A 138,973-nucleotide genomic window follows, 5' to 3' on the forward strand; every position below is an offset into this window, starting at 1 on the left:
TGAAGGGCCCTCCCGGTTCTCCGATCCCGGGAGCTCCCCTCACCCCGGCTCCCCTCAGGGCAGGGCTCTCCCGTGAGGCTCCATCGCGCCCCCCGCTCCCCTTCCAGACTCTTCCCCCGCGCCCCCCCCGCGTGCGCACGCGCGGCCGTTCCGCCCCCGCCGGTCCCCGGCCTCCCTCACGCACGCGCAGAGCGGCCGCGCCGCCGCCGTTCCCCGCCGGCCCCTCCCGTGCCCCGCGCAGGCGCAGCGGGCTCGGAGCGGCGTCGGGCGCGCTCCGCTGCACACCGGCCCTGCGAGCGCCGCCCGCTCCCGCAGCCCCGGCCCGACCGCCCGCCCGCCCCGCCGACCGCGGCCCCGCCGTGCGCCCAGCGCGCTCTCCCGGCCCGTGTCTCCGCTCCGCTCCGCGCGCGGCGGAGGCAGCCGCGCCCCCCCCCGGCCCGGCCCCCCCTCCTCCCGCCGCCCCCTCGCCCCCGCCGGGCCGCGGAGCTGCGATGCCCTCGGACTTCATCTCTCTGCTCAGCGCCGACCTCGACCTCGAGTCCCCCAAGTCGCTCTACTCCAAGGGTGAGTGACCGTGGCGGGCTGTGGGGGGGGCAGCGCCGGTACCGCCGGGCCCGCGCTCCGGGCCGCCCCGGGCCCCGCGAGGCATCGCCCGCCCGCCGCCCCCGCCCCGGGATGCGCGGCCGGAGGGGCCCCGGGGCCGCGCGGGGCCGCCCCGGCTCCCCCGGCCGCATTCCTGGCCCGGCCGCGGCCGCCGCAAGAATGTGTCCCGACAGGTTCCGGCGGCGGGGCCGGCGGCGGGGGGCTGCGGCCCGCCCGGGGTCCCTGCCGGCCCCTCCCGGCCCCGGCTCTGCCCGGCCGCGGCCACGGACACGCTCCGGCCTGGAGCGGGAACTAACGGGGAGTGCGGGCGGGTGCGGACCCCCAGAGCTGCTCAGTAAAGGCTCCCGGGAACGCGGCTCGGTGGAACGGGAGGGCTCGGGATGCCCTGGTTTGGGGTGGGAACGGGAGCGGAGCCCGGCGAGCCGAGCGTCCTGGGTCCCGGTGCCCGGAGCATCGCCGGGCGTTATACCCGAGCACCGGGGTAAAGCAGCATTGTCTGTGGGAAGCTGGACCCCGAGGGGATGGAGTGGGTTTAAAAGTAAATTAGATTAATTTCTGTTTTCATAATACCGAATTTGAGCTCTGACAAGTGCACGTGAACATGGGTAAGTCTATCAGGACAAGTGTTACGTACTGCAGAGTTTTTAACTCATTTTCTCGTGTTTAAAAGACTTGAAAGCCAGTACTATTAGTTTGTGATACTAGAAGTATCAGTTAGTAGTTCATTAGTAGTTTGTTGCACACACCTGCCCACAGTACAGCTGGCGAGGGGAGCAATTTTGGGGCCGTAAAATGAAATAAATGGAAAAATCTCTTATTACCCTGAAGTGAAGGTTTAAGCCAGTTTAATGTTGTTACAGCATTAACATGGTTAACAGTAAAGATTTAATTTTTTTAGGACTATAATATGGTCATTAACTTTGAGTTGTGCGTTGGTAAGAGATGAAGGTATGAGAAATAAAAAGACTTTAATGAATTAAACTGCTCAGAGTTATTGTCTCTCTCTTTAAAGTTATCACTGGTAGCTTGTAAGTTTTTTTTAGGATGTTACCAGAGGGGCTCAAGGCTTTCTGGTTGCCCAGCACAATGTGTTCCAGTTGGTTTCAGTCCTTGTGCCAGCAGTAGGAAGAGTATTTTGGAACAGGGTAATTCAATTATAAATACAGGTGATAAACCCCATTGAAGTTATGATTTATCCTACTGGATATTTGAGAAGTGTGCACTGTTAGTTTGTAACACATTGGAAATAAAAAGCTTTTGTGTAAATCACAAAATTGCTTCAAGGACTTGTTCATTGAGCAGAACTTCTGAACTGCCCAATCTCACTGTGAACTCTCTTTTATTTATTTGTGTTTAATGGAATGGTTGGGTGTTTCAGGTTGTAAATGAGTCTCAAACTGATTAATCAAGAGTGTATTTTTCTTCTGGTGCAGAGATGTGGGTTCAGAGCTGGAAGAGGTCGAGGGAAGGATGTTGTGGTCACAGTGAGCTCTTGATCCAAGCAAGATGCCACAGCAGAGGTGTATAACACAGACAGGGGTTATAAAGAGGTTAAAGCAAGTTTTGCTTTTCATATTTTGTCACAACAAAAGATCAAGGAGATGATAAGTTGAAATGCAATTTGAACTTCAGAACCAATGAATATACTTCTTGAGAATGAATAATAAAGTGATTGTGAGTGTGATTTTAGCTGAAATTTAGGAAAAGGTGTTACTGGTTCTCTGACTGATCAGAACATGCTCCAGTGTACTTTTTTTTTTTTCCTAGATAGATACAGATAAGTTATCCTGTGGACAAGTGCTCTGGCTCAGGGTACAAGTACAACTGATGAGATAAAGGGAAAGGTCTGAACACAGTGAGAGAACCACAAATATGCATTTATGATGAGGGTGTGTTAGAGTGAGTAGTTTCTTCTAACTGCTCTGCTTTTAGCAGCGCAGCAGCCGCCCCGTGGGTGGAATCCAGCCCCAGGCTGAGCTGGGGCCAGTCCCTCTCCTGTCGGTGGCATTCCTGTGCTCCCGGTGCTTGTGGCTGGTGATCCCGGCCTTGGGAGCCTCCCTGATGGGCACTGGGGGGCTCTGAGCTTCTCAGGGAACCTCAGCTTGGTGGGGTCTGCGGAGCTGCTGGGGTTTCTGACAGAGAAAATTTGGTTTGGTGGAGTTAAAGTGGCTGAGTCTGCGGGCACCAATTAACAAAAAAGCAAAGTTACATTTGGAAACCCAGCCACTGGAGTTTTTAGTGGTGTGATTTTTTTCTCTCCTTCTCTGGACAAACTGACTTACGTCATCAGCCTGTCCCCGCACCATGTGTTAAAAGTTTTGGCTTGCACCACCATCTCAGTTAAGAATTCTGTTTTCCCATTCTCATTAAAAAAAGTCAAACAAAATTCTGAAAGCCGCCACGCCTCAGGTGAGTGTGAGTGGGTAATATAAACTCACCCGCAGTGAGAGTCCATAATGTAAACTCTGCTCTGATAACTCATTCCAGTAATTTCTTTTCATTTATGCGTATCTTGGGACGCAGAGTGTTTTCTTTGAGTATCTCAATACTTTCTGTTGCAGTTTCTGCCCCTGTAGGTGTGTTTCCAGGAGCAGCTCCAGCCCCAGTGAATTCCCATGTGCACACTTCAGGCAGCTGTGTGCTCCTCTTTTCCTCGTGGCTCTGCTCACGCCAGCTCTGACGTGGCCACAGTGAGCTGGACTGGGGAGCTGATCATGTTAAAATTAACTCAGCTTCTCCCTTTTTCTTTCCCAAAGGAAAAGGGGAGGAGAAATGTTGGTTTTTAATGGGGTGAGTGTCCTGTGTTTGCTGTGGGTCTTCATGAATAGCTCGTGCTGACTCAAGGAAGGGACATGTGGAAACTGGCCTTGGGGAAAGGTGGGACTAGTTCTTTCAGCAGCTTATATTGGCTTAAAATGATAGTGAAACTGTACTGAACTTGCAGGTCTCTGCAGCAGGATTTCTAAATGTTTCATATATTGGTTGTAGCTGTTAAAAGTGAAAGAAATGGGAAGTGTGGATTCCAGGGCCTGTTGCTGGAGCTCATCCACAGGCCCTGAGGAGCTGACTTGTGTGAAGGACTAAAACCAGTCTTTTAATGTATAGTCAATATTAAACAATGTATAATAATTAAGAAATGCTTTGTAACCATTGCAGAAGGATGATATCTCCTGCTAAGAAGTTAAAGATATAAACAAAAATATGCATCACCTCATGCTGAAAATATTTAGGCTGTAGTATGTTTCTTTCCCATCTTTACATAACACACTGTCCTTTTTGGAATAAACCAACCCAAATGTGCATACAGATTAGTAATGTAGTAGAAAAATCACTGGAGCGTAAAACCTAAAACCTCGAGGCTGGTTGTCCTGTGGTTGAATATCATCTGCAGCATTCAAATAGAGCAAAGTTGGCTCTTTGTTGGCAGCAGGCAGAGGTGAAAACCTGTAATTAAAGCAGTTCATCAGATGTCAGGGACTAAATCTGATTAAACATGGGATTAATTTAGCTAATACATTCACTTTGAGTTGCCCAGTAATGTGTGTGTACTAATAAAATGGCATTTTTGCACTGTAGCACAAGTGCAGTTAGAAGTTTTTATTCATGTCCTGCATTTTGCTTTCCACAGTGGAGTGGCTGTAAAACTGAGAGACTTCCTGGAATTTGGTAGCAACAAGAAGAATGTTAGTATTCTGATAAATAGCTCTTTTGCCCTAAAAACGTCATATAACCAAAACTCAAACGTTCTTCATGCGTAAATGTGAAATGACTGTAATCCATTTGTGTTTGCTGGGAATTGGGATACAACACGTGGGGTTTGGTGATTTTTCTTTTTCCCTACCAGAACTCTTCTTCTGTGATCCCAGGGATAACTCTAGTAAGACAGTGACTAAATTATCAAAGAGGGTTGGAAAAGATGCTTTATGAAAATAATGTAGAACTTTAGAACTAGTACTAGCAGGTTTTAGGAATAGAAATCAGACTTGGCTTCTTTTTGAAGCAATTTTTATCTTACTTTTATAGCTGGTAGAAGGTGCCACGGGGGTTGTGCCGTGCTGAGTGTTCTGTGAGGGATGGATCCCTCCATCCACCCCTTGCAGCTCTGCCAGCTGCCCCCAGGACATTCTGACTTAACCAAAATGGATTCAACCAAAGTTCTTAAACTTGTGCGTCAGCCTTTCCTTAAATGTCCTTTCCTCCTTGGAATCTTCCTCTTTTATTGGCTTTCAAAACAAAACTCTGGAATGTGTTGCTGCAAGATGATTGTGTGGTGCTGGGGGTAGGGGGAGGACTTTGAATTCACAGCTTTCCAGGGTGTAATTTGAATATTCCGGTGGCAGAGCTGTCTGAACAGCCCCTTTTCCTCACCGTCTGTTCTCACCCATGGACTGTGCTCTGAATCCTGCCAGCACAATTGTTGTTTGTGGTTGGGAGATGAATGGGATTGGGAAACTGATCTAGAATGGGGATATTGTACTTCTGATCGGATTTTCTCACATTGTTCTGCTTCCTGGTCTGGTTACTGTGCAGCTGCACAAGGAGTGGTGTCCGGGCAGGAAAGGGGGGCTCTGGGGCACTGGGACCAAGTGCTGGAGGTGGGAGCAGATGAGCTAAAACTGCTGAGCTGGCTCTGCCTCGGACAGAAATGCTCCTGGTGTTGTGCCTTGGTAGCGTTTGCGGTGCCCTTGTGCCGAGACTGGGCAGGCAGGGCAGCCCTGTCCCTGGAGAAATCTGTGCTGCTTTGGTTCTAGGACTAGTTGGAGTCTGTGATTGCCAGTTTTACTTGTTTTGGATACTTTGTCCTTCTCTGAAAGTTGTCATTTTTTCTGTTAGAGAATCCCCATACATTGCCCAATTCTTTTGTCCCTGGAAGTGTCCAAGGCCAGGTTGGATGAGGCTTGGAGCAGCCTGGTCTATTGGAAGGTGTCACTGCCCATGGCAGGGAGTGGAATGAGATGAACTTCAGGTGCATTCCAAACCAAACCATTCCTTATGGTTCTGTGATTCTGTATTGCAGATTAGTGTTGTCAAGAAGTAGAATTTTCTCATCATACATTTCTGAGGTTGTAGGTTAAAATTTTTCATTTTTTTATGAAGCATCTGACCTTTACTTATAAATTTTCAACAGCATGGTTACCTTTTGGTATCTGTAACTAAAAATGGTTGGCATCTTGGAGCCTTGATCTGACTTTTGCACTGGTACACAGGTTATGCAGTTTTATATGAAATGTATTTTACAGAATCATTCAGCTTGGGAAAGACCTCTAAGGTTGAGTTCAACTTTTGAGTGATCCCCACCTTGTTCACCAGACAAGAGCATTTATTGCCATGTCCACTCATTCCTTGAACCACCTCCAGGGATGGTGAAAATGAAAGAGAACTAAAACTTCATTTTAGACAAAAAGGCAATGGCTGAGCTAATTTTGAAGTGTAGCAGTGGTGGTGAACACCAGCAGGAGTTGGTGAGTGGCCAAAGTGCAGGTGCAGTAAGGTGTGTGGTCATGTCTCTGCAGTTACCATGTGTGCTGTCTCGGTGGGTATGTACAGAGTAAACTGATGAGGCTGAACAGTCAGGCCACTTTGTCACTAGCAATTGTTTTAGGAACTGACTGAAACAAACTCTCAGATCCAGCTTTGAACAAACTCTCAGATCCAACTTTGAGCTGTGTCGTAATAATAGCAAGTGCTAATGGACACGCAGTAAAATCTCCGGTAGCTGCTGTTTGTAATGCAAGCAGTGCTTTAGCAGTGTTTAAAATGTGAATGTCCAACTTCAGGTACATTATTTTACTATATTGTATAGCTCTGAGGCATCTGTGAGGTGAATATCACTTAACCAGACTGAGGAATGTTGTCACTGTTTACATAAATACACTCTGTAGTTGTTCTCCATTCCCTTCCATCACTTGTCCTTCAGCATTTGGAAGGGTTTTATGAATTGCTTTGTAAATAACTAGAAAGAATTTGGGGTTGCCTTGCAAAGTTTATGACACTGATGTGATGTGCTGAAGAAACACAAGGTTCTGGCCCTAAGAGCAGGCTGAGCTGTGGTGAAGGTCGGGAGGTTTGGCAGACAGGGAAGATGGACAGTGGCTCCTGTCAGTGCCCAGGAGGGTGAAGATACGGAAGAGAGAGGTTTAAGAATGGTCCCAAAAAGTTTCCAAATGTTGGCATTTCCATTCTTGTTCAGAAGAACTGACACTACCTGCCGTTGTTTCAGTCCCTCACTGTGTGGAGGCCTGATGGTTTTTGTGCATGTGGATTCACTCAGCAGGAGTCAGTGAGTTTGGATAGGAGCACCACGGGGTGATTGGGGAATAATCAGCTGCAGGGTCCAGAGCTTCTGTTAACTGGCAGTTTTCTGCCTTTGCAGTGAGGATCCTGTAGTGTGGAGATGTGTCAATCCTTACTGTTTGGGGCAGAATAGGAGTATCTAGACTTTAGCTCAGTTCTTTTTTGACTCTTGATTTGTTTTTGGACTCAGCAAGAAATCCCACAGTCTGGTTGTGTATGTGGTGAAGAAAGACTTGTATGTCATTTAAAGTTTACTTTGTTTTCAGTATAGGAATGAGGAGGTCAGCTAATAGTTGAGTATGTTTTGTTTCTTAGGGAGTAAAAAAGGCAGCTTTCCTTGGAATGTGTATCCCTATTAAAGGAGATTTACAGAGGAATTTATAATTACAGTTTCTAATAGTCTTGGTTTTATCTCACAAGTAAATGATGCAGTGCCCAGGAATCTGATTTAGGTTAAAGTTCTGAAGAGAGTCAGATGTTCTGCTGGTGGGAGAGGATGTGGGTGAGTCTTGTGGAAGCAGTGCCAGCTTTCAGTCTCAGCCCTTGGGGCTGGCAGGAGCCTCTGGAGATCATGGAATTGGTGCTGGGACCATGCCCAGCAGGGTCTGACTGTCCTCACAGAGACTCCACAACCACCCTGGGCAACCTGAGCCAGTGCTTGGCTGTCCTCATGGATAAGATAATTCAGATGGAATTTAATGTGTTTTACTTGGTGCCCATTGCCTCTTGTCTTGTCATGGGGTACTGGTGAGAGGAGCCTCTCTTGCCTCCTGTCAGGAATTTCCACACATGGAGAAGATCCCCCCGAGCCTTCTCCACCTTTATTCCCCTGAGGAACCCCTTGCAGGTGCAGTAGTTGTTGCAGGTTTCCTGAGCGTGTTCCTCATGGCCCTGATGAGTCAGTCCCTTCAGAGCGTGAGAGGTGCCAGACTCAGCAGAGCTCTGTATTGAACATCACCTGTGGTTTGAAGAGCAGTGTTTATCACCAAACAGTAGAAGGCAAAGGGATGGAGGGAAGCACAGCCTCGTCTCAGTGTTGGTGATGATGGAAGGACATACCTGTTAATGGCAGCAAAGGCAGGGAGGCTTGAGGTGCTCAGTGTCGTGTTGAGAGTTACTAGGACTGGTCAGGTCCCAGGTCTGTAATGACATACTGAACCCAAGGGGTGCCCACAATGTGTTGGAAGTCTGCCAGAATGCTTTTTGTTCTTCACCTTAAATATTGTGGTACAGCCTCAAAAGAAAGAGTCTTGTGTCTTTCATTGCTACTGCTGCTTTTCTTGCTCACAGCAAATGTAAGAGATGACAAAAATAACCCCATCAGAAAAAATGGTGCAAACCTGTACAGGCTGAGGAACGTTGTAAGACAGCAGTGAACTGTGGGTCAGGTGAATTCTGTGTGTCCCTGAATTCGGGTGGTGCGTTGTACCTAAGGAACTGCCTGATTGCCTCAGTTTCTGGTGAACTTTGATTTTTGAAACAGCACAGGTGCTTTAAAGGGGTTGATAAATAGCTATTACTGATGTTCTTTGATCGCTTGGTATTTGGGTTTCTTTAAACATTTCAAGGCCAGGTTGACGGGGCTTGGAGCAGCCTGGTCTAGTGAAAGGTGTCCCTGCCCATGGCAGGGGTGGAGTGAGGTGAGCTTTAAGGTTCTTCCAAGTTCAGCCAGTCTGGGGTTCTGTGATTGTGTTCATGTACCTACTCCTCTGTCAGCCTGCCTGCTGCTCTGCCTTGTCCACAGTGGTATTTTAGGTGTATTTTTATGTTCTTTGGTTTCTGTCTGGAGTTTACAACCACATAGGATAGATGTCTCAGTAAGTCATTATTGGTCTGTTCCTTGAAGTGACAATTCCTAAATAATGTTGTTCTCTCATTCTGAGATGTGTAAAATTGGATGCAAACAAGATCCAGGATTTATACTGCCTGTCTACATTTATAAAAGTCCTCTTTGAGCTGTGAATGGGGATGACTGAAACACAGCCAGGAAAGCTTTATTTGATATTTGGATGAATGCCATAAATAGAATTCAGCTAACACATGTCTTTGTCAGTTGTTGAAATTCAACTTTAAAAGGATTAATTTCTCAACTCTACCCTGCTGTGCAGAATCCTGAATATTGAGATTAGCAAATTTTCTGAAGGTTGATGGGATACAGTGCAGGAGCTGGTTACGAATTGCTTGCAAAATTACCTATTTAATACTGCCATTTTTGATAGTAATACTTGTCCTTTAGAAAAATACAGGAAACCACTTTTAGCTTAAATTTTTATTTTTAAGTACAAGAAATAATGATATTGTGGAAATGCTCAAGGCTGGGTTGGATGGGACTTGAAACAACCTGGACTAGTGGAAGATATCCATGTCCATGGCAGGAGGTTGGAATGAGATGGGCTTTAAGGTCACTTCCCACCCAAACCAACCTGGGATTCTGTGATATTAGGGTTGTGATCAAGTGTTAATGACTTTATCATTAATAATCTATTATTGGTCATCTATCATTAATTACCTATTACTGGTCATCTTTCTCTGAGACAACAGCTTTTCAGAGCACTCCCCTCTCTCTGTCACTAACACATTAGAATGTGCATTTCAGGGAGTAGCAGCATTTGCAGGCAGGATTTGAATTTTAGTGCCCAGTGCTCCGTCATCCACACTGGGCACTGTGCAGAGTGGAGCTGCACCAACATCAGCTCTTTAATCCTGAAGGTTTCTAGCCCAGGCAGCACCATGGCCTCTGCCTTTCCCTCCACGCGCCTGAAGCCTGTTGATTTAGGGTTTGCTGCTTTTGTCTGAAGCCAGGGGGAACTGGAAGGAAGATTTTCTGTTTGGCTGTGTAAAACATCCTTGTATACACTGCAGTTTCTTTGAAAACCTGCCACTGTTGCTGTAGCAGCAATCTAGCCCTGCCAGGGCTGACAATAACAGGAGTGCTGGCGGGAGGACCTGCTTGCAGTCTTTCCCTGCTCCACCATCACAGATAGGCTGAGGGTGCTGTGGCACAGAGAGGGAGCAGTGCTCTGCAGTTCATTTCCTCTGTCAGGACAGCATGGCAAGTCTGGTGACAGACTGCATCTGACAGCTGTGTGGAAATCCATGGGCAGCATTGGGCAATTAGGAAGAACGTGCTAATTAGTCTTTATGTATTTTAGGTTGGATGATACATTTTTGAGTCGTTCGTTTAATTGTATTGAGACATACTCAAAAATATGAAATAAAATCAATGTTTCAGTAAGTGTAACCTGGTGGATTTGGGACTGCAATAAGACCGATAGGACGGGGAGTCTTGTGAGTTATGATCTTACTACAGCTCAGCTTCAACTCTTGCAAAAACAGGAGTGATTAGACCAGTAACTGTAAAATATTTTAGGGTGTCTGTTCTCCTCCTGCTCAGCCTCACTGCCTATGGGCTGCTTCTTTCTCTCTGGCTTTTGCCATGCAGTTATGTCACAGAATGTCACGAGTGTCACAGAATCCTAGGATGGTTTGGGTGGGAAGGGACCTTAAAGCTCGTCCTGCTCCACCCCTGCCATGGCAGGGACCCCTTCTGCTGTCCCAGGCTGCTCCCAGCCCTGTCCAGCCTGGCCTTGGGCACTGCCAGGGATCCAGGGATGGCCACAGCTGCTCTGGGCACCCTGTGCTGGAACCTCCCCAGCCTCACAGGGAAGCATTTCTTCCCAATGTCCCATCCAAATCTCTGTCTCTGTGGTTCACTGGGACTCGGTAGTTCTGTGTTAACACTTGGTCTTGGTGTTCTTAAAGATTTTTCTCTTGTTCTCTTCTCACTAACAACCTTAGTGATTCTGTGATTGTTTGAACACTTGCTGTATTTTATTTATTCTATGTATGCTCAAGCAGGGTCCTTCATTTTGCTCTCTATGAAACCTAAACCTGTTTTCAGGACTGTTTTTCTTGTTTTCCCTTCTGCCAAGCTCGTGATGTTAAATCAGTGAAGTTGCAAAAGTGTTAGGAAATGCAGGAGTGTGATAGTCTGTAATATGTCCTAAATCCTCTTTTGACAGATACAGTACAAAAGCTGATTTACTCTTTGTTGCGTGTTCTTTCCGTCTTCCAAATATTTTTTCTTGTAACTTTATAATATAAAAATCTCTGCTGTCCCTTAAGCAGAGCTGCCATGGCCTGCAGTTGTCATGGGTGATTCTCACTTCTGCAAGTGAGAGTTTGGATCACCTAGGGAGTACTCAGAAAAACCAACCAAACAAAGAAAAAGGAAAAAGCCCAAACCTCAACAACAACAAAGTGTCTGCAGTGAAGTAGGAAGTGCTTTAGTGGTCACTGATCTGTCTGGGCTGTGCCTGTCTCAGTCTGTTTCTCTTCTGGTTTATGCACTGAGCTTTGTCCCTCTCCTAGTTTCCTTTCTCAGACTCTCAGAGCTTCCTCTGTTGAGCTTCTTACTGGATCCTTGTTATCCTTCTTTGGCTTCCATCCACGCCGTCCCTGTGCCGGGTCCCTGTGCCAGCCGTGTTATCGGCATTGCTGTCCCAATGCCTAAAACATTCCATGGGCTGGGACAGATCCCTGCCACCCCTGTCAGGGTTATGGGTGTGCTGTCTCAGTGCAGCTGGAGGAACAGCTGGAGTTTTGTCTGCTCACTCAAATTCTAAATACAACACTGAAGCTGTATTTCCACTGCAGGAGTTACTCCAGTGGGTCCTGAGGTCGCTTCTCCCAGTTTAGCCTTGAGGAAGGGAGAGCAGCCCTACTGTGAGATGTGAACTCTCTCTAGTGGGGTGGTCCAAGTCTTCTGAAATGTATCCTGAATTCTCTTGTGGTGTTGGGAAGAAAACCTTCCCTGTGAGGCTGGGGAGACCCTGGCACAGGTTGCCCAGAGGATCCCTGGCAGTGTCCAAGGCCCGGTTGGTCGAGCTTGGAACACTCTGGGGTAGCAGAAGGGGTCCCTGCCCGTGGCTGGGGGTTTAATGAGATGTACATTAAGATCTCTTCCCACCCAAGCCATTCCAGGATTCTGTGATTCTCTGAATTCTGTGTTGTAATTACCAAACTTAGTCAGTGCTGTTCCTGGGGTCTGCAGGAAAACCTGTTTATCTTGGGGTGAAGAGCCAGAGGGTTCCCAGCTGGCTCTTACAGGCTCTTCCTGATGGGCAAAGTAATCTTCAAAGTCTTCCCACACTCTTTTGTGTACAGAAAAATCCCTGAGGGCCATGTGATACGAATGTCTTTTAACAAAGTGAAGCTTTGATTAGATTTTGGCTATTTAGAGCTCCCCCATTTCCTCATCGTTCTCTAAAAACTCTGTGAACTAAGATATTGTGGTGGAATCAGTGGCCTCCAGTAAGCTCAACCACTATGCTGTGGTTATGGACACTGAAATTCTGAGTAGAACTGAACTTCAGGATAAACAGATAAACCAACCACAAGGTCTTCTGGCAGAGGCCTGGATTTTTTTAGGCCTAGAGTAGATTCTGGTTTTAGCATCCTTTACCCACAGAAGTTTCTGAAGTATGTTAAGTCACACATATTGTTTCATTAAAATGCAGCAGCCTTTGGAGTGAGGAGTGACAATCTGACAATTGGAGCCTTGGTAACACAGGTTTAGCCCAAAACTGTGTCTTAGATTAGCATCCTAGGGCCTTTATATGTGTGCGGGTGCTCTGATGCTGAATTTGCATTCCTGTTGGGGGGTGAGGTGGAATATGGATACTGTTGTTTTTCCTTTGCGGTTAATTTGCTGAGCACGAGTGCTCACTTCACTTCATTGACCTCCCCTGTGTAGCAAAGGCTACTTGCTACTTCATGATTTCTAATTGTTTTTTAATCTCAGTTCCATATAAACAACTCTCGGCCTGTTTGCTTGCTTGTTTTTTTGATCAGCTTAGTGAACATCATTAGAAGAGATTTCTGCTCCGATGCCACCAGCTGATTAGAGGAGGACACCAAGGTTTTGTCTAATCTCTGGTGTGACTGTCATGTGCTGCAGCAAGGAAATGGCTTTGGAAGGAGCAGCCAAATCTGTGCGGGTATTAAACCATGTTGAGGAGAGGAGTATCAGTGGGGATCAAATGGGCAGCCATTCAGTGCAGGGAGCTTATTAAAGGCAGGGATTAACTTGGCTGCTGTTCATGAGGTCATGGAAGTGGTAAGGGATTTCCAGGATGTACCTTTCCTTAAAGGCAAAAAATGTCAGCAGCAAGTGGAAAATGCCCCATCTGTGCTGCTAGTGCCCAGAATTCGGGTGGTTCTCATCTTCTCCCATGTATTGATCTTGCTCTCCACATGATTTCTGTGGAGCAGGAAGCCTGTCAGTACCTGTTAGTCCTGGGGTGGGGATTGAAGGGATGAAGATCTCAGTGGTGGGACAGACACTGTTGGGACAGATCTCCTCTCTGGGGGAGAGCTGGGTTCCAGCAGCCTCCACATGGCTGGGGCTGGGAACAGCCTGGAGAAGTGGTGCTGGAGCTGGAGCTGCAGCCAGGGCCCTCTGCATTAGTGATGCCTCACTTGCCTGAGGCACAGCAAACTTCTCTGTCAGGTTTATGACTTGGCTTCCAGCTGTGGCAGGTCCAGGTACCATGGCTTAGCTTTTGATATGGAGTGGCAAAGCTTAGGGGTATCTTTTCTGTATGTAAAGAAAATTCCATGATGTTTAAAGTGTTTGGGGGTCCTGGAAAAGTGAGGATGTCTGCATTCCTCGTGAATGAGCTGCTGTTGTTTTAACTTTGGAATTGGGTATTCTCTGCTCTTTTCCTTGCCTCTATGCTCCCAGCATCAGTGGGTGCTGAGTTACAGGTAGCAGCAATTTGGTCAACCAACCAGAAGGATCTCAATTCAATTTGTGTCGCAGGAGTTTGAGGACAGAGAGGTTCTGTAACACCCTGAGCCAATACTAGCACAGCACAAGATAACAGAGCACTAAGTTCTAGAAATCACAGTTTTTATTCTGTGCAGCTGAAGTGTCTGTGTAGGTGCAGCCAGAGAGTCATGGAGGATTCATGGCCCAGAAGAAGAAGGGAATACCTACTCTTGGGAAAAGCAGAGCTTTTATGGGCCATGTCCAAGCTCCTCAGGGAATCTTGGAGTTGTCTCAGCATTCCCACACAGGAAGCAGGTGTGTTGTGTTCTCTTTGCTCCTGTAAGCTTAATTGCTCTGTTCCTAAGAATAAAGGGTAAATGGTTAGGTTGCGTGCAGAAATCCAAAATCATTCCTAGGAAAGGACAACTGTGTGTGTGCACTGAGGGGAAATGAGTAAACCAGGAGGTCAAGGACCTTGTAGAATTTGGTTTGCCATCACAATCCACCAGCCCTTTGCACTCCTGCCGCAGCATCACCACATCAGTTTCTCATGCTGGTTTTTGTACCTTCTCAGCATTATTTTTCCTGAATCTTTCCAAGGCCTCTCCTCCCTTGGAAGACAGAGATCCTGTCAGCAGCTGCTGGGGCTGATCCAGGTCCGTGTTGACCCAGGGATGTATTTTGTGTGGACTGGTGGTCATGTGTCCAGCCCTGCCACAGACACCTTTTGTGCAGTTGTTTTAACTTGAGATGACCCAATTCCAGAGAATCCTGGAATGCTTTGGGTTGAAAGGGACCTTAAAGCCCATCCAGTCCCACCCCCTGCCATGGCAGGGACACCTTCCACTGCCCCAGGTGGCTCCAAGCCCTGTCCAGCCTGGCCTTGGGCACTGCCAGGGATCCAGGGGCAGCCACAGCTGCTCTGGGCACCTGTGCCAGGGCCTGCCCACCCTCCCAGTGAAAAACTCCTTCCTAAATTTTTTTATTATTTTTTATTGATATATAAATTCAGAATGTTGTGTGCAGGTTCAAGTAGTGCGCAATAAAATCTTCTCTTTCCCGATTCCAAGTGCTGTGTTGTTGGATCCTGGTCCCATGTTTGCTGTGGTTCTGGTCCATATTAACCATGTGAAATAGAATTTTCTGGACTCTCAGTACAACTGGCAGGAAGATCAAAGTTCCAAGCAGCTGATCTCAGATGAGAGATTATAAAGGCAGGATAATCGGATAAAGGGCAGTTGAAGAAATTTGACACTTAAAATACTTTTTGTAAATCTGCCTGTCCCTGTGTGTCCTTGGTCTTGGGAGGAGAATTTGTGAAGCTGGGCTTGTCTAGGCGAGATATTTTGAGGCAAGATAAGAGATTTGGAAGTTTACTGTAGATAATGTCTAATAACTGATTAACAGGTGAGGATTTGTGTCGGGAAATGAGTGTGTGGGACTTCTGGCTGTTCACTAGTCTTTGGTTATCTGGCTTGTGTGTTATCTTGTTTATATGTTATAATAACACCAATCCTGAAACACGTGTTCCTTGCTTCCTGTAGAGAGAGAGAGAAAATGTGTTTAAATGTTGGGTATAAATGGAGCTACTTCCAGGAAAAAAACCCTAGAAACTTGGGATCAACCAGTGTATTCATTAAAGGAATTGAAATCAGCAATAAATTAAAGGACACTTAGTGCTGTCAGACAGCTTAAACTTCCTCACTGATTCAGTGCAGGCTGCTGGGAGCAGGAATTCTGTCTACACATTTTTTCTCGCTAATTATGTAGAACCACGTAATGATGCTGAAATGCTATTTTTGCCTCCAAATGTAATACTGCATTTCTGCAGCAGCCTTTCCCTTTAGTGGGTGTTTTCTGCATGAATCAACGTAAAATTCTAGCAGGAAACGTAATGTTCTCAGTATTGGTGAGTGCACACGGGTGTAGGACGTGGTGATGGAGAGGGGCTGAGCAGTAGCTTCAGCTCTTGGGACAGTGTGAGGCATGGGGGGAGCTGTATCCTCTGGGGAGGAATTAGTTTCCTTGCAGCAACTCTCATGTTTCTGGAATTTGTCAGTTTTTGCTTTAATGCTATTTATAGTTCAGCATATATAAACATTGGCCTGTGTTTAGGTGAAAACACAAAGTTTCATTTGAAGTCTGATGTGTGTGGAGTAGGTTTGTGGCAGCAAGGGTTCTTAAAGGCACCCAGGCACTTGGGGTTCCTCTGGAAACTGCAGTTTAGTAATGGTGTGTTTTAGACTGTGAAGCTGCATCTGATGCAAGAAAAGCCAGGAGAGTTGTTTTTCTTCTGAAAGCTTGGATTTGACCATCACCCTGTGCCGTGAGTTCACAGATTCACAGAATGGTTTGGAAGGGATTGGAAGGTAACACTTGTTCTCACTTTTGCTCCTGTTGTACTGCAAGGAGCAGCTGCATTTGCTTTTCCTCAGAGATGAGTGAGCAGTTTGTACAAGCCCTTGTAGATGAGCACCAGCCTTTACTCCAGCTGGCACTGGCACTTCTACCTGCAGCAGGACAGGAGAATCACAGGCAGATGTTCAGGGCTGCTGCTGCTCAAAATGTTGAGTGAGGGGCTCCAAAATGAGGGATTGCAGCAGTGTGTGTCTGCAGGTAAATACAGAGACTTCATATTTCATGTGTAAGTTGAATACATACACACACTTCCATTCCTTTCTCCTCAAGAAATCCTCTGAGAGGAGTGAATTGTCATCATCATCTGTCATGACTCATAATATATTCAGAGTTGACTACAAAAACTCCTTTCCAAACCCCAAGTTCTTGGGTAATTGAGAGCTTGTCTCTTTGGGCTGATTTTTGGGGATTTTTTTGTTTAAGAAATTTATTTTTGATTCTCCAATGTGGCGAAGGTTCTGCGAAGCCTTTTGCTTTAGAGTTATGCTTACATCCAAGACTCCCACAGGATAATTTTTTTCTCAGGGAGCACATGATTTTTGCAGTAATCCACAAGCAGCACAATTCTAATCTTTGTGAGTAATTCCAACAATATGATAAAGAGGGAGAGAAGGAAAAGCCAGCATTAGAACTGAAGCACATTCCCAAAGATCACAAGACCATTAAGAGCAAATCTTTAATTTCATGCTTCATTGATAAAGACCAAGTTACTTGAAATATGGTCTAAAATGTGACACCCAGCCTCCCTCCTGAAACCCCTGGTGAGCACACCTAAGGCTGCAGGTGTACAGGAGGCTGGAGTTAACTTGAGAGCTGGAAATAGGTGAGGATGGAGCAAACTCTTAGAGGGAACCTTAGGAGGTCTCCTGGGTGACACACAAGGAGGAAGAGAGAGCAAACCCACGGGATTAATGCAGCACAGGGAGGACATGGAGCTGTTGGAGCAAGCCCAGAGGAGGGCATTGATCCCAGGGCTGGAGCCCCTTGGCTCTGGAGCCAGGCTGGGACAGCTGGGGATGTTCCCCTGGAGAGGAGAAGGCTCCAGGGGCGATCTTAGAGCCCCTTCTGGCACCTGAAGGGGCTCCAGGAGAGCTGGAGAGGGACTGGCACAAGGCATGGAGGGACAGGACACAGGGAATGGCTCCCACTGCCACAGGGCAGAGTTAGGTGGGATATTGGGAAGGAATTCTTCCCTGGCAGGGTGGGCAGGCCCTGGCACAGGTGCCCAGAGCAGCCGTGGCTGCCCCTGGATCCCTGGCAGTGCCCAAGGCCAGGCTGGACAGGGCTGGGAGCACCTGGGACAGCAGAAGGGGTCCCTGCCATGGCAGGGTGGCACTGGATGGGCTTTGAGGTCCCTTGCCCCCCAAATCCAGTCTGTGATTCTAAGACTCCATAGGATGTTGTTAGGGTGATGGTGCCAAATTAGGCTTTTTTCCCTTAGGAAGTCAGTTGCTCAGTTGGAATTCTGGAAACAGGTTTGTCTCAGATTCTCACGTGGTGTGCTGCCCTCAGCCCTTCACTCTGGATGAGAACAGTTTCTCTGGAAGTTCATGAATTATTTCTTTGTTTGAACAAGTTTGTGTCCTTTGTTTCAGTCTTCAGAATGTGCATCTTAATGTTTGTTTGTTTTCTGAAATAACTTTCTTCCATGCTGTTATTTCCAAGCACTTACTGTGACTTTGCCCAAAGGTTCTGAAAGGGTTGGGTTATAGTTCATATCTTTTAGGCAAAAACATTATTTCTTTTCTTGTGTAGGACACGGGTGACATTTTGATCAAGTTCTCTTTGTTCCACAGAATCTGTCTATGACCTTCTCCCAAAGGAGCTGCAGTTACCACCTTCCAGAGAAACATCCATAGCATCCATGAGCCAAACAAGCGGTGGTGAGGCCGGTTCGCCGCCTCCAGCTGTAGTTGCTGCTGGTAAGGACTCTCCTTTATTCTGGTGTTTTCTCAAGGTTTGTGACGTTCTGGCCAACATGAACAGTGCTGGCAAAGTTCTGAGTGTAAAAAAGAGCTTGTGGAGAAGTAGCAGAGTTCATTCTAGGAGAATGTAGGTGGTGTAGTTCAGCTGGGCGATCAAAAGCGTCAGGTATTTTATGTTGAGGTTGCTGTGTTTCATACAGGCATCTCCATGAGCAATAAATCAGCTGTTCCTCTATTCTGTTATGCCACACAGGCAGTTAACTCCTAGAATGCACTCTGTCTTCCAAGGGAATAAATCCCTGTTTGGAACTAAGGCGGAATGCTGACTGACAAAGCCAGTGGATTCTAGTTAGGATAAAAATGGAATGGGAGATGACATTTTGGGCCATGAAGCTTTTACCAAAATGTGAGGAAGAAGAAAAGGTCATGTTTTCCATTGGGCCCTGAGGAAGTGTAGTATTTAAACTCCTTTCACACACATCTCTAGTGTGGTGTGGTTAAAGATCCTCAAATACATGAGGTTATAATGTAGCTGTCATCAGCTGGTAGTCTAAATGACCAGTGTAGTTATTTTTCTAATTGACAACATATAAAAAAGAGGCATGACCTTTTAATCTGCATCCATTTCTTATTCCCAGCCATGTTCTAGACTTTAAAGACTATCACTGATCTTCATTAAACAGAAAAAAAGTGAGGATCTAGGGGCAAAGCTTTGATTTGGGAGATTAGCCTCAGTGCTGGCTTTCGTCTGGGATTCTTGTCAGTAACTTGTATATATTAGTACACATCTGTGCAATGGGAAATAAAGATAATTTTGCCCATTATAGATGTGTCTCCCTCAGTGGATAAGGGTTTTTTTCATAATTTGATCCCTGTATTTTTTTTACAAGGTCATGTTCCAGTTTCCTAATTGGCATTAAATTTTTGCTTGAGAAAAAAATGGCTATAGGGTGAGAATTCAGGTAGCTGCATTATTCCTGTTTCTCTCTCTCCAAGTTCATATGCATTAAATGTTTGTGTGAGAACGTTTCCCAGATTTGCATGGTCCTGGCATCCTGATCAGAACCTGAAGTGGTTGTAGGTTTGTCAGAGAAACTTTACAGCACTGCTCACCATTCATGTTTTGCCAGACCTCTCCTGAGAACCTGTGGATTTAACTGTGCACAGTGGAACTTGGTCATTGAAAGAATTTGATGCTTTTATTATATCAAAAGGATTTGATGTTTTTATATCACTTACTAAAAAAACAATTTGAGCATCTGTTTCTAAAGTCAAGGTGCTTAATGATGGGTTTGGTTCATAGACAGCAGCAACCAAATCTTGTAGAAACTTGTATCCTCAAAACAACTGCACAAAACCAGCCCACAAACCCTGTTACACTCTAAATCCACAGACAGGCCTGAACTGCTAATTAATTCTGTGCCTAACAGAAAAGACTTAAACTTGAATGGAACTAAAAGTCTGTTGCCTCCAGGTATTTGGCATCTGCCAACAGCCAGTCCAGATCCTTTAAAAAACCTGAGATGCATTCATTAGGTGTGTTCGGGTTAAACTGCAGCACAAATTTCTGGAATGAAAAACTTTGAAAAATAAATATTGAGGCTTCTTGTTAAAATTGAAAGAACACCTGATCATTCACATATCAACACTGTTCAATGTCAGAGACCACAGAGGTCACAAAGACTGAGCTGATACCAAGTTGAGGGCTAGGATTGTTCAGTGTGGAGAAGAGAAGGGTCCAGGGTGACCTTAGAGCTCTTCCAGTGCCCAAAGGGGCTCCAGGAGAGGGACTTGGGACAAGGACCTGGAGTGAGAGTTGTTAAAAATTCTGTTTAAACTGTCCCACCCAACCAGACAAAACCCCAAAAGAGGAGCAGAGACCTGTGTTGTTCCCATTGCTGGTTTGATCGTGGCACATCCTGTGTTCTTTCTGTAGCTGTGCCTGCTTGGTAGAGAAAAGGGTGGTTTCCTATTTTCTGTAATTGTTGTGGGATTTCTGCAGCATCTTTGAGAATTCCACCACACTTTCAGTCTGTTACCCTGCCTTGAGTATTAACGAGAGGTCTGGCTGGGGTTTCTTTACAGGAAAATTATCCTGGGCTTTGTGCAAACCAGGTGCTTATACAGGGAACCACACATGCATTTTATACTTACATTTCAAAAGATTAATCTTGACTATCATTTGCATACATCAAATATTTAATAGCAGGCTGTAGGCGGATTTTTGGGGAGCTGATGCTGTACAGGAGCAGGGTAAGGAGGAAGGACTGGCAACCTCTTGTTCTGTATCTGAAATTTTTCCCTTTTTTTTTTGTGTCAGTCTATTTTTTTTTTTTTTTTGGTCTGGTCTTACTTGCCTTAAAACCTCCTTTTTTAGGAATGAGGGGGAAATTATAGTTCAGTCTGCATAAGGCTGTATGTAATCTCATTTACTCTTGTTTTTAAAAGGAAGGGCTAATTTGAACATTTGGCCACACCATGTAGAATTCCCCTACAGATCTGATTACTCTGGATAATGAGAGGATTCTGTGACAGGGATTGATCCAAAGCGTTCAGAGCTTTTCCCTACTCCTCTAGTAGTTCACACAGCTTGTTCTCTGCTTCCTGAAATGCAAAGTAAGGCAATATTTGTCTGAAATTCAGCTCACTCAAGGTTTTTTTTGTCCCCTTGCTGTGGGGTTTTGTCCCATATAAATTATATTGTAGGTTGGAAATACTGCTGCAGTTAACTCCTGGTTTTTTTGGAGGAGCAGGATAGGCTGGTTTTAGCAGTGATGACCTCACAGTGACAGACTTCTAGTTCTTCTTCCATTTGGAAATTTATTTTATGACTTACAGAACAGTTGTAAGAGTATGAAAATGGAATGTTGCTGATTGGATTTTCATTAATTTGTTAATAAATGTGTATCTCCTATTCATTAATCCAGACATAAGAGGCATTACCCACTCTGAATACCAGACAAGTGTGATTTCATAGAACTCTGGGATTTTGAGCTGCTATCTCAAGCTTCTAATTCTGTACTTCTTCTGGGAAACAGAAGGGAGGGAACAGATCTGTTTTTACCCTTGGAAACCATTCTCTGTGCTTGCTACTTGAATTCCAGTGGCTTTGTTCAGGAGACAGGAAAAGGAGGATTTTGCCTGGTGCAGCACCATAAACACATTAAATATGAATCATCTCCAGACTCTGGAAATGCATGAGGGTGTCATGCTGAGAAATGTCATTGTGTGCTCTGCCTGGAGATTTTACATGAAATAAATGAGCCTGAAGCTTTCCCAGTGCTCCTGCCAGTGTTTGAGCTCCACTTGCTCCACTTGAGTCTCTCCTCAGTTGGTTCTAAAAGCCTGAACAATTTTTTGGTGTTGATCAAGGCACCTTGAGCCTTAAAATGCTCAAAATTCACTCTGCCAATTTAAGTCCTTCCTCAAAGGAGTCTTTCCAGCTTGTAGGTAGCACATGGTTCTTGTCTTTGGGGGATGATCTGGGGTATTTTCAACCATATTCTTTAAATGAGTGTTGCTTTTTCATCTTTTATCTCCAGTGCCAGGAATGCTCGACCCTTCTGAGCCCCAGTGAACTGTTACAGAAACTCACTTCCCTTCTCACCATCCCTTGTTCTTCCTGCAGCAGAACTTGGAATGAGGTGCTTCATCTTGTTGATGATCTCTCAAGCTGCTTTCCATTTCCCACAGAGGCAAATATATATATATATATTTCCATATTTTTGCATTGCTCTCCGGTTTCCAGTTCTTAGTCTCCAGTGAATTCTCCAGTGTGGTGTTCTTGCAGCAGCAGAAGGGGAACAGGTTTTGTGCTACTGAAATGTATTTACTGATCTCTTCTTTTGCATTCTCCATACTGGGATACAGTAAATCTGTGATGTAGTGAAGTGTTCTGGCTCCCAAGCACCTGTGATTACATCCTAGGAAAATAGTAGGTAAATGATGAGACTTTATCTTTTTGTGATCAATTTTATGCTTTTTAAAATATTTATTTATAATTAAAGGGATAATCTACTTTCCCAAACAGATGTAATCAGCTTTTTTTGATTGGAGTTGTAACTGAAGTGTTGCCATAAGCATCTTTGGTTATTTTAATTATCAAAATACAGACTTTGATTTGGAATTGCTGCTTTAGAGACATGGATAAAGATACCTGCACTGCCTGTAGGGTAGATATTGGGTGCTAAGGGGTCATGTTTTCTGCTGCCAAAATAAAGCTTTTTCATCCTTCTCCAATGGAAGATTCTGATGAAGCCTCAAAATGGAGATGGGTTTGTTTTGGTTTGGTTTTCCCTGAGTGGCTTCTCAGGCCTCTTCATTTTTATTTTTACAGAAAATATTTTGTTCAGTTATCATCCTTCCTGGTGTCATTAGTCAGTTTTTCCTGTTGATACAGAAATAATTACCAGACATTTCAAAGGGGATCTCAGTGCTGTCCCCAGTTCTCTTATCCTGGGCTTACGATTGTAAACAAATGAGCAGAAAAAAAGATTCTTCTTTGTAGTTGGTCCCTGATGCCTGTAAAAGCTTCCATTTCTTTGTAGGCTTTTCCCTTCCTCTTCCCACCACCCTCGCAGCTGGAAGTGCCTTCCTGTCATTTCCAGGAAGATCTTCCAGGGATTTCTGTCTGCAGCCTGCTCTCTGCAGTCACCAGGCAGATCCTTCTTCCTTGCACAGAGAGCTTCAGGCAGACCCTGAGGCTCGTTCAGAGCTCACCCTCCTGCTGTACTTGGCTTCAGGTGTTCCTGCTGGAAGTTCATGGCCCAAAGGAGCCGTGCTGGAGCCCAGCCTAGACAGGCCAGGCTGTGATGAGGGTCAGCTCAGCTTGGTTCCTTCATCATCCCAGAGGGTCTTCTGGTGAGGCAGCATTGCTGGGAAATGCCAGAGATAAAGATTTTTCTTACTGTTTCCATTTTATTGAAACATTTTAGGTGTGTTCTCTCTAAATCGAGTTGGAATATTCCAGTTGTACGGAGTCAGGTTGTGTTGAGGGCCTTCCTGCTCCATGAGCTTCCACATTCGTATTAGTGTTCATGTCTAGTTCATATCTTTTTCCTAAATTGTGTGATTTCAGTCTTCATGAATTTCACATCTAGTTCCCATCTTTTTTCTAAATTTATTTTCAGTCTTCATGGATTTCATGCAGTTATTACACCCAATTTTCTAGAACTGCTCAATCAAACAAACAGTTTCATCATTCTGTGAGGTTTTCTTTTTACAGTAATTTCTTGCATTAAATGGCTGCTGTTATTAGATCAGAAAGACTTGAGAACTACTTTGTGGCAGGAGAATTCCCCGTTCCCTAAGGAATAATGGAAAACCAAGGCCATGAGTGGCGAGAACAATCCTATTGTGCCACTGCTTGGGCACCTTCTTCTGTGGCAGCATCGTGAAGGCCAAGAGCAGTTCTTGACTTGTTAGGAAAAACCCACCCCTGTGTCTAAAAGATAAAATTGTTTCTTGAATTGAGGTGTTCTTGGCCAAATCCACTGATCCTGAGAGCTCCTGCAGGGAGCTGGGGAGGTGCTGAGGGGGGGCAGGCAGGGCTTGGAGAGAGCAGCTGTGGGTCCCAGAGTTCTGCTTGCTTGGAATCAGCCCTTACACTGAGTGGGAAGGATCTGAGATCCATGGAATTGGGGTGTGTGAGCCACTAACAAAAGTCCTCCTTAGATACCTAAACTTGAGTGTTAATTGAATAATGGGAGTCATAACAAAACCATTGATTGATGTATTTACCCAAAGTATAATAATACACTGCTTGGGTCAGCATGGGAATGTAAAGGGGAATTTACACTGTTGGGCTTAATGTAAATTAAATTAACCTACCTATCTTGAATCTGAGTGTGTTTAATAACTGGTGAATTGGATTGCTTTATGATATTTGCTGGGATGCTAGTTTTTTTCTCTATTAATACACTTAACTTGCATTCTAGCTTCGCCATTCAGAGACAGGCATCGAGTGGTGGGTTGTGTGACAGTGTCTGTCAATAGTGAAGACAAATAGTGCCAGAGACACTTAACCCATCCAATCTCACCCAGGGTATAGGTCGGTCTTGTTTTCAGACTTCTTCATAAGTCTCTTTTCTTTCTTTCTTTTTTTTTTTTTAATTTTTTTTAAATTTTTTTTGTTTATTTCTGAATAGTGGATTGATACTGACTTGAAACTAAACTTTTTGGAAAAGTTTTTGACATGACATCAGTAATACAAGAAGAAGAAAAGTAGAACCCCAAGTTTGGCATGTGAGGTGTTGAAAGCAGGTTTGCAGCCACTTTGTAAGTTCTGGGTTTTACCTTTGAAACCTTTGACAACACAAAGGTTGATGGTGGAAATTCTGCAGTTTCCTTTTGGGTGTCCTGAAATTGTTCTTCTGTGTCCAGGGGTTCAAATAAACCAATTGACACTTACCAAGGACATTACATGTTAGATAAATCAACACATTTAATCAAAGTTATACTTCACATATTAAGCTTATGCATCACTTAATCCTCACCCTGTGGGTGAGTTTTCATTTTTGACACTTCTTTTTCTGAAGAGAACATAGAGGATACCCTGGAATGCAGGGGAAGTTCAGAAAAAAAAAATGAATTCTTTAATGGCTTTTTGCTTGTCCTGGCTGTCCATGCACAGGTGACTGGAAAACTTGTGAAACCAAAAATATCTTCAGTTTATTTGTCTTTATAATCTTAAGATTTCCAGTCTGGGAAATGACTTGCTTTTGCAATTAAAAAGCAAAGTCATCAGGACACTGTTTCTGTTTGAGGACTTGGTAATCCTTGTTGTATTTAATGAAGGGTATTTGAAAAGAGTGAACAAGGATTTCAGGATTGGCTCCACAGAGGTGTTACCTAAAAAGACTCCCTTAATGCCAAGTAGTGATTTTTTTTCTCTCTCCTGCCTTTCCAAATCTTTTTTTTTAGAGGCTGAATGCCTTGTTTGATTTCACAGGAGAATAGGATATAGAAAATATGTCATTGCCTTGGTTGCTAATGCAGGAGGTAATAAATTTTCTTTGGTTTTTTGGTACTGAAAAGAAAAAGCCTGCCCTGGTTTGCTCACAGGGACACTCTTTGCTGTGTGCTCCCTTACTTTTAGTCCTTGTGCTGGACTGATTGATACAATTCTGCCTCTTTTAGAGGAGAAGAACTTGTAGCACAGGCAACAAAATCTGAATTACTTCTTCCATCTCCCTTTGAGGTTACAGTGATGGCAGTGAAGGAGGTTTAGTTTCAACAGTGATCACAGTTGCTGTAATGTGGAATATTCTTTTCTCTTGTTTTTTTATTTAAAAAATGAGAAAAAACCCCCACCTTGTGATGCTGATGCACATTTAATTTCTATTCCTGAGGCTGCACACTTGCCATGATAAGCTCTGTTCAGTGTCATTGCTCTGAAAGCAAGTTTGATTTTGAGACTGTTAAATGAAATATATTCAGTCTTCTATTTCAAAATGTACCTACTCTCTTAAAAATACCTCTGTGTATTTGTCATTGCACGCACTGTTAAATTGCAAACCATGAGCCACCTGTGCCCGTGCCCATTAATCTGTGTCTAAAGAAAGTAAAATAAAAGGAGTGCTCAAAGCTGGGGAAGGTGTGTCTATGCTCTCACCTTGTAAAGCAACACAGGCTAAGTTCAAATTACTGAATTCCTTATTTTCCAAAATGCAGCATGTTCATCTAAGAAATCTCTTTTGGTGTCAGATACGAATGTCACTGGCTTTGGAATAAAATGATGGACCCAAATGGGAGCCATGTAAAGCACTGTTTATTCATTGCAGTAATGTGGTGAATTCTTATTGGATTGACCCAGTTTATTTATTAGTTCAAAGGAAGATGAGTTGGCTCAAGGCCTGCATACTCTGAGAAAACACAGATTTCACTGTTTCTTAGTATTTTCATAACTTCAAATGTTACTATTTTTTCTAATTTATGCCTCCAAAAGTTTTTAAATCTGTGTATTTGACTGTTCCAATACAGCCAGTTTATTCAATTTGCTGTAATATTTATCATACTTTATGTATGGATAGTAATGGTATTAATTTGTTCTATAAGGCTAAAGAGAGGTTTTCTTGCCATTACTGTTGAATTTGGGTTTATTCCAAAATCTAATCTCACCATTGCACAGGGGCATCTCTGGTAAATGGAGGAGAGCGTAACCAATTTATAATGAACAATGTTTATTCACTTTTTAAAAGTATAAAGCCCACATACACGTATTTATACATATAAGTGCTTTTTAACTTCTAGAAAAAGAAGGGAAGAGAAATTGTTTTGGAGAGCAATAATGATAATATTGCAATAAAGACAATATTTCACAATGCTGCACCCTAAATAGCACTACCATCACCAGCTCTTTTAGCTTTGTGCTGAAAAGCATTTGGTTCAGTGATATATTTATTTTTTTCCCTAGGAAAGTGAGGGAAAAGTGCAGGTTTTGCATTCCTGGCCAGGAGATGCACTGAAGCCCCAGCTGAGCCCAGTGCTTGGTGTCTGCGGCCCCCGCAGAGCTGAGCCTGGAGTGTCCAAGGTTTCCTTACACTCCCAGGACTGGTGGGATTGTGTAAATGTGATATTAATCTGTTGGAGGAGGAGTCCTGCAGTCGAAGCCCTGCTGCCTGTTCCATGTGTGTAAAGATTCCATGGCTGAGTCCCTGTCCCTGCCTCGGGCTCTGCCCTGAACTCATTTCTGCCTTTCCAGCCCCAGCCCTGCGGCTCCTGTGCTCCAGGGGTCCCTGGCCACGCTTCTCTGGAGGTATCAATGATGGATGGAAACCAATCCTCTTTACCAAACAAACATCCCAAATAGCGACGGGCTGTCTCAACTCAAAGTGGCTGCAAATCAGCTCCTAAATATTGTCACTGAAATGAATTCCTAGATTTGATAGTTCTTGCCAATCCTATAAATGTTTTTGAAAGAAGCATTGAATTAATGCATGATATAGAAAGGAGAAATTTGCCTTTAAATTGGAATGCAAAGTGACTGAATTCTCCAATTTCAGCCACTGTATTTGCCAAAGAACAAGCTGGAAAATGGAACTGGTATCATTCAGCTGCTCCTGGTTCACTGGGAGGCTCAGGGAAGGCAGAGTAGTTTATTGATAAACTGTAATGACCTCTAAATTTGACAGTCTGGAGTGGTGTAAGTTTGCTTTTACATTCATTTAGCACAGGAAAGCTGTAGGAAGCAGTAATGGTTTAAAAACTCTTTATTATCAGTCATTGATACTCCCAGTAATTCCCAGTATAGGCAAGTTGGTTGAGTTTTACTGTTAATTAAATGTATGTATCATGACTGAACATGCTTCATTCTGTTACTTTTAAATATCTAAAATTGCATAGACTAGCCCAGCAGTCTCTAAATATTTTAATTGAGAGACTATTGTAATATTTTGGATTTTTAAAAAATCCCAAGCAGCAAAAAGGAAAACATTGTGTTCCTCTTAGTAACAGAGATTACCTGTGTGACAGCAGGAAGTAGCTGAACAAACATATTGTATTATTATGTATATATTTGATGTACAATTTGTTTCCAAAATTAGGTTATTTCAGTGCTTCTGGTTTATCAGGTGTGGGTGGCAGTGCAGAAATAGAGAAAACAGGGTCTCCCCACAGAAAGCTAAAATCTGACTATAAAATTCAGTTATTCCTCAGTGAGCTACAGCTGATTGAAATAAATACAAATGTTTGAATGGCCCGCTTCCTCTGGGATATTCAACTTACGTATGCCATTGATTTGTCCATTACAATTCTTCAGTGGTGTTCTCCAGAAATCTTCAGGGGTTTGGAGTAATAATTTTCATGTTTCTAAACCAAATTGAGCTCTGGGACCTCTGCAGAAGTTGTAGTCACAGTGTTGGAAATCTCCTGTTTAATGTGAATTTTTCAGAGGTCTGTCCCAAGTCTCTGTGGAAGGGACCAATTAAGTCTGAGAGAAATTGGTCCCAGTGACTGAAGAAGTCAAATTACAGAAATTCCCAGTCCTTGGACCAGTGTGTCTCCAACACTGATATTCATCCCTATTTTGAACCTTCAAAATCAACAGCTCGCTCATAGTGACTGATACCAGTTCCATTTTGCCTACCAACTCAGTTGATTTTATATTTTATTTCTCATTTATGATGGAATAATCAGCAGCTCTTTTTCTCATTTATTTTCTCATATTTTTATTCCAGGATTTGCCTCTGAAGCAGGGAGTGTCTGCATTAAAAATGACCTGTAGTTCTCTGCTTCATAGGTTAGAAACTTATTTTAATATTTTGTGGCTAAGCACAGTCCCATCTTTTTCAAAAACAAAAAATTAAAAATTTCCAACAATAAATTGTTTAATTGGCATTGAATGTGGATTATAAGCACTTTGCTTTGGGGCTATTTTAGACGAAATGGCTTCTACACCAATAATTAGTCCAGCTGAGGCAATGAAAGCTCTGTTTACTCGCAGCCATTTGTATGAATTAATGTTAAGTCATTAAAAAAAAAAATTCGATTACAGTGGATCGTGCTAAGACTCATTTGGACATTTCCAAAGCATTGGCCAGGCTGTGTTGCTTTAAGCACTTCCATTCCAAAACTGAACCAAATTCCAAACATTTCTTGGGGGAAAGCAATCGGTTCCTAAATCACCTTGATCTCACTGGGACTGCTATAGCCAGCGCACGCCCCGCCACGGGTCCTGTATTTACTTGTGAATTGTACACCGCAGATGCTTCTTCAGCTCCCTCCTCTTCCTCCATGGGCGGTGCTTGCAGCTCCTTTACCACCTCTTCCAGCCCTACCATTTACTCTACCTCAGTCACCGACAGCAAGGCTATGCAAGTGGAGAGCTGCTCCGCGGCCGTGGGGGTAAGTAGCCGAGGGGTAAGTGAGCAGCAGCTTCCCGGTACCGCAGCCCCGCCGCCGGCGGCCACGCCGAAGCGCCACACTGTCCTCTACATCTCGCCACCTCCCGAGGACTTGCTGGACAACAGCCGGATGTCCTGCCAGGATGAGGGCTGTGGATTGGAGTCAGAGCAGAGCTGCAGTATGTGGATGGAGGATTCACCCTCCAACTTCAGTAACATGAGTACCAGTTCCTACAATGATAACACTGAGGTGCCACGTAAATCGCGCAAGCGCAACCCAAAGCAGAGGCCAGGGATCAAACGCCGAGATTGCGAAGAGTCCAACATGGATATCTTTGATGCCGACAGTGCCAAAGCGCCTCACTATGTCCTTTCTCAGCTCAGCACGGACAGCAAAAGCAACTCAAAAGCAGGAAATGGGTTGGTATCTGCTTTTTTTTTTTAATTTTTTTTTAAAGAAAAAACATTCTATCTCCATATGTAAACCCAAACTAATAAAAGCGCCCCCATGCCCTGGCAAATGTTCTGCTTAGGTTCTCACATAAACCCCTCCGTTCTCTGCTGTCCCTGTAATGTCCTAGCCCAGGATAAGTTCTTCCTGCCCCCAGAAATTGTGGCTGCGCCTGGATCCCTGGGAATATCCAAGGCCAGGTTGGACAGTAGGGCTTGGAGCAACCTGGGATAGTGGAAGTTGTCCCTGCCCATGGCAGAAGGTGGAACTGGATCTCTTGAAGGTCCCTTTCAACACAAACCACTCCATGATTCTGTGATAAGTTCTCATTAGACTTGTTAATCTTTATTTAGAAGATAAAGCTAAACTCTCCTGCAGCAATTAAATGCAGCGCTGATGAGCTCATCTGTTCTTTAAGTGAAATTCCCTAAAGGCCACACAATTCCATTTATAAAATGGCAATGAAAATGTATTTAAAAAGAAAGGCAGAGTGGAGTTGGTGCACCCTGAATGTGTTTTTGCAGGGTTTTATGTGAGGATTTCAGTCTGTACACTTCACCTGCTGCTCTATTTGTCAAATAGAGATAGGGATGGGAGCAGAAGCTAATGGTTAATGTCTCATTAGGATTTCTCATCATTTAAATTATCACTTGCTTTACTTTTTTATGAAATGTTAAGACAATATGGTGAACCAGTTTTTGGTTTTTCCATGTGAATTCACTTCTGTATTTGATTTTTTCAGAAATAAATCTCTAATGCTGTTTCTCTCTGTGCTTCTGGGTCGTGTGCGTGTGTCTGCGTGGGCACGCCTGGGTGGTGGCCCCTCATCTCCCACTTCACACTGTTCACTAAATGCATTCCAGTAGCTGCTCAAAGAGGATAATTCCATCAGTTTGCAAGAGTGTGTTGATGCATTTCTTTTTTTATTTTATTTTTTAACTTGTTGCTTCTTTAGTACCTTTAAAGTGGTCAAATGGATAGATTTGGCTCTTTTATTTTGGGCTTTTTTGGGGGCAGGAGCGCATTTTGGTTTCACTTTTATGTCTGTGCTTGCAGTACGTTCTGACGTTCATCACAGCAACGATGAATATTAAAATTTGACTGATGGCAAAGATGATGAACTTCTCATATCCCAAAGGGAAAGAGCCTGGAGTCTGTATTCCCAGGGTCAGTGCAGTTCCATACTTAAAATTTCACTGTGAAAAGCAGTTCTGAGAACATGTCCTGAGTGTGCTGCTGCTTTCTGGCCTCGGGGTTTTCACCAGCCAAAGTCAATGGTCATAAAGTAAAATATTAGTACCTGGTAGACCTCAGGCAGCTTGGAATGAGGAAGGTGCCTCCCCCAGCTCCGAGGGACCGGGCTTGTCCTTACAGAAGGAAAAGCTTGATGGAAAGACAAGAGCTGTGCCACTGTAAGTGTGATCTCAGGGAGGTTTTGTAAACTCTGGCAGAATATGTGAGATCTTGGTCTGAAAACAGAACAAGATTTCCCCAAAACCACTGGGCTGACAGGGAAATCCGTGGGTTCTGTCAGCACAGAGGGGAAGAAGGTGGAATATTTTTCCTTATGTGTCTCAGGCCAAACTGAACTGCAGGAAAACTCCCAAGTAACAGAACCATCCTTGGAAATAAACCTCTGGGATAAGAAGTGGCCAAGGTCTTAGAAAACTTAATTTTGCTGTTGGAATATGGAGACTTGGCCTTACAAATCTGGGTCACCGTAGTGACTGGAGTTTTTAAAGCTTCCCAGCCTGGTGGAGCTCGGCCAAGGGAGTTCATTTACTTTTGGCTTAAAGAAAAGAGCAAGGAAAACTGCTGTGCTCTGTGGTGAATGGAAATGGCATTTGCCCCTAAAGAGACAGTTGTTGTTAAAAGCCAGGAAGAGAAAGAATATATTCCTGTGGAAACTTGGAATTTGTGAAAGCCTTTTTAGCAGGGGATGAATTGGTGGTGATTCAGGGCAGAAACTCAGGTTTCCGTGGTCTCACTTTCACTTTCAGGTCTGCCCTGAGAACAGGACCAGGCCAAACTCCTCAGGAGATCTGTTGGAGCAGATTCATAGGATTTGCCACTTACATTTATTCCTTTTAAGAAATAGAAGTGCTAGACTCGAGGTTATTTTGTCTGGTAACTGTCAGATTAATACATGTGTGCATATGAAATGTACAGGTATGAATACTTGCTGTATGAATAAACTGAATTAAAATGAATTCATTAGTTGAAAGGATGTATTAAGTGATTCATCCTGTATTTTGAGGAGAAAGACCACTGAGAAGTTCTGGTGAAGGGTTTAAATTGCCTCCAGCTTTGGCTAGTTGATTGAAAATAATGATTTAAGTTTCTAGAGAAAAGACCAAAATAATTGTGAGGAGCATCTCTCTGCATAAATATGACAATGATAAAATACTAATATGCTGACAGTGAAGGTAGTTGGGATTCAAGGGTATAGTTGTGGAGAGGTCAGCATTAATGTCACTGCTGAAACATGGCACTGGGAGTGGTAAAGGGGAATTTCATTTTGATGGCCAGCTCTCTAACATTTCCCTTCAAAATTCACCTACATCCCAGTCTCCCCAGTGACTACACTGAGCAGAGTAATCAGGACTGCTTGGCAGGAAGACAGTTTTATTGTAAGATGGCATTAATGTTATTTTGCAGGGTTTTATGCTAGTTTTTATGTAGTTCCTGCCTCTGCTGGGTACTGGTTGAGGATGAGTATTCAAGGCAGCCAGGGCTGTGGCTGAGCTGTCCACAGTGAAGTGCTTGACCTTCATGGACAGAAAATGGGAATGGAAGTCATCCAAAGCACCAACTCTCTGTTTTAACTCTTTTTTTATGTGTAGTGAAAGGTTTTGGAAGGCTTAATGAAAATAAGAGTGTGACAAATGGGATGTGTTGCATTAGGCAAGGAGTGATGGTTTTAAACTAAAAGAGGGTTGATTTAGTGTAGGTCAAAGGAGGAAGTTTTTTATAAGGAGGGTGGGCAGGCCCTGGATCCCTGGCAGTGCCCAAGGCCAGGCTGGATGGGGCTGGGAGCAGCCTGGGACAGTGGAAGGTGTCCCTGCCATGGCAGGGGTGGCACTGGATGATCTCTAAAGGTCTCTCCCAAGCCACCCTGTGCTGTGATTCCATGGCTTTAGGGCTGTGAGATGTGAGGGGCAAAGTGCCCGAGCTTTCCCGGGCAGGAAAAGGGGCAGGGCTGCGGCAGGGCTGAGGTCAGGGGCTCCTGCTGTGTCCAGGGGCTGCTCTGTGCACAGCCAGAGCTCTAGGAAAGGGCTGCATCATGTTTGACATCTGGCAGGTGAGAAGGTCAGTGAGAGCCTCATGCAGTGGCAAAGCTCCCAGGGAACAATTCTGAAAAAAAAAGTTTTCACCTTTATTGAGAAGGAAAAAAATCCTGGATAAATTACTTCAATAACTTGCACGTTGAAATGGGATTTGTTTTTTAAGCAATCCACAGTTGTTATTTAAAACTGCTTTCTTCCCAGGCATTAGCTGTTAGAAACCATGTTTTGCTAGGAAGAAAGAATATGACATTTGCATGAATCATGGAGCCCTTTCCCTGCCTGCATCATGTATTGTGGCACATTCCCATTTCCTAGTGGGAAAGGAGTTTCATGGTCCTCGGGTTCGTTACCAAATCCTGGTCTGAGATCAGATCTAGGATCAAGGGTTATTTCCCATGAAGGGAACACAAAATGGCTCATGTGCTGCTAGGCTTGGGAGGGCTTCTTCATCCTGGTTTTAATTATGGAACTGAGAACAAGCCACTACATCTTATGGAACCCACCTGGAAAGAAAGGCCTTGTGCATACACTGATTTAACTTTGGTGCAATTATGCCAGAGCTTTTACAATAACTAATTGGATTTTAACATGAATTGGTCACTCTGTTTAGACAGCAGTCGGAGCTGGAGTTTGCATGGATGTACAAGTTGAGGTGGAGACAGGCATGAGGCTATTTTCCTGTTAAAGAAGTGTCATTTAACCTTAAATCCATCCAGTGTGTGTGTACGTGTGTGTTTGTCACAGCAGCAAAGCAGCTTGTTCAGGCTGTGTCATAGACTCTGAAAAAGCAGGTTATGAGCCGCCTTCTGTTCGTTAACATCGTTTAATGCTAATTGCTTTTCCCTTCCTTTATGTTTGCTCTCTGAAAAGCAGTTCCCATGTGCTCTGGATGGAGGAGGCAGGGAAGCACCATTCCTCTTCCTCCTGCAGGTCTCCTCTGGCAGAAAGAGAATTCCAAAGTTTGCTCCCTCCTACAAATCTTCCACCAGTTAATGCACACTCTTTGCCTTTTTAGCTTTTCTGTGATTTGGAGTGTTTTTATTGGGGAGCTGCTTCTCACATCTTCTTGATGGTGTGTTTTGACTTCTCAGAGCATCAGAGAACCAGAAGGGAGCTGGAGGGAAGAAGACCCCAATGTTGTGTGGTCAGTACCCGACCAAGAGCGAGGGGAAGGAGCTGAAGATCATGGTGCAGCCGGAGACCCAGCACAGGGCTCGGTACCTGACCGAAGGCAGCCGGGGCTCCGTCAAGGACCGCACGCAGCAGGGCTTTCCCACCGTCAAGGTAGGCTGGCACAGGGACTGCCTGCCTGGGGCTGGCCAGCTCCAGCTCACTGGGCCTGCGCTCTCTGCAGTGCTCAGGGAGCAGACGTGGCTGCAGGGGCTGCACAGGGGCTCTTCCTGCAGGTCACGAGTCTTACTGGCATCGCAGAGTTACAGGAGGAGGGAAGCTGCATGTCAAGGCAGGGATTTAAAACCTGGGATGCACGTTCTGTCAGGCTACAGTTCCATGGACTGTGTGAATGCAGAGACATTCCATACCTACAAAAGTGAGAGAGTGAAATGCTCTGGCTGTTTGATGGCTGGTGACAGTGGGACATCATTCAGTCCAGTGGTAGTAAAGACATAAAACCAGTTTTCAATTAAAAAAAAAAAATTGTAAAGGGGATGTTCTGGTTTTGTTGGGTTTTTTTTGGTTGGGATTATTTTTTTGATTGCTTGGTGTATTTTGCTCTTGTTGTTAATTCAGCAGTATCTGAGTTGCTGTGTACAGTGACTTTGAAGTGAGTCATGGAGATCTCACTGAGGTGTTTTACAGTCCGTACTGCTCAGTGTGTTTAGCGTGGTACAGGTGGAGGTAGTAGAGGTTGATGTGGATTAGAACTGGAGAATGGGGGCAAGGAATGAGGCAGCATTTATTTGCACACTTGACAGTTGCAGCCTGTTTACTCTATGGACTTTGATGCTTAAAATTCAGGTGCTGGAGGCGTCTTGCTCTGAGGAGAAACACAAGAAGGTTACAAGGAGCTCTTTGACATTTCTGCTCAAGAAGGAGTGAGGCTGAGCTCCAGGGACTGCACATGAATGCACAGAGTGGGAATTTCCAAGTCTTGTTTCTTTCCCTTGTAGCCTGGGGAAAGCAGTTGGAGAACTTGAGGGCTTGGGAAGGTTTCCTGATGGAGATGGTAGAGAGGCTTAGCAGGAGAAAGGCTGGGCTTGACTTAGGGTGGCAAACAGAAGAACTGGTGTTAAATATCCTCCCACATGATGATGAGAGTCAGCACGCCAGCACCACACTGGCACCATGGCAAGTGGCACACTGGGCATACTGGGAGGAGTGTGGCCAGCAGGTTGAGCGAGTAGACAGATAGGTTTGTTATCATATAGATAAGGAGGGCAAAAGACATTTTAATATTTTTTCTTAGTTATGTCACTTTGAGAAAGCAGCAAAGCAGTTCTCGACCCAAACTAACTTACCAGGTTTACAGGGAGATGTTTGTTTGTGACACAGCCCTTAAAATTTGTGCTGACTGCTGCTGACAGAATACAGAAGTAGGCTTATCTTCAAAGTCCTGTTCAGCAGTGTTAGGAACACCAGCAGCCCTTCACTCAGTCCTCCTGAGTAATGCAGAACTCCAGTAAAGTTTCATAAGAAAAGAATCCATTCATATCGGCCTGTTGCCATGGGGATTTAGTGCTCATTTATGTGGATTTTCTTAATGGGCCTTTGTTCATCTGAATTTCCTTTTAACTCCTTTCCCAGTTACCCTCTAGCACCCATCAGTGAAAATTCTCTTTGGAAGAGTCTCGTGTTACTGAATTCCTGGAAGTTCCAGTTTGCTTTACCAGTAGGCACAGGAGTTCATACCCTGAAGATAAAACTCTGCCAGGGCTGCACAGACAAATGAGTCAGTGAATCTTCAGGAAATCTGAGCTAGTGGGAAAAAAATATGTTACAGACAAGGGAGTTTTTTGTTTAGTTAGTGAGGTTTCAAGGTGAGGGGGAGCAGTGTAAGGATGTTGGTGCTCAGCAGAGATCTGGCTTGGGAGCGGCTGTGGTGTGTGGCCCTGACACAGGCCGAGGAGGAGCAGCAGATTCAGTGGCCATGTAAATAAAACTCTGATCCTGATGACTTAGAACGTGAGTCTACACTCGGTATGCAACATCAAAATTGTATAACCAAGCCTTAATCGAGGGACTGGCTGTCGAGCCCTTTGTTGTGAGCTGTGCCCTTGGTTCCCATGTGGATGCCTGTGCTGGGTCACCTCCAGAGATCTTGGGGCTTTGCTCATCTCTGACAGTCACATTTGCTATTTGCTCCTCTTGGACATGAACACACAATGATCTTACCAGTATTTCCAGTATTTGCTGGTTTATTTTTTTTCATTTATTCAAACTTGCTACAAACTTCATAACTGCATTTTTAAGTGTGTCAGGGAATAATCCCCCAAGAGATTCTGCAGAGGATTCTGCTCTCATTTGCATCTCCTCACTACTGAACCTAGAGCTTCTTTCTGCAGGTGCTGCCTGGGCTTCCAGGCCTGGGACAAAAGACAGCACTGTCACCCAGAAATCCTTGAGCAACGAATGTGTCTCAGTAGAAACACTAAAATACTCATTTTATCTCCTAGAATGCTCTGGCAAGGAATTTCCATCTCTGGCCTGCGAATTTGGCAACAATCTAATGTTTTTTTCACTTGGAGTATTTTTCTTAACTATTTCCTAAAAAGAAGAATTTCCTTTGTAATGCAATGTCTACTTTTACTTCAGGACTTCTTTTACCTCAGAGTATTTTTAGTCTGTGGCACCAGTGGGATCCCACTAATAAAAAATACCCATTAAGAGGACACAAACCATTTCATGCCAGGGTGTTGATATTACAGAAATGAATGTAATTTTTGCTGACAATTATGCGATAATTATGGCTTGCACATGGGCTTGCAGGAGGATGTTAAAATGTCTGACCTGCTCTTATTTATGAAGCATTTCAGTGAATCCTGACATTGTTACCTTTTAAATAGGAGATGTCAGGTTACCATTTTTAATTTTTATTTTGATGTCTCAAGGAAAGCTGGGCTTATGCAGTTGGATGGTTGGACCATTCAATCACCCATTTCTCCCTCTGCTTCCCTTTCATCCAGTTCTGACTCCTTCAGGGGTTTTGCAACTATTGGACAATTCTAATCTGGTTTCCCGAGGATTTCAAAATGTGTCTGGCATGAAGGTGGAGTCCTGGAATGCACATATTGAGCAGCAAAACCTCTTCACCTCTGGAATCAGCCCCAGGAAATGTTCTCTTTCTTGGCTGGCTGGTGGATGTAGATGCTGGGAGGGAAGGGGGAATAGTCACAGTTGGGGTGAGAACGGGAGGTTGTAAGAGCCGCGAGAGTCGCAGCTGGGATAATTCTGTCTGAAGGTAGACAGGATTGAGGCTGCTTTAGAAGCCAGCAATTAATGATAACAATTAAAGCAGTGGTTCCTGTGCTAATTGCCCACCTGGGTGTTGCAGCTGGAAGGCCACAACGAGCCCGTGGTGCTGCAGGTGTTCGTGGGCAACGACTCGGGGCGCGTGAAGCCGCATGGGTTCTACCAGGCCTGCCGGGTGACGGGCAGGAACACCACGCCCTGCAAGGAGGTGGACATCGAGGGCACCACTGTCATCGAGGTGGGGCTGGACCCGAGCAACAACATGACACTGGCGTGAGTAGCTCTTGCAGGAATATTTCCCTTTATTAGCTTGGGTTTGGGAACTGATTTCCTCTGTTGGATGGGTTACGGTTCAAGTCTGAGCATCTCGGCGCTCTCCTCCCTCTGCTCCTCGGCTCTTGCTTGTAATTCAGTGTACTCACAGGAGATAGCAGGTGATCCCTGTGCTTTTGGGACACAGAACCCAAAATCCTGGGTACATTGCAGTATTCTTTTTAACACATCAGGCTGTGTTTGCTTCTGCTGTTCTTGGTTTTTTGGCTGTTTTTTGCTTTAAATCATTTTGCATGGAGCCTGTCTGAAAGCCACCACTGCATCACTCACCTGGCCCTGTACATCTCCCCTAGGACCACACTTAAGGGAGGACTTATCTGTCACTTCCAAGTCCCACTGAACATAAATAATATGACTACAGTAAGTTTTCTTCTACTCCTGCTTTCTTTAAGTGAATGCAGAATATTTTGAAGCAATAATCCTGCAAACACAGATCTCACCTGGGGATGGAAGAATGAAGAGCTGTGATTCTAAATTGAATGCTTACCAGAATTATATTGCACTTTCTGTTTTATTCATGCTTTCATATGCTTTTCTGCTATGATTCACCATCCAAATTAGGCAGGGTTGAATGAAAACTTGAAAAAGGTCATAGATTTCATGTAAATAAAAAGAAATCTAATAACGTTTCCATAATTACCTCAAGGCTTTTGACTTTGGCTTATGAAACTACTTGAGAGACTGGTAAAGCTGCTGAACTTACTAAACTATGAAATTCTGCTGTGTTTTGTGTTGTTAGGGTGGATTGTGTGGGAATCCTGAAGCTGAGGAATGCTGATGTGGAAGCCAGGATAGGGATTGCAGGCTCCAAGAAGAAAAGCACCCGCGCTCGGCTCGTCTTTCGCGTCAACATCACGCGCAAGGACGGCTCCACCCTGACCCTGCAGACGCCTTCCTCCCCAATTCTGTGCAGTGAGTGTCAGACCACGGGGCTGAGAGTAGGGGGGTCTGGGTTTCTGTGTGATCTCAGCATGGAAAGGGTGGTCAGGCACTGGCAGGGGCTGCCCAGGGAGGTCTGGAGTCCCCAGCCCTGGAGGTGCCCAAGGAAGGGCTGGATGTGGCACTCAGTGCTCTGGGCTGGGATCAGGCACAGCTTGGACTGGATGGTCTTTAACCTAGATGATGCTGTGATTCTGTGAAAATACCTTGGGGACTAAAAAACCAACCCTGTGTTAATCTGTGATAATCTCAGAATTGCTGTAGCTGAAATCAAGTTTATTTCTGGTGGGGTAATAGTTAAAATTATTGTTCAGTATTGAAAAGTAGTGATACAATTCCTGATCTTCAGTTCAATGAATTTTTGCCTCCTAAAATTTCTCTGTTTTTGTCATGGTTGCTTTGAAAAACGACAGTTAGTACTTTGAGTTACTTCTGTATTGTCACATTCATGCCTCAGCTTTCAGTGCTAGACAGGACTTGCAGTAAGTCAGCAAGCCTGGCTCTCCCAGCTGTGGTCCTTGCGTGGGCCAGAGGCTGAATCTGTTCTGGTTCAGTGCAAGAACAAAACTTTTTATAGCTCTTTATTAAACTGCTCTGTTTAGCATGAGCACAGATGGCTGCCTTGGCTGGGGAGGTTGCATTGACCAACAGGGAAAAGGGGATTGTGGAATCATGGAATGGTTTGGGCTGGAAGGGACCTTAAAGCTCATCTTGTTCCACCTCTTATCTTAATGAATGAGATGGAGAGCTTTGTCTTTGCATGGAAAGAGTAGAGAAGCTCCTGGGCACTCATACTGTGCTCTTTCCATGGTATAAAAAGGATTTTTTGGGGTTATTTTTTAGAAGTAGTCGTCTTCACGTCTCCATTCCAATCAGTAGACTGTGGTGGTATTCCACAGTAATGGAGTCGCTGATACTAATTTTCAGATTTAAGATAAAACCATTTTCTATGAAATCTCAAAACCATTCCTGTATCTCTTTTGTTTGTAACTTTCCGCCTAAAGATAAAATTATTTTACCCATAGAAGAAGAGGGAGTGAAAATCACCTGATGTTTTCTTTAACAGTCCAAAACTTGCTATTGTGAGTGGAAGCTGAGAGTCTGAGATGAAGCATTTAGAGACTGATTTTAAAATAGGCTGTTGAGCTAAAAAAAGCTGCATTTGGTGCAAAGAGTAAATTGGTTTGGTTTTTGGCAGGCTGGGGTTTGGTCACTTGCTAAGAAAATATTCCCAATTGTGTAAGTTGCTAAGAGATTGCCCAGGAATTCTACAGTGTCTCCACTGCTGGAAGTCTTAGATCACAGAAACAAAATACTCTGGTCAGACTTGTGTCTTTGGGGAATATGTGAATAAACTGATCATGGTGTGAAGGTTGGGAGGGGAATTCCTGAGGCTCCTTCCAGGACTCTGTGCTTCTGTCTTAACTTACGCCAGAGCTACAGGAACTTGCAGTAGACCTTGGCCAAGCAAATTTCTGGCACATGGCTACTGGCTGATCAAAATGGCATGAAATGTGTTGTTTATTGAATATAAATCATCTCCTCAGGCACATTACACTGGGTTAGTTTGCTGCATAAACCTTACTACAGGTATGTAATGTACCTGCACAACAAGGTTTGCATTTACACTCATCAGAGCCTGTTCATACTGTGTTTTATAATGTTTCTGAAACCTTTGAGAAGGCATTAAGGAGCTGCAGGCTCTTTATTTGAGGGCTGTGTTTTAAATAGGCTTTGTTAACTTGTTAGCAAACCTAAATCCAGTTACTCTTTTCATGTGCCTTGAGCATATTCAGTCATTGCGTAACGGTTGCCTGGGAACCTGCAGCCACAGTTGTAGAAAAATCCTTTCTGAAAGGTCATTAAATAATTTGGAGTGGTACAGGATGTATGTTCTGCTGTGTAGTAAGCCCAGAGAATATTGTTATTAAACACTCAAAGTGGGCCAGGCAAGTGCAGAAACACGAGTCTGGGTGTGTGCCCTGGGAAGGATGTGTAAGGAGAAAAGGTGCTTGAGGAACCTTTGTTAGAAACCAGAATTATTTTATATTGAATGTGTCAAAACACATTATTTTAAAATGTATCTATGTTTAAATTGTCTGCTCATTTACTCATTTAGCACATTTGCATTTAGCTCATTTGTATTTAGCACATGTGGTGTGTTAAAACTATTTGGTTTAAGGTTTAAAAAGAGTAGGAATGGTTTGCAGCAGTGGCAGTTTATGATAAGAATGGTATAAATCATCACCTGGACCTCTGGCACAGGGGCATCCAGGCATGTGTATCTGTAAAATCACATCCCCTTGGCTTGTTTATTTGCTTCAAATTGCTAAAATTTCCAACTCCAGAGATGTGAGTCTTGCAAGGATTTGTTGGGGACCTTGAAGCTCATCCCATTCCACCCCTGCCAGGGGACACCAGGTTGCTCCAAGCCCTGGGTTAGTTCTTGCACCAGACAGAAAACTGTGTCATGTAAAAGAAACTGTGCAAAGCCCCCCAGGTAAAAGGGGAATCACTCCTTCTGCTCTTTTGCAGAGCAGAACAAGTGATTATTGTGATTTCTGTGAGCTCATTACATTTGGTGAGGAAATAATAGAAATGGTTGTGTTCTGAAGAGTTTGTAATGAAATGCATGATAAAGAAAGAAGCTCAGGAGTTTTAGTTTTTCGTTCATAACCCTGTTAAGTAAAAGTGGTTTGGTTTGGATGTTGATGTTTTCTTGATTCCAGACTCTGTGTTTTCCCTTGCAGCTCAGCCAGCAGGAGTCCCAGAGATCCTAAAGAAAAGTCTCCACAGCTGTTCAGTGAAGGGTGAAGAGGAAGTTTTTCTGATTGGCAAGAACTTCCTAAAGGGAACAAAAGTGATTTTCCAAGAGAATGTTTCCGGTTAGTGTGAAAGCAGGGCTGGCTTGGGGTGCTGAGCAGAGCCCGGGGTCGGGGCGTGCTGCTGGGTACAGCTCAGTCAGGGAGAGCAAACTGGGGAGCAGAGTAAAGGCACTGAAACCAATTGCTCTGTGGATGTGCACTAACCTAGGCTTTTTAATTTTCATTTAGATGAGAATTCTTGGAAGGCAGAAGCTGAAATTGACATGGAATTATTTCATCAGGTATTATTTTACTGTATTACTTTTATTATTACTACTCTTACCACCACTACTACTACTACTGTTATTATTACTACTATTATCATTATATTTTTAATTTAAAAAATACACTGACTATTTAAAAAAAAAAAAATTAATCAAGCCTTTCCCTCTTTCTGTGCATTTTTAGAAATAATATTAATTTTTTTCACATAAGGTCTGTTGTGAGTCTGGTGGAATAAAATTTGGGGTTTACACCAGTGAAATTGTTCAGTGTCTAACTGAGAGCTTGGATCCCACAGTGGGTTTGCTGGGCAGGTCTTTACCCTTACGTGCAATGGAATTAAAAGGCCTAATTTGGTTTTCCCAGCAGTTTTCCATGGAAGGAGAACGTGTGTACAACATAGTCTTTATAACTGGCTGAATTTTTGTTCCACTTTGAAATGTTTTACGGAATATTTATTCTTTTTGACACAAATGAATGTCCTCTTTAGCTGCAAATGGTGTCAGGAAAGTGCCATCAAGGGCAGTATCCCACATGTGCGTTGCCCCCAGTGCCCTGGGCTTTCATTTATGGTGGTTTATCAGCCTGTCTCTGTCTTTTGATGTAAGTAAGGAGAATTAAGATCAGTAGTAAGAAAATGTGATCCTTTTGCCTTGCAGAATCACCTTATTGTGAAGGTGCCACCATATCATGACCAGCAGATCACCTCAGCTGTCTCAGTGGGAATTTACGTGGTGACCAACGCTGGCAGATCTCACGACGTGCAGCCCTTCACCTACACTCCAGAGCCAGGTGTGTGGGGTGCCCTGGGGGAGCAGGGGCCTTTTCACCTGCCCAGCAATGTGCATCTTCCCAAAGCCCTCTTGCTGGCCAGTGGTGCTCTGTCAATAATAAAATCTAAATGCTTTGCTTTTCTCATTTATGTGCCAAATACCTCAAATTCCAGCTGTGTTGTGACAGCTCTTATATAGCAGCATCCATTTCCAGTTTAAGGATCAAAATGAAGCTGAGCAGGACAAAAAAATCAACATATCCCATACAATGCACCAAATAACCAAGAAATCCCAGCAGGCTTTATCCTGAGGAAATCTGCAATTTGCCCACTTCATGTATTTTAGTTTATTTATTTATCTGTATCACAATAGACAGTGCAAAGGTTTGTGTGGGTTTCAAAGAACCTGAATTTCTTTAAGCTATAAGGAATTGTTTTGGTTTGCTTTGTGTTTTTTTGGCTTGTTTGCTGATTTAACGTAAGGAAGTTCTCAATGTGTTTTGTCTCGGCAGCTGGGACTCTGAATGTTAATGTGAAGAAGGAAATCTCCAGCCCAGCCCAACATTGTTCTTTTGAAGAGGCTATAAAAGGTACTAAATTGATTCTTATCAGTGTTCTTAATAATTTAACTATGAATTCCTACCCAAATTTGGTGATATGAATCAGACATCCTGTGATAAGTCTGTGCTTATAAAATCTGGCCCTATTCTTACAGGGAGGTTTGTTTTCTGACTCTGAAACTTTTACTTTATAACAATATCCCTATCAGTATATTTTAGTACAAGCTAATATAGAACAAAAAAAAGGCAAAAAATAAGACTAATTTGTAAAAAAATTTTCATGCATCAGGCTCTGCAGTCTAATCTTTATTTAGATGTTTGCAAGTGAAGAGTAAAAAAAGAGCCAAGAATTGCAGTTAATACAAAGAATTAGAAACTCTGTAGTGTTAATTTAAGCAAATATATAAACTAATATACAGGGTAAGCCTGACATCCATCTAATTTAGTGTGGAGCTTAACTGAGGGAAGATCCCAGCTGCTCCAGGAGAACAGCTGCTGCTCCTTGGAACACAATGTGCTGTTGCTGTTCCTTCGTGTCCTCAGTTAATTTATGCAATAAATATGAATTTACACTCTCATGGGGGTTTCCATGTCAGCTCCTCTTTGATGCTTCCTTCCTGTACCTGTTCTGCTCCAGGCTGACTCTGAACCAGAGGTCAGAGAATTTTATTTGCTGTATGTACTTGGTGTGTTCTGTCCTTCCTCACTCTGTACACATGTGCAGAAATTTTACTGCCACCCTACTGTAAGGTTTAAATTTGCTTAGGGTGTGGAGATCTGTTGCTTTACGTTGAAGAGTAGTTCTGTAATTTACTTAAAGGGAGGTATGGAGTGGTTTTACCATTGCCCCTCTTGTTGTGGTTTTGTTTGTGGCTGCAGCAGTGAAGGCCACGGGCTGTAACCTGGAGAAGGTGAACATTCTTCCTAGTGCCTTGATAACTCCACTCATGCCAAGCAGTATGATCAAGAATGAAGATGTGGCTCCAATGGAAGTAAGTGCACAAAACTGCTCTCCCCCCGTGTTCCAGGTGGGGTTTGGCGGGGGCTGAGCACAGCAGCTTTCAGACTCTGTGTTACATCTGCTCCTTGGTCCGTGCTTTAGCAGTGGAGAACAGTAATAGACAGGGAAAAGTGCCATGTGCAGGATCAGTCTGGGCAAAACACAGTTACAGAGCATGTGTGAAACAGACAACTGCCTTTAATAACTACCTGCTTCCTGCCCCCAGACAGATTGATGGGTTAGTGACCCTGTGATGGGGATTTTTATCCTCTGACACAGAGCAAGTAAATTACTGTAAGAATGTTCTTTTAATCAGTTCTTAGCATTGCTTTCATTAAATTGTGCCATGATTCCATCCTTGAAGTAGCATTTCCACTGCTGATCATTTGTTTGCTGGTTTGGGTGTGTCTGGGTTTCACATCTCACATCTCCCTCTGATCTTCCCTGGACATGGGGGATTTTTGGAAATTGTATCTGCATAACCCCAGTAAGTTTATAAATTACCAAATGTCTTGCTCTTTTCAGGCTTCAAATGTGGTTGGACCAACTCAGCCAACATTGGAAAACAGCATGTCTGGCATATCAACTTCTGCTTCCCATTTACCTTCTGAAAGTGAAAACCAGCAGCAGATCCAGCCCAAGGTGTACAACGCAGAGACCCTGAGCACGATCCAAACGCAGGACATTTCCCAGCCCGGCAGCTTCTCGGCAGTGTCCACGCCGGGCCCGCTGCAGAACAGCGATGCCCTGCTGCAGCAGGCTGCCCAGTTCCAGGGCAGGGACTCGCAGCCCAGGGAGGTGCTGCAGTCGGATGGCACGGTGGTGGCCCTGTCCCAGCTGGCCGATGCCTCGCAGCAGCAGCAGCCGACGCTCTCGGAGCCGGCCCAGGCCCTGCAGCAGCAGATCTCCTCGAGCATCTTCTCGTCGGCCAGCGGCGTGAGTCAGCTCCAGAACACCATCCAGCAGCTCCAGGCCGGGAACTTCCCCACCAACACCGCCACGGGCAGCAGCAGGAACGTCGACTTGGTGCAGCAGGTTCTGGAAGCTCAGCAGCAGTTATCTTCCGTTCTGTTTTCGGGCTCAGACAGCAGCGAGGATGTCCAGGATCAGCTGAACGCAGATATCTTTCAGCAGGTCAGCCAGATACAGAGCAGCGTGAACCCCGGGATGTTTTCCTCCTCAGACACAGCTGTCCATTCCAGAGCAGAGAACCTTTTGCCCGGCCGAGCTGAGAGCGTGCACTCCCAGCCCGAGGGTGCCCTGTCCAGCCAGCAGCAGCAGCAGCAGCAGCAGCAGCAGGCCATGGAGACCTCGGCGGCCATGGTGATGGGCATGCAGCAGAACATGTGCCAGGCGGCCACGCAGATGCAGCCGGATCTGTTCTCCTCCAGCACGGCGGGGAACGGGGCCCTGCAGCAGTCCCCGGTGTACCAGCAGGCGTCCCACATGATGGGTGGCCTGTCCAGCAGCGAGGACATGCAGATGCAGTGCGAGCTGTTCTCCTCGTCCCCGGGCGTGTCCGGCGGCGAGGCGGCCGCCCCCGCGCAGCAGCCGGTGTCCAACAGTGGTGCTGCCATGTTCCAGCCCAGCAGCTCTGCAGAGGGGGAGGAGGCCTCGGGCCAGAGCAAACAGATGCAGAGCTCCGTGTTTCAGACCATGGTTCAGATGCAGCACAGTGGGGAAAGTCAGTCCCAGGTTAATCTTTTCTCATCTACCAAGACCATGATGAGTGTCCAGGCCAGCGGGACTCAGCAGCAGGGCGGGCCTCTGTTCCAGCAAGGTGGAGAAATGATGTCGATTCAGTCGGGAAGCTTCATCCAACAGTCTCCACACTCACAAGCTCAGCTTTTCCACTCTCAGAACCCTATTGGTGACACTCAGAATATATCCCAGGAAACGCAAGGATCCCTTTTTCATAGCTCAAATTCCATTGTCCACAACCAGACCAACACTAATTCCTCTGACCAACTGCAGCCCCCGATGTTCCACTCACAGAATGCCATGGGTGTCTTGCAGAGCTCCTCGGTGCCTCAAGACCAGCAGTCTGCCAACATGTTCCTTTCCCAGAGTTCCATGAGCAACCCTGCCACTCAGGAAGAGCAGATGTCATTCTTTACAAGCCCAAATCCCATTTCTCCTCTTCAGACAGCAACAAACACTGAACAACAGACTTCTTTCCAGCAGCAGACACAGATCTCTCATATCCAGAGCTCCATGCTTCCCCAGGAGCAGCCCCAGACTCAGCCAGCTCAGCAGGGTTTGTTTCAGTCCCAAGTGTCGTTGGGCTCCATCCAGTCCAGCTCCATCCCTCAGAACCAGCAAGGAGCCATCTTCCAGCCTCAGCATTCGATTGTTGCTATCCAGAGCAGCCCTCCATCTCAGGAGCAGCAGCAGCAGCAGCAGCAGCAGAACATGATGTTCAGCAATCAAAATGCAATGAGTACAATGGCCCCCCAAAAGCAGAACATGATTTTCAATCCAAACCAAAACCCAGTCACCAATCAGGAGCAACAAGGCCAGTCCATTTTTCATCCACAGTCCAACATGGCCTCGATGAATCAGGAACAGCAGCCCATGCAATTCCAGAATCAGACCACAGTGTCTTCTCTCCAGAATCCTGGCTCCAACCAGGCTGAAGCACAGCAGCCAACCATCTTCCATAACTCGCCCCAGATTCAGCTGGTCCAAGGGTCCCCAAGTTCTCAAGAGCAACAAGTCACCCTGTTCATCTCCTCAGCTTCCATGTCTGCCCTGCAGAACAGCATGAGCCAGCCGGAGCTGCAGCAGTCCCCCATGTACTCCTCCCAGAACAGCATGGCAGGAATGCCAGGAACTGCTTCTCCTCCCCAGCAGCAGGCTCCTCTGTTCCACAACACAGCGGGAGGTGCCATCAACCAGCTGCAGAATTCCCCTGCCTCGTCCCAGCAGACCTCGGGAATATTCCTGTTCGGCATCCAGAACAGTAAGTGACAGTGCCCCGTGCTGAGCTTGCCATGGGGAGAGCTGCCATAGAAACAGGGAATGCTCTGGTGGGAAGGGACCTCAAAGCCCATTCCATCCCACCCCTGCCATGGCAGGGACACCTCCCACTGTCCCAGGCTGCTCCAAGCCCCAGGGTCCAGCCTGGCCTTGGGCACTGCCAGGGCCAGCCCCAGCTGCTCTGGGCACCTGTGCCAGGGCCTGCCCACCTCACAGGGAAGAATCTCTCACTAATATCTAATCTAGGGAACGATGGTGCTCTCCTAAGAGAGATTTCTCTTGCTGCTTTTGGTTTCCGCAATATTGTTGCCTCTCTTCACATTGCTGAAGGAAAACAAGGATTTTAGAAGCTGTAGAGCCCAGAGAAGTGTCTGTTAAAGTGTACTTAGCTGTACAAACCTGCACTTTTCCTTGTCTCCTCTCTGGACCCAGGCTCCATGACCGGTTCTGTGGGATGCAGAGCTTTTCTCTGTGTGCAGAGGTCTGTGTGTGCCTGTGAGCCCCAGCAGTGAGAGGTGCGGGAGTTGCTTACACCAGGTTGTAGCAGCTCTCCAGGGTGGGTGCACAGCTGGTGGTGGTGGGGGGCCCTGGCTTTGCAGTGGGAGCTCCTGGCCCGTGCCAGGGCACTGACGTGTCGCTGTGTCCCCAGACTGTGGGCAGCTGCTGCCCCCCGGGCCGGCGGCGCTGCCGGAGGAGCTGATGGCCATGGGGCAGCCCGGGCAGGCGCAGGGCGAGGCGCAGCCCCCCGTGCCCACCCTCCTGTCCCAGCCGCTGCCCGAGACCCCCCCGCTGCCCCCCGCCATGGCCACCAACCAGAACATGGAGAAGATCGACGATCTGCTCGTGTCCTTGCAGAACCAGGGCAACAACATGGCTGGCTCCTTTTAACGAGGCAAGCGGTGAGTTTGGGTCGCTGGGTTCTCTGCTGCCCTGCAGGGGCTTTGTTGGGTGCATTTACACCTTGCAGTGTGTGACCGTGCTTTAAGAGGTCAGCTAAAGCACCACTGAGGCTGAATTAAGACTGTAACACCAGAATGAAGTTATTAAAACCAGTCAGAGGTCAGAAGTTGTATGAAACAGCTGAGACTGTGTCTTGTTAATTTTTCCTACGTTTTGTCATCTGCTGTGAGAGTCGGGTACTTTGTCAGGGAGGAGAGTGGATCACTGGCAGCTTGGCAGGTCAGAACCTTATGAAACATGACTGTGGTTAAAAAACTTGAGACTTACTGAGTAAATGACACCTCAAGTTTGAACTGTTTTTGAACTGTTCTGAACTCTTCCCGGGGGTTACAATAACATAATGTGAAAACAAGTTCTGGTGGAATGTGGCAGCTCTTGAGTGTGCCACATGCTGAGGCTGTGTTAGAAACAGCATCAGCTGTTGCTAGGAGACATTCTGCTTTTAGAAGGTGCCTTTTTCAGAGGGGGGAAGAGCCTTTGACTACAAATGAGCACCAAGAGCCAGGAGGACTCTGGAGTCCAGTGTTGATTGCGGTAACTTGGGGTGGTCTTGTCCCAAATCCCCCCTGAGTTTTCACTGAAGTGATGCACATCATTCCCTAATCTAAAGGGCTTTGTATGTGGAGTTTGGAATCTCTCCAGAGCTTCTCTTGCTCCTCGCCCCCAGTTCAGAGGAACACCCTGAGGATGAAGTCACTGCACAGAAGGAGGAGGGGACTGTGGTTAGTTATGCCTGACTTCTCTGCTTATTTTCTCACGCAGAAATTCCGTGGAGAAAAAAAAGTGACGATTTCCCAGATCCTCTCAGACCTTCCAACTCTGGATTAGGCTGCGTGGAACCAATTGCTTCTGTGGAAAAGTGGCCTCTTTAAGAGCACACGCGTGGCCAGTGGCAGACCTGAGGCCATGACCATGGAGTTTGGGCTCCACAGTGCCAATAATGCTGAGGAGTTATGCTTTGTGTTACTGGGGCGTGGGGTTGGGCTGTTACCAGGTTCATGAACCTCATTACAGTGGGGGCTCTTGGAATTTAAAGCATATCTGGTCAGTTATTATTGTTGTTGGAAGGTAATCCATGTTACCACGTTTACTTTTTCCCTGCTATTCCTCTTTCCCATCCCTTTTCTCCCTTGGGAGGCTCGTGCAGCAGGAACAGCAGCTGCCTGTGCCCCGAGCCGTGACTCAGCTGTCAGTCAGTGAAGGGATCTCTCCATTGACACGGAGTGGGAGAGCCAGACCCACCCTGTATGAATTGAAAGTATTGATAACTGTAATAACCAAGCAGAGAATTGCTGCTGTAAATAACCAGTTCCCATCTGAGAATGGGATTAACGGTTTTCCACATCTGTGGAAGCTGGAGTTACGTGGAGCTGTACATAGAGCAAGGGTTTGGTGGCTCTACAAAATGAAGAAATGAAGGGGAACTTCCAGCTGATCTTAAAATCTTCTCTAAAACACCTTAAGCTTGAAAAGAACATTCTGTGTGGCTGAGGGACTCCTCTGTGTCTCTCGTTCTGACTGATGGGTTGGAGCTCTGTGAAGTCTCATGAGCTGTTCCCAAACCTGCCTTCTCCCTTTTATTCTTTCCATGGTTTTCCTTCTCTCCCTCAGTTTTGTATTTTGTTTTTTTAAAAAAAAAAGACATAAATATCCTACTGGCTTTAAAGCTAAAGAAACAGCTTTTAGGCATCCTTGGCAGTAAATTGCTTAGTCAGTAGAAGCTTTGACAAATAATCAAGGAGTAAGGAGAGAGGAAGCAATTTCTCCACCACCTTCTAATTGCAGGAATCCCCCTTAACCCGCCACTTCCAGCTGTGACTGATGGAAATCTTCAGCTTGGCTTTACTCCAAGTAGGGGGCAAATTGCATCATTTTTAAGCCTTCTTAAAAGGTCACTTCATCCCGAGCTGTTGCATCTTTGTAGCACATCGCAGTTCTGAAGTGATTTTTCCTTTTTCTACCACCGAGCCCCGAGTCTGGTTTCTAGATTGTCATGTTTAATTAAGGAATAAATCATCGACTGATGTTACCGAATGTAAAAACAACCCACTCCAGACCATGCAGGTGTATTGTGAGGCTTGTGGATTTTTTGGGTGCTTCAACTCTCCAGACAGTGTGTGATCTCTCACTACAGCCTCGTTGAGATCCGTGTTCCCCCGCTGCCGCCGGAGCCGAGCCGCTCCCGCGGCGCCCGTTCCGCCTCGGTAGAGTGTAGCCGGTATCACGTCATTCTTCATTTTTGTTATTTGAAATAACAAAGGAACAGTCTGTAAATGGGTTTTTTTTTTAAGTTCCTCGAGTCTGTTTACTGTGTGTTTTCCCCTTAACTGGTGTGCGTAGTTGAGCCGTGTAGAGTTTTTGTTGGTTTTCCTGGATTTCCCCGTTTGTTGGTCTGTCACACGTTCACTTTCTCTTTCTGTCTCTCTCTTTCTCTCTCTCATTGAGAGGCATTGAATTACGTTTTCAGTAGTAAGGCTTCTTGCCGATATGAAGGGAACTTTTCAGAAAGAGACCTGCTCTGGGTCATTTAATTTTGAATACAGTTTTCAATCGTTCAAGTTTTGGATGGTTTATATCTAATGTGTGTTTCATTTTTTTGGAAAGCTATATTTTGTATTTAGGAAATGGTATAACTATTTTGCTATTTGTACTGAGTGAGTACATTGGCATAAATATAAAAATTTATATATATACATATATATAAAATATTCTTTTTGCCACACATTTTTGTGGTAAATTTGTGAGTTTGTCTGATGTTCTACCACAACGTGGCGTCTGATAACAGTGGGGTGGGGTGGGGTTTGTTATGTCTTTATTGAGTATTTAAGTACTTTTTGCAACATAAATAACGTGTTCATCTCTCGCCATTCCATCAGGCAGTGTTGGTCCAGCTGGCCACGAGAAGCTTTGCTCTGTATTTGGTGTGTCCCTCACTCACAGCCTAGCCAGGAAACCCAGAGGCATTTAGGATTATATAAAATATTAAATATTGGGGTTTCCCTCAGAATGAGCCATTCAGCTTTTCTCCACTCTCATTGCCTATTTAATATTTTATTATTAGCGCCTCTGTGTTTTAACTCCTAATTTATGATTATGCTCAAACGTTAGAAATTTTAATCAGGACAGAAAGAATTCCCTGCTGCATCATGTCCAGAGCTGCTTTAACCCCGACCCAGACTTCTTCTTTCTGTATTTTATTTCTTTTCCCCTGCTAAGACAAAACATTACCAACATCTTGTAATGGTTCACAAGACGAAAGCAGCAGCCCCCAGCAGTGCCCAGGTGCTGTGTGGGGCTGCTCAGGCTGAGAACAATGGACCCAACAACGTCCAGAGGGCCGTGGAAGTCCATAGGCACTCACTGGGAAAGGAACTGGTGGTGTTTGCAGGACGTGTGTCCCAGGATGAGCTGTTGGGTGTCACCTGGGGCCATGGACACGGAAGGAGTGACAGGAACGATGGATTCGCTCGCGTGCTGCTTCAGTTTGCTCCTTGTTCCCAAGGGCTCTATCCGTTTGTTGGTCAGTGCCAAGTCACCAGGGACCAATTTTCCATGGAACAGGATGAGTGCCCAGAAGAGAAGCTCATCCCAAGCCTGCCACAGCTCCAGGGAAGGGTATGTTTGAATTGTGGGCGTGTTTGAGGTCACTCATGAAGAGAAGAGAGAAAAAAACATACACAAAAAACCAACCAAGGGCTGTGCTATCCCGGTTTTCCCTTCTGGAAACACCTTCCTTTCCTCGTGTTAAATTTACCTGTTCATTTTAGGTCAATGTTTAAATGTACAACACTTTGAACATGTGATTTGGTTACAAGAAGTATTTGTGTGACTGAAGAGGTCGCTCAGCGGTTGGCGCGTGCTCGGCAGCGGCTCTGAGGGCGGAGGGGTTGGACCAGCCCCAGAGGAGCTGCAGGATGTCATGGCAGGGAGCACAGCCTGAGCCACAGCTGTGTCTGCCCAGGGCCCTGAACATTCAATTCTGAGCAGTTGAGGTTGGGCAGCAGAGCTCCTCTATGACCCCTGTGTTCCAGGAGCACACGCAGCACTGGCATCGTGTCTGGGCCCTTGGGTGACAGAGAGGATCCTGGGGCACCAGGCTGTCAGTCCAGCATCCCTGGGGGTCCCAGAGCACCCATTTGTGGGCACAGGTGAGGGTTGAGGGAGATGGAGCTGCCAACCCCCCCCACATCCCCTCAGCTTTTACCCTGAGTGTGCCCAGAGCCCACCCAGACACCACGGAGCCAACACCTGGTGCACGGTTTGAGCTGAACATCTCCTCTGGCACGGAGTCACTGGTGCTTTGTGCTCAATTAACAGTTGCTTTGGTATTAATTGTCCTCCTCACTGCCTGGGCTTGCAGCAGGCCAAACGCTTCGCTCTTACTTTAGCACAAATCTAGTTCAAGTTCAAGAAATAATTCCAGGCTGGCTGTTCTGAAGTGGGTGTCCCCTCCATGATCAGTGATGATGATTTCTTCTAATCACTGGCAGGGTGGCTGCTTCCATGTAGTTTTGAGATAAAACAAGGCACGAGCAGTTAAACATAACCTCGGCAGGTTTTTACTGGGCAGCTGTGTCAGTGGACCTTCCCCTCACTTGCATAAGCTGAACTTTATTTTTTAAAGTTTCCATTGATATTTTGATTTAGAATCTCATTTCTGAAAGGAAAATATGTCTGAATGGATTTTAATTCCTGTTTTGTCGTGCCTCTGCTTGGCAAACTGTTGGGTTCCTTTTCCAGGGCCATTGTGGGAGAGCAGAGGGAGCACAGGCATGGATCTGAGTGAGGGGAGCAGGAGAGAGGAGAGGGAATTGCTTGGCATGCTCTGAGCTGCAGGTGGAAGGCAAGAACAGGAAATTCTGGTCACTGGTGGCTGCTCATTAGTGCAAAATGGAATTTTATGGTTTTGGGGGGTTTTGTGTTCAGGGGGCTCGGGGCAGCTCCATTCTGTAGAAGCTAAAAGCAAACAGCAGTGGGATGCTGTGTTTGTTCAGGGGCTTTGCTTTATTTTGGGCTGGTTTAGTCTTTTGTGGCAGCCTGTGAGCACTTTGTGTTCCTGCCCAGACCAGCTGTGGTGCCACAGCACCGAGGGCCAGCGTTGGGAATGGGGTAAACGTGTTAGAAACAAGGAAAAATCAGCAGGGGGTGAACTCCTGCCAAAGGGAACTTGTGGAATTCTCTAGAGTGCAGGAGGGCACACAGGAGGAGAGGCTTTTCCTCTCCCAGTCTGTATAGGGATGTACATATGCACTGCCTGTATATTCTAGGATTATATATATGTATATAGAGGAGTCAGATTATTATATATAAATAATAGTAAGACACAGCATTAGAATACTGTTATATTTACATTTTTATAAACATGAAACAATACTCCTTTTCCTCAGTAGGAGGTTTTTGTAGTAACTCATGAGTAGCTGTCTCCACCTCTCAGTCCTGGATGTGGTCCTGTTGGTGACATGGATACAGAACTTGCTCTGCTTGGGAGCCTGGCTGGGACCTGTGGCTTGCAAGCAGCTGTGGCCACTTTTGTGGTTTTGTATCTTTTGGTTCATCCTTGCAGATGTGGTTCAGGATAGAGCTGAGAGCCAGGCTGAGGCTGGGCTTCCTGCAGCCCTGAGCATCCCTGGGCTTCCCCTCCAGAGCCGTTTCCATTGCCAGGGTGGCAGCAGCTGCTGCAGACAGGGCTGGGTGGTGGCTGTGCTGCCCAGGACCGGGCTGGCACCAGCCCACGTGTGGGATGTTAGGGTGTAGCACAAGGTCCCTGCTTCTGCTGGGTCAGGAGGGGAAACTCCTCTGCCATTTCTCTTTATTCTCATGAGGGCAGGAGTCTGTAAACTGATTTTTTTAACTGATGCATTAGTGCAACAATCAAAATCTAGAGAACTCCTTGAAAGCCAGTGAAGCTCCCCTTGAATTCTGTCCGTGGGGAACCTGCCACAACTTGTGCTGATTTCTTTCTTGCAGGTTGTGTGAGGAATTAAACCCTAAGAATCACAGAATCATAGAATATCCTCAGCTGGAAAGGACCCACAGGGATCATTCAGTCCAACCCCAGGCCTGCACAGACACCTGAATAATCCCACCCTGGGCCTCCCTGAGAGCATTGTCCAAACTCCCCGAGCTCTGGCAGCCTCGGGGCCGTGCCCAGCACCCTCTGGGGGAAAAACCTTTCCTGATCTCCAACCTAAACCTCCCCTGACACAGCTCCAGCCTTTAAATCAGGTCATACATTCAATAATGTGTATTGTGTCCAACGTGACTTTCTCAATTCCAAATCTGTGTTCCACTGGAATTTGTCCTGAGTGGATCAGTGTTATCCTGGTACAGGCCTTCTTAAATCACCTCCACCACACTGAGAGCCAGTGTCCTCCTTTGTTCTCTTGGAGTTTGCAGAGCTGAACTCTGCCTTTTCCAGGGATCTGTCATTTTTGCTGTTACACTTCATTAAATTGCCCGGTGGCATTCACTGTGTAGGGACAGGGCAGGAACCCAGGGATTCCCTGCTCACTGACCCCTCTGTTCAGGGTCCAAGGTCCCAGCTGCCCTGTGTGACACATTCCAGCTCCAGGCCTGGGATCAGGGAGGGCTCCTGTGGTCACTGACAGGGAAGTGGCCTTGGCTTTGTTTTGGCCCTGGAGCTGCCCCGTGGGATAACGTGTCCACGGGGAGGTTCCTGTTTGGAAGTGGCTCTTTGGGTCTTGCAGAACTGGGATCCCAACCCAGTACCCTTAGCAGCCTGCAGCATTCCTGGAGCTTTTTTATTCTGGATAAAAGGAGGCAACTTGAATTATTTCCACCTGAGCTGATGCTGAGTTAAGCTCCAACCCCTTCAGAGCAGAGCTCCAACCTCTGTCTCTGTCCCTGCACCTCGGCTGGGCTCTCCCCTGCCTGCCAGATGTTCTGGGTGCACCCTTGACCGCTGAGCTGCCTCTTCTGTGTCCTGCAATGTGAAAGTAGCACCAGATACTCCTTCGTGCAGTTTGTGTATATGGCTTTCGTAGGTGGGTTTTCCAAGCACTGATTCCCGGTGTTTTCAGTTTGTCTATGAGGGGATATTTTATTTGCATCTATGTTTTTAGCTCTCCTGTGATAACTTGTTGAATATTAAAAAAAAAAAAATATTTTGCTTCTATTGGGACATTTGTATACTCGCAACTATATTTCTGTAAACAGCTGCAGTCGAGAATAAACAATGAAAAGTTTTCATTTTACACTGTAAAGTCTTGTGATGGTTTTACCAAGGGCATCTCCAGAGCTGTGCCCAGGGTGCTGCAGCTGCTGCAGGAAAAGGTCCTGGGGAAGAATCACACTGACTCAGTGGTGTGGGACCCCAGGAACCCCTGGGGGAGAGGCAGAGGCTGCCCCAGGAGGTGAGGCCAGGAGTCCAAAGCTGGAAGTTACCACATCCTCATCAGGCTGTGTGGGTGCTTACCCAATGCCCTTTATCTGCAGCTTTGGTACTCAAAGTGCCCTGGGGCTGGGGATGCCCGGGAGTGTTCCCCTTTGCTGCTCCCACTCTGCAGCCTGTGACCTCCCCAGGACCAGGGGCCACAGCTGCTATCAGCTATTTCCTTACTTTGAACAACTTCAGCAGGGTTAAGGAGAAATTGCAGCAAGAGCTGGGCCCACCAGTCAACTGTGAAAGATTTCAGCAGATTTATCCACAAAGCTTTACCCCAGAGTCTCCCCCTTCAGCCCTGGGCATCACCCAGAGTCACAGTGGGACACAACTCCCTGCCCTGGGCTTCTGTCCTTCTGGACCTCATTATCCCATGGGGCAAATGATCCAAGAAATTCTCCCTCCCTCTGCCCCAGCCTCCTCGTTCCTCGAGGCTCAGGGAAAGGCTCCCCCTGGCACAGGCAGCCACAGAACTGGGACTGAGTCACAGGGCTTTGTGGTTTGGTGTTTATTGGGTGACACAGCCCCTGCCCAGGGGTGCCCAGGGAAGCCACCCCCGCCCTCCCCCGTGCCAGGGCCCCCCCAAACTCCGTCACCATCGCTCTGGTCACGGTGGCTCTCTGGGCACCGCGCAGTGGGGACAGGATGGCCCGGCCTGTGCCCAGGTGCCGGGAGAGGCCTCACCCCGGCACAGTCCCCAGCACACCTGGGCAGGTGAGTCCTGCGGGCGGGGCCTGTCCTGTCCTCACCTCCTCTTGACGAACTTCTTGGTGACGGCGTTGGGGTTGAGGCGGCGGCGGCCGGCGCCCAGGGCGGCGTCGCGCAGCTGCAGGTGCGCGGCCCGGCTGTGCACGTCGTTCTCGGCGAACGGGGACGCCCCGGCCAGGTAGTCGGGGTCGAACACGTTGGTTTTCTGCCGGGCCTTGCGGGACAGGCGCTGCTGCGGGAAGCGCTGGTCCTCCACCAGGTGCGGGTTGTTGGCGTGCTTGCCGCCCTGCGGCGCCGGCAGCGGGTACTGCGGGGACAAGGGATCAGCCCCGGCTCCCAGGGACCCCGGTGAGCACAGACCCCATGGAGAGCTGAGCGGGGACGCCCAAAAGCCCTGGGGTCCAAGTGTAACATCTGGGCAATGTTCTCGGTTTGCCTAAATTCCCTCCAGCCTGCCAGCCACAGGCTGGGCTCCCATCCCTGGGATCCCAATGGAAGCATTTCTTCACAGAAAGGGTGGTTAAAGGTGGGAAGGAGCTGCCCAGGGAGGTGGTGGAGTCCCCATCCCTGGAGGCGTGCAAGGGATTAACTGGACATGCACTCAGTGCTCTGGGCTGGCTGACAAGGTGAGGATGGCCAGCCAGAAAGGGCAGAGCGAGGGCAGGAAGAAGCCTCCAGAGGATTCTCACCAGGTTGGATTCTATGACCTTGATGGTCTTTTCCCACCTCAGTGAGTCTGGGATGCTGTCCAGGTACTCACCCTGAGCCCCCGGGGGTTCAGCACCTTGGGGTTGCGGGAGAAATGCATGTGGAGACTCCCGTCCTCGCTGACACTCACTGCCACCTTCTTGAGGGTCTTGTTACCACAGTGGGGGCAGAACACCTTGGTCATGTCCGAGGTGGTCCTGCGAGGGTGGGACGGGGGTTCAGAGCTCTTGGGGCCGTGGAACGCGGGCTCAGCCCGGGCTCAGCCCCAGCCCCAGCACCTGAAGCAGCCGTGGCAGCGCAGGATGTAGCTGCGGGCCCGGCGGATCAGCATCCCGTTCACAGCCAGCACGTGGAGACCCATCTGCAGCAGCACGTTCTGCAAGAGCAGGGACACACGGGACCCTGCAGCTGGGGCACTCAGAGCCCTACAGGCTTTGGGAGGCCTCTGGGACTGAGACCCTGCTGCTCTGACACACGGAGCTGTCCCAGAGCCTGAGCCCAGCTGCAGCCCAGCACCCACCTGCATGGCAAAGTCCGTGGTGACACAGCCGACCTGGACACCCACGGGAGCAGTGTCAAAGTGCCCCATGTCCTGCTGGGCCTCCTTCAGGTTGCTGGGAGTTATCCAGCCTTCGTCATCACTCTCCTCATCCTCCTCCTCCTCCTCGCCAGCGCTGGCCCCGTCTGCAGAGCTCCGGTGCTGCTCGGGGGGCTCAGGGCTGCTGGTGATGGCCTGGGCCATGGTGGGAAGGAGATGGTCAGGGTGGCACTGAACGGCTGGCCAGAAACGGCAGAGCAAGGGCAGGGAGAAGCCTCCAGAGGATTCTCACCAGCAGCTCCCGCAGCTCCTCCTCGATGCTGGGCAGGGGTGGCCGCCAGTACAGGAAGGATCCGAACTCGTCGCTCTCTGCCGGGGCCGGGCCGGGGCTGGGCTGGTGTGGGCCCTTCCCCGCGGGCTTGTGCTGGGGGCACGGCACGGGCACCGCTCAGCCCCTCGGCCAGGGCACGGCATGGGCAGCCCTCAGCCGGGGCTCCGCGGGCCGCAGCCCCCTCCCCTCCGGCCGTGCCTTACCTTGGCGGGCAGGTGGAAGCCGGCGAGGTGCAGGGGGGCCTCGGGGTGCCGCGGGGTGGAGCTGAGCCGCACCTGGGGGGCAGCACAGGCCGTCGGCGGGGCCGCTGGCACCGGGACCCGCGTCCGGGCCGCTGGAACCGGGGCCCCGTGCCCATCCTACCTTGTCCTGCGGCTCCCAGCGGACACAGCCGGGGCCGTCGATCTCGGCCTGGAGCTGGCACGTAAGGGCGAGCACCTGCAGGTCGGCGGCCGAGAGGCTCGGGTAGTCCCCGGTCTTCTTGGAGAACTCGGTCACTGCGGGGGGAGCAGCGACGCCGTCGGGCCGGGCCGGACCAGGCCGAGCCGGGCGGGGCCGCTCCGGCGGGGGAAGGAGCCGGTGGCGGGGCCGGCCCGGCACTCACCGAGGCGCAGCAGCTCGGGGCGCGGGCGGCGGACCCGCAGCTCGCAGGGCAGCGCGGCGAGGCGGCGGCGCGCGGGCCGGTCGCGGATCTCGGCCAGCACCTCGGGCACGGTGTACAGCGCGTCTGCGATGTCCTGCGGGCAGCGCCGTCACACCGGCCCGTAAGCCCTTGACCCCCCCCCCGTCCCTCCGGTGTCTCCCCGGTGTTCCCCCGGTACCTGCAGCGGGGCCGCGCTCAGGAACGCGCCCGTGTCGGCCACGACGTGCGGAACACGCGCCATGTCTGCGTACCCCATGGCCCACCCCGGACGCCGTCGAAGCGCCGCGGGAAGCACACCGGGAGTTGTGGTCCGGGCGCGGGTCACGCCGGGAGTTGTAGTTCAGTCGGAGCACGCCGGGAGCGGCGCCGGGCCCCGGGAGCTCTTCCGGCCGGCGCGATCACGTGACGGGCCGGGGTCACATGACGGCAGGAGCTGGAGCCGGGGAGCGGGAGCGGAGCGGCCGCCGGTAACGGGACGGGACGGGACGGGACGGGACGGGACGGGACGGGACGGGACGGGACGGGCTCGGCTCGGCTCGGCTCGGCGTCGCTTCCCGGCTCAGCCCAGGGCGCTCCCGTCCGTCCGCCGGACATGGCCTGGTGGGGCGCTCCGGCCGCCGGAGCTGCTCAGCCGGTGCCGGTAGCGGCCCGGGACGGTGGGGCCGCGGGGGTGCCCTTGGCCGCCGTTTCCTGTGCGCGGTGCCCGCAGCGCCCGGGCCTGTTCTGTGCGGGGCTGCGGGGCCGGACCGGGCGGTCTCGGGGGCGGGTTCGGTGCTCGCTGCCAGGGCGGCGGCCCCGCCGGTGTTCCGGGAGGCCGGGCCGGGCCGGGCTGTCGGAAACGGGAAGCCGGGGGAGGAAGGGAGGCCTCGGCCTGGCCAAGAGGGTCCTGCCGTGTGTCACGGCCCCGCTGGGCTGAGGGCTGGGGGGTGTGCGGGCGGGAAAGCTGTGCCCGGGGAGCGGCACCGGGCACCCAGGGGTTTCTGGGGCCAGAGGCGTTTGTTGGCGTGACCGGGGGTGTCAGACGAGTGACAGAGAAATGGTGTGGAGCCAGGAAAAGAGGGAACGGGGAAGGAAGAGAGTTGGGATGTGAAGGAGGAAGGATGGAAACAGCCCAGCCAGGGCTGGGCACGGGCTGGCACAGGAGGGGCACGGCCCCGTGGAATCCGTGTGGTGTGGGGTGGGGATGTGAGGACCGGGGGTATCTGATGGCCTCAGGGGAGGCCGGTGTGACCCGTGGGCCGGGATAGTTGGGGTGGCAGTGAGTGTGTGACAGTGAGTGTGTCACAGTGAGCGTGTGACACTGAGTGAGCCCTCGGGGTGAGGGCAGCAGACTGGCCTGTGCCCGGGAGCCCTGGCTGCTGCTGGATGGAGCCAGGACGGTGCTCGGGCAGTGCCCAGCAGGCAGAGCTGGGGGCTGTGGGGGCACAGGCAGGCCCTGGGTGCCAGGCAGGTTTGCTGGGCTGGCACAGAGAGCAGAGACCCTGGCACAGGGGATTTCGCAGGGAATCTGCCGTGGGATGGAGCTCGGTACGGTGCAAGGAGGATGTGGGAGAGGCTCCTGCACAGGGAGAGGGGCTGGAGCTGCTGCCCTGTTTTTGTGCTTCCCCTGGTCGGGGAGGGGGGTTGGTAGTGGCCTGGCCAGGCAGTTCTGGGCTGGGCTGTGAGCTTGGCCCCCGTGCTCTGCAGCTCCTGGGAATGGTGGGAAGAGGCTGGGGCAGGCCCAGGGTGTCTTGTGCTCCTGTGGGATGTGTGACTGTGTCTTGTGCTCCTGTGGGATGTGTGACCTCATCCCTCTGCTCTGTGGTCATTGCTTTGGGCACCGGCCCGGGCCATGTGTCCTGCCACCCTCCCTGGTGCCACACTGTGTCCTTCTCATTCAGGGGGTGACACGATGGTCTTGGAGGCCTTTCCCAGCCTCAGTGATCCTGTGGGATTTGGTACCGTAGTGAAACCAGGGCTGCCCTTCAGGTTTGTGGTCCCCATGCTGTGACCAGAGCTCCCTCTGCAGCTGGTGCCACTGCCATGTCTTTGCCATCTTGTTGGTGATGTGTGGTGAGCCAGTGTCCCCCGGGGCAAGGCTTTGGTGGCTGCTCTGTCCCCTAGCAGCACTGGCCTGTGGGCCAGGGGCTCAGGTGCCCAGAGGGGTGTCTGGAGGTGGCAGTGCCCAGCTCAGCCCGTGGTGCTGCTGTGCAGGGGTTGCTCTCCCAGTTGCCTTTGGTGCCGGGGGTTCATCAGGAGAGCGAGCCCAGCCCGTGTGTCCCGGGGCTCGCCCAGCCCTTTCCCCGTGTCGCTGCCGTGCCGGGCAGTTGCAGCAGCACCGGGCTGTGTCTGGGCTCCCTGGGTGCCCTGGCAGTGGGGCTGAGGTGTCTCCTCTCTCTGCTTGCAGCTGGGGGTGATGCCATGGCCGCTGCCAGCTCCAGCAGGGCCAGGGCCGGGCTGCCCTGCGAGAAGTCCCCGCTGTCCGTGAAAGGTGGGTGCTGCTGCTGCCGCCGTGCTGGGATTGCCGTGCCGGGAATGTGCGTGCTCTGCCTGCGCCCCGGGCTGGCACACGCAGCACTCGGGAGGAGCAGGGGCTGGGGTTGGCCCTGTGTGCCCTGGGCTGGGGACGTGGCTGCGGGGCCGCGCTGGTGCTCCCGCGGCCGCGAGATGGCTCCCGGCGCCCGGAGCCGCGTCCCCTCGGAGCCGCATCCCGCGCTGCCCCTCCGCGGGCACTGCCGGCCTGGGGCCGCCCGTCCCGTCCTGCCCCGTGCCCTGGGGCAGGGAGGGGTCCCTGGGGACAGTGACAGTCCTGCCACCCTTGGAGGGGTGAAGCTGGGCACAGTCCTGGTCAGGGGTTGGTGCCAGCCATCGCTGCCACCAGGAGCGTTGCTCCCCACTGCCCCTCTCCCAGCACTCTGCTGTGAGCACCCCGAGCTGGCGGGGTGGGCTGGGGGATGAGGGCAGGGCACAGGCAGGGGACAGGGTGTCTCGCAGGCCTGACCCTGTGCCTGTCCCTGCCCAGTTGTGTCTGTGAGGCCCAAGGCCCAGAGCCGCCCGGCACGCGTGAACTGCTACGTGGAGGTGGCCGGTGACGGGCTGCCCAGCGAGACCAAGAAGACGGGGAAGCAGATGGGGGTCTCAGAGCTGCTGTGGAACGAGATCCTCACCCTGTGAGTCTGTGTGACCCCTGCTGTGGGGCTGGCCCCTGGTGTGTGCCCTGCTGTGCCACAGGCTGGGGACACTCAGGTGTCAGAGCTTTGCCCCTTGCATGGGGACACTGCCAGAGACAGCCAGGCTGGGAGGGCGGTGGGAGAGTGGTGAGAGGGGGGTCTCCCACTGCCCCATGTCCTTGCCCACCTTCCTCTGCTCCTTGCCTGTGGCACTGCCTGCTCCCTGAGCACGGAGCAGGCTGTGCTGACAGCCCCTTTCCCTCTGCAGGAATGTCACGGCTCAGAGCCACTTGGAGCTGAAGGTGTGGATCTGCCACACGCTGAGGAACGAGCTGCTGGGTGCCGCCTCCATCAGCCTCAGCAGCCTGCTCAAGGGCGGCGGCAAATGTGAGTATGGCCTGGGGCAGGGCACGGAGCAGGGGCAGGGGACAGGGCAGGGAGCAGGACATGGGGCAGGGCTCAGGGCAGGGCTCAGGGCAGTGGTGGCCATGGTGGCCGTGCTCCCTGGCAGGGAACAAGGTGCCGTTGTGTGCCCCGGGCCGGGCGTGCCGCAGCCGTACCTGCGTCAGCGCGGGCACCTCGGTGGGCTGGGAACACAAACCCCTCTGCTCTCCGCCGCTGTTTGCGGTTGCCAGAGCGTGGCTCGTGACAGCAGCTCCCACATAAAGGCGGCCATTCAGGGCTGGGGCGGCGCGGGTGGAAAAGGCTGGCTCTGTCTCTTCCAAGGAAAGCTGGTGAGACACAGACCTGGTATTGAGCGGGAGAGGGGCCTCCTGCACCCCGAGGGACTCGGGGCTGCTTCAGACCCTCCCCAGTGCTGGGGGCTGGGCTGAGCTGCTTCCCCTGGTGCCGCCAGCTCTGCAACCACACCAGTGTCCCCGCCGTGCCGCCATGGCACTGGCTGCTGTGGCAGTGAGGGACACATGGGAGCTGTGCCACTACTGCTATCTTCTCACAAGGCCTGTGGGGACCTGGACGAGTGACTCGGGCTGGCTCTGTTGGGGTGTAGCAGCCAGCCAGCCCCACAGCTGTGGGACCTTCCCCTGGGCAGCCTCCCCTGCAGCCGTTATTTCCCGAGGTGTGCAGGGGCCGTGCTGGGCTCCCGGAGCCGCCGCGGTTCCTGCCCTACCTGCGCCGCCACGGGGGCACAATTGGCTCTTTCATTCCCAGCCATCCCGGGAGGCTGTGTGGAAAATGAATGGAAAAGGCAACTGGCTGTTCTAGCTTGTCTGTTAACATCCCCCAGAAAAAACGTGTCAGATTTTTCCTTGACACTGCGGGCTGGGAGGGAGGAAGGACTCTTAAAGCTGCAGAGCCTGCCCTGCCCTGCCTGGGAAGGTGCTGCCCCTCTGCTCCTGTCTGCCCTCCTTGTCTGGGCAGGCATCTGCTCCCTCCTCTTCTCTGCAGGCTCATGTTGAGCCTTCAGGCTTTGCTGCAGGTCTGAGAGGGCCAGAGGCTGCTGGGAGAGGTCCCATGGGGACCTGGGAGATCTTTTCCTCAGGGGCTGCTGTCGTCCTGGGAATAGGGGAGTGTGTTCCCTCTGCCTGCCAGCCTGAGGAAGGGGCTGGGTCAGGCAGAAGGCATCTGGGATTTCAAGCCATCCTGAGTCAGCACTTGATGTGAAGGGCAGTGAAATGCATGTGCCCCTGCTACTGGAGGGGCCTGGCCCTCCTCTCCCATCCTGAGAGGTGCTCAGCCAAGAGTGAGCCCCTGCCGAGCAGCAGCCCCTCTTAGTTGGGTTTGTTATGGTTTTGGTGAGGCGTTATGAAAGGTGCTGATTTGTGAGTGTAGTTGTGGCCCTGGGTTGGGTTCCTGTGGCTCTCCTCGGTGGGCAGGACAGTGTCCTCACTGCTGGTGACACCTGTGGCAGTGTGTGCCAGGATGCTGCTGTCAGCCCTCTTGCCAGGTGTGCCTCACTGCAGGGGGAAAAGTCCCAGCTCTGAGGGCTGGAGCATGGAAGACGAGCTCAGCGATGAGGCCTGAGCTGCTGTGAGAGGCTCTGCAGTGGCAGCCTGGCTGTGGCAGGACAGCCAGGGCTCCGGCCGTGCTTCCTGCGGGGCCCCTCCGCCGGCCGGCAGCCCCTCTGGCCTTGCTGGGATTGGTGGGGAGGTGGGTCAGGGCCGGCTCAGGCACCAGCACGGGCTGGAGCCTTCCAGGAGCCGAGCTGCTCCCAGGGCTCCCATAAAACAGCTCGTTTGCCGTGGCACGCCCCCAGCCCCTGAACAGAGGCTCCTCTTTGTTCCCGGGCTCCAGGAGCTGCTGGCCCCGGCCAGCCCCACATCCCAGGCGGTGTGGGAGCCCCTACTGGGCCTGCTGGTTGTGCTGGTCCCGCTGTGTGCTGAGTGGCACCACGTGCCAGGGCTTTAGGGATCCCTGCTGCGGTGCTCCAGGCAGAGTGGCTGGAACTGTAGCCTCCTGGGATCCTCCAGGACACCAGCAGCAATTCCCAGCCTCTGGAAAGCTGCAGCTCCACCCATAGTGGCTGTGATGCCAAAGGAGCTGTGCTGTGCTGTGCTGCATGTCCCAGCAGCTCCGTGAGCTGGCTCTGCCATGGCCAGGATGTAATCCCACAAAACTGGTCATCCAGCCAGAAGGTCACTAGGGGGGTTGGAGAGTGCCCATCCCATGCCACCTTTCAGGGGAAAGATACAGAAACCTGAGGCCCTCCTGGTTATCCCTGGCAGATAAATGGAGTGGGACACAGTTGTCTTTAAGTTGCTGGTGATTGAAGTTGGATCAGCAGCAAAGGCAGAGCTTCTCCCAAAGGGGAGGCTTTCATGGGACACTAAAGATTATCCCTTCCCCTAAACTCTGCGTTCCTTCTTGGTTTGGAAATGTCCGTAGAAGGTTTAACTTGCCCCTTGCTTGTTCCTGGAGGGACTGTAGCCATGGCATGGAGTCATTCCTTGTGGGAATGCACAAAGGCTGAGCCAGTTTTCCCTGCTCAGCACCAGGGAGCTTTGATTCATCCCAGACAAAACCTGGACGATCACATGGAGCTGTTGAAATGGGACCTGACTGGCCTTTGCATCCAGTGGGACTGGGCAAAGAGCTTGGCACTAGGTTTGGGAAGCTCAGACACTGGGAAGCTCATTTTGGCTGTCTGTCTGAAAAGCTTCTGGGATGCAGCTGTGGAGATGGAGCCACCTCACACAGGGTCTTCCAGAGGAGCTGCCCATCCCGTGTGGCAGCTCCCTGGGGTCAGACACGTGTGGTTCCTGGGGGTCCCAGGGCTGGGGCTCAGCCCGGGGCCGTTATCACGCCGGCTGGGAGCAGCCTCGTTTCGTGGAACCGTAAATCCGCTTAATGGGCTGGGTGGGAATTCCAGCTCACCTCTGCTAAATGGGAGCTCTGATGCTGCGTGCAGGGCACTGGAAGTAGCTGAACTGAGACCTTATTCAGGACCAAATCACCCCCCGACCCCCTCCCAAAATAATAATAATCCCTCTGACATTCTGGCAGCCGGCGGGACAGAGGCAGCCTTTGTGCCGGGCCCTCCGGGGGACCTGCCGTCGGAGCAGCAGCAATGTCCCTTTGTGCGTCCCGCACGCTGCACGGGGACAGGGAGGGGAAGGTTCTGCCAGTGTTTATTTTCTTTAAAAAAGCTGGAGGGGGTGGAGGGGGGGAGAAGGAAGCCGGCTGGGAGGTTCATGTTCACATCCTCCACTTGGAGACACCTCGTCTTTGCGCCTCAGCCGGGCGCCCGCACAATGAGCGCTTGTGCGGCCCCGGAGCGCGGCGCGCGCGGAGGGGGATGGAGGGACCCTGGAGAAAATGTGGATTCCTACGGCTTGGAGGAGCCAGGGGGGAAACAGGGTCTGGATTTGTTCTGGTTTTTGGCCGTTCTCAGTAGCATCTTCTGTCTCGGGCTCTTAAAACTGTCTGTGAGGTCGGTTTCCCAAGGAAGCAAGCGGAGTGCAGCTCCGTGAGGCAGAGGGGAAGACAGGCTCAGCAGGATCCCTTGTTGCATGATGGTGATCAGTGACAGAGCTGTGCCCCTGTGAGCATGTGCCCCTGTTGTGCAGGAGACACCTGCCTTCTTGGCACTAAAAACTGGAGACTTCCCTCAGATCCACAGGTGCCACCTGTCCCACAGCCCTGTGTTCACTGCAGACCCTGTGTCACTGCAGACCCTGGGTCACTGCATTCTGGGGGGCCTTGGTCAAGTCCCAGTGTGGGACAGCTCGCAGCTAGAGGTGGGACAAGGGCTCTGTGGGGGTGTGCTCCCATCCTGCTCCTGCTGGCTGAGCCGCACCCCATCCCCGCGTCACACTGGGACAAAGCAGGTTGCTAAAAAATGGTGCCATTGTGTCATGAGCAATCCGTGTATAATAAAAATATTATTTGAGCAAATGAGTCAGGAAGCGTCTGGGCTAGTGTCCCAGGCTGGTGCAGCCAATTTTTTCTGGCCTTCTGTGACGGGTGTTTCAGTCTGGCTGGCACTGGCAGGCATTGCTGTGATGGGGTGGGTGCTGAGGGCTGTGCTGTGCCCCCATTGCCCCCAGGGACCAGCAGAGCCAAGCTGATGAAGCCAGACTGGCTCACACAGGAGGGAGTGGAGCTGGCAGCTGTCTCCAGGAGCCTCCCAGCCCATGGCACCCTCTCCAGAACCTTCTGTGAATGCCGTCCAGTGCTGCAGCAGAGTGTTCCTGTTTGGGGACAGCCCTCTGTGCTGGTTTTGTTCAGTGGAGTTGATGCACAGGGATGTGGATGGAGGGATGCTCACCATCCTGCAGGACCCCTCTTGCCCCTTGTATCATCTTAAAGGAGCCCCTCAGTTTGGGAAGGACTTTGAGACGCTCGAGTGCGTCCAGAGGAGGCAATGAGGCTGGTGAGGGGCTGGGAACACAAATCCTGTGAGGAACCACTGAGGGGGCTGGGAGGGGTTCAGCCTGGAGAAAAGGAGACTCAGAGGTGACCTCATCACTCTCTACAGCTCCTGAAAGGTGCCTGTGCTCAGGTGGATTGGTCTCTTTCTCCATGCAGCACTGACAGAACCAGAGGACACAGTCCTAAGCTGTGCCAAGGGAAATTTAGGTTGGATATTAGGAAAGAGTTTTTTATGGAAAGAGTGATAAAGTTCTGGAATGGCCTGCCCAGGGAGGTGGTGGAGTTACCATCCCTGGGTGTGTTTAAAAAAGATTGGATGTGGCACTTGGTGCCATGGTTTAGTTGAGGTGTTAGGGCATGGGCTGGACTTCATGATCTTGAAGGTCTCTTCCAACCTGGTGGTTCTGTGAAATCCCTTGGCTTTCCTGCTGGGATCTGCCCTACAGCCCCAGCTTCTGGCTCTGATGATGGGGGTCTGGGTGTCACAGCCAGGGCCCTGGGGCAGCTGCAGCCCCACTAAAGGGGTGAAGGGATCCTGAGGGCTGGTGCAGGAGCGGGTGGTGGCACTGGCTGGGGTCCTCTGGCAGTGCTGGTAGGTGTGTGTAGGTGTGTGTAGGTGTGGGGCCAGCACTGGTGGCCCTGAGGGCGTGGGCACGTTGTCCTTTGGGGATGGGGAGGCCCGGGAGGCTGGCCCGGGGCTGGGCCGGTGTCCCGATGGTGACTGGGGGTCTCTCTCTGCATGTCCCGTCTGTGGCAGTGGAGAACAGGCAGCTGACCCTGGACCTGCAGACGGAGAACAAAGGCAGCGTTGTGTCGGGCGGAGAGCTGACGGTGTTCCTGGACGGGCCGGCTGTTGCTCTGGGCAGCGTTCCCGTTGTTCCCGACGGCAGTGCCGGCTCCGAGGGTGAGTGTGAGGGTGAGTGTGAGGGTGAGTGTGAGGGTGAGTGCCCGGCCCGCACGGGGAGCGGGGCGAGCTCCGGTGTCCCGGGCCAGCACCCACCCCCGCCCCCGTGCGGCCCCTGCCCAGCCCCGTGGGCTCCAGCTGGTGCAGGAGGCTCCCAGCAGCCTCCCCTGCAGCCTGGGAGGAGCAGCCCTTCTGCAGCCCTCCTCCAGCCTTCCACACAGATCAGCCCCTTCCCTCGCTGGATCAGCCCCTTCCCTGCTGGCTGTGAGGGCTGGGGAAGTGGTGTCAGTGTCTGCTGATCCACTCACGAGAGCTCCCCGTGTCAGGGCATCTGTGGGTCATGGGCTGGTGGCTGATCTCTCAGGGTTGCCAGGAGAGCAAAGCTTGTACAGAACAGGGATTGGTGCACTGCTTTCCCTCGGCTCCTTCTCTTTGTTGGTGGAAGACAAAACCTGTGCAATCTGGGAGCTGTGGATGCAGTGCTGTCCTGGCACTGCCAGCTCTGCAGAGTCCTGTGTCCTGCCTGGGGTGCTGGGCTGTGTGGTGGGAGGCAGGGGGTCCTTGGGTGCTGGGGGTCTGCCCTGCAGGGGATGAGGCTGTTGTGCTTTTGGGGCTCCTTTCTGGAAGGTGGGAGGGAGGGAGGGAGGGAGGGAGGGTAGGTGGTTCAGTCCTTTTCTTCAGCCCTTGTTCTTCCCCCGTGCAGGGTCCCAGGCACCTGGGCGGGACCCCAGCAGCACAGCTGTGGCCACGGAGGGCCGGCACCAACCTCCCAGCACCAACTGCTTTGGCAGCAGACCAAGGTGAGGGTCCCACGCCAGGTGTCCATTGCTGGGGGTTGCTGTGGCTGTGTCTGGATTGTCCTTGTGCTCTGCACCCCACTCCAGATCTCGCAGTGAGCCCCTGTCACACAGCACGCGGGAGGTCTGTGCTGGGGACAGCAGAGCTGGGAGTGCAGAGGAGTGACTGCACAGCTGGGCTGTGGCTGGCCTGAGCCTCTCCTAAAGTGGTGGTGTCTCAAGGAGTAGCAAGTCTGTGATGGCTCAGAGAGTTTCCACCAGTTGCTCCACTGGCAGCTGAAAAAATGATCTGAGAGTGGGGCAGGCTGCGATGAGGCAAACCAGCAAAGTGGGGTCCCTTAAAATGGAATCACAGGAGCCTCAGCACTTGAGCACAGCCCTAGCCAGGCTGGGAAGCACAATGGCTCTCCAGGCAATGGCCAGAGGGAGATGCTTACAAAGGTCCAGGGAGAGCAGGAGAAGCAGAGCTGCAGGGAAATAACAGCTGCTTCCAAAGGAAGTGAGATGCCTGGGCAGCAGGCCATCCTCAGCTGGCTCCCTGCCCTGCCCTGCCCTGCCTCCTTGCCGGGCTGGAGTGGCTGAGCGCTGCTCCTTTTGGAGCTGTGGTTACTGAGAGACGTGTCACACTGTCAACATGGAGTTGAATTTAACACCTATTTATATTTCCAGAGCATGGCAGTGGCCCAGCAGCCTGTGCAGATGTTCTGGGTAGGAGTGTGGCTGTGGAGAGGGCGCCTGCAGCCTGTCCTGGGAGCTTCTGCGTGGCCCAGGCTCAGGAGCACTCTCAGCTACAAGCTTCACTCCTCGAGCTCTTCTGCTCCTTCTTTATCTGCTGGGCACACACCAGAGCTGATGTTTTTGGCTCAAAAAGTGACCTTGTCTTTCCATGCTGTGTGTTCATCTCCCACCCGAGGAGGGAGAGGGATGGAAATTGGGAGCAGTTTGTGAGCGCAGATCGTGCCCTTTTGTGGTGGCTGCTCCTGTTGATTCCTGCTGTCCAGGTGTTAGAGCCTCCCCATGGGTGGGAAGTGCTCAGTGACCCAGCTGAGCTGGGCTTGGCAGGCACTTAGCAGCTTTCAGGAGGTGCTAGAAAACCTGCAAAGAAAATCCTGGTTTGGGAGGCTGAGCCTGGGCACTGCTTGTTGCCCATTCCCCATTGCCTGCCCATTGGCTGTGAGGAGTTTGCTTCAGCTGTCACCTTGAGTGTGGTGAAGTCTGTCCAGGGCTTGTGCAGGGCACCTTGAGACACCTGCCAGGTGTGCCTGCCATCAGCCATACCCCTGGCTGCCCTGCTGTGGAAAGCTCTGAGCTAGCTCTCAATCCATGCTGTACTACCTGAATTTGGGGTTGCTCTGGACATACCTGCTCAGTTTGATGTGGTGCTGCTCCGTGGGGCAGAGCACTGCTCTCTGTACCCACAGAGGAGGCAGCTGCACACTCCAGGGTGGAATGTGGGTCCCTTGCACTTGGGAATGTTGTTTGATGGTTGCTGTGTTTATACACAGAGCCGTGTTTATTTTCTTGGGCTTGGTGATGGATGCTGGCAAAGTCGCTCAGCGGCAGGATGGGAAGAAAAGGGGCATTCTTTGCTCCTCAGCTATTTCCACACTGTCCCTGCAAGGGAAATTGCTTGGTCAGGGCTTCTTTTTCTTCTCCTGAACAAATGTCATCTTGGGATTTGCTGCTAATCTTGGTGATTGGGTGTGAAATTCCACAGCCGTCTGTGCAGGGAGAGAGGGAGCTCTGGCTGAGAGCTGGGGCCATGGGTGCACAGCCCCTGTTTGTGGAGGCCCTGGCACAGGTTGCCCAGAGAAGCCATGGCTGCCCCATCTCTGGCAGTGTCCAAGGCTGGGTTGGATGGAGTTTGGAGTACCCTGGGATAGTGGAAGGTGTCCCTGCCCATGGCAGGAGCTGGAATGAGAATGAGCTTTCAGATCCCTTGGCACCCAACCTATTCCATGCTTCTCTCATCTGGGTGCTGGGGGATGTGGCTGCCCCCCCCCTTTGGCAGGAACAGGGGGAATTTCTCAGCTCTGTGTTTTGGGGGCTGTGCTCTCGCTGCCTGCATGGCTCTGAGGCTCTCCTGGTTGTATCCCAGAGCTTGTGCCCTGCTCCCCAGAGCCAGTGCTGGCTCCAGCCTCTGCTCTGCCCTCCTCCTCCTCGGCCACAGCTTGGGCTCTGATGTGCTGAGTGAGGCCAAGACATGCTGCCACCTCTGCTGCATCTCCTGAGGGACCCTCTGGCCATCCCAGCTGCAGGAACTGGCCATTCCTGGGCTTCTTGGCTGGGGTCCGTGTTGGCCACCGTGGCGAGGGGACTCCACCTTGGCAGAAGGGGAAGAGGAAGGGTTGATGGCACCTGGCTGATGCCACTTTACTCATTGGCATCATCTGCCTCAGCCCAGGAGGGGCAGTGGGGCAGCCGGCCAAGGTCCCAGAGTCAATGGGGACAGCAGAGTCTTGTCCCTGGTGTGGGAGAGGGGCTGCCATCCACACACCCCTCTCCATCCCACCCCACCTATTCCCATCCGTGCTCTGCCTGGTTTTTTCCTTGCTCCTATTTTAGCACACGCTCCCATCCCGCCGTGCTCTGTGGCCTTGCTGGGTTTGTTTCCAGTGTCTATTAAAAGACAATGCCCAGATGGGAGCACTCGTAGGAGGGCTGGGCTGGCTAATTCAGGCTGGTAACCCTGTGCCGCCAGCTGGCAGCCTGGAAACATCCTGTTTTGGTTTCTAAAAACTCCCTGGGCAGTTCTGAGCTCATCTGTGCTGAGGAGGGCAGGGACCAGACCCATCCCATGCTAGAAAGGTTGCTCCCAGTGGGACAGGCTGGTGGCACCTGCCTGCTCCCCTCTGGCCAGGGCTCTGGGGGCTGTGCTGCCTTTGGCCTCCCCATGGGGGGAACTGTGGGGAGAGGTCCCAGCCAGCTTTTGGGAGGGAGGTGGGTGGCACCAGTGTGCCCTGCTGAGCCCTGGCAGTGAGGGGCCCCCTTCACCTCCTGATGGGGGAAGAGCAGCCTCTTCTCTCCCCACAGATGCCCCATGTTGCTGGGTGCTGGTGGCCAAAGCGAACCCCAGCACGGAGCTGTGTCTGGGGGCCAGCTGGAGTTTCAGTGTCTGAGGAGCCCCTCCAGGAGCCCCTGGCTGGGGGTCTGTGACTCACCCAAGTGGTCACAGCAGCTCCTGCTCTGCCCGTGGCTCTCATCTAATCTATTTTCAACAAATCTCCTGCTTTCCCATGTCTCCTCCCAATCCCAGCCCTGCCATGAGCTGCTCCCCAAGGAGAGAGCTTTGGAGCGAGTGGGAGGGTTCCAGTTGCTGGAGCTGCTGAGAGTGGCATGACTGATCTGTGCCCTGTAGCTGCCAAGCTGCTGTCCCCTCCCAGCACCAGCCCTGAGACTTGGGGACAGTTTGTGGGTTTTGCCCTTTTAAGGTAGATGTTGGCTGGGAGAAACCAATGTCCTTTTCCCTGCAGTCTCTACCCTCCGTGGTTGCTGCCTGGGCTGTCAGCCCGGGTGGAGGTGCCTGGGCTCTGCCTCTGCTGCTCAGGCCCCCCACATTTGGGATGACAGCATCTCCCCTCCTGCCCTGTCCCCCTCCTCGCTCACAGGAATGAATTCTTAAGGTGAAACCCAGCTTTTTCAGGAATGCCTTTGTGCTGCCTTGGGGGCCCTGGATGGGCCAAGGCAGTGCGTTTGCTTGGGGGGGCTGCAGGTGCTCTGCCACTGAAGGCTGGGCTGCCCTGGCCATGGAGAATGGTGGCAGGTGAGCTCCAGGGTGGAGGTGACCCCCAGGAGATGGAGCAGCTGCACCTGAGCTGGACACAACTCGTGCTGTGATTTCAGCTCTCCCTTTTCCTGACTGCTGGTTCCCTCCTTTTCTGGAGGCCACGGCTGCCCTGGGAGCACCTTCCTCCCCTGCCTCTGCGCTAGGCTTGGAGCCAGGCACGAGGCACTGGAGAGGGTCCCCACCATGGTGCAGGACCCGGGGCTGGTGTGGGATCTCCTGGGATCTGCAGGGGTGGATGGAGCAAGCTGGGATCCACTGTGGTGAGCAGGTATCTGGCTGTGAGCATCCAGGGCCGTTCCTTGGCATGTGGAGTGCCCACCTGTGAACAAAGCAAGGTGGTGTCACCCAGGTGACTCCTCCATGGCTCTCTGCCACCAGCAGGTGTGTGCCAGGACTGTGGGCGGGTCTGAGCAGGCAGCATGAAGCTCCAGGCACTGCCCTGAGCAGAGGCACAGAACCATATCCTGGCCTTTCCCGGGGGACAGCAGTGGCTGTGCTGGGTGGAAGCAGCAGAAGCCCAGGTGAAAAGGCAGCAGTGATATTTTCCATGTGATGTCTCTCACCTCCTGTGCTCCCTCCCTTGCAGGACGCACCGACATGCGGCCGGAGCAGCCCGGGGGAACGCGGGGAGTGGAGAGCAAAGTCCCAGTGCCAGGAACCGGCACCGGCAGCAGGCCAAGAGCTCACAGCACACCAGCACAGCCACCAGCATGGCCAACGGCGTGGCCACCAGCATGGCCACCAGCACGGCCAACGGTGTGGCCACCAGCACGGCCAACGGTGTGGCCAATGGCACGGCCACCAGCACGGCCAACGGCACAGGTGACCAGTGCTCATGGGAGGTGGGGGCAGAGCTCAGGGATATTCACTGGGGAGAAAATGAGTCTCTGCTGAGATTCATGATGCATCTTGTAGTGCCTGGGAATTTTGTCCCTGTGCATTGGTGGGTCTCATTCTGTCTCTTCTACAGAGCATCTGTAGCTCTTCAGTCTCCTTTCCATGAGGATTTATACTGCTTTTTCCTACAATGGTTCTAATTGTTTGGGCTTCCCTTACAGTTTTTTATGTTTCTCAGCTCTAGCTCCTGCAAATATGTCTGCATCCCTCACTGCTTTGTTCCTTGCTCGTGGGTTTTTATAAAGCTTTTGCTTTACCACTCCAGCCAGGATATCTTCTACCAAAGGATCTCCTCAGCTTGGCTGCCAGGTCTCAGGGTTTTGGTATCCAATAAATATTCCTCTAACAAATTCTCTTTCATTTTTTTGCTCTGTATTTTCCTCCTCAGCAGTTTTCTTTGTAGTTTTCCTTTGCTCTTTGTCTTCCCTTTTCCAAAGGTTCAGTGGAATCCAGCAACGTTTAGCTCTTTGCAGTGCTGCTGACTTGTGGAGCCTGGGTTTCACTCTGCCTCAGGGGAGATGCTGTACCCACTGTTTTGGAGCTCCTGCTCCTTCCCTGAGTTCCCATCTGGGATGCAGCATGTTTCCGTGACAGAAGAGACCCTGGGCAGAAATGCAAAGCACCATCTCAGGATGGAGGCCATGGCAGTGGTTGCCAGAGGGGTCTGGGTGAAGCAGGTGCTGCCTTTGCTGCAGGCTGGCAGCACTGAGAGTGCCATGCTTGGCTTGTCACCCACCACGTGCTCTGTTTGCTGGTGCCCTCCCCGTGCTGACCTCCTGCCCTGGTGCCCTCCCCGTGCTGACCTCCTGCCCTCTGCTCCGCAGTGAACGGGGACGCCGTGGCTGCCGTGGACATGGACGAGGACAGGCCGGCAGCAGGGGCCAGCGTTCCCACCCCGGCGGCGCCCGGCACGGCCGAGGGCTCCTCTGCTCCTGCCCCTCCTGCCCTGAGCGGCTCCAGGGAGGCAGAGGAGGCGGCCTCGGGCCCCAGTGCCCCCCCGGCCCGGGCAGCCGTGCTCGCCCTGGATGCTCTGCCCCCCGGGTAAGCTCTGCCTGTGGGGAGAGGGGGGACAGGAACCAGCTGGGGCACTGCTGTGTGCTGGGATCAGGGGCTGTTCGAGGGAGGGAAAGAGCTGCCCCAGGAGCTGCTGGAGATGCTGGTGCTCAGCTGAACAAGGAGGGCCTGGGGCAGGTGCTGGGGATCCTGTGCCCCTTGCCTGGCACAGCCAGTGCTCCCTACCTGCTGCCCAGGACTCTGGGCTGGCGCCTGGCCTGTGCCCACTGGGTGTTTGGGGCTCTGAACAGTTTGGGGTGGCATCTGTGCCCGTGGAGCAACAGAGCCCTCTGCTCTCACAGGGCTGCTCAAGGAATCAGTCAGAGGGAAACGCACAGGAGACTGAGCGTGGATTTTCAGGGAGCTCCCACTGAGCAGGAGGGCACAGACATGCTCTGGGGACACCACAGAGGCATTGGTCACTGCTGGGACAGGGGGGGAGGTCTCCTGAGTATTGATGCTCATTCTCCTTGGTGCAGATGCTGCTCATCCTCCTCCAGGGGACGTTGAAGGGGCTGGAGGGGAGTGGGAGCTGCTGGCTCAGGGTGGGGGCAGCAGTCAGGTCTGGGCTCAGCCCCCAGTGTGCTGCAGCTGCACCGTTCCCCTTGTGTCAGAGCCCTTGCATTCTGGGCGGGGGGTGAAATGGGCTGTGTTTGGGATGAAGGGAGCTGTTTATTTTGCTTTGGCTGAGGCGATGCCTGGAAGGTCAGGGCCCCGCTCGCGTGTCAGTCACAGGTAATTAGGGTTAACGGCTCACTGTGCCTTTATACAGGAGTGTGAGGGTTTCTGTTCTCCTGGCCTAGGCGCTTCCTGTTTCCAGGCAGCTGGAAAAGTCCAGTGCTCTCAAAAAGGCCTTTATTCCAGCCAGAGCTTATGCCCCTTTCTGCTCCTACCAGGTAGACTGAAGGTCTCCTTTTCCCCACCTGGGGTTGGAAACAGGCTGTTGTTTCTTTGCTGGGGTGGGGAAGGCTGCAGATAGCTCTGGGTTCCGGAGGCTGTGGGTACTGCTTTCTGAGACACACCAGGCTGGGTTTACCTGGCCCAGCCACATGGAAAGGTGGCCCTGTCCTCCTTGCCCATCTCCCTGTGGAGCTCACACCAGAGAATCGGTGTGTCAGAGCAGGGAGCAGGATAAAGCTCTTGTGCTTTGGGAGCTGGATGGAGAGGAACATTGAAGGGGTGGTGAGGATTCTCTGGGCTGAGCTCCTGGAATCTGGGGTCTCTGGAGACACCTTTGACTAGCACCTTCTGTGCTGGCCGTGGGATCTGTAGGGGGAAAGAGGGCAGCACGAGCTGTGCTTGTGCTGTGCTGGCCTGGGCAGGGGAGACCAGAGATCAAGGGCTTCCCAGGTGAAGGAGAGTGTGGAGTTGAATGCATTGAGGTCTCCATGGTGTGAGCCCTTCCAGGGAGCTGCCAGAGCAGGTCCTGGGCTAATGGGGATTTGCTGAACTGGGATTGCACAACACTGTGTCCCTGGGGTGGTGTAAATGAGCTCCTGCAGTTCTCCTGAGCCCTGATCCAGGGAGGCTGGTTTTTGGCGGGCTCCCCTCACCACAGAATTATTCTGACTGGTGGTTTGGGGCCCAGCTTGGGAGATGGGGCTGCAGGAGAGCCCCTTGCTGGGCTGGCTGTGAGAGCACTGCAGGGCCCATGGGGGTGGCTCCTGCTCTGCCCCTCCAGGAGCAAAGTCCCCTGCAGAGCTGCCAGGCATGTCCCTCCCGACATGCCTGAGTGTCTCCTTCCTTCCCTGGGAGCGTGGGGAGCTCTCACTGCAGCCTCTGGAGGGTGGCCCCAGCCTCCCTGCTCGTTCTGGGCTCTGACAGATGCTTGGGTTCATGTGGGGATCCCGAGCGATTTGCTGTGCTCAGATCTCTGTGTCTCAACATCTGCACCAGGTGTGGCGGCTCAAGGGCATCCCTCACACAACTGGGAGTCTGTCCTGGGGGCTGGAGAGGGCTGGAAGGAGTTCTGAGTAATTCCAGCCCGACAGTGCCCAAAGGCTCCTTCACACGCCCTGGGCAGTGTTCCCCTGCCTGCGGAGCGGGCGTGTGTGTGCTGCCCGAGGCCTCGGGGGTCCCAGCCTGGGCTCCCAGCTCTGCTGCTGGCCTTCCAGGGTGGGTTGGCACTGAGGGGAGGGGAGGGGGCCGCTGGCTGTGCATCCTGTCAGGGATGATCCTGTGTGGGACAGGCGGGGGGTGTGAGGCACAAAGAGGTGCTTTATGCTGCCTGGCAGAGCCCAGGGCTGTGGTTTCTTACGTAAGGAGGGCGTTTTGTTTGGACTGCAGGGCTGCCTCAGCTCTGCCACTTCCCACTGCCTGTGCCTCCTTGCATCCATGGCCATTGAGAGCCTGTGGGCAGCTGGAGGAGAGCTGGCAGGGACTGGCATGTTGGGTGCTTGGTGGTGCTTGTGGGGAGAGCTCCCACCCCACCATCCAGTGCTCCCAAAGCCATGGATCTCCCATGCTGGGGGCCGTGTGGAGCTGGGCAAGCTGGTCTGAGCAAGGATGGTCCCCAGTGTCCCCATCTCTGTGTGGCGGCAATAACCACGGTTCATCACCCCTGGCTCACAGGGTGAGGCAGCCCTCGCAGATTCACTCCTCACATCACCCAGGAGCTGCTGGTGAGCAGTTTGTGAGCTCATCAGTGTTTTTATAGGGGGTGAGGTGGGGACAGGGGACATCAGGCAGTAGCTGCCACCACCAGCAGCTCTCCCCAGTCCCACGTGGCTCTTTGCAGTCATGAGTGCACCCAGAGGGATCCAGAAACCTGGAGGAATTCTCATCATGGGAATCCTGGTCTCTACAGCTGCAGGAATGGTACCTTCCAAGTCCTCAGAGCTGTATGGATCAGAGCATCTGCTGTTACTGAGACTGGAGGGGCTGTCCAGGGCAGTTCCACTGCCTTAAAAGTCCTGGGCACCTTCTGCCATTCATCTCATGGAGTAGACCTGCTCATGTCTTAGGACACCCCAGCTGTGCTGATTTTCTCTTTAGAGATTTCACTCTTGTTTTACCTGTCCTGGTGCTTTTATGCTTATGAAGCACCAAGTTCCTGGTTTGTGACCAGGAAACAGGGTGGTGTCAGGCTTGGCAGCCCCTCACCCTTATGGTGCAGGGGCACAGCAGGTGCTGCCTTGGACTCTCCCTCAGGGACACCCACTGGTGTCTGTGACCTGTTCCAGGCAGGAGAAAGGTCCCCTGCTGCTGACTGGAAGCAACATGTGCAAGTTGGCTCCACAGAGGCTGCAGTGCAGCTGAGCTGTGTCACTGCAGGTGTGTGGCTGTGGTGATGGCATTGCTGTCCCTGGAGCCGTGGTGATGGCATTGCTGTCCCTGGAGCTGTGGTGATGGCATTGCTGTCCCTGGCTGTGGTGATGGCATTGCTGTCCCTGGAGCCGTGGTGATGGCATTGCTGTCCCTGGCTGTGGTGATGGCATTGCTGTCCCTGGAGCTGTGGTGATGGCATTGCTGTCCCTGGAGCTGTGGGGCTGAGCTGGGATGAGCCCAGGCTGTGGGGCACCAGCACTCGGAGCAGCTCCATCCCCAGGGCTGCCTGCTGCCTGCCAGCCTGGGCTGGCTCCCCTGCTGCCACACAGAAGCTGGTGTATTAATTTCCTAGAGCTTTTTGTGGTGATTAATTGAGACAGATGATTGAATGGGGAGAGAGGCCTGTGGGAGCACAAGTGTGGCAGGAGAACACTTTATCTGTCAGCAGCTGCTGGCTCGCCTCCTCTGCTGCAGGATAAAAGCTGACAAGAAAGCACAGGCTCCACAGAGCATTCACCTTTGCCAGGGTAAATTCATGAATGAATTCACACAAAGAATGGCTGCAGCGTGGCCCTGTGAAGCCAGGCTTGCTGTCACCTGGGCTGTCCTCAGGGCCACCCCAGCCTGTGGCCACACACATGTTTAAGCTGTAGCTGTCAGCAGCAAGCCCAGGGCTGCAGGGAGGGATCCCAGCCCCAGCCCTAATTCAAACACTCCCCTCTGAAGATGTATTAAGAGAAACCAAACAAAAACATCAGAAACACAGGGCATAAAACTGACCCTCTGTGAAATCCTATGCTGACCTTTCTGGGGGAAATTAGGAATTTATGCTCCAGTTATGCCTGTTGAGGAAGCAGAGTGCTGCAGCCCCTCTCACAGAGTCTCCATCCAGGAGTAGGTGCCATGCAGAGCTGTCAGATAAAGGCTGGAGTGCCAAGGATGTGAGGGGCTGGGCTCCCTGACCCAGCAGGGGCAGCTCTCTGAATGTTCTTGGTGCCAGCAGTACCACCTGCCTCATGAGTTTGTTTTCCTTGCAGGTGGGAACAGCGGGAGCTGCCGAATGGAAGAGTCTACTATGTAGACCACAACAACAAGACCACGACGTGGGAGAGACCCCTTCCTCCAGGGTAAGGGGCTGGGGGCTCCAGGCCTTGGCTCAGTCACTGTCTTGGAGAGGTGTTCATGGCATCCTGGTGGGAGCTCCGCTGCGTCCCAGCATCCTGTCAGGCTTCATGTGCCCTTGCAGGAACTACTCAAGGAGTTACTCATCCTGTGTATTTCCTTTTGGTGGGTCCTGGTCATAAGAGCCCCTTTAGGTGTGAGCGCAGTGGTTGTGCTGGAGCTGGGCACGGAGCCCTCGTGTCAGAGGGTGTCAGGACCCGCACGGCGTGAGCCCCACAGTGACAATTCCTTGGGTGCTTCCAGGTGGGAGAAGCGCGTGGATCCTCGGGGCAGGTACTACTACGTGGACCACAACACCCGCACCACCACGTGGCAGCGCCCCACGGCCGAGTACGTCCGGAACTACGAGCAGTGGCAGTCGCAGCGCAACCAGCTGCAAGGGGCCATGCAGCACTTCAGCCAGAGGTTCCTGTACCAGGTGAGAGCCAGGGTCTCACCGGGGCTGCCTGGGAGCCACGGGGCGGGGAAGGCACTTGCTGGGCTCTGTGGGGTCTCTGTGAGCTCAGAGCAGTGCCTGGATGGGAGCCTTGGGGGAGTGACGTGCTGCTTTTTATAAACCAGTTTGCATGGCCCTGAAGGGTGGTGGGAGGTGTCCTCAGCAGCCTGTCCCCCAAGCTTTCTCCAGTGCCAATGTGGCCAGCTGCACATTCTGCTGTGGCTCCCATCAGACAAGCCTTGCTGCTGACCTGTGGGGCTGCAGAACCTGCTGTTGGAGCTGAGGGAGCTGTGGGAGCCTGGTGTGTAGCAGGACAGGAGGCTCTGGGGCCTGAGCTCATCCCTCCCCAGGTCTCTGTTGGGCTGAGGACAGCATGGCTGGATCCTGGAGCTGGAGGCCTGGGGTACAAGTGAGGAGGGAGGGCTGCAGGAGCCAGGGACCAGAGAGTGCAGGGAACGAGCTGGACTTGCCAGCATCCTCCTGCTTCATCTGCTGCTTTCCCCTGTTCCTGGTTCGGGCTGAGTATTTGCGTTTCCTTGCTCAGGGAATGGTCTCAGCCATTCTTTTCCTGAGCAGGGACCACACTTGTCCTGGCCATACCTTTGCCATGGATGTGGTGTGGTGTTAGTGACTGTGGGCTGCAGGGAGAGCAGTGCTTGGGACAGGGCCAGGCTGGAGCAGCTCTGCCTCCTGGAGCAGCGATCCAGCCCCACGCAGGGGTGAACCTGCACTTGTGCCAGAGGCAGGTGAACAGCTGTGGAGGGAAGGTGGGCAGTGTACAGGGACCAACTTCTCATTGACTTTTGCCTCCTCAGAGAAAGCCAGGGGTCCCAGCTGGCACTGGAGTGGGCTCCATCCAGGAGCTCAGCTGCTCTCGGGGAGGGGGTGTAGTGCAAAGTGCTGTCTGTGAGGGACACAACCAGGGCCACTCCCGGGGCTGCGGGAGCAGCTCAGCCCCCTCCTCCTCTGCCTGTCCCTCCCTGGATGTCTCTCCAACCCTTCCAAGCCTCACAGGCAGAGCTGGACCCCCAGTGCTGTGCTGGCCCTGCCTGCACCAGGGGCTCCCCTGGGAGGGCTCCCACCGTGCCCAGCGGGCTCTGGGCTGTCCCTCCTCCCTGCCAGCCCAGCCCTGGAGCTGCTCCAGGCCCTGTGACTCGCCCTGGCCACGCTCTGCCGAGGGAGGGGCTCTGCCTCCAAATTTAGCCTGATGAAACGATTGTACTTTTTGTTTCGAGTTCTGCTGCCAGCAGTGATGGCTCCTGCTCTGCCTCCTGCCCCACAGGGCCTTTCTGCTTGACTTGCTTCTGCCTCCAGCATCCCTCTGCCCTTGCTGGAGGGCACAGCAGTGGGGTGATGAGCAGTGGGGCAGAGCCTGGCAAAGGCACAGTTTGGGGGGCTCTGGTGAAGCCAGGGACTGCTCTGCCGGCAGATTATCCAGTGCCACATCCTTTGCACAAAGGGTCTCTGGCACAGGGGCAGGTTGTTCCAGGGGCTGTGAGGAGCAGCAGGAGCTCTGCCCTGGTAGCTTTCATTAGCTATTTTGAGGTGCCAGTGAGGTGGTGCCCCTGGACACCACTCGAGTGCCTGTGTGGGCAGCCTGTCCTGGCAGGGAGGGAGTGCCCCAGTCTGAGCTGTGCTGGCCACTCCAGTCCTGGCACAGGGGGTGGGTACAAGAGACAGAGCTCGGAGAGGGGCACAGACTGTGCCAGGCCATCCTCGGGGTGCTGGCTGCCACGAGCTGTACCCACTCAGGCTTTGGTGCCTTCCTGGGAGTGGGGGGCCCTGGCACCCCGAGGGCTGCAGGCAGGAGGGCTGCGGGTGCATTCCCCGTGCCTGGGTGACTCTGTTCCATCCCGGCACGGGAAGCTGGGACACAGCCCCCCTCCAGCAGATGGGTTTTTACCTTTTGGGTAACGATGCGTTTCTCATTTAACCATTAGAAGCACTTCCAGCCCTCTCCTGCCCCGGACCTCGGGGACCCTCCATCCCCAGCGGGGCCGGGGCGGGGTGTGCAGCCCCGGGGCAGGACGGCGGCGGTGCCCGCAGAAAGGCGCTTTGTGCGGGCCGGGGGCAGCCCCGGTGCCCGCAGAAAGGCGCTTTGTGAGGGTCGGGGGCAGCCCCGGGGCCGGTGCCCGCAGAAAGGCGCTTTGTGAGGGCCGGGCGGGGGCTCGCAGGGCGCATCCCGCACCGGCCCGGCCCGCGGAGGAGGGGGCCGCCGGCCCGCCAGGAAGCGCGGGGCGTGGACAGCGCTTGTGGGAATGATTTCATTGGAAAGGCCTGCGATATTTTTTCCCCTCTTGTGTGTGGTTCTTGGAGGAGGCTGGAGGTGTATGTGCAGGGGACGCCGAGCAGCCGCGCACGTCCGGAGCCCTCCGGGCCGTCCCGCTGCCCTCGGCCGGCACAGCCCCTGCCCCTGCCCCGCTGCCCCTTGGCTGCCCAGCCCCTGCTTAGGCTGAGCTTCTGGGCGTTTTTTTTTTTTTTCCCAGTTTATTTTTTTTATTTGCTTTTGCTTTTTTTTTGTTTCTTTTTTTAACCCCTCTTGAGTGTGCAAGTTTTTTTTTAGTTCCCTGGGAGCTGTGGGCCGAGGAGAGGCGAGTGGAAGCGGGGCTGGCCGGCTCACCTCTGAGCTCTGCTCCTCCAGCCATCCCGGCTCTGGGCTTTATTCCGTGTTTTTGCTCTCTCTAGTCCTCCGGAGCCCCGTCCGACAATGATCCTCTGGGGCCCCTTCCTCCCGGCTGGGGTAAGTACTGCACTGCCTCACCTGGCCCTGCACGGCCCCCAGGGGACACTGCTGCCACCCGCAGCAGGACCCTGCCCGTCCCGAGGGGTGCCAGCAGCTCCCTCGCTCCCGTGCCTGGCATTGCTGGGAAGGGTGAAGGGTGGCCATGGAGCCAGCACTCCTGTGCTGGGCTGCACGTGGGACTGACTCTGCCTGTGACTCGCACGATCTCTTATGTGAAATTCAGCTTTTTTCCCCCTGCCTTCCCCTTTTCCTGGAGGAGTTCCCAGCCTCTCTCAGCTGCTGAATGCAGAAGTGCTTGTGATTGTTCTTTGGACTGGGGAAGATCCCCAACTTGGGGGTGGAAGTCCTTGCTTGTCCCTGGACCTCTCCTCTGATGAGCAGGGATCTGTTCTCTGCCGTGCTGCCTCCTGGGATGCTCTGCCTGGGTCTGGAGCAGGGCTGGGAGCTGGCAGGAGCAGAGCTGGTCATCCCCAGGTGGCCCAAGCATTGTGTGCTGGGACATTTTGAAAAGTCCCTGTGCCACCCCCAGGACAGAGAGAACCCCTCCATGGTGAGAGCATCCCTGGAGAGGGCAGGCTGGGATGCTTGTAGGTGCAGCTGGGCTGTGCTGAGCCAGGGAGAGCAGGAGAAGGGTTAAAATTGTGGGAGCTTGGAGCAGGACAGAGGGGCCAAGGCTGCTCAGGCAGTCTGCAGGGGCAGTGTCTTTATGAGGGTGGTGGTGGAGCCCTTGCTGGGTGTCCCCTCTCCATCAGCAAGGAGAAGGGACCCGTCCCCAGTGCCAGCATGGCGGGCACAGCACCATGGGGTGGGGGATCCCAGGATGGATGGGATCCCTGGGATGGATGCAGTCCTGGCCATCATCTGGGGGCTGCTGCCCACAGTCCAGGAGTGAGATGGAGCAAGGGGCTGGCACTGTCCAGAAGGGCACAGGGAGGTGACAAGGTGTCCCTGCCTGCATGGTGCAGGGCTGAGCATGGGGGAGTGACGCAGCACATGGAGGAGGAGGAGGTGTGGGGCACACACAGTGCTGGGGAGGCAGGGGGTGTGTGCAGGGGTGGCTGGGTGTGTGCTGGAGCTGTTTTGTGCATGTGTGCACACAGGGAGGGTGTGTGTGTTCACACACGTGTGCACTGGAGCAAGGCCATGCAGGCAGTTTGGGAAAGCACCTGTGGATCCGTGTGGAGGGGCACTGCTGTGTGTCCCAGGAGGGTGTGTGGCTGAGCACACCCCCTGTGCTGGCCTGGCAGGTCAGTGGCAGTGCTGGCCTCTGCCCTGGCACCTCCTGCACGCTGGCACTGCCGGGCTGAGGCAGCTCAGGCACGCAGAAGGAGTGTGGGGTTTACCCTGCCTTTTCCAAATGAGCCAGGGAGGTGGAATGGGGGAGCTGACAAATTTCCTGTGAGCTGGGAAGGGGAGGGCTGTTCTCAGGACTCCAGCTAACGCTTTCTATCCCTTTTCTCCTAGAGAAGAGACAGGACAATGGGCGAGTGTATTACGTGAACCACAACACCCGGACCACGCAGTGGGAAGACCCTCGCACGCAGGGGTAGGTGGCCGTGGGGGGAGCAGGGTTTGGGAAGGTGCAGTTCTCCAGGGACTGGCCTGCACTGAGGCTATGTGTCCCACAGAGGGAGGGGGAAGCTCTGACAGAGCCGTGGCCATGGCCGGAGTGCTGCCCAGGCAGGACTCCTCTCCGGGGTGTGGACAGTCACTCTCCAGTCCCATGAATTCTTCCTTGTGCCTGGCACAGAGCTGTAGTTGAGGGGGCCCCCAAAGGGCCTGTCTGGTGAGCCCTCCCTTGCCAGCAGGATGATCCAGGAGCCGCCGCTGCCGCCGGGCTGGGAGATGAAGTACACGAACGAGAGCGTGCGGTACTTCGTGGACCACAACACCCGCACCACCACCTTCAAGGACCCGCGCCCGGGCTTCGAGTCTGGGTAAGCCCTGAGCAGCACATCTGGGGGCTCCTGTGGGCTCTGACCGAGGAGAGCTGTGCCCCAGTGACCCTCATCCCACCTGGCTCCTGGCGGGGGCTGCTCAGGGCAGGCACGGGGTGTGACCGAGGCGCTGCTGCTTTGGCAGGAGCAAGCACGGCGGCTCCCCGGGCGCCTACGACCGGAGCTTTCGCTGGAAGTACCACCAGTTCCGCTTCCTCTGCCACGTGAGTAGAGCTGCTGTGGGCAGCTGTGTGGGTGCCCTGAGCCCTGTGGGCAGGTGTGGGTGAGGAGAACCATGCCAGCCTCACACAGCCCTGTGCCTTTGCCCCGCCTGCAGTCAAACGCGCTGCCCAGCCATGTGAAGATCAGTGTGTCTCGGCAGACGCTCTTCGAGGACTCCTTCCAGCAGGTAGGGAGGTGCTGGGGCAGTGCAGCTGGCCTGCAGGAGTGCAGCTGGCCCCGGCCATGGTGACACTGCCCTGCTTGTCCCCAGATCATGAACATGAAGCCGTACGACCTGCGGCGCCGGCTGTACATCATCATGCGCGGGGAGGAGGGCCTGGACTACGGTGGCATTGCCAGGTGAGCGTGGCCTGCTGGGCCACAGGGCCGTGCCCTGCCTGTGCCCTGTGTCCTGTGGGCAGCACACGCAAGAGGCAGCGGCACTCGGGCAGAGGAGTCCAGGGGCATTCAAATGGGCAGCTGGCTTTTAGGAGTGGTGGAACACCCTGAAAGCATCACCCCAGCCCGTCCCTGGCAGTGAGAGCGCAGGGGACCCAGCTGGGGCTCCCCTGCTGTCCTCAGTTGAGGGGGCAATGGGCTGAGTGGCCTCGTCTCTCTGCAGCAAACAGGCCCTGGTGTTCCCAGACAGTCAGTGTGTGCCAGGGCAGACAGGGTGTGATGTGGTTGCTGCAGCCCTGCTGCTGGGATGATGCTACCACAGGGCATGGGCTGTGCCTTGGCTGGAGCGGGTCCAGTGTCCCTGGGAGCCCCCTCTGGCTCAGCTGGGACATCTCCATGGAGCTCTGTTGCCGTGTCCCTGCCCGCTGCCACCCCATGCTCGCCTGCTTCCCCTCATGGGGCTGCTACCCCGGCTCCTGCTCCACCTCTCTCCGTGTCCTGCCAGTGGTTTTACCCTATGGTAGGTTACGTCATGCTGTTCTACCACAGGGTAGAACCACGGACAGGATGCCGGGGCTGCCTCCACGTCTGAGGATTCCTGTCTGCCTGCACGGCCGGGGGAGCAAAGCCAGGATGGTGCTGGCCCGAGCTTGGCGTGGGGCTCCCGGGGCAGTGCGTGCAGAGGGACTGGGTGCACTCAGGGTGTGTGTGTGTGTGTGTGGGGGACAGCCCAGCTGGGACTGTGTGTGGCACTTGCTGAGGTTCCCAATGCTCTGAGTGGGGCCTGGAGCAAGCTGGCATCTCCAGAAACACTTCACAAACCCCATACAGCACCCTGGGGAGGGGAACAGCCTCACCCAGTCACACCAGTGCCCAACACCTGCCTGGGGTGGGCACCCGCTGGTGCAGGGACACACGCTGTGCCCTCCCTGAGCTGCTTGTCACCGCGTTCCCTTGTCTCCTTCCAGGGAGTGGTTCTTCCTCCTGTCCCATGAGGTGCTCAACCCCATGTACTGCCTCTTTGAGTATGCAGGCAAGAACAACTACTGCCTGCAGATCAACCCTGCCTCCTCCATCAACCCCGACCACCTCACCTACTTCCGCTTCATCGGCCGCTTCATCGCCATGGTGAGAGCTGGGGGTGGCACCAGGGGTTTGTGTCCCCCTGCAGAGCAGGGGACATGGTGGTCAGCAGGGCAAGGGCCAGCTCCGTGTGCCACAGCTGTGCTGGGCTCGGCACTGCTGCCCTCCCTGAGCCCCTTCTTGCACACGTGTGGGTCAGGGGGAGATGGGCCTTTAAGGGGGTGCGGTGGGGTGATGCATTTTAAATCCACAGAATGGCTGTGGGGCCAGAGGAGACCTGGTTTCCCAGGATTGTGGCGGGGATGGATGGCTCCAGGTCTTTGGCTGTCACCCCAGGTGCTGTCGGGTCTGCAGCTCCAGGGACTATTTTTAGTCCCAGCAGTGTGAGATTTTCCAGCTGCCCAGGCTCCGGAGCAGCTCCTCCCGTTTGTGTGGGATTGCTCAAGGCCAGTGTGCCCCGGGCTGGCAGGGGGGCTGCTGGGCTCCCCCAGCCCGGGCAGGGTCCCTGGCCCGCAGCCCCACGGGGTGTGCGCGGGGGCGGCGCCGGCCCCGCTGTCCTGCCCTGCCCTGCCCCGCCTCGCAGGATACCAATAAAACCCCAGACTATTACTCACCGCTGGGCCGTTCTAGACAAGCGTCTGCATTATTTTTGGCTGCCTTTGCCTCGGGGCTCCTGGAAGCCAGGGATTCAGGGAAGCCACAGCACAGCTCTGTTTAAACAAGTGCTCTTAATAGAGCTGTGAGGGGAGAGGGAGATGCAGTGGAATTTGCCGTGGGGAGGGAGAGGGGCTGCAGCCCACCCGGCCTGGGAAGTGCTGTTGGGGCAGCCCACCCTTCCCCTCCATGTGTGCCAGCCAGGAGCAAGTGCCATAGCTCAGGAACCCCTGAATGAGTCCTTTCTGCCCCGTGGCTGCCCCGGGCTGGAGCACTGTCTTGCCCCAGGGCTGTGTCCCAGGGTTCTCTGTGACCTGGTGTCCCCTCCCTGGCCCAGGCTCTGTACCACGGGAAGTTCATCGATACCGGCTTCACGCTGCCCTTCTACAAACGGATGCTGAACAAGCGCCCGACGCTGAAGGACCTGGAGTCCATCGACCCCGAGTTCTACAACTCCATCGTCTGGACCAAGTGAGTGCCCTGCCCTCCCTCCTGCAGAGCTCTCCCCACAGCCCCTCACTGCTGCTGGGTGCCTCCAGCAGGAATCTCATCCCGGTGTCCCCCCAGGGAGAACAGCCTGGAGGAGTGCGGCCTGGAGCTGTACTTCATCCAGGACATGGAGATCCTGGGCAAGGTGACCACCCACGAGCTGAAGGAGGGTGGTGAGAGCATCCGTGTGACAGAGGAGAACAAGGAGGAGTACATCATGTGAGTGGCTGTCTCAAGGGTCCTGTCAGGCACCCGCCCCCGGTGGCTGCAGGGGTGGGACCGTGGGGCTTGGGACGTGGCCGCTTCCCTGGGCTACGTGGCCTGTGACAAGCCCGGGCTGGCGCGGCTGGCCGAGCTCTGCTGCGGTCTGGATTGCTGAGGGCTGGGCAGTTGCCAGTACTTTCAGGAAAAAGGAGAGGGGAGAGAGGCTGAGGCTGCTTTCCCATCCATGGCTGTTCCCCCTGCCTGCCTGGGGGCTGCCAGGGCCAGCTCAGCTCCAGCCAGGGGATGTGGTTTGCACCCCTGGAGCTCCTAAGGCCGCTCTTGGGGCTGAATGCTGCTCACAGGTTTGGGGGCAGAGACAGAACCCCAGCAGTGGGAATTGAGGGGAGCCCTGGTGCTTTGAGGGAGCCCCTCTCCCATTCCCCACACTCCCGGGGCCCTCCCTGCTGGTGGGAGGGACCCTGGGCTTTCCCTGGGCCAGGCCAGCGGTGCTGGCTCTGTGCCGACCCCTCTGCCTCCCCAGGCTGCTGACAGACTGGAGGTTCACTCGGGGCGTGGAGGAGCAGACCAAGGCATTCCTGGACGGCTTCAACGAGGTGGTGCCGCTGGAGTGGCTGCGCTACTTCGACGAGAAGGAGCTGGAGGTCAGCTGGCACCTGGGGTGGGGGTGTGGATGGGAAGTGGCACGTGGTGACCCTGCTCATGCTCTGTGCCCATTGGCTGATGACAGCCTCGGGTGCTGGGTCTGGGGGTGGCTCGTTGGGTCCATTGGGAAGAGAACATCCCGTTGGATGGGAGGAATTTGCGCCAGACACCTCAGTGCTGGCACCTGGGCCAGGTGAAGGCTGGCACCAGAGGGCTGGTGCTCAGAGCACGGGCTCAGGGCTCTGTCTGTCCCCTGCTGAGTGTCCCCTGTCCCCAGCTGATGCTGTGCGGGATGCAGGAGATCGACATGAACGACTGGCAGAAAAATACCATCTACAGGCACTACACCAAGAACAGCAAACAGATCCAGTGGTTCTGGCAGGTCAGTCTGAGCCCAGCTGAGAGCGTGCGGTGCCCTGGCAGGAGCCATCCTGCAGGATGGGACCAGGACCCCGCTCAGCTCTGCGTTCCTGCTGCAGGTGGTTAAGGAGATGGACAACGAGAAGAGGATCCGGCTGCTGCAGTTCGTGACGGGGACCTGCCGCCTGCCCGTCGGGGGCTTTGCTGAGCTCATCGGTGTGTCCTGGGGGTGGCACCTTCCTGTCCCTGTCCCCACACAGGGCTCACAGCAGCACAGAGCAGCTGGGAGGTCTGAGCACAGTGCTCTGGTGTTATGCCATTTCCACACATGTTCTTTGGCTGTGACCAAAGGGTCCCACCAGGGTTAACTATGTTGGGCTGGTTTGTGATCTCAGTCTAAATGAGATTGGATTTCTGATTCAATTTTCATTCTTGTGCGACAAAGCCTCTTTTTCAGAAAACCACAGTGTGGTTCCACTCCTCTAATTTACTGCTTTTTGGGGCCTATACCAGCCTTTCCCTGACTTTCCTGGCATCCGTGTTAAGCCAACCAGCTTGCTTAACCCACTCAGTTGTTCTTGCTGGCATATTAGCTTTTTCCACCCCCTGGAATCTCTCCAGCATTCCCACTGTGTTAAAAAGCCACCTCAGTGACTCAGACTTGCTGTGCCAGGTCCTTTAAAACTCTTGGATGGACTCACACAATCCTCAGGGTTTACAGATCAATGAGTTTTAGCACTTGGTATGGAACCATTGTGTTCAGAGGTGGTGCTCTTGCCCCTCTGTGCTGCTTTTTGCTTTCTCCTCTGTTTTTTGAACATCCTCTCTGCAAACAGGCGGGGATTGCTGCCAGGGATTTATGCCCTGTGTGACCCGGGGATTGTCGGGCCATGATGGTGGATCTCAGTGTGTGGGAGGGGTTTCTTTTTCAGCTCCTGGTCGTGTAAAGAGCTTTGCTGTGCTCTTCATTAACAGGCAGCAATGGGCCCCAGAAATTCTGCATCGATAAAGTTGGCAAAGAGACGTGGCTGCCACGGAGTCACACGTGGTAAGTGACTGCCCCTGGGCCTGGCGGGAGTGTGGGGACAGGGGGAACTCTGCGGGGCTGCACGGGGCTCCATCCCATGGGCTGGGACTGCTGCTCCTGGCCCAGCCCAGCCTCGGCTCTCTCCCCAGCTTCAACCGCCTGGATCTCCCTCCCTACAAGAGCTATGAACAGCTGAAGGAGAAGCTGCTTTACGCCATCGAGGAGACGGAAGGGTTTGGCCAGGAGTGATGGAGCTGTGGGGCGTTCCCGGAGCGCTGCCGGCCGGGGCCCAGGGCCCAGCCCTCCCCGGGATGTGCACGGGCCCCTGTGGACAATGTGGCTTCTGCTCCTGGGCGAGCTCTGCACTGACACTGCCCCGGGGGAACGGGGCTGTGTTTCCCTAAGGAAATCCGAGGTGTGATGGAGAGGAGGACACGAGGGCTTGGCTTGTGAGGGCTGGCGCAGAGGGGCTGGGGGGCAGCACAGGGGGCACCGGCGCTCCCCAGCCCTCTCCACAGACACAGTTAGGTGTTTGGTAGAGGCTCTTCTTCCCCCTCTTGTTTTCTGCCTTTTCATGGCATTTTGGTAGTGGCAGGTGAGGGGGAAAATGGCTCTCACATTTACTTCTGGGCCCCATCCTGCAGCCAGTGCATTCAGCAACAGTGACAGGGACCCCCAAGACGATGCTTCTGAGGGGCTCTTGTGCACCATCTGAGTGCCAGGACAGCCCCTTGCCAGGCCAGATCCGCAGCCACTGGAGCCAGAGCCTGGCTGAGCGTGTCCCTGGCGTGTCCCCACGTGCAGCCCCTGGCCCCTGGGCAGTTGTATTTAAATGATGTGGTTTCTGCTCGGAGCTGGTGCTCCACAGCGGTCCCGGGGGCTCCGGGCACTGCCGGCCTTCGCTCGGATCCTGGGTTCTGCCCACACTCCTGTGTTCCCTCTGCAGCGAGGAGGGCAGGGTCACCTGGCTGTCCCTTCTGTCCCTCCCCGTGTGTGCGGGTGACAGACCCAGCGTGTCTGTGTCCCTGTGTCCGGGGGCTGTGGGGACGGGCCCCTGCAAGGGCTCCGGGCTGGGAACGGCCGGTTCCGCACGGCCCCGCGCGGCTTCGTGTGCAATAAACGACAAAGCAGCTGCCGAGGTGTGCCCGTGTGCTGGCTCCCCCTGCGCGTGTCCTGGTCACTGTGTGTCTCCCAGCGTGGGGTCGATGCAGGGCTGGGGCTCCAGGGCCATAATGGCATCTGGAGCTCAGCACTGGGATCACAAATCCCATGGATTTTGTCCCTGCTTGGTCTGTGTCAGCAGTGATGGCCTCCCCAGGGCTGCCCCAGGCTCACAGCCTCCCGCAGCCCCTAGAGCTGGCCAGGGAGGCACAGAGGTGTGACAGCAGCGACAACATCCCAGCTGTGCCACACCGCGAGGGGCTGGGGCACAGAGCCGGTTAAACACGGGGATGGCTGTGGTGCACAAAATTGGCTGATGGCAAAGGATTAGCCCTGAACATGGGAATATGCTCAGTGAGAGCAGAGTGTGTGAGCTGAGACCTCAACACCCCCAAAGACACACTGGGGGCAGAAGTGCTGTATAACAGCATAATCAAAAGCCTCCTCATGGCTCCCCCCAACCCTGCCTGGGTGAGGAGGAGCAGAGTGCTAAGCACATCATACAAGACCCCAGCACCAAGGATTTAGTTTACAAGAATTTTAATTTACAAATAAAAAAGCTACACCTTTTATTTCTTCTCCTTTTTCTCCTCTTTCTTGCCATCACTCTTCTCCTTGTCCTTCTCCTTCTCATCTTTCCTCTCCTTTTTACTTTCTTCTTTTTCCTGTCCTTCCTTCTTCTCCGCATCCCTGTTGGCAATCTTGTTGTTGATGAGGTTGTGCAGGGCCACAACGGAACGGATGAGCGAGGCCAGGTACACCACCACCATCTGGTCGTTGGTCTTCAGGTAAAAGGCCTTGACAAACTCCTGCAGGTTCACGTCTGGGAGCAGGTTGAAGACGTCCTGGAGGTGGTAGATGATCTGGTGGTTGATGGGGAGTTTGCCCAGGGCTACTTTCTCTAGGTAGCTCCTGATGTCCAGAAGCTTGGAGTTCAGTCCCTTCAAGCCATGGACCTGGTTTGTGATCCGCTGGGACAGCGTTCCCACCGTGGTGTCCTTGATGTCCCTGAAACCCAGAGAGAATCGGGATTAGAAGCTCAGCCCTTGTGCCTGTCCAGCCGTGTGAGCAGGGCTGATGGCAGCCGGGCTCCCAGGGTTTATGCCACGTGTCTGAGGCGCAGGGCCCAGGACAGCTGTCCCCTCACCTCAGCAGGTGCTCCACACCCACTTCCTCGGCCTCCTCAGCACCAATCTCGCTCGTCACGTGCTCAAAGGTCTTGGAGGTCGGGGTGCCGTCCTACAGGGACACACAAACGGGGCATTTCAGCCAGGGGATGAGGAAACCAGAAAAGCAGCCCTACACAGGCCACAAGGATCTGAGAGGAACAGCTCGAACTGGGATGTCCTTGATTTAATCAGTGTCACTGACTGCCCCTGCAATCTCTCCTGCTCTGGCTAACTTCCCATTTCTGCATTTTGCTGGTCTGTGCCTGGGGGGGGAGCAATTGAAATTCTAAATATCACAATTATTTCTCTCTTTCTTGATCCAACCTCATTGCATTCTGGGAGAGCAGCTCCTGCTCTGCAGTGAAGGCCTCAGAAAGGCAGAAAGATCCAATATTTTATACGCATCCAGAATAATTTAAATGCCACAACTGCAGTGAGTCACTGCTGGGTGCTGTTTGTCTGCGTGGGGCTCAGCGAGGAGTAAGCTGCTCAGGGCAGGCCCACAATGACTGGGCACACCTGGGAGCACCTGCAGCCAGTGCCACCCATGAGTGGCAGCCTCCCAGAGCTCCCAGCTGTCACTGTGACACTTCACCCAGTGAACACTCACATCATGGACCTCCTCCACGGAGATGTAGGCTTCCGTGGGCAGCCCCAGGTCCTTTGGCTTCACATCAATGATCACCAGCACCTTGGGGAGAAAGAAAATGTGCAGAGAACTGGGTTTCAGTCAAGGAGTAGGAAAAAAATACCCAAGGCAGCTCTTCCCTCCTCAGCACCAGCACAAGGCTGCTCAGAGGCGTAACCTCAGGCACTGAGACAAAGGTGGGGGACAGGGTTTCCCAGATGCCCCTTTTAGGGGAAAAGAGGCAAGAACAACCCCCCAGGCCAAAGGTGGCCCCACTTACAGAGTTGGGGCAGTATCTCTTCATCAACTCGTTGATGGCGATGTCGTTCTTGTGCAGCTTCGGGCCCGTGTGGTACCACCCCACGATTCTTTCTCTGGCTGAGCAAAAGCAGAAAGGATTTGGAATCAGAACTGAGGGAGGCCCCAGCAGAGAGGCCTGGGCAGAGACTGGGTGGGCTGATGGAGGGTGAGAGTCTGATCTGTGTGGAGGAGAGGGAAGGGGATTACAAGGCCATGGCTTGAGCAGTGACCGCACTCACTCATCACTGTCACTGACCCACAGCTTTTCTCCTGGTAATTAACAGCTTCTGTTAATTGTGTGGCTCTCAGGGTCTGATAGCCTGCACATCTGACATCTCGAGATGCAAGTCCCATTCCTGAAGTGTTCAGAACCGTGTGGATGTGGGACACAGTTAGTGGAGAACACGGTGCTGGCTGATTGTTGGACTTGATGATCTTATAGGTATTTCCCAACCTTAAGGATTCTGTGATTAATAGGAACTTCCTTTTCCACAGCCCTGAAAGTTTTTGGGAGCGTATCTCTGACTGTCAGAAGATCTCAACTCACCATTGACCTTCTTAAACATTCCATACATGTTCTCCAGATAGTCATGGTCCAGGAACCACACGGTATCATCCTTGTCATCCTCATCAAAGGGTACTGGGAGTAAAACAAAACACCAGCGTTTAAGAATCCAACTTCCTGAATTAAATGTTTATTGAAATGCTATGGATCTGGGTATTTTTGGCTGCTAAAGGAGAGTGAGGTTTACTTAGGGGAGTTGACAGCAGTTTGCATTTGTTGTTGGGTATGAGGTGATTTGTACATGGATGGATCAAGGGGTTTCTTCAAAACCCCCAACACAATCCATCCACTAAATCATTCAGTGGCTTTGGAGCAGGGCAGGACACCCGAACTCACCTGCAAAACTGTTGGACACATCCAGGATCTTCTTCTGCCAGGAGCCCAGCAGCACTCCAACCACTCGCTTCTGATTTCCCACTTTTCCTATTCTAAAAGGAAAAACGACTGTCAGTCCCTGCCACAAACGGGGACGAGGGAGAAGGGACCCCCACCCCGTGTCGGAGGTGACGCAGCGGGGGTGGAAGAGGAGGGTTATGATTGTGCTATCACTGCTTGTGTTTACAGCCACAAAAGGGCGTTCCGCTGCCCTCGGAACCAAAGCCTGTCCCCAGGGACGGACCGATGTCACTCACGGGGGACGCGACCCCGACACCGCCTGCGAGCAGCGGGCAGCGACCGACCCCAGCGTCACCCACCGCGGGCTCGGCCGCCTCCGGGGATCCAGGGCTTTCCTTTTGGCCCTAAAACCGCTCGGCATCGGCGGCAGGGAGCGGGACTAGGCCCCAATCACCCGGGGTGCCGGAGGGACCGGGTCCCCTCCCGGCCCAGGGACCTTCCCGCTCCGCCGGGTCCCCTCCCGGCCCCGGGCTCCTCCAGGGCCCCGCTCCCGGCCCGGCCCCGCTGCCGGCCCGGCCGTGACTCAGCGCCACGGCGCCACTCCCGCCCGGCCGCACCTGTTGAAGTGATCGACGACGCTGAGCAGCACCAGCGGGTGCACGACCACCCTGTCCACGGCCAGTTCCGGCATGGCGCCCGCCCGGCCCGGCCTGGCCCGGCCCCGCTCGCTCCGACCGCCCGCGCCCGCAGCAGGCCCGACCGGCGCCGCGCCTCAGCCCGCCCCGAGCCCGGCGTGCAGCGCGCGGGGCGGGGCCGCGCCGGCGGGGCGGGGCCGCGGCCATTTTGGGAAGGTGCGCTCGCCATGCTCGGAGGGGATTGGCCACGGCGGGACGCGGCAGCCGCCATCCTGAGGAGGTAACACCGCCATAGTGTCACGGTGTCGCCGCCATCTTGGGAGGGTGCCGCCGCCATCTTGGGCTGCGGCGTTGCTCCGCCCTGAGGCGGGGACAGGGCGGGGAGGGGGCGGGCCCTCAGCGGCGGGCCCGCCCCTTCCCCCTCCGTTTTCCCCCCTTTCCCTTTCTTTTCCCCACTTTTCTTTTTCTTTCCCCCCCTTTTCTCTTTATTCCCCCCCCTTTCCCCCTTTCCCCACCTTCTCTCCTTTTCCCCCTCCCCTTTCCCACCTTTCTTTCTTACCTCCCCTCTTCCCCCTTTATTTCATTTCATCCTCCCCTTTTCCCCTCTTTTTCACCGCCTTCCTCTCTTTTTCACTCCTCTCTGCTCTTTCTCCCCCCCACTTTTTGAACTCCTCTTTTCCTCGCTTTTTTAAACCCCTCTTCCCCCTCCTCAGGGGCAGCAGCTGGCACGGAACTTTGTCTTTAACTCTTTATTTCTAGCAAAAAAAAAAAAAGAAAAAAAGAAAAAAAGAAAATAAAAAAATATTACCCGAGGCAGTTACTTCAGAGTCTACACGGAGGAGTTACTCACATGAAAAATATCAAAGTTGCTGAGGGTGATCTCACAGTTTTTAAAGCACTATTATATCCCCTTGTTTTTTTCACTGTTCCCCACATGGTTTTTGTATATTTCTGTACATAGTGGTAATATTTTGGTATTTCAAAATACCAAATGGTATTTTGGGTGCAATTGAAGGTTTTGTGCTGCTATTCAGCATCATAAAACTTCAGAGATTTTGGCAAAAACAATAATTTACAAACCCTGCAGAGTCTGAGACCTCTTGTGGAGTTTTCAGTTGTTACATCCTTTAGTGTTCCTACTAAAAAAAAAAAAGAAAGAAAAGAGTCTCTAGTGGAGTTTTCTGAGTTTTTTTCCCGGCAGAGGGAGATATCTGACCGTGGAATTCGAACACAGCCGGGGTTCTTGTCACTTGTTTTATCAATATACATATAAAACTCAATGTTCAAATTAACTAGTTCAATAAGTAATTTAGCTCATTGATTTTCAGGCATATCCTAAGTGCCATTACAAGCTACGGATATTTTAAATGCCATTACCTAATAGAAGGAATGTTTTAAGCACCTTTTATTGATTTTATTACTGCTTTATTTTGCTGTCTTGGTTTAAAAATCATTTTAACCACTCTGTCATCGAGAAGAAATATATCGTTGGTGAAATACAGTCAATTTCCTAAAAACCTTTGACATCGTTAAATAAGGAATTAGAGTTGTTAAATCATGTCGGGCAGTGCCGGGGGACAGCGAGGAGATGGACGGGGGCAGAGGGCCAGGGGCTGTCCAGGAGCCCCAGAGCAGCCCCAAACCCCCCGAGGGGCCGGAGCAGCGCCGAGCGCCGTGCAGGCACACCTGGGGGCATTGTAATGACCCGCCGTGGCTTTTTACTGAATTACTCTGGACCTTGGCGCCTTTTAGGCTGGATTCTCTGGATTCTCTGGGAGTTTGGGGTGTTGATGCTGCGCACACAGGGGTACACGGAGCCGGCTCCCAGGGATTGCAGCTCCTTCCCTTCCCTTCCCTTCCCTTCCCTTCCCTTCCCTTCCCTTCCCTTCCCTTCCCTTCCCTTCCCTTCCCTTCCCTTCCCTTCCCTTCCCTTCCCTCCCCTCCCCTCCCCAGCTCCCTGGGGTTGATGTTATCCGAGTTACGGAGCTGCTCAGAGGTGTTGGAGCCGTGCAGTGGCAAACGCCCTCCCTGAGAGGGGCTCCTTCCTCGGGGCGCTGAGCTGGGACTGCCCCTGAGCACCAGCGCTGCCACCTCACAGGCAGTGGGGATCCAGGGAGGAGGGCACCTGCTCTTTAACATGGAACAAGTGATTCCTGCAGAACTTGCTGGGCTTTTATTCTCTTGAGAAAACTCCAATCGAACCCAGACACAACCCCCAAAAGTTACACCCAGCTGTTCTCAGAGGTTTAAGAATGGTTTCCGGTTTGGGAAATAAGGGTAAACCATCTTAAAGTAGTTTAAAAGTGAAAGTACTGATTGTAAATGTTAAAGCAGCTCTGGCTGCCTCGGTGAGCTGCAGGGGAGTGGGCACAGGAATGCCCATGGAAGGGGAGGGTGCTGTGCTGGGGCTGTGCCCAGATCGGGGGGCCTGGGGGGAATGTGATGAACCTGGAACTTCCCTCCCAATCCACGCGTGCCCTGATTCTCCTCCTTTTGCCCCAGCTCTCTTCCTTTGGCCTGGTTTGGGGCTGTGCCCTGGCCCCAGGTGCCAGGTTGCTCTTTCTGGTGGCACAGGGGCCACCCCTTTGCAGATGTTCTTCCAGAGGTGAGAGGTAGAAAAGGGAAGGGTCCATGCAGCTGGGAAAGATTGACACCTGATACTCTGGATCCTAATCCTAAAGGACTCTTACTGATGTGCTCCTTTAGTACTGCTTGGGTTTGTTTTTAGGGAAAAACCTTCCTTTACTTTCCCGACACTTACAGACCATGCCCACTAGCGTGTGTTTTCCTGGAGGTACCTCCTCAAATGTGTTTTATCCGTCAGGAGAAGCTGGACTTCCTCCAGACCTGTTGATAGTCTGTCACATAATACCTTTGTGCTCCCAGTTTGAACAGGAAATACATTTATTTCCCTATAAATACATTTAGCTTTGTCCAAATAACTGTAGTTTCCTGTTAAGATTTCCTCAGCCAGGGTATGCCATAAACTGGTTTAGAGGGAATGATGCTGCCTGGAACTGAGCAAGGATAACACAAGTCATGGGAGCAGAACAGAAAGCCACCACCACATGAATTGTGATTTATTTTGGTTGAAGTGTAATTCAGTGATGTGCTGACACTGTCTATCTGTGCATGATGGCCTGAGCCAAGCTGCATTTTGCTTCTCAGCACCTCCAAACAGCCATTTCCCCCCCTCAAATATCTGTTCCAGAATGTCCTCTCTAAAACAAACAATTAAATCTCTAATTATAAACCAGTCTATCCACTTTCTGATGTGAACTTTAAATATTTGTGTTGTAGTAATTTATTTCTCTGTATCCCTATAAGGTGCTTGACCAAAGCTGTGTGTGTATAAATATATAAAAAAAAAAAAAAAAAAATATGTAGAAGTCATTACTGACCACATCTGTGAATGTTGTTGCAGTTGCTGCCAAGGGATTTAAACCCTTTTGTTGCCACCTGGGGGGTAGCAGGTGACTCAGATAATCCTGCCCTCTCTCAAAGAGTGGAATTTTGACCGATAACTGTGGACATCAAACCCTCGCTTTCTTTAGTTAAAAAACAGGAGAATTGTCAACATGTCATATCACACCACGGATGATATTTAATGTTTTATATTCTATGCCTCTGATTTTGTTGCCCTGTCCAGACATCACAGGATATAGAAACATCAGAAATACAGGGTTTTAATAACTAAGTCCTGACTCTAATTTTTATTTTAATACAGACCGTTTTCCTGGTCTGTATTAAAATACAGACCAGGAAATAAATGGTCTAACTTTGCTACAAAATTATTTAAAAAAATAATAGTGGAAACAAACAGTTAAAAAAAGCAAGCACAACAGGTTCTAGTCATACTTATTTTTCCACACCTTGAGGACTAGCAAATTCTTTAATATGAGATTTTATTTGTACAAAGCAAAACTTCAAACCCACTCCAAAGCTTTCTTATTAAGTGCTGTCAGTGCGGTGATTTACAGGGGCAATAAAGATCTGGAGGGGGCACATTCATCACGGGGTTCAGCGCACCAGGAGCCATTTTCTCCAGCGCTAAAGCCAAGTGATAAAATGAATTCTTTTGTTCTATAACCAAGACACATTCCCTGGTTGGTTTTTTTTTTTTTTTTTTAAATGTGTGTTGGACTCCTTGGTTTGTAGCTTTGGCCGTGTTCCTGTTATGCATTTATAAATAATGAAAAATTGCTCACATGCAGATGTGATGATGCATCTGGCAAAGCCACTGCTGGAAACACAGGAACTTACTTTCTACTTTGTCCTATTTGCTAACTTTTCCCCATTGTTAATTCTTGTATGAAATTTTAACAGCCTTTTTTAAACTACAGGGTTTGGGGGGAGTTTTGTTTGGTGCGTTCTTTTTTTTTTATTATTTTTTTTGAGTGGTTCTATACCTCTCTGCAAAGCCCAGAGAATTCTGGTTAGGAAGTAATAAAGGTATTCAAAATGAAGAGCGCTGCTCATGGGGTGCAGTGAGATTTGGAAAGCTTCACTTGCTTCCTGCGCTTCTAAACCTGCGCTTTGGTGACTCCTGGGATGCTGCTCCTCAACAGCAGTGGAGAGAAAAGTTGGGCTTCTGGTCCCGAGGGAGATGCTGCTGCTCGTGTGGGCACTGCCCAGCCCCGATGGGGAGAATCTCTGCCAGTCCCCGACGCGCCCAGAACCTGCCTGTGCAGGGAGCGTTAAAAAGGGAATTCTGGTTTTTCCACAAAAATGGAAAATGCCGCCACCTGCGGGCTCTGCACGGAAGGTCTGGGAGCCCCGACACTGCCAGCATCTGGGAGGGCTGCACCGGCACCTTTGGGGCAGAAAGCGGGAGAACCAAGTAGCAAAAAATACTATAAAGTACAAATTTGAGCATTTTTAATTGTGAGTGTAAACGTGCGTGAAGCTGCTGCCAGTGCTGTGCTGTGGGTTGGGCTGGAGCCAGAGCCTGAGGAAGAGGAGGCTGGGGAAGCTCCGGAGTTGAGGCAGATTGGGATTGGAGCTGGGGAAGCTCCGGTGTTGAGGCAGATTGGGATTGGAGCTGGGAAAGCTCCGGTGTTGAGGCAGATTGGGATTGGAGCTGGGAAAGCTCTGGTGTTGAGGCAGATTGGGATTGGAGCTGGGAAAGCTCCGGAGTTGAAAGCTCCAGGCTGGGATTGGAGCTGGGAAAGCTCCGGAGTTCAAAGCTCCGGGCTGGGATTGGAGCTGGGAAAGCTCCCGTGTTGAAAGCTCCGGGCTGGGATTGGAGCTGGCACCACACTGGGCAGGGACACCGGGTGGCTCCAAGCCCTTCCAGCCTGGCCTCGGGCACGGGTCCTGACAAACCTGTTTGCTAATCTGGGTAAATGCTCTTCAACAGTCAGGTGTGTGTGGGACCAGCAGTTTCCCATGCGCCAGGCTCTACATCCAGGGCTTTGGAAGCAGGACTGGCGCTGCTGCCCCCAGTCCGTGTGTCCATCCATCCGTGTCCATCCGTGTCCATCCATCCGTGTCCATCCGTGTCCATCCGTGTCCATCCGTGTCCATCCGTGGCTGCCTCACAGGAGTCACTCATCCATCCACAGGGAAGTGCTGCTGCAACAGCACCAAGCCCCACCACAGCTGCTCTGTGGCTGGTGGGAAACTGGAGCTTCACTTGACTGAAAAAAGGGATTTTGGAGATCTCTTTCCTGTAATTTTATGTTGGCACTTGAAATTTAGCAAGGAAAGCTGTGGTCTTGAAGGCTTTTTGTAGAGCCATGTATGTTACTGCTGATACTTTTATTGCAAAACCTTTAGTCTCTGATATTTAAGGTCAGAAATTGTGTGTGTGTGTGCTATTTTTTTTTTAACCCAGGGGCCTCTTATACTGTAGTGTCATGAAAGATCCTAAAGCTTTGAGGGGAAAAAAAAAATGGAAATACTTCATTTTATGAAGCAGTTTTGGGGTCAGTTTTTCTGAAATGAATGCTTTTATGTTGGATAGTTTAAAGCCCATCTGTTAACTGAAACCAACCCTAAGTGAAGTTGCAGTTGTGTTTCCTATTAGTCTTGTATCTTTCCTATTAGTCATGTATGAAAGAATACAGAGCCATCCAGTAGAATTCCAAACAAAAATGGAAAAAGCAGATGGTGAAACTATTGCCTTGTTGCCTTTCTTTTACAGGAGCGAGTAATTATTAATAGATCACAAAAATACTGTAAGAGTAGTTCTGTAAAGTGTTACCAGAGTCCCCGCTCAAGGTGTCCTTCTGATCATTGCCTATTGCAGGTGAAAATTGGCGCATTTCACTCAGAGACACTGAAGAGGGTTTGAAAATAGATCATGGATGTTATGTCTGGAAGCCTACAGTGAAAGATAAAATACACAATTTTAAATAGTTAAGCACTGCAAGTCTCTCAGGGCTCATTTATTATGTTGTCATGGTGAGCAAGGAATAAAAAAATAAAATAAAAAGGCTGTTCCTTGGGTAGTTGGTACTTAGAGGCACTTTTCTTTTACAAGAGTTCCATGCTGGCTTAAGGAAGGATCTTGGAGAAAAAGAACAAACTTTATTTTTCAAATAAATTCAGCTAGGAACTCACAGCCTCCCCTGACACAGGGCTGAATTATTGTTAGTGTATGCTGCTGGGAGAGTAACACTTACTGCTGTTTAACAACAATAGCTTTCCATTGAATTTCAGAACGGCAGTAAGCAAAGGAAAGGCAGAGTTGAGTCCTGAAGCAGAAGGAAACACATCCAGCCCGGAGCCAGGCTCCTTTATCAGGGCTGCTGGAAGGGAGAAGGAACACGTTCTGTACATGCAGCTCCATGGGATTTGGCTGTAAAATTCCGAATGGCTTGTGTGTGTGTGTGTGTGTGTGTGTGTGTGTGTGTGTGTGTGTGTGTGTGTGAAGCAGGAGGTCCTCTCTTCCCTGAATAAAATCTCCTTAGGTGTATTTCTGCCAGACTTTCTCTCTTTTCCATTCTTAGACTGCAGCCAAATATTGGGAAGGTTGTGTCTGCAGAGCTCCATTTGCCGTGAACAGGAGACAGGAACTTTTTAGTGTTGTGCTGGAAGGTGATAGCTGTGCTTGGTGGGTGAAGGGTTTAAAATAGCTGTGAATTGTGTGAGTTGTGTCCAGGCTGTCCCGGCAAGGTTCCCTGCCTGTGGAATTCCACTCAGCAGGCTCTTGGATGCTCCCACATTCCCATATTTTCAGGTTCTGGACTCCTGGCTACTGAAGCTGTCCCACAGGAGCTTTTATAGAGCTGGAAGCAGCGGTGCTGTGGTACAGGATACTCAGGATCTATAAGGAGGCACCCCTGAGGTTTGTGTGTACAGTTTGGGGGGTGTTTCCTTGGGGTATGATCACTGGTGGACTCCCAAATTGCTTTTTAACTGGTAAGCTCATTGGGCTGATTGTGTTCTGGCTGTTGAGTTTGGTGGTTTTTTAATGGAAATAATCCTTTACTCATTTTACATCAGGGAGACAATTGCCCAAGTGATGTTTTCATATGAAAGTGTCATAAGCTGCATATGTTGATGTAAAAATGAGTCAGTTTTAGTAAATATTACTCCCTCGGCTCATGGAAGAGTGGTGTTCAAGCTCATTCATTCTTGGATTCCAGTGATAGTTCCTGTACTTCCCTTTGCTCCTGCTCCATTCTAGAAAAGGCTAATTAGTTCTCCCCTGAGCTTGTTTAAAAATTTTTTAAAAGGTGTTACATTGGGGCACGAAGGTAACACCACAAGGAGGTACTATAATTTTATCAAATTTGCCTTAGTAAGTTGTTTTACTAAGTTAAAGTGATTACAGCCAGCAAAGTTAATTTCAATATGCTAATACTCCACAGCAAGTTGGAAATTTAAATAAATGATACTAATAATTTAAAAGTAGGGAAGGTAGAGCAGCTTAGGCAGGTGACCTGTGTGTTACACGGAGATTGCAAACAGGCTTGGCAGATGTGAGGGGTTTCTCAGCAGGCTCTGGGCTGAGCTGCACTGACCTTTGTGGGAGGGCGTTAATGCAGCTCTGACAGAAGTGCCTTCTCCAAAAGTTTGTTTTCACGTGAGAGAAAGAAGCCTTTCTTCTCTCAGCTGTGGGGATTAATGGGTTTAACACCTGTGTGAAGGTGGCTGTTTATTGGGGCATTTTTTTCAATGGAGGAATGCATTCTCTGGCATTCCTCTACTAGGGAGTGATTGCTCTCAATTAAAGTGCAGTGCTGGGACTCGGTGCTGGCACCCAGGGCAGAGGGTGGCTGGATGGGTGCTCAATCCCCAGGGCTGCCCAGGTGTGGGGAGCTGCTGCCTGCCCTCCCCTTGGTGTGAGCAGCTTTGCATGAGCTCCAGAGCGCCGAGCTGGAAAACGCGGAAGGAATAACGTGTTAGTAGAGCACCTGAGACAGGTATTTTCTGCTAATTTCTACAGAAGAGAACGAATTTGTCATTCCTGTGATCCTGTTGAGTGAGTTTTACTTTCATTAGGAGGTTCCCAAGATCACCGTTTCCCTCCAGGACATGGAAAACCGAATTTCAAGTCAACAAACGGGTGGGAAGGCGGGGCTGGCAGGGCTCGTCATTGGGAATGATGCAACGACTCGGGATTTTCCAAACGCTTTTCAAGATGCTTTCATGGCTGTTTGCAGACTGAAACCCCCGCATGGCATCAGGCTGTGTGGGGAACCTGGCCCAGAATGCTGCTGGTTCTGGTCACTCCTGTCATTCCCTGGCTTTGTGGGAGGGACGTGCCCAAGGAGGATCCTCAGAGCATCCTTAGCGAAGAGCAGCAGCCTCGGTGCTCTGCATCCTCCGCACAAACAAAGCCCGGGGGGGTGGATTTAAGGACATGTGAGTGCCAGTAAAAGGCTTTGATTTCCCTGGCTGTGAGCTGTGTCCTGTTTAGGAAGCCTGCAGGTAAAATATGGCAAAATTGGGAGCTCTAGTGAGAATGTTTAATCACAGAGAACTCACAGGTAACTTTTTTCCAAGGAAGAAACCAAATGAGTGCATTCTAGATTTGTATAACAAATTATTGGTATTGAATTATCAAATTATATGCACAATTAAATTTTTATTAAATAAGGAATAACGTATGCAATATTATGCTAATCTGGTGCAGTATAACAAGTTTGTAAGTTTAACACACCGTGCGCTGTGCCTCTGCCTCCCAGGGGACTCGTTTGAGACGTAAGGCATTCAGCAATTGAAAAGGAAATTATAAAATTAGTCACTTGAGTAATTTAAACATGCAAATAAGTGTCCCAACTGTGGTGATACCGGATTTAGCTGAATTTACTCGGGCTGCTTCGACTTTATCACCCTAATTATTCCAGCTTTGTGTCAGGCTTAAGAAAGCAGGAAGCCAGAATTCTCTGTTACCCGAGTTTCTTGTGGTGCTATTACTGCACTGTGTGTGCCCTAATGCACTCACTGGGAAGAATTTGTTCCAAGGGTTTTTTCCCTACTAATTAGCAGAACAAAGGCAATCAGGACTGTTCTATCACCAGAGATTTAACACACTTGGATTTTATGAGCCAAGCTGAGCGAGGTGTATATGTTCTGATAGCAAACATACAGCACAGCCAAGGGAATTCCGTCTGCTGGAGCCCCTCAGCAATTCAGTAAAAATTACCTGTTTAGGTGATGACTTTTTTTTCCTCAGAGCCATCTCCTTGCATGTCTCTGACACTAAAACAGAGCTGGCTCCATGAAAGTATTAATTATTTTAGAAATCTTATCTACAAGGAGCTGGTTGGGAGAGGAACGCTGATGGAAATAAGCACACGATCCAGTTGCACATACAGGGCTGTTTTCAGGCTCCTGTTAATATTGAAAGAATGTTAATGTAAAACATTAAGATAAGAAATCAGAGGACAGTCTCTGCCTCCACGAAGCCCAGGAGCTCCTGCTGAGCTTTGCTCAACAAGCAACTACGGAAGCTCTGTGATTAAATTGATTTAGCCCTTATTATTGGCAGTAGGGCGACCATTGCTTGGATGTAAGAGTAATTTTCTTAAAGGTATCTTGGTGATAAATGATGAGAGTCTAACAGACTTTTTGTCTTAGTTTTTGGCATAACTCTTTAATTTTTTCCCCTCAGGAAGTGTACACAACAGCCCCATTTTTCACATGAATAAATGGAAATAATCTTTGCAGCCATGGATGCTTCTTAATATTAGTTCAAAGCAAAGATGCACATAGGGCTTCTAGTCTATAAAGAAGGTGAGAAAACAAATAAGAGCAAGTGTTAATTCATGTACACAGAATTTGTGTCTGCACAGCAGGTGAAAATGCTACATTAATGCTGGAAATATCTGTCCTGCTGTGTAGTTTTCCTTCCTTTTTATTACTCTAGTGTTTGGTCTCGTATGAATGCACCGTACTTATTTGCATGTTATCACGACAGATTCCTCTTTGCTTCTAGTTATCCATATAAAGAGATGGATGCTCCACATGACCTCAAGAAAGCATTCAGATGAAACACTGTCTTAAAATATTGTGGGTTTCATAGCGCAGCGTATATATACATAAATTTTATTTTTAGTCAAGGTTATTAATTGCTCACAAAAATGCCAGCTAAGAAGAATGCTGTTAAAGTGTAATGTCAAATGCTTCTAATTATGGCAATGTCAGGAGCAGGGGTCAGTTGGAATGCCCATGGGATTAAATAGAAATAATCCCGACTCCAAGCTTTCGACACCCCTGTTTGAGGAGCCACCGGCTGTGGCCGTGGTCCCTGCTGGCACAGCTTCCCCCTCCTGTGCACCTGGCGTGTTCCACCCTGGTTTCAAAAAGCAGGGAGGCGGCTCCTGCCACGGTTCCACTGCTGCATGCGTGGGGCTGCTGCCTCAGGCTGGTGCTCTCCAACCTTCTGCCACGCTGTCGGTCTGGATCTGCAGTTGTCATTAGATATTTGTTGTGGAAATAATTCCTCTTTTTTTTTTTTCCTATTACAATAACAAGGAAACAAAATGCAAAATGTGAATTAATTTGATAATTCAGTCTTGCTGGCCACACAAATTCCAGGTAAAGTTGTACTTTGTGAGGAACCAAGTGTGATAGATGACATGCTCTGTTTTGGTCTGGATATTTGTCTACCTCTGTTATTAATGTTGTATCATGCTCTGAAAGGATCAAAGACACTGTATAAGGGGAATAGGTTTAAAAAAAAATGGAAATGAGTGTGGTGAGTGGAAGAAGGGTAAGAATACATACAAAAGTGACAAGCAGCCCATCAGTCATTTTAAGTTACTCTTCCAGACTGTTTTGTGTGGCATTCACATTTTTTCAGTGTTTTTTTCTGATTGTGCTTTATGTATTTTGCTTGACACAGCAGGTACTCGGGGTTTGTACTTTTGTCTATGTGGCTCACAAAATGGACTTTTCTTTAAAACAGGTATTTTTGCACTGTTCTGGGGAGCCTTGTGGTGGATTGGTGTGCCTGTGCCTCAGCCTGGCAGGTCAGTGAAGCCTGGGGACACTGAGCACAGGAGCGGGGAGGAGGAAGCCTCTGAAGGGTTCTCTGAGATCTTTGCTGCTCCTCCGTTCCTTTCCTCAATATCCTACAGAATAATCTGCTGCCAGAGAATTTCCTGCCTGTGTACAACTTCCCTGGTGCCTTAGGTGTTGCTAAGTTAACACAGGGCTGGGCTGCTCCAAGGTGAGGTGGGGAGGTGCCGCAGCAACCTGCAGTGCTCTCCCCCGTCCCATGGCCAAACCCACCGGAGCAGTCCCCCTCCACAGGTGTGGATCCTGCTGGGGAATGGCCCTCCCTGCTCTGAAGGGCCAGTCCTTTGCAGGAGGTAATTACAACGAGTTCCTAATGCAGGGTGGCCGGAGACATCTCTTGCAGGAGGCAGTGCAGGACGCAGCGGCTCGGGGAAGCCTCTGGAGCTGCCCACACAGGACACGTGAGCTGCAGCGTGGGGAGCCTGCCCAGGCTGGGCTGAGCTCTCTTGGGGGTTCCTGGGCTGCCAGAGGCAGAGCTGGGTCGGAGCCCTGGGAAATGCCCTGGTGGCAGCATGGCACGCCTGTGGGCAGTCTCCTCATACTGCTGATTGTGCTTGCAGCATTTTAGAAAAGTTCATCCTTCAGGTCTTCAGTACGCAATGAGACATTTAATAATTTAAAGTTCATATTAGGTCTAAAATTGAAAGTATTCTGGATCCTCCAGAAAAATTTCAGTGTCTCCAGGAAATATGAATCCAGCCCTTTGAGCTGGCTCTTGGCTGCTCAGGTGGCTCTGGGGCATCCCCGCTGCTCTAAGCCAATGAGGAGACTTTGGATTTCTCTCCAAGTTCTTTTTGGAGCTTTCACTGGGCCACAAAAATGTCACTCAAAAAACTTTGTCATTTAGCGAAGCTGTTGCTCTGCAAAGAACAAATTTAGATGAGGTAGCTGTCAAAATATGTGTTTGGTCCTCTTCTGACCTAAAAAGTCTGGGTTTGGTCCCTGATGTCATTAGGCCAAACTTTCTCACTTCATTGACTCTAGGAAGGCAGCTGTGACTGAGATACTGCATTGGATGTGTTGGGGGCTGTGTAATTAGTGTCTGAAATCAGTGCTTAATAGCTTGCCTTCAGAAATTTATTTTCCCTTCTGGAAAAAAGTGTTGATATTTTAAGCATTTTAACTGTTCCTGCTTATTTTTTTTGCTTCCTTTTATGATATAAAAATTCAGTTTGGTTCATTTTGAGCCTGACTGGAAGGCGAAGTTTGTTTATTTTGGCAGCTTAGTTGTAGATTGGCCAAGAGGAAAATGAAAAACTGTAGCCTGTGGGCATTCTGTGTGTGCTTATCTCCGTCCTCCTGGAGCAGGGATAACTGTCTCCTTCCTAGGAAAGGAAAACAGGTTGAGGAGAAGCCTCATGTATTTTTTAAATTTTTTTTTCTGTAGCAATTCTGCACAAGGTCTGCTGGCAGTGTTGGGGGTGGCACAGACACACCCACAGCTCAGGGTATGCTCTGAAGTACTTTTGCCCAACAGAAGTTTAATCAATTTATTAAATATTTGTTTTTTCTACTCCTAGAGTTTAGAAAATAACTTGAGATTGTATATCTTTGAGTGTTGGTCTAGGAGTGAATCAGAAAACAATAATTTCTGTAGGCTCCTTTTTTGGTGCTGCAATTCAGCCGAGGGCACGCATTCCAGCAGCCCGGGCACTGGGCTGGACCCTCAGGCTGTGCTCTCATCCAGCCAAGGGCAGGCGCTGTCAGGTTGTCCTGCCGTGATCCCAAACACCTCCCCGAGTCCGCAGGTGCCACAGCAGCGGCTGGGACAGGAGGGTGCAGAGGGAGCCTGGCTGCCAGCGCCGGTGCGGCAGAGCTGCAGCGGCCTCGGGGCCACCTGGGGACAGCAGAGCCCGCCCGGGACAGCAGAGCCCGGCCGGGACAGCAGAGCCTACCTGGGACAGCAGAGCCCGGCTGGGACAGCAGAGCCCGCCCGGGACAGCAGAGCCCGCCCGGGACAGCAGAGCCCGGCCAGGACAGCAGAGCCCGGCCAGGACAGCAGAGCCCGGCCAGGACAGCAGAGCCCACCTGGGACAGCAGAGCCCGCCTGGGACAGCAGAGCCCACCTGGGACAGCAGAGCCCACCTGGGACAGCAGAGCCCTCCTGGGACAGCAGAGCCCGGCCGGGACAGCAGAGCCCTCCTGGGACAGCAGAGCCCGCCTGGGACAGCAGAGCCCGCCTGGGACAGCAGCGCCCGGCTGGGACAGCAGAGCCCGCCTGGGACAGCAGAGCCCGGCTGGGACAGCAGAGCCCGGCCAGGATAGCAGAGCCCTCCTGGGACAGCAGAGCCCGGCTGGGACAGCAGAGCCCGGCCGGGACAGCAGGTGAGTCAGGAGTCAGGACAGCAGGTGAGTCGGGACAGCAGGTGAGTCAGGAGTCAGGACAGCCGGTGAGTCGGGACAGCCAGCCCCTGCTCCAGCACACCTGGGACGCTGCTGTCAGTCCTGAACAGCTTCCACTCACACATCCTGGGGGCTCGCTCTCGGCGCCGCTTTTGCGTTATCAGCTCTTTCACGTGAAGCATTTTAGAGATTTGCAGTTATGAACTTTCTGCCAAGTTTTGTGTTGTGTGCTCCTTGCCAGTTGGATATGTGGGAATTTCTTCTTATGAGAGATGATAAACATGTAGAATCCTACTTTTCAGGAGTTGGTACGAGTTCAAATACTATTGCTTTAAAAGAAAAGGATACTAGTAAGGCACAGAGAAGAAACTTGATGGAAAAAGTGAGGGACCTGACCTGTGTGCTTTTTGGTAATTTTAAAAAGCTTCTTGCTCAAGGCATCTACTCTGTCCTCAGAGGACTTGGGTATTGGTTTGATGTCAGTTCTTTCACAAATAAACTCTTATTTCTGTTATTCTAATCATACATATATGCTGCTAATAAAATTATTCCTTAGGGTATCTGGGAGGAAAACCTCATTCCTTTGTTTTGGGCCAGCCGGCAACTGCGGCACTGGTGGGTTAACAGATGAGAAGCTTATTCCAGAGAAACAGCTTCTTCTGGAAAATTGCTTTGACAGAAACCCCTCATTCCTGCAACCAGAACCCACAGACTTTCAAAGTAATTAGGGGGACTTCAGCAACAAAGACATACAGAGAGCAAATCCAACAAGAGATTTGGCTGCTGCTCCACAGCCTCCCTGTCCGTGTGTCCCTCCTGCTGTGGAGGGGAGCAGGGAAATGAAGGGCAAGAGGAGTTACTGATGGTGCTGAGAAGCCTTTATTGCTGGGACACCAAGCTCCTCCCTGTCCTTTTGGGCAGGGCTCTGTTTTTGGGGGCAGGAACGGGAGGTGAGGTGTGGCAGAGGGTGCCTGGCAGGGGTGGTCCAACAGTGTCTGCTCCAAGGATCAGGGCAGGGGCTGTTCCAGGAACTGGGCACTGTGGTACGGAATGGCACTGGCGGTGGCTGTGCCAGCCTGGCAGCCAGGGGCATCTCCCGTGGGCAGGCCCTGTGGCCAGCACCTGGTGTGTCCCAGCCTGACTCCATTCCCCAGCTCCTGTTAAGGGCAGAAAGAATCCCTGTTTCATTAACATGTCTTTAAAGCATTAACAGCCTCTGGAGGTGGGGAGGGGAAGGATAACACCCCTCTGTAGAAGGATAAACCCCTCTGTAGAAGGATAAACCCCTCTGTAGAAGGAGTGCTCTTAATGGGCAGTGCCCAGCGCTGGGTGTCTCCCCCTTCTTTGCCTTAGTGACAAAGCCCCGCTCGGGGGTTAAGGGCTGCTGCTGGCACTGTGGGCTCAGCCAGCACCTTCCTGCTGACTCGGGGGTTCTGAGGGTGTGCTGGGGCTCTGGGCCAGCCAGGCTGAGGGAAAAACAGCTTTCCTGGGTCTCTTTTGGGACTAAGTGTATTCCCTACACTGCCCAGGCGGGTTTCTCCCCCTTGTGCCTCCCATCCGGTGCAACAGAAATCACAGTTCATGATTAAGTAAATGCACAATCTGTGGTGTTTGATCCACGTGTGCCATGGTGGCAGCCAGATGAGTGGGAGTTGCCATGTGTGTGCTTTCTTGCAAAAGCTTGGGAAAAAATCAATTTTTGCAGTCAGGACAACTGTCAGTGCAGAATTCCTGGCAAGGGCAAGGTGGCCTGATGCCACCTGAGCGCCTTCATCCCAGGGCAGAGCCTGCTGATGCCAGGCCTGTGGGGCAGGTGTGCCGAGGGGTGGCACACTGCAGGTGCCCCCCAGCCCAGCCCAGCAGGAATGTGCCCAGCAGCTTTCCCTCAAAGGAAACATGAGGAAAACATCTTGTTTTAGAGAGATATTTAATATGTTTTTCATATTTGGAAGGCAGTTAATGTCTGGGAATGTCCTTTTGCTCCCTGGCCAGCATGATTAATGTTACTTTTGATCTTTTTTATAAAAAAATCAGAGTAAAAGTGATTTATTTGTAAGGAAAGCAACAGCAATTATTTACTCTGTATTCACGGTTAAAGTTTCTTTCTTTTAAACATTATTTTTGGGAGGGTAAAAGTTCTTAAAAATAAACATGGTTCAAATTATTTTTAGATTAAAATACTTTATGGAAGGAGAGCTGAGTTTTAGTGTTTGAGCATTAAACCAGGTAGTTAAGTCTTTGGGGAAAACACAGATGTAGAAAGGCCGAGCAAAAATGTGCTTTCAACTACCTGGAGCTAATTACACAGAGCAGCTAATGAGGATTCTAATGAGGATGCTGCTGGGTTGGGTGGTTGTGCCCAGGTGGGCTGGTTTGCTGCCCTCCTGCCAGCCCTGAGCTGGGGCTCAGCTGTCCATGGGATTGGGCACAGGGATGGGCACAGGGATTGGGCACAGGGGCTGGCACAGGGATTGGGCACAGGGATTGGGCACAGGGATTGGGCACAGGGGCTGGCACAGGGATTGGGCACAGGGATTGGGCACAGGGACTGGCACAGGGATTGGCACAGGGATTGGGCACAGGGACAGGCACAGGGATTGGGCACAGGGATTGGGCACAGGGGCTGGCACAGGGATTGGCACAGGGATGGGCACAGGGATTGGCACAGGGATTGGCACAGGGATTGGGCACAGGGATTGGCACAGGGATTGGACACAGGGCCTGGCACAGGGATTGGCACAGGGATTGGGCACAGGGATTGGCACAGGGATGGGCACAGGGATTGGCACAGGGATTGGGCACAGGGATTGGCACAGGGATTGGGCACAGGGATTGGGCACAGGGATTGGGCACAGGGATTGGCACAGGGATTGGCACAGGGATTGGGCACAGGGATTGGCACAGGGATTGGCACAGGGATTGGCACAGGGATTGGGCACAGGGATTGGCACAGGGCCTGGCACAGGGATTGGGCACAGGGACTGGCACAGGGATTGGCACAGGGATTGGGCACAGGGATTGGGCACAGGGGCTGGCACAGGGATTGGCACAGGGACGGGCACAGGGACAGGCACAGGGATTGGGCACAGGGATTGGGCACAGGGATTGGCACAGGGACTGGCACAGGGATTGGCACAGGGATTGGCACAGGGATTGGACACAGGGCCTGGCACAGGGATTGGCACAGGGATGGGCACAGGGATTGGGCACAGGGATGGGCACAGGGACTGGCACAGGGATTGGGCACAGGGACTGGCACAGGGATTGGCACAGGGATTGGGCACAGGGATTGGGCACAGGGGCTGGCACAGGGACAGGCACAGGGACTGGCACAGGGATTGGCACAGGGATTGGGCACAGGGATTGGGCACAGGGGCTGGCACAGGGATTGGGCACAGGGACAGGCACAGGGATTGGCACAGGGACTGGCACAGGGCCTGGCACAGGGTGTCCCAGAGCAGGGTGGGAGGCAGCCAGGCATTGCAGGTGCTGCTCCTTTGAGTGTTGCTGGAAGCTGCCCTCAGCAGAGCACCATCAGGACCTGGCAGGGGGCTGTAGGTAACGTGCAGGTAGTTCAGGGTCCATCAGAATTAGTGCTGTAGCTTTTTTGCCTGTGAAGCTGAAGACTTTGTTGGCTCCTTGGTGTCACAGTCTGACTGGGAACCATGGAACAGCTCAAGGTCATGGGATGGAGTTTGTAGTATTTTAATACAGATTAATTTTATCATGGTCCCTTCTGGTACCAGCAGCACCTGTGATGTCCTGAGGCTATGGATGGTCCCTCTCTGCCCTGGGGAATGATGGGCTGCAAACCTGGGTCCACCCTTAATAACAAGACCAGGTGGCTGCTGGGGCTCACACCTCTCTCCTTGCATCCCTCGGGATGCTGCTGTGCTGGAGTGAGGAGACAGAAGCCTTTTTTTGGTTGGGATGTGCAGCTCAGAACTGCAGTGTGGGACTTTGGAGGCACAGCTGTTGGCATGGCTCTCTTACAGACAGAGAGAGCAGCAGCTTTGCAACCAATGGGGCCTGGCCCAAGACTGTCCAGGCAGCAGAGGTTTTGTACTGATTTCATGCCCAGAGGTGTCCCTTGGGCAGTCAGAGGCACTGATGGTCCAGCTGGCAGTGAGCAGGGCCCTGTGGAGGGGGACACGTTGACTCTGGATCTTTGCTGCTTCTCCTGATTGCTTTCTGCCTCTGGCTACACCCTGTCTAATTAATAGTAACATATGAAAAACCAAGACTGAGCTATTAAGTCCATAATGCATGAATAAGCTAAAAGGATAACCCCAAGCTACTTCTCTACTTACAGAAAATAGCCCTGAGTTCTTCATTTTGTATTAAGGTTGTTCTGGTGTGACAGCAGGTCATGTACCATAGACATGATTGTCAAAGAAAACATGGTTTATCCTTCTGATTTGATTAAATTCTGGGATGAGTAACAGAGATTTCCTTTTACTTACATCTTCCATTGTGGTCATACAGATGCCATTTGGGTGGGAATATTGCACCAGTCTGATCATCATGTCAAATCACCGGTGTTATTTTCAGCCTTAAAAGCCCAAAGTGAAGTGTGTCACCCCAGCTGGGGCAGAGACTCCTGAGAATGGTTCTGCAGGACCTGTGTGTGTTAAATCCTGTGGAGCAGTCACAATGGGCTCATTCCCAGTTGGGGCTCTCCAGGCTTTTTCACCTCCATTGTTACTTGGTAATACAGAAAGTGGTTTGTGCTTCACATCCCTGTTCATCCCCCACAGCACGTGGCTGCCCAATCCCTCGGGGTGGTGCTGTTCTGGAGGCAGGAGCTCAGGCTGGACTGAGGGAGGTTTAGCATTTCCCCTGCCGTGGCTGATGCAGTTCGGGGGTTGGTCTCATTAGCAGTGTGTGACAAAGGGATGTGGCCAGAGCAGCCCATTCACTGAGCCATGACTCACTGCTGCACACGAGTAGCCGTGACTCACTCTGTGTCACTGTGCTTCCACCCTTCATCCACAGGGCTGAACATCTGATGATTTTGATTTGTCTCCTTGGAGCTGCCTTGGCACAAGGGTATCCAGGATGAGCCTGCTGATAGCAGCTCCTTGAGATGCTGGAAGGTTTCCTTGTGGGTGATGCACAGTGCTCTCCAAACTGAACCTCCAGACTGCAGCAGGGATGGGTTGTGGTTGAATCATCCTCACCCTGAGCCGTCCCCATCACACACCTGGGCCCACCTGGGAGGGGTTGGCTTTTGTTCTCAATGTGCAGGTCACCACCGGAGTGCTTTGATTAACCAAGTGATTCCTGCAGGGTAACATTTTCTGTGACAGGATGCTGAGAGTCCAAACCTTCCATCTCACCTACTTTGATACAGTTTTTGTTTTTTTCATTGTTAGTGTACAAAACATAACTCCACTCATAATGAGTTTATGCACCTAAAATTACCCTATTTCTAAGGGGAATCGAGATTGCCATGAGATGTTGGAACAGTTCTCTGAAAAACAGTCAATAAATTTCTGCTCTTCCTCACGTGTCTCAGCATTTGCAATCTGGTTCCTCTGATGGTTTTTTTTGTGTTTTATTTGGGTCTTTTTTTTTTTTTTGATTATACATATTCCCACTTTTGGGCAGGGAGTCCACTGGTCTCTCCCAGGCTGCTTCAGCACCACAGATGTGAATTGTCTGCTTCAACTCCACAGTGAGCTGAGAAATATCTCCTCATGAGTGCTCAGAGCTGTGAACACTGTAAATGAGAGCAGCAACAGCAGAGATATAGGAAACAGATGCTGTGGCTTCCGGTTGGAAATTCAGTGACTGCTCTGGCAAAATACTTTAGACTTATTAGATGGAAAAAGGTGCTACAAACCCACACAAACCTGTCAGACTTGAGTGCTGCAGCCTTAAATTGTGGTGGTTACCATGCTGGCTCACGAGCCGTAGGAACTGAAGTGACGAGAATGTTGTGAGAATCTGTTGCCTTGAATTTGGTCAGAACACGCTCTGAATGAGTGCAAAATCACTTGAAGGAAATGGCATTTATACCACAGAATCCCAGAATGGTTTGGGTTGGGAAGGGACCTTAAAGCTCATCCAGTCCCACCAGCAGGGGCACCTCCCACTGTCCCAGGCTGCTCCCAGCCCTGTCCAGCCTGGCCTTGGGCACTGCCAGGGATCCAGGGGCAGCCCCAGCTGCTCTGGGCACCTGTGCCAGGGCCTCACCTCCCTCACAGCCAGGAATTCCTTCCCAATCTCCCATCTAACCCTGCCCTCTGGCAGAGTGAAGTCATTCTCCCCTGTCCTGTCATTCCTGTAAATAGTCTCTATCAGGTACTGGAAGGGCAGAAAGAGAAAAACCTTTCCTTACCAAGTGATGGAATTGTACCCACCTGGGTTTGCTGAGTAGTTTTGGGATGCTGAGCTGTGGTCAGTGCTGGTGAATGTAGTGATGTGGTTTAGTGATTTTGTGGCTGGTTCTTGCCAGCGTGCGTGGGTGTGAAACAGCCCCTGTCGCACACGCTACCTCTACCGAGTGTACAAACAGGGGTTTCATCTGCTTCCCATTTACTGGTACATTTTGTTGTCTTTGCCATGGGCATTTAAAACTGAGATGTTCTGAAGAGCCCTGCATGAAATTTTAAAGAGACTGGACCTTTCATCTGCACACCAGCAGGACACCAGACAGATGAACAAGAAAGAAAGAGAAATTGTTTTTGAAGCAATAGCAAAAAAATAACAGTAGAAGCAATTATTTTATCAAAGGTTTATTTTCTTTCTTGTTTTTTAAAGACCTTTCCTCGGTTGAAGTTAGCTACCTTCTTATGTATGTTTGATTTGTGGTTTTCACAAGGTCCAAATGGAAAATGTCAGCTGGAAGATGTGTATTGTTAATGAGCAATCACAATGGCCCTGGTGATTTCAGTGAATTTTGGTGCTCAGAGGATTGCAAAGCTCTTGTCTTCTATCCCCCAAACAGGAACACATTTCTCTCTCACATTTCGCTCTGTTCCTTGACTATGGACAGACCTTTTCAAAGAGGAAGGATGGAGTTAGGCTTTGTTTGTCTTTGTTTGTCATGTTCTTGCTTGTAGACATAAATGGCGTTCCTTACAGCAAGGAGCTGGGCTGTGATCCCTCAGCTGCCTCTGCCAGGCCATTAGGCAGTAATCTCCACTTAGGCTGCTTTGGCTTGTGGTGGTGGCCCGACTGTGAGAAGTTCAGTGTCACATTAGTGGTACCAGGTCCTTTCAAATCTCTGCTGGTTTTGATCAGTTTTCCCTTTGCTGACTGATGTCCTGCCTGCTGCTCCTCACCCTACTGGGAGATGTTCCCATGGGTGATGGAAGCTCCAGCTGGAGCCCTGAGGTGGCACTGCCTTGCTCCAGATGTGCAGGTGGGATGGTTTTGGTTTGAATATTGATGGTGCTCTGGTGGGAAGGAAAATAAAGCTCCTCTCCTTGTGTGTTTGTTGTATGACACTCTGGGAGCAGACTGCAAACTCCATGGGCTGCCCCAAGAATTGACTTGGAGCACTCAGAGGGTTTGAGCAGAGAGCAAAGGCCCCGGCTGTGCCAGCCCTGAGTCGTGGGCAGGAGAGTGATCCAAGGGCTGGGACCTTCAGCTGGGCTGGGCTTTACTGCCAGGCTGCAGAGCAATGACCTGGGGGAGCCTCAGTGTCCTGAACATGCAGGACTGAGGACACCGTGCTGGAGGCAGAGGAAAACTCGGGGACATCTCAGGTGGGAATAAACACAGCTCGTGTTCCTCGCTTTCAGATCCATAGATCTTGTGTTAATGAAACAGGGCAAGGGGACAGGAAAGGGGTTTGTACTGCCAGTAAATACTGGAACTGGGATCTTGTTTGAATTAGGGTGATGTCTGCTGGGTGAGAGACACCTACAGCCATATATAAGACCAAAGCTTCCAGCAGTCCATACTGACTTCCCTGAAAAGCATATTTATATCTTCCAGACCAGTAATTAATCACTCAGTAGGACTTTTTGGGACGTGAATTCACTGAAGATCTTTTTGTACTGCCAGGAACCACAAAGCATGGGCACAATTAAAACTCTGATTTAATTTATTACTTAGAGGCATGGAATGGGAATGTTCTAAGTGATGTTGACAGACCAACATTTCAGAACCACCTATTTTTTTTAAATAGAAAACAAATGCTGCTCCTTACAAAAATTAAATTACATTAATAGCAGTTTTCTAATACACTGCTAAGAAAGAAAATCAAGTTTTGGCATTAATTAAGATGTGAAGAAGTGGTATAATTTTTAAAGAGAATGCATTTCAAAGTTGTCTGTTTATATAAAACAAACGACACTGCCTTTTCTTGAAATGCACTTTAAAAGTACATGGCTCTTTTGAAAAATTAAAAATAATTGCTGAAAAGTTTTTGTATGCTGATAATTTCCCTCTGGTTAATCTTGGGAGTCCCTGCAGCTCCTCTGGTGCCTTCATGTGCTGTTGTCCATTTCTTGGCCTGACACTTGGAAAAAGGCACTGAAACAGATGCACTGAAAATCCACAAAGTGGATTTTCAAAGTGGATGCACAAGGGGAATTAAATAAGTGAAAAATTATTCTTATGGTGACAGATAAAAAAAAAAAAAAAAAACAACTTGTCTGTTATCAGAAAGGCACTAAAGAGGTGGTTGAACTTGGTCAATAAGAGCCTACATGGGCAAAAAGAATTAGCAAATAGAGAGCTCTTAAGACTAGAAGAAAAAAATACAGAGATTTAGTGAATTGAATTAAAGGTAGACAAAAATTTGACTAGAATAATGTACATGTTAATCAGGGAAGGTGATTAATCACTGGAACAACTTAATGGCTGTTATGGTGGATATCTTAGCATCAAGAGCAGATGATTTTCTAAATCTGTAGTTCAAGTGTAACTATTGAGCTTTAAACTGGAAGTAATACAGAAAATTCCAGTGGCCTGTATTATGCAAAGTATTGGATCAAATAATCACATTACCTTGAGTCCAGTGAATTAACAAGGCACTTTTGTTTCTGAATAAACACAACCTCTAATAATTTCCTTTTTCTTGAACAGCTCAGTCCTACCAGCTTGAGTTTTTCATGATGTTTTAGTCCATCATCCCTGAACAGGGATTTCTTCAGTGGTGAAACAAAGAAAATAAATGTGAGGAGCTGTCAGGAAAATATAATAAAAAAAATTCTTGTTGTTTCTGCCTTTTTGCATATGCCTATCTGTTCTTCTCTTGAATCTCCCATGCTTTATGTGTTGGTGGCACCCCGTGCCACCCATGGTGTGATACAGGGCTGGAGTGACACTCCCAGCTCTAATTCTGCTGCCTTCTGTGCATGCCATAACATTGGCTTGTGTGCTCCATTATTTGGTGTTCACCACATCTGTGTGAGAATATTGTGTTAGGGTAGCCATGGGGTAAACCATGAGGAGCTGGGAGAAGTGACAATGGAGAGAAAGGGTTTAATGTTAATAAAGTGCAGGTAAGCTTGTGCTGGTGCAAATCCTCCTCTGGCTGAGCTGTGCTGCAGTGCCGAGTGAACCCAGCGAGTTACAAAGATGAGATCCCAGAGAGGGGCTGAGCTCTCACCCTCACCCAGAGGGGCCCTTTTGGAAAGGGCACTGAAGGTTATCTTGGGAGAGCTTTCCAAGCTGGTGTTAATCTCAAGTGCAGAGAAATCAATGGATGGGTGGAAAGGCAGTCATAGAAATTAAATGTGGGTCACCATCTGCATAAGCAGAGGTTTTCATCCCTCTGGTGCTGAGATGGGACCAGGCTCATGGAAGCCAACAGGAGAAGCTCGTGGTGCTTTCAGCTGCCTGAATATGATTTGAGCTGTGCTGGGAATGCTGGAGCTCAGGAGCAGAGAATAACCCAGGAGGATTGCAGCACTGCCTTTGGGTGCCAACAGGAACAAACCTGGCACACAGGAATGAATGGAGGAAGTAATGGCACTTGACTGTACGGATCAATCAAATGTGATAAAAAAAGAGTAAATTTTTTAAAACCATAAAAATAATTGAGTTTGCAGAACAAATTTGTCTGCAGTTTAAGGCTATTTTAAAATAACACGTACAGAGATCTTTCCACTGGAGTTTGAAGGACTCTTTCATTTCTGAACTGACCAGATACAGTTCAAAATATGTAGGAGAAACCACAAACAGATTTTCAAACCTGTTCCAGGACAAGTGAAATTTGGGTATGATTTACAGGATTCCTGGGGGGATACTTCACAGTGCACGTCTCTGTTTCTTCTGGGGCTTTCGAGGCATTTGTTATCCGTGTTTCCGTGTTTTAAGGAGCAGTATTATCCCATGCACTGGTACCAAATGCTCTGGTCCTGGGCTGGTAAGAGTTTTATTGCGCTGTTGATGTTGGGGTCGGGAGGCCAGGGGACACCTGTTTGTTTGGCTCTCGGAAGAACTCCGTCCCTTGATGGATTTTAGATTTATTCACACACTGGAGATTGCAGATGACAGTTTCTCAGACTTTCTTTTGAGATTCATGGTTTGCAAAGGTTTTTTTCTTAATGAGCTGTTAATTCATAACAGTATTCACCGGCGATGTAAAATAGCCGTCTGGTGCTTTCCAAGCTGGTTTGCATTGTGCTGGAGTTTGCAATTTCTAAAAGAAAAGGATTTATTTCCTCCTGAGATTTATTTTTTAGATCACAAAGTTTCATGAGGAAAATTTTAAAAACTTGTTTGTGCTTAAGATTTGCCCAAATATGTGCAGCATCTGCCCTTGGTGTGCATCACTGTGTTTTTGTAAATTAATTCTCTTAATCTAAGCCCCCAGCTCTGATCTTTCAAAGTCCCAGTAGTGTCACCTTGTCACCCAGCTCTAGCACAGCTCCTTCTGCTCCCTCACAGACTTGCTCTAAAAACTCCTGGACATTCTGAGGCATAAGCTCATGGATGCACAAAGCTTGCATTTAAAACATCTTTTGGCATGAAATCTATCTTCTCTGTCCCTGGAAGTGTCCAAGGCCAATCTGGACAGGACTTGCAGTGACCTGGTCTAGTGGAAGATGTCTCCTTGCAATTGCTCTCATAGTAAGGTACAATGAAGAACTATCCTGCCCAATATTTCAGTTTTTTCCTGTTCAAACATTTGACTCCATTTTGCTTCTGAGCGATACCAAGCCCCTAAATAACTTCGTAATTATTTTCTGCAGTGGTGTGGAAAGGAAACTGAAATGAGAAGTTACCATTCAAAGAAAGCACCGGTTTGGTGACTGGGTGAGGAGTGAACGCTCAGGCCCCGGAGGCTCCGGGATCCCATTGCCCCTGCTCACACCAGGACAGTGGCAGTGGCAGAGGATGCCAGTGGCAGGAATGTCAATCCCCAGGCGGGCAGCAGGTGCCCGAGCCAGCCACGGCCGCCAGCTCGGCCCTTCCAGGGCTGGGGCAGGAGCCAGAGGGAGCAGCAGCGGCCGAGCCCGCGGCTCCGGGGGGCACCGCGTCCCCAGGGCAGCGTGGAGCACACATCAAAGGTGAACAGGAACAGGAGAGAAGCCAGAGATAAAGAGGACCATAAGGCTGGAAGAGTCCGTGGAGATATTCCATGTTTATAGTGGGGTCTGGGGGAATAATGGGTGTTTATAAATGAGTTCAAGGGGATAATGTGTATTGAAATATGAGTCCAGAGGGAGAGTACGTATTCAAAAACTATCTACTGTATATAGCATAATAATCCCAGTATTTCATAAGCTCGTAGGAAAGTATTAAATAAAAATAAATTACAAATGTCTGTGGCTTGATTGCAAATCGTTTCAGAGCAAAGGGAAAGAAAGTCCTTTGCAAAATGTGGAAACCATCTTGTGTTATACAGCACCAGAAAAAAAACCCTAATTGTAAAAAGTAAATGTCAGTTACAGTTATTACAGTGGCCATGTTGTTTCCAATAACAATTTGGCATTTTATTTAGTCTGTAACAATCTACAATTTAAATTTAAAATAAAGATTTTTCTTTTATTTCCCTCTGAAGTTGTGTGCCAAGCACAGCAGAGCAGAATGTAACATCTGTTGATGATTAAAACAAGCTTTCCTATGGGCCCTGAATACAAAGTAAACATGGATTTTATCCATAGTCAACAGCATTTACAAATGTAAGGGGAGGAAGCTACTGAGTTTTTGAAGAATGAGCTGTGAGAGAGGAAATATAAGACCGGGGACGGCAGATGGCGATAATTAGTTCCATATAGTGAAAGGCTTCTATTAAAAAATAAAGAGGACAGAGTCCTGGATTATGCTGCTGGTTTATTAAAGGCCCTTTCTTTGCCATCAGCCCCTGTGCATGCCGCTCTGGGCTGGGATGGGTGGGCACAGCTGGCGTCCGTGGGCGCTGGCGGCTGGCACGGGCGCGGCCACGCACAATACGGAATCTCCCAACTTTTCCATGTGCACTGCACAAACACTCTGCTGGCAGGAGCCAGAATTCAGGAGGAATTTATTATGTGGACCTATAGGGTAGTAATCTTGCATTTTATTCTGGTTTAATTTAGATTTAGGGGCAGGGTATCCAAAGTTGAAGGCTACTGAACTTGTTGATGCCCCTTGTCTGCTGCTTCTGCCCTGTTCAGTCACTCAGTGCATGGTTCCACTGAGAGCTGCTGTGTTTTATCTCTGACCAAAGGATTGTGCCTCTGCTCCAGATGTTCCTTGTATGGTTTGTGTTGTTCTTACTTCACTGGGTTTCACCGTATTGCTCCATCCCTGGAAGTGCCCAAGGCCAGGTTGGACGGGTCCTGGAGCAGCCTGGGATAGTGGAAGGTGTCCCTGCCCATGGCAGGGGGTGAGACAGGATGGGTTTTAAGGTCCCTTCCAACCTAAACCATTCTGGGATTCTGTAGTTAAAGAACTAATTATTACTGCTGGAACAATTTAATTTCATTTCATAGGGCTTTGCTCAGCCTGTTTGCCTGGTTTTGTCTTGCTTTAATTTTTTTTCCCCTAGTTATACATAGAGTATATTAAGTGAAGTGTCAAAGTGAAATTCCAATTTGCTGAGATTTACCTGCTTCCCAGGGAGAGGACAGCCCTCCTCCAGCTCCTGGGGCCTGAGCCAGCCCCAGGCTTGCACAAGAGTTTTTTTGACTCTTCTTTCCAATTCCACTCTGGGCTGGTTTCAGTTTGCTATGAAAGTCTCCATTTTCCTTTTTATTTTTTTTAAGTATTTTGTAGCGTTCCAGTTCATATGTTATTTTGGAATTCATTTCAGTTTTTAATTGCAATTTCTTCTTTCCTCACTTCTACCCTCCTTCAATTTTCTTTCCGACTGGAAGCTGTTGCAGCCGAGTCTCGTAGGCAGCCGTGCAAGTGCCTTTGTAGCCCTGCACAAACACACTGAGTGTTAATCTGGCACTCGCCTGCTTTTTTCCCTTTCCCTTCCGTCATTTTATAATTACCTCAGGTGGTAACAGCTCTTAAGAGCCTCGTCTGTCACCCTGGAACCAAATGCTTTTCATTGAAAATTAAGGAGAGGCTTCAAAAGTTCTGAGTTCTTTCAGCAATGAAACGCGCCAGTCCTCCAGCAGAAAGAGCATTGTGCTGCTGGATCCCATTACAGCCGGGTGCTGTGGGCTCGGGAGGCAGCAGGAACACTGGGGGCTCGTGCTCGCTCCCACAGCCACGGCTGCCAGCTCTGCTGGCCTGGGGAGGGCCCACGGGACCCGCAGGGCCCTGTCAGGGTGGGCACGGATCCCACCTGGCTGCCAAGGTGCCAGGAAAGCACAGCCCCGGGCCTGCTCTGCTCCCAGGTGTTAATGGAACTGGCTCCTCAGTGATCCACCTGGACATGGGAGCTCTCACAGTGACAGGGGGAAGGGGCTGAGCCAGGAGGGGGTTGGCACTGCATGGAAACGGAGGCAAATCATCCCCACGATGCCAAATGCATGCATTTAATGAAATTTAAATTTAATGAAATCCCTCCCTCTGTGGCACAGGGTGCCCAGAGCAGCTGTGGATCCCTGGAATTGTCCAAGGCCAGGTTGGACAGGGCTTGGAGCAACCTGGGATAGTGAAAGGTGTCCCTGCCCATGGCAGGGGGTGGCATGGAATGGGCTTTAAGGTCCCTTCCCAACCAAAACCCTTCTGTGATCCTATGATTCTGATTTAAATTTAAAATGCAAAAAGAAAAACTGCATGGAAATCAAAATAACTTTAAAATTGCTGATAGAATGAACAGGAAGAGTTTTAGGCAAAATAAAACCAGCTCAAACCATACTAAGTGTCCAGATCTGCTGAGACATATGTTTTGGGCAGTTTTCCTAAACTCATAGCTTTAGCAGAGTCTTCAGGTAACAGATTTTATATTTAAATGTCCAACTTCAAAGTGAAATGACAGCAGAAGCAGCCTTGCTTTTATTTTTAATTAAAAATTCAAAAGCATTACCTGAGTGGACCCCAAAAGTTAAAAAGCAGAAGGCAAATAAAATGTTATGTCTCTTAATGCCTTTGAAGTTGAATCCTGCAATTGCTGGATCTCGTTTTGTGAGGGTTTGGGCCTGTTTGGGAGTGGGTGTCCTGTGTCAGGCTGGTGGTGAATGGGATGAATGAAGGGATGGAGACTGCAGAGGAGATTTTATTTTTTATTATTAAATAATTTACAGATAGACCGGCAATAGTGGGTGCAGTGAAAGTGCTGTGGTTTAAATGGCTGTATAACCTTGCAGCATCAGAAAATGATCTTAAATAAGAGCTCAGCCACAACTCAGCCCTTGCTGAGTGTTGCCTCCTCTCCTGTCCAGCGAGGGCATGGCTCACCATGGTACCCCACAGCTGGTGTTTGCAGGGCTTCCCTGGCTGCCCCCCAGCCTTCCCTGTCCTCCAGGCAGTAGTGAATGGCTTTGGAGGCCCAGATGAGCATTGCAGCTTTCCAGCAGGTGATTATCCTTCCTCTGGTGCCCACGGGTGAGGCTCTGCAGAGCTGAGTGTTCACTGTCCTCTTACAGAGTGCTGCCCTCAGACTCGCTCTCCCTTGCCTTTCAAATAAGCAGCTCAATCATTCTCTGCTTGCAAGCAACATTTCGAGCTGGTCACTTCTTGTAAATCTGTGCAAGGAGAATTTAACGTCAATAAGGTTTTGGCTCAGGTTGGGTTTACCTGAGCACGTGGAAGCTCAGCCCTCTGGCTCCATCAGCTCCATCAGCATCACTCCTCTGCTCCTCTGGAAGCTCAGGCAGGAGCGAGCCAAGGGCCGGCCTGGCCTCCTTTAGTAAAAGCCATTATTTCAGCTCCTGCACGAATTGGAGTCTGGCCATAATGTGGGATGGGAACACCTTGTAACACTTACAGATGAGCCCCTGCTTTCAGTGGATCCAGGCCAAACTCCTGTTTGGCTTCTTGTTTTCCCCGCGGATCGGCTGCGGTGTCTGTGGCCCGTGGGGCGGCACAGGCGGTGCTGGTGCTGTGGGCAGTGTCTCTGGGGAGCTTCCCTGCTGCTCTTGGGTGATAAAGCTCCAATTTTCTGAGATTTTGCCATGCATTTCTGTCCATGGTGCAACCCAGTACTCCTTGAGACGGATCAGACTGCGCAGGGAGGCTGAGGAGTGGCCCCCCCTGGGGAATCCCAGAACCTTCTGGATGCAATCCTGTGCTCTGGGATGACCCTGCTGGAGCAGCGAGGTGGGACCAGGTAACCTGGTGTGGTGCCTGCCCCATGCTGTGATTCAGTGAGAGGATCAGCCCGAGCCAAGGGTAGCGTTTGCTGCCCTCAAACAAGGGGAAGGGCTCTCTGTGCCAGCGAGGGTCTGGCTGGGCTGCGATGACCCCTGTGCTCTCTGGTGGCCAAATCTCAGCCCCTGCACTGGGGACAGTCACCTGCTGTCACTGGTCACCTGGGGCCAGGGCAGGGAGCATCCTGGGAGGATTTTGCTGCGTGGAGCAGCCCTGTTTGCCCAAAGGCTCTGACTCTGAGTCAGTCAATTGAAACAACACTATGAAACCTAAAAAAAAAAAAATCAATGTTTGCTCAACAAGACTCTGTACAAAACATTTGTGACTTGAGTTAATTTTATTCCCATCCTCTAATATTTTATTGATCAAATTCTATATTAACTTCCCTGACTTTCTGCTGAAATTGATGTCAGGTTAAGTAACCTGTAGTTACAAGTCCTGCTTGCTCTGGTTGAATGTGGATATAATCTACAGCATTTCCAGAATTCCATGATTTTCCTGCTCTGGTAACTTTTCTCCATTCCTATTGACAGATTAGGGATCTCTCCTGGCAATTCTCTTACAGTGTAGGAGCACAAGGCACCCAGAGGATGTTCGATTTTAGACTCTTTAATGCTCCCTGTGCCTAGAAATTCTCTGATGGGTTCGTGGTCTTCATCTGATTTGAGTGCACTGGCTGAGTTTCCTAACAAAATGTTTATTGACCACTTCTGCCCTGTCCCTGCTTCTTTATTAATAATATAATCATATCCACCCAACAATAAACCAGTTCTTGGAATTTCTTTTGGTCCTAATACATCGAATATACTCCTTGCTGTCCAAAGTCTGGGCAGCTGAGCCTTTGATATCTGCCATCTTCTGTCAGTGACTGACACCTCAAACATCCACAACTCTATTAGGTCCTGTTTCTTTTCTCTCCTTGTAACATAAGGAGGTATAACAAAAGATGCACCTTGAAACAAAAGTTGGTCTAGAGCAGTCATTGGAAAGGGCAGTTTGGAGATGCTGGCATTCCATGGATGCACATGTCCATGGAGGCTTTTCCCTCCCTGCATCCAGGGTCTGCGCACAGGAGGTGCCAATCCAAGAGCCCTCTCCTCTCCTTGAGGTATTCAGGAGCCTGGGATTGGGCATCTCTGAAGGCCTTACAAAAAGGGCAATAGTCAGCACCTGCTTTTGCCTTAAGCCACCTGTTGTAAGACCACAGTTTATTTCTGAAAATAGAGATTTCTTGTAGTTGAGCCCAATCTGGGACAGACTGCTAGGAAACAGAGGCCATTCACTGCCTTCTGTTCCACATTTAAACAAAACTCCTACAGTCTTGTGTTCACTGCTCCTGCAGTCAATGCAGATGTCCAGAACAAACAATTATATGACCACTTGCCAAAAAATTGCCTTACAGCAACTTTAAACGACTCAGCTGTCGGCAGCTTTTGAGGGTCTGTTGTTTCTGTAACTCAGCTGGGCTGTGTGGCACATGAAACAGGGCCTTGGGCAAGAACTCTCCCTTGGGGGGGTTTTTGTAACAGATTGCCAAGATGGCAATCACCCTTTGGATGATTTTTTCCCCACCACAACAAAATGCCTGCCTTTGGGTTGCTGGATGCTGCTGGGATGTCCATACCCATTTGATGTTCTCACCAGTCCCAAACGCCAAATGTGCAGGGATTCCTGTGGGCACCTGACAGCACATAGATTTTTTTGATATTGCATGGGTGCAAGCTTCACTTTTTTATCTTGAGAAATCTTGAGAACATGGATAGGAATGGAAACTGGCTCTGCAGCTCCCAGGATCCCCGTGGGGTTCACACCTTCCCTCCCTACTGCAGCACCCTCCTCCTTGGGCTTTCAGGTGTTTTGACCACGAATTTGCATCCCAGGCCCAGATGCTGGGTGGCAGCAGCCCCTTGTCTGCACAGTAACCCCCAGAGGGTCCCAGGTGTGCTCAGCCTGCTGGAGAGCAGTGCCCAGGGGAGCTGTGGGGCAGGGAGGAGCAGTCGGGCTGCCAGGAGGCTCCTGTTGGACTCGACCTGTCACAAGCAATGAGGCTGCAGAGGGAAATGCTGCACATCTGGCAGCCTGCTCCGGAGCAGCGTGGGGCTGTCTGGTGTAAAACAAAGCCAAATGCTCGTAAACTTACAAGACCACATAGATAAAACACTGATACCAAGATTTATTAATGTGTTCTTTGCTGTGCCCCAGCCTCGATGCTCCCAACAGGTCAATCAGCACTGTGGGGCCAGGGCTGCTCAAAGGCACCACGGCAGGGCTCATGGTGACAGTGTGGTCATGGTGACAGCAGTGGCTCATGGTGACAGTGTGGCTCATGGTGACAGAATGGCTCATGGTGACAGTGTAGCTCATGGTGACAGCAGTGGCTCATGGTGACAGTGTGGCTCATGGTGACAGAATGGCTCATGGTGACAGTGTAGCTCATGGTGACAGCAGTGGCTCATGGTGACAGAATGGCTCATGGTGACAGTGTGGCTCATGGTGACAGTGTGGGTCATGGTGACAGTGTGGGTCATGGTGACAGTGTGGCTCATGGCTCATGGCTCATGGTGACAGCAGTGGCTCATGGTGACAGTGTGGCTCATGGTGACAGTGTGGGTCATGGTGACAGTGTGGCTCATGGCTCATGGTGACAGAATGGCTCATGGTGACAGTGTGGCTCATGGTGACAGCAGTGGCTCATGGTGACAGAATGGCTCATGGTGACAGTGTGGCTCATGGTGACAGTGTGGCTCATGGCTCATGGTGACAGCAGGGCTCATGGCACTGACCATGGCTGTGGGACTGGGACAACACTCATTTTCTGCACTGCACCAGCTCAGCCACTCTTCCAGTCATTGTTGAGGGTATCTGTTTGGTGAATGGGGGGAAAACACCTCCAGCGAGTGCCAGGGAACTCCCAGCTGGGGAGACTGAAACGGTGATGAAAGTGTTTTCTGCACTTGCTCCATGTCAGGCCCTGAGCTGTTAACACACTGTTGTGATACATAATGAACGAGTTTCCTTTTCCAGTGAAGGAGAAGCGGGAGGCATCCCAGAGCAGGGAACTAACACCAAGTGTGTCTTAAGGCACTGTGCGAGTGTGGGGGCCCCTGTGGGCTCTGTGCTGCCCTGCCCTCCAGCATCAGGCTCTGCACAAGGGCTTTCTGTGTTCCTGACCTTGTTTTGGCATGTGCAGTGGGAAAATACCACCCCTTCAGAACCTGGCTTGAGAAGGAGAGAGAAAAGGGGTATTTGAGATGGAGGTTAAAGCACAGGGCCCTTTCCACGTGTGGGTCCTTTGCCCAGCCCTCAGAGGGGCCCTCAGAAGTTACTCTGGAAATGGGGGCCACGAGACTCTTAGGAAAGGAGCTGAGTGTCTGTCCAGGAGCAGCTGACCTGGCTGGCACAAACCTGGGCACGTGCCCACAGGAGGGTCCGTGCCAGGCACTCAGCTCCAGGGTGGGGCACAGTGTGAGTGTCCAGGTGCTGCCTGGGGACAGCTCTGCTCAGGAGCACTGATTCTGCTGGATAAATGTGCACCTTTGTGGGCCGTGCTCCTCTCTGCTCCAGAGCAGCCCAGCATTCCCTTGCACACAGGCCCTGCTTTGTTCAAGTATTCATCCTCTGCCTGAATTATTTATTTATTCATTTTTTCCCCCTTCATTTTTCCTTCTGTCTTTCCCCTGCTGGTGCCAGATGAATTCCTGTTTCTCCAGCAGCTCAGCAGGGCAGGGATTAATGTGGCTGGAGCATGGCTGCAGCCATGGCGGGCAGTGGAGTGACCTCCTCCTGGAAAAAAAAAAAAAAGGAAAAGAGAAAGAAAAGTATCCAGCACTCACAAATAGGGGGAAAAAACCTGGGTGCTTCTTGTTCCTTTTCACTACAGACCTGTTTCCAGCACCTCTGACCCCCTCAGAGGGGAAAATACAATGGAAATCTTTAGCAGAAGAAAAAAAACTGAGAGTGCAAATATCAAGTTGTATTGAAAGAAACTGCAAGCTCCGAACCCAAAACCATGTAAACTTTGAGAGCTTGGTTGAGGCTGTCAGTGCTGAGCCTGTTCTCACAGCTCTGGTTGCTCAAGCTCCAGGATGCAGGACAAGTGTCTCCTTTGCTGTTGTCCTTCTGCTAATGGCATGATGAATTCTGATTACACTGCAGCTGCAGGCCGGTGCTGTGGAAGGCCACGATAACTATTTGGGACATCAGTTTTCCTTCTGCCAACTTTCAGCAGCGTTTTATAGGATTAATATTCAATAAAACCCCCTTAACATTAAAAAAATGCTTAGTCCCCCAATTGTTATTAAATTCTTTTCCTGTGCCATAATGCGGCTGCTTTGATGTAAAGTCCTGCAGTTTCTGGAAGGAGCCGGCGTGATTACGCTAATGTGCAGTGCTCTTTCTGCTATTCCTACAGGGAAAATAAACCCCACATTAGTTCCATATTAGTACCTGACTTGGAGAAGTTAAAAAGTGCCAGAAAAAGGTTAACCAGAGTCAAGTACACATAAGAGAGCTGTGATTATTAGTGTTAGGGGAGCCATTTGAAAAAAACATTTCTGCTTTTACAGAAGAATTTATTGGTGTCTTTGCTTCTGGCTGCTTTATGCATTTTAATAAAGCAGTAGCAGCAATACCAGGGGGGAGTTGGTTGTGCCTAGTCCCAAGAAGGAGTTTCTGTGTGTGATATTGCCCTTGTCCCCAGCCTGGGGCTGCCCTCTGCGCAGGGGAGCCCAGGGATGAGCCTTCCACCCAGCACTGTCCAGGAGTTCACATTCCTGAATGCTGGAGTGGTGCAGGCTCTCCCACTGCCAGGGGATCCTTCTGGACAGCCACAGAAACCAAGGCAGGAATTGCTTTGTGTGTTAAAAGTGTTAAAAGTTACATCCAGCCTCCAAGCAGCTTTGGCAATTTCCCTGTCAAACGTCTGGGCTTATTTGGAAAACACGCTCTGTTGAAAGCAGCCCCAGTATGAGACCCACCCTGCCATGGGGTAAAATGCTGCCTCTGGATGCAGCTGGGGCCAGAAAAGCCTTTTTGGTGGGAGAAACACTAAAATACTTTTTGTGTGTGGGGACGGTTTGTGCTCTCCTGAGGTACCCACTGACCTGGAGTAACAGTTCTTTGCTGTCTTTTAGCTGTGGAAATGTTACATTTTTGATTTCATCACAGAGACCTGTCATTTATTCATTGAAAACTCTGATGCAGTTTAACCTTCACACCTACAAATTAATAATTACACCATTTAACCACCTCAGGGGGTGGGGAGGCCCTGGCACAGGTGCCCAGAGCAGCTGGGGATCCCTGGCAGTGTCCAAGGCCAGGCTGGATGGGGCTTGGAGCAGCCTGGGACAGTGGAAGGTGTCCCAGCCCATGGCAGGTGGTGGGACTGGATGGGCTTTAAGGTCCTTTCCAAGCTGAAGTGGCTGGGATTCTCTGGTTCTCTGGTAATAAAAACTGGGGGTGCAGCCTGAGGGCCGTATTTTGCTCAGTGATCTGTATTTCCTCTCTTCAGCTGCTCACCTTTCTGGACCTGTTTTGTGTGTTTTCACACATGGATTCTGCTCTGGGGATCCCACTGTCTGTTCCTGTAGTGCTGTTTTCTCAGCAGTGATAATGCCTCACAGGCTGTGCAGCAGTCCCATTCATCCATTTGGGGAGAGGGGGAAGATTTTGCTTTGCGGGCTGTAAGCCCATCTGCACTGCCACATCTGGAAAGGCTCACGCCGTCTGTCGTGTTAGTGCACTGGGACAAGAATTCTGATGGAAACACTTAATTCTCAAAGCACTGCTGGATAATGATAAATCCTTTGTGAAACGTGGATTTGCATTTAAGATTCTTTCCTGCTCCCATTGTCTGCGGGACATTTTACTCAGCTTCATTTCCACTGTCCCAAGTCTAAACTCCTAATCCCCTCTCCTGATGCTTCAGCTGGAGCTGATACTCCTCCGTTGCTCCTTCATTTCCGCGTTTTTCAGAGCCCAGGCTCCGTCTCAGCCCTCTTCCCTTCTCCTGCAATCCTCTCCAGTTTTCTCCTGCTCTCCACTGCTGCTCTTTTGGGCTGTCCCCTCTCGCACCCTGATTGCTCCCGACCCTCTCACCAGACGGCTCCCGCGGCAGGGGCAGTGCCAGGGGCGCTCCTGGCCCTCTGAGGGTCGGGCACAAGGACAGGCACCAAAGGGCACTCTGGTAGATGCAGGTGGGGTTTGGTGAGCCCAGCTCCGGGGGCGTCCCGCTGCCTCCCGGTGTGGACACGATGCAGCAGTGCCGGGAACGAGGCAGCAATTCCGAACAACCTTGGGGGGTTTGCAAAACCTCTGCAAATTAGAGCTGAAATTCACTCATGAGACACCCAAGCCTCCATATTTATTCATTCCTTTATTTTCCCTTCCTGAGCATGGACTGGAGAGAAACTGGCAGGACTGTCAGGCCCCTCTTCACAAAAGGCAGCCTGAAATCAAAGAGGGAAATAAACTGCTGGGTCCTTAATGATGGGCTGGAGGCAGCATTTTATTTCATACTTTGTCCCTGCAATTTCCCCCTTTGTTTTACAGGGTGTGACTTTACCAAAAATAGTCAAAGGAAGAAAATAAAATTGAAAACTTCTTGGAGCAAGCCAAGTTTTCCATGCTGAAAATCAATTATTGCCCAGTATTTTCAAGGCGAGACCCCCATGCTCTGGCATTAGGCCAGTTCACCCACCTTCACCTGCTTTGTACTTTCTTCACAAGAGTCAAAGATTCCGACAATAAAATTCTTTATTTCAGGGGAGTTTTGAGTTTCAAGGCATTGCTGGCTCTTCTGGCCAGAACTGCCAGGGGAGGGAAGTGACTTCTTCCCTTGCTCCATATGTTGTTCAGTGTGACCAACGACAAATACAAGCATTCCATGAAATAGAATGATCGCTTTTGGAAGGAACTGCAAGGTGGCAGAATTAGACAGTGGACATTTTAAAGGTTACTTTACTATGCCGGAGCTGCGAAAGATGGAAGTAATTTATTTCCTCTCGGTAATGTTCCTTTCTGGCCGAGCAATTTATCAGAAATGTTAATCCAACAAGCATAAGTGTGTACGTGGTGGGAGGAGGGAGGGGAGCAGAGGAAGGAGAGGGAGAAGGCATTTAAAATTAGCTTCGAAATACTGTACATCTCATTAAAAATGTAATCATGCATAAAATGAGATCAATGAAAATTTATCTAAAAGTGCAAGGAAAAGGCGTTTTCTGGTGTGATACTGGGTATAATAGTCTGGATTTTAATTTAGTCAGTTTGCAACAAAATTCCCTCCAGGCTAAATAAACCAGTTTCCCTCCCAGTTATTGTCTGGACAGCTAATTTTCTGCACCTTTCCTTCTAATACTCAACCTTATCTCTTGCTGGATAGAGGTTTCAATATACTGCAGAGTTTGTTTTCTTTACATTTTCTATTACTGCAATTTAATTTGCATGATAAATGATGAGAGGTAGAAAGATGATAAAAAGAAGCAGAACATTTCTTTATTAATTTTGTTTAAATTAGTGTAACTTTTCCCTGACTGTGCTTTTTACCCAGAAAGCCTATGTAGAAATTATTTTAAGTCTCCGTATTGCAGGTAGAAAACATTTAATACTTGACAATAAGCTCCTGCCTCCCCTTCCAGGGTGCACATTCTTATTGTCATGCTTTCTTCCTACTTTGTGCTGTGTCTTATGGTACTTCTGGACCAGTTTGGTCACACCCCAAGGAGGCTCCAAAAGAGCTGGAGAGGGACTTTGGACAAGGGCCTGGAGTGCCAGGACAAGGGGGAATGGCTTCCCTCTGTCAGAGATAAATGGACCCTGTTGCTGAAGAGGACATCTCCTTGCTGCTGGCCGGTCAGTGCTTGGCTTGCAGCTGATTTGCAGCTTCCAGAGAGGCTGGAGATCTCCCTTCCTGCCAAGGAGCTACTTGAGAAGGACCTACATCTGGGCTCCATTGTTTACCTGCTTCTTGGATCAGTCCTTGGCTTCACCATCCATGCAGGAGTGGTGGCTGCTCTTTCTCCACAGCGTTGTCCATGGAGGGCTCAGTTTTCCCTATTGTGTGTGGCTCCATCAGTCTTGTCAGCCTCCTGCCCATCATGAAACCTTCTGCAGCTATTCCTAGAGGTTCTCCCAGTTTCTTCTGTTGTGTGTCTTCCAAAGGCACCATTATATAAGTATTCTAATATTAAAACCCTCACTTTCCAGTTAAAATGAACACCATGTCCAGTGTGTTAATTGATGTCCTCCATGTCGTGGGTAGATGTGATCCATCTGGAGGAGATGTTTGTGTTCTGATGTTTTCTTCTCCACCTTCCATGCCCAGAACAAAACTGGCTCCACTTTGCTCCCTCTGGTTTGTGCTGATGGTTCCACCAAGCCGTGAACGCCTTCATTTCATTCGTCCATTCCAACTTGGTGCATTTTTTGATTGATGTACTTTAATACACTGGCCTGCAGGCTGTGATGTGTCAAATAACCTTTTAAAATCCAAACAGATTATGTCCCATGTTTTCTTCCTGTCTGGAGTCTGTGTTACCTCTTAAAAAAATTCCAGCAGATTTGTCAAACAAGATTTGCCCTTTATAAGACTCTGCTGGCAACTTTTTGTATCAGCTCACGTTTCTCCAGATGTTTTGTGATCTCATCACTTATTAATGTCTCCATAATTCTGTCTTCTGCTGAAGTTACAGTTATTACTGTTAATGTGGCTGTGAATGCCTTGTCTCTTGCTTCCTTACTGGACTGCATCCGATGACAGGGATCTGCTCAGGATGGGTTTGAAGCTTAAGGGAAAGAATCTTTTTTTGGTCTGAGATTTGAGGGATTTAGAAGTACCTCCATTTTCTTAATCTATTACTTTATTACTGATATTTAATAATCTTGTCTAAAAGGAGTTGGGATATTTCCAATAGCACATGCTATGAGGGTCCCACACCTTTCCTATCTGTCCTCATTTTATAATCTCTCCTGCAAACATCATTCCAACTCCCAGAGTTAGACATATCTAATTATTTTCTTCTTCTAGGCTGACTGGACTTTGACTCCTCCCTTCTTCCTCACTCAGCCATTGCCACAGGACTGTGGCTGCCTCAGGTGCTTCTTGCAGGCAGATGAGGCAGAAATGTCTCCACATCACCATCCCCACAGAAGCTGCCTGAGGACCTGCCCTCCTGTTGGCTGCCAGCTGCCCATGCTAAGCAGGCACTGGCCTTCCCTGCCTTTTTCATGGAGGCAGTGGAAACAGCAGTAACTCGATTTTGCTGTTCTTGTAGTCTTGAAAATATTTATTTCCACAGAATTTCCAGAACGCTGTTTCAGAGCATGAGCACTGTTTGTGCCTTCTGTCTGTGCAGTCAGTGTGTGTAGGCAAACACATCCCCTGGAGAATCCACAGGAAGGTGGCACAAGATTTCCACTTGATTTCCTTCCTTCAGAAGTAATAAAACTCCATGGGGGAGCATGAGAACTTTTCCCAAAGCTGTCCCTGCTCTGGGGCTGCTGGAGTGGCTGAGAATGGAGGTAAGTCCCATGCTGCAAAAATTTATGGGAAAGTCATAAGCTCCATGAAGCGCGTGGAATTTGGATGGGATACAAGCCAGCCTCTCCATTACATGGCTACAGCTCCCTGCATATTTCTGATTATCCTTATGAATAATGTAAGCTCCTGCTTTCAGATGGGAGAGGCTTGGGGAAGGAGTTAGGGAATGAGTCTGAGCTCTGGTAATGAACTCGGGAACCAGCAGTTTGTCACTGCATGGGGCAGTACAGTCACACATACAGCCAATAAAGTTTCTTGGTAAAGGAGCAAAAATTCCTTTTCTTGCAGTCACTGCTTCTAGAACAATCTTTGATTTGTGTAATCCAAGAGGCAGGGTTGGTGAGGAAGTTGACACAGTGGTGTCATTGTGCAGCTTAAAACCAGTAGCTCTTATTTCAAAATACTCTTGTCTGTGGAAGAGGATTTTCTCATGGCACTGACTCTTGAATCACTTAGTTGCTGCTGTTGGACTTCTTTTTTAAAATATTTTATAAAAAATTAACATTTTGATTCCCAGAAGAAGAAGGATCCTTTCTCCTTCTTTCTAGAGGAAGAAATTCTTTACCTATACCTCTTGAATTTCTCTACCTGGGAAATCCAGCAGGCAGAAGATGCTGGAAGCCTTTTCAACACCTCGAATGGGTAAGATGTTTACATTACACGGGCCTGATCAGAAGGGTCTTTCGTGTGGAGGCATTTTGGTAACTCATCTTTGTCACCTGAGAAAACTGTGCTGAAAGCTCCTCCTTCAGCCTGTTCTCCCTGGGTGGAGCATGGCCGTGGCTGGGTGTGGGTCATTCATCAGTGGTCACACGTGTCTGCAGAGCCACAGAATGAATAAAGACAATTGTTCAGACAATTAGGCTAAAAGCAGAGCACAGAGGGAGGGTTTGATCTTTTCCTTGCTCTATCACAACAGTTTTAAGGGATGGCTGCAGAAGAACACTTCCAGTGGTTTTGCTCATGCTTGTGGTAGCTGCTGCTGACACTTGGGCACCAGTAACACTGAGTAGTCTCATTCCCTGTAGTTGGGAATGTGCTGACCCCACTGCTGAGTTTTGGCTAAAAGTTTCATTTGGTGGCTCCCCAAAAAGCTGTGGTTGAGGTTAGGCTGGGAAATGCCAAGTTTTGTCCACTGAGAGCTCCATTGTTTACCTGCATAGAAATGTTTCTTCATCCCCAACCTTCTCTCCTTCCCACCACTGAGGAGGACTTGGCATTTGATCCAACAACTCCACGCCAAAGGTCCAGGGCCTGGGTTATCTCTCCAGGAGCATATGTCCATGTGGGACAAGAATATTTTGCTCTCCAGGCTCCCAAACCTGCCCATTTCTCCTGCTGGAACAATCCTGTGGCCTGGGAAGAGAAGGGAAGGGAAAGGTTGGCTTCTAGTTCTGATTCATCACTTTTATTGAACCTAAATTCTTTTGTTTTAATGCACACTTGATTGAGCCAGCATTTATCCAAATGGTTATGGTTCGTAGCAAAAAGAGACAGTTGAAGAAAGAACAAATGAATCTAATGTAAATCAAATACTTAATGCTTTTATAGAAACTACAAAGCCTTAAATGTGTATTCCTAATGGTAATTTTACAAAACTCCACCAGGCATCTTCAAATGGAGGTGTGACAGTGATTGTTTCAGGCTGGAGATGGCTTTCCTTTCACATGCTAATCATCTGCTCATGGTGATATTTCCCAGCATCGTTGGAGTCAGCGAATTGAATAATTTATGGAATGAGTTTTGTTGTAAATTTATTGTGTCACAAGCAGGTTGTAATTTCACTAACAGTACACTTAAGTTATTAAGTAAAAAAAATAATGTGGCTGATAGGACGGTGCATTTGGAGGTTCTCTTGCTCCCTCCCCAACCAGTTCTCATCTTATATATTTTCAAACAGAGTATTTACCTAATTTTTATTCAGAATCTGATCTGAGAAAGAGAGCGAGAGAGGACATTAACATAAGTGGGTTTGCATTTGCACACTATTGTTGAATCTGGTAGTCGTAAACAAATTACAGAAGATTTTATACAGACAGAAATAGCATTAAAATGGCAGCGCTGCGCTGCGGTGCCGCTTTTGTTCCCTGTTTGATTCCAAGGAATTGGCCTCAGCCACAAGTGATGGAGTGCTGAAGTTACAGGCAGATGTGCAGAGCCAAGTGCAGCCTCCCCAGCTCTGGTGTTGGGTGTTTGGGAGCCGTGGTAGGAAGGTGCTCCTGGCTGGATGGCACAGCAAGGAGCAGGCATGGGCACACAGGGGCTTGGCCAGGGCTGCTCCCCAGAGGGCAGGGTCTGGCTGCCCCAGGGCAGGCCTGGAGACCTTTACTGCTGCAACTTGGGCAGAATTTTTCTACAGCCTCTGAATGGCCTCTTGTAGCATTTTAAAGCAGCTGTTGAACCTGTATCCAGTCGTTATCCTCGGGCCCTGGGATGTGGCAAAGGCCCCTGGGACGTTGGGCAAAGGCCCCTGGGATGTGGCAAAGGCCCCATGGATGTTGGGCAAAGGCCCCTGGGATGTGGCTAAAGGCTCCTGGGATGTGGATGAAGGCTGCCTTTGAGTGTGTTACAGACACATCCCAGGAAGGCTCCTGGGATGTGGCTAAAGGCCCCGGGGATGTGGCTAAAGGCCCCTGGGATGTGGCAAAGGCCCCTGGGATGTGGCTAAAGGCCCCTGGGATGTGGCTAAAGGCCCCTGGGATGTGGCAAAGGCCCCTGGGATGTGGCTAAAGGCCCCTGGGATGTCACTAAAGGCCCCTGGGATGTGGCTAAAGGCCCCTGGGATGTCACTAAAGGCCCCTGGGATGTGGCTAAAGGCCCCTGGGATGTCACTAAAGGCCCCTGGGATGTGGCTAAAGGCCCCTGGGATGTCACTAAAGGCCCCTGGGATGTGGCTAAAGGCCCCTGGGATGTGGCAAAGGCCCCTGGGATGCTGGCTGAAGGCTGCCTTTGAGTGTGTTACAGACACATCAGACGCAGGTTCTGCCCCACCGCAGGTACCTCCATCACCTGCCTGTCCTCCTCCAGGTGCTTCACTTTGTCCAGCCTCCTCTCTGCCCTCTGCCATCCCTTGGGGATCCTGGATTGAGCTGACTGTGCCTTTGCCTCTTCCCCACCAGCTGCCCCCTGCAACGGTGGGAGGCGACAGCCTGGCTGTGGCCAGGGACCCCTCGTGCATCCCGTGCTCCCACAAGGACTTTGCCAGCTGGAAGCTTCATGGGGCTGCAACTTGTTGGGTTGTGTAAATACCAGGAAAGGCTGAAATGTTGAGATTGTTTATTTAATTGTTTCAATATGCCAATGTCAATACATATAATTACAAAATATAAGCACAGTTAATTGCTTAAATGAACTGAATTTTTTTTGCATCCTAGTCTAAAATTGCAATCAAAAGTTCTCAGTTGGTGGCAGATTTAGAAAATAATTTTTCTCCAGTTTGGGCTTTATTTTCAGTAGAATTCCCATCTCTGGCTACTTTTCCTGCTCCTGTAAATTGCACTTGGGAAGCATTTCTCCATTTCATTCCTCAGCTGAAATTCCTCGTAGTAGGTCTGTATTGTAATTATGGTGGCACGTGTTAAATTTTTAATTTGATTTTCATTTGTCTATTCAATTGATATAATTGATGTGCATCTTTTCTCCCTCAGGATACAGGTTAATAACCTACTAACCTTGGAATGAAGGAATGATAAAAGGATCCCACACCAGGGTTTAAGGGACCAGTTATAATGTATGTTTTCAGCTGTAGACTTATTTTTTGTCCTCTGTAGCCTCCATCATTTTGTACTTGCAAAGCCTTGACAGGCATTAAAAACACTGATTATTTTAATTTTAACGAAAAGAACTGTTTACGCTGGGCCTGCAAAGAGGATGGTTCTATCCCCTGTTGTGAATATCTGGCAAAACAAAGAGGAAAAGTTTTACAAACATAGTCAGTTTCTGTTTATTTTCCCAGCAGGTGTTTGCTTGGTTTTGGTTTTGCACTTGTTCAAGCTGCAATGGTCACTTGCCAAACAAGTAATGCACGGCTACAGAAGCTGATGAAAGAGGCAAAAGAAATGTTTAGATAAGATCAAGGCATTTGCTCCCCGAGGAGGATAGGTCACGCTGGAGCAAGACAAAGTGGAAAGGGATCACTCGGCAGGTTTATTCTCAGAGCCTGTTCTGCAGTGAACTGGGTTCTTCCCATAGTCCTGCATTAGCTAGGTGATCTATATTAGATCACCCTAAGAGCACAGCCCAAAGCCAAAGTTCCTGCTGCAGCAGGACCTGAAAGGTCGAGCTGTTCTGCCCCAGGCCCAAGCAGAGCCAGAAGAGTTAGAGCTGGGATGCTGAACACGCTGGGACGGGCACCTGCACCATGTCCGCTCTCGGCTGGCCACCCATTATTAAAATAATCAGTGTTTTTAATGCCTGCCAAGGCTTTGCTGCTTCAGGACCTGCGGGCACCCCAGCAGCCCTTCAGCACCCCAGGCTCCATCCCGGTCCCTGCAGTGACTCTGGGCAGCACCCGGCTCCCCGGGCTCCATCCCGGTCCCTGCAGTCACCCTGGGCAGCACCCAGCTCTTTTCTCACCTTCCCTCTGCCAAGGGACAACGTGTCCTGAGGGGCTTTGGAACCAAACATTTCAGCAAAGCAAGAAAGTCGAGATGTTGGGAGGAATATCTTAAATGCTCCCAAATACATTCAATAAACATTCCAGGGCATCCAAATCTCGTGCTTCAGGAAGGGTCCCAGCTCTCAGGTGCTAGGAGCAGGTGGCAGATGTGCCTTGGTCAGGTACCCAGCAGTGGTGTGGCTGGTTCACGTTTGGCTGCAGGGAGGCTGTGGGAATGCTGGGATCAGCCAAGGAGCCCAACCTCCTGCAGCCAAATGGGAACTCCCCTTGGTGGTGCTCCTGTTTAATCCACTGGGACTACTGGATAAACTGTCCCAAGAGAAATATTAAAGGAACCAGCTTGTGCTGGGTTTTCTCATGGTGCCATTCCAGTACCTTCTGCATGCAGGTCAAGGTTAAAAGAGGGTCTGGGAAGAGCAGGCATCCATGGCTTTGGGCAATGATGGGTAATGAGCACCAGCTGGATTTGGAAATGAAAAGTATTAAAGTTGTAACCTTCTCTTTAGGGAGCTGATTGATAACCAGCAGCATTTCTGTATCTGGTAGGAAAGGTGGACAATGGCAACATCCTGTGTTTGTTGGCCAATGCAGTGGCGAGCTGCTTAAGACCTGAAAATGGGGATTGGGTTGATTAGATATAACCTGAACATTTATTCAATTACTCCCAGCAATGAAAAAGCCTTTGCATGTTGGAAATAGTGATGACAGAAAGAAACTTGTGCAAACTTCTCAGGCTCCATCCCAGCTCCCACTCTGGGGTCATACCAACAAAGATCAAATAATTTGCATTTGAAATTATTATACTAAACATTATTAAGGAATATGTGCACTCTTTACAGAAGGCAGCAGAATGAGCTCTAATGCCTTTATAAATACCTTCAGTGGCCTGTTCCTGTGGGGAGAGAATTGAGTTTTCTGTGGGAATGTCAAATCACAATATCTGGATGTGTGTGTAGAAAGCCTCATTTTTAAAGGCATGAGTAGAAAGTGTCCTTAAAAATTCCTGTGTGGTGTAATCCTGGGCAGCGTGCACAGCAAGAGGAAAGTTGCAGAGCTGAGCTGGGTGGTTCACAAGCCACAAAGAGGCTCAGCAGCATAAACAGTGTAAGATGGATGAGCTGCGTTGTAGGGGACGCCAGTGCAGCTCCCAAATTGAATCAGAGACTCTGGGATTTCAAACTAATGTGACTTTGTGCTGAGGGAAAGCAGAGTCTGTTTTGTTCTGTTGGTTCATCCTCATCCCTGGCTGTAATGGTCCTTGTATCTTCTAGGGGAAACCCAAGAATGTCAGAGGACACTGGTGCCCCACAGTCCCACCCCAAAATGTGTCTCTTACTTTGCTCCAGTAGTAAAAGACTGACAGAAACTCTGGGGTACTACTGTATAATATCCTTCTAACCTTTTTAGAGTTAATTAGGAAATCTTGTTGATTTAACCTGGCTGTGTTGGTGTCTGCAGTGACTTCCTTTGGGATACTCCAACAGGATGTGTTACAGAAACATGTTTTGTTTTGACCCTGTTGATCTGGGATATTGTTGAGTCTATAAATACATTAGTTTTTGCCTCTAGTATACATTTCCTTCTGCTTATTAACATCGATTTTCATTGCCAGCTGTGTGGCTGATTCCCCTTTTTCCTCACTATCCTCTCCTGTGCTAATTAAGTTACCTTTTCTACCAACTATATTAAAGAGCATAAACTTTGTGCCAAGGGTGACTTGGCCAGGGTGTCCCACAAAACCTCCCACTATATGAGTGTTAAAAGGTGGGCACAGATTTAGGAATGATGTGAAACCTCCTGGCTAAAGACCTCCTGTTCCATAGACCAGGTTTTATTTGTTCCTTCTTTCATATAAGTTTGGGGTTTTTTTTTTTTTTTTGGTTTTTTTTTTTTTTTGGTTTTTTTTTTTTTGTTTTTTTTTTGGGTTTTTTTTTTTTTTTTTTGCTTAGGGAGCTTCCAGAGCCCCTTTAATTCCTGAAATTTCTTTTTGCCTTATGGTAGCACCAGGCAGGTGGACTTTGCTGATTTCAATTTAAAAAAAATCCCCATTTTTTGTGTGACTTTCTGTGTGACCATGTGGCCCCAGCACTGGTGGTTATTGTCAAAGTCTCAGTAACAAGTTGATGGTTCCTGAGCTCACCCAGTTGGTTATCACTGATGAGTGACCCCTAAACCCAAGAGGGGCAGGAGGGGCCCCTGGCACCCACCCACACTCACACCCATCATCTCCTCCACTGTGTCATTCCAGCTGCTGGGTGCTGACCACAGTGTCCTGAGCAACTCCAGGCACTTGAGATTAAATCCCTAACTCGAAGTGCACCCAAAGCTGACAGCCAACATGGCACAGAAAGCAAGAGAGTTAATAACACACTGAGTCTCCTGCCACGTCCTAAGGCTTTTTTCTTCAATATTATTCAAAATTTAGGCACCCTTCATATTAATTAAATGGTAACTTTCTGTATCCCACGATCAAACTATTCAATAATGCTT

The 138,973-nt window shown here is 50.4% G+C and overlaps 4 protein-coding genes across 8 annotated transcripts; 2 read left to right on the plus strand and 2 right to left on the minus strand.

The window, feature by feature from the left end:
• The first annotated feature begins 224 nt into the window (after positions 1 to 224).
• NFAT5 (nuclear factor of activated T cells 5) lies at positions 225 to 54,862 on the plus strand. Of its 4 annotated transcripts, none has more exons than XM_071440922.1 (14): positions 225 to 564; positions 17,884 to 18,009; positions 28,715 to 29,273; positions 33,683 to 33,875; positions 37,102 to 37,292; positions 38,092 to 38,264; positions 41,042 to 41,176; positions 41,345 to 41,397; positions 42,037 to 42,169; positions 42,662 to 42,739; positions 43,592 to 43,701; positions 44,235 to 46,671; positions 47,338 to 47,587; positions 48,411 to 54,862. In XM_071440922.1, the coding sequence occupies exons 1-13, from the start codon at positions 492 to 494 to the stop codon at positions 47,574 to 47,576; spliced, it is 4,500 nt and encodes a 1,499-aa protein (XP_071297023.1). In that variant the 5' UTR covers positions 225 to 491; the 3' UTR covers positions 47,577 to 47,587; positions 48,411 to 54,862. The 4 variants fall into 4 exon arrangements, with proteins under 4 accessions (XP_071297023.1, XP_071297021.1, XP_071297024.1 ...); XM_071440920.1 differs by having other exon boundaries at positions 226 to 564; positions 43,589 to 43,701; XM_071440923.1 differs by lacking the exon at positions 225 to 564 and adding an exon at positions 28,188 to 28,249 and having other exon boundaries at positions 17,932 to 18,009; positions 43,589 to 43,701.
• A 681-nt stretch (positions 54,863 to 55,543) lies between these two features.
• Positions 55,544 to 58,308, minus strand: NOB1 (NIN1 (RPN12) binding protein 1 homolog). The gene is made up of 9 exons (XM_071440927.1): positions 58,157 to 58,308; positions 57,940 to 58,072; positions 57,699 to 57,832; positions 57,539 to 57,610; positions 57,297 to 57,428; positions 56,987 to 57,199; positions 56,745 to 56,842; positions 56,519 to 56,663; positions 55,544 to 56,065 (listed from the first exon to the last, which is right to left on the minus strand). Exons 1-9 carry the CDS (start codon positions 58,232 to 58,234, stop codon positions 55,796 to 55,798), a joined length of 1,275 nt encoding a protein of 424 aa, XP_071297028.1. The 5' UTR covers positions 58,235 to 58,308; the 3' UTR covers positions 55,544 to 55,795.
• Positions 58,300 to 89,196, plus strand: WWP2 (WW domain containing E3 ubiquitin protein ligase 2). 2 transcript variants are annotated; one of them, XM_071440925.1, is made up of 24 exons: positions 58,300 to 58,445; positions 60,365 to 60,448; positions 60,980 to 61,127; positions 61,396 to 61,514; positions 66,715 to 66,861; positions 67,565 to 67,661; positions 72,032 to 72,267; positions 73,167 to 73,383; positions 77,700 to 77,789; positions 78,088 to 78,262; positions 80,966 to 81,020; positions 82,488 to 82,569; positions 82,829 to 82,960; positions 83,106 to 83,184; positions 83,298 to 83,369; positions 83,454 to 83,542; positions 84,550 to 84,709; positions 85,656 to 85,789; positions 85,886 to 86,026; positions 86,553 to 86,673; positions 86,952 to 87,056; positions 87,154 to 87,250; positions 88,010 to 88,082; positions 88,211 to 89,196. In XM_071440925.1, exons 2-24 carry the CDS (start codon positions 60,379 to 60,381, stop codon positions 88,308 to 88,310), a joined length of 2,739 nt encoding a protein of 912 aa, XP_071297026.1. In that variant the 5' UTR covers positions 58,300 to 58,445; positions 60,365 to 60,378; the 3' UTR covers positions 88,311 to 89,196. The 2 variants fall into 2 exon arrangements, with proteins under 2 accessions (XP_071297026.1, XP_071297027.1); XM_071440926.1 differs by having other exon boundaries at positions 58,301 to 58,445; positions 82,832 to 82,960.
• Positions 89,197 to 89,745: 549 nt separating this feature from the next.
• On the minus strand, positions 89,746 to 93,033 carry PSMD7 (proteasome 26S subunit, non-ATPase 7). Its single transcript, XM_071440928.1, has 7 exons — positions 92,838 to 93,033; positions 92,221 to 92,312; positions 91,867 to 91,959; positions 91,300 to 91,397; positions 91,002 to 91,082; positions 90,370 to 90,461; positions 89,746 to 90,230 (listed from the first exon to the last, which is right to left on the minus strand). The coding sequence occupies exons 1-7, from the start codon at positions 92,909 to 92,911 to the stop codon at positions 89,792 to 89,794; spliced, it is 969 nt and encodes a 322-aa protein (XP_071297029.1). The 5' UTR covers positions 92,912 to 93,033; the 3' UTR covers positions 89,746 to 89,791.
• Between the last annotated feature and the right edge of the window lie 45,940 nt (positions 93,034 to 138,973).

Source organism: Agelaius tricolor, unplaced genomic scaffold (genome assembly GCF_023055355.1).
Source record: "Agelaius tricolor isolate 1412-34295 unplaced genomic scaffold, bAgeTri1.0.p SCAF_15, whole genome shotgun sequence".
NCBI classification, from domain to species: domain Eukaryota; kingdom Metazoa; phylum Chordata; class Aves; order Passeriformes; family Icteridae; genus Agelaius; species Agelaius tricolor.

Coding starts and splice junctions, on each gene's coding strand:
- NFAT5 (XM_071440920.1), top strand. CDS start 492: ATGCCCTCGGACTTCATCTCTCTGCTCAGCGCCGACCTCGACCTCGAG. Junction 18,010..28,714: donor TCCAGCTGTAGTTGCTGCTG/GTAAGGACTCTC, acceptor TGTACACCGCAG/ATGCTTCTTCAGCTCCCTCC. Junction 33,876..37,101: donor AGGGCTTTCCCACCGTCAAG/GTAGGCTGGCAC, acceptor TGGGTGTTGCAG/CTGGAAGGCCACAACGAGCC.
- WWP2 (XM_071440925.1), top strand. CDS start 60,379: ATGGCCGCTGCCAGCTCCAGCAGGGCCAGGGCCGGGCTGCCCTGCGAG. Junction 83,185..83,297: donor AGTTCCGCTTCCTCTGCCAC/GTGAGTAGAGCT, acceptor CCCCGCCTGCAG/TCAAACGCGCTGCCCAGCCA. Junction 87,057..87,153: donor AGATCCAGTGGTTCTGGCAG/GTCAGTCTGAGC, acceptor TTCCTGCTGCAG/GTGGTTAAGGAGATGGACAA.
- NOB1 (XM_071440927.1), bottom strand. CDS start 58,234: ATGGGGTACGCAGACATGGCGCGTGTTCCGCACGTCGTGGCCGACACG. Junction 58,073..58,156: donor TGAGCGCGGCCCCGCTGCAG/GTACCGGGGGAA, acceptor CGCTGCCCGCAG/GACATCGCAGACGCGCTGTA. Junction 57,833..57,939: donor CCCCGAGCTGCTGCGCCTCG/GTGAGTGCCGGG, acceptor CTCCCCCCGCAG/TGACCGAGTTCTCCAAGAAG.
- PSMD7 (XM_071440928.1), bottom strand. CDS start 92,911: ATGCCGGAACTGGCCGTGGACAGGGTGGTCGTGCACCCGCTGGTGCTG. Junction 91,398..91,866: donor AATGTTTAAGAAGGTCAATG/GTGAGTTGAGAT, acceptor GCTTTTGCTCAG/CCAGAGAAAGAATCGTGGGG. Junction 90,462..91,001: donor CCGTGGAGGAGGTCCATGAT/GTGAGTGTTCAC, acceptor GTGTCCCTGTAG/GACGGCACCCCGACCTCCAA.